Here is a 144,179-nt window from a genome sequence, read left to right as displayed (position 1 = left end):
AAAAGGAAAATCTCATGTCTTAGTTCTAAGTCATCTATTTGTGCTTCTTAGCTGTAAGTCATTTGTTTGATTTTGAGCTTTATCAGATCAATTATTTCACTAATCCAATACGCATGGCTTGTATTTGTCACCCGATGTTAGTTACTTGACATCGTTGATATAACATTCAATTCTAGGCTACTTTTATTTTAAGTCAGAAATTTTATTGATTAAAAGGATGCTGATATTTTGATTGGTTTACTTGGAAAAAAAATTTGTAAATTCCACGTGGATGTTATTTTTTCAGGGTGAGCTCTTTGCACTAGTAAGGTTAGATGAGTCCTAGAACATAGATATACAACAAGCACATCTTTGGCCTTTGTTGTGTATCTTTTATTCTTTATATCATTGATGGATGGTTATTGATGATGTAAAATAGAGGATGGGAAGGTCCTGCCAATTCTCTTGACAAAACAAAATAAAATGGAGTGGTAGAATTGTGTTTTAAAGGGTGATCCAGAAGTTAGCACTTGAAAGGTAGAACTTGAGAATCGCAAGCTATCTGATCTGGATCTACAGACACAACGGACTGTGGAAAAGAAATGATGATATTGATGAGTCTTCCCGACAAATAAGCTATAACTTTTGGACCACTGCCCAAGTTTTAGTTATCTGCAATGGCAATAGTGACTCTAACTTTATTTTTATGAATAGCGACTTTAGCCATTGTCCTATGAATGATTTTGATTTTCAAACTCCAACTAGTTTGTTGTTAAACTAATTAAAGCTTTGATGGCAAACTTATAGTTTACAAAGCTCTTTTCTAAATCTATTTTCTTGAGCAAATTTGTCTTTTTACTTTAGGTATTGTAGATTGCTACTGTGTGACATATGCTATGATATAATTACTTGGATAAATAGACAAAAGTGTTGTACAACATAGCCTTTTTTAAATCTAAAGAAATAGAATTTCCAAATACAAAGTTTATTAATTAAGAACATCTTTTAGACTTCTTAGCTAAGTTATGATTATATTTTGGTAGGGGATTTTGTGTACACGAATATTGTGTTGTCTCTTTGGTTTTTGTCAAGTAACAACGGTTAATAAGGAATGTGTTCTTGAGCAAAAGGCACACATCTTATTCTACTATCGACAGGAAACTCCATGGTTTTCAGGCATGGCAACAAAAACGCAGATGTCGGTGGGATATCCAAAGTCTGTGTTGGATGAATTTAATACTAGTGATGATTTTGATTCCTTGTCAGATAAAGAATGTCACAAGTCAAATTTAAATAAGCAGAAGAAACTCAAGAATGAAGGTGAAGCTATTTCTTTCTGTGCAACTCAATTCTTTTTATTTGTTGGTTGTTGTCATGTATTGAGTGCGAACTTGTGAAATTCCAAATTTCATGTTGGTTTATGTGAAGGGGTTATATATATATATATATATATATATATATATATATGGTTTCCGGAGATCCGTTTTACATTTGCACAGAAGTTTAGATATCATTCAGATATCTAAACACCAAACAACAACAACATTTAGATTTTTCTTTCACTCAACCTATAACATATTGCATCTGTCTTCATTAATTCTCTTCTTCCATATGCTATCCACTTATGATATTTCCTTTGCAATATTTGGTGCATTTTCTAGTTATAGGTCATTTATAGGTTATAAATGTCTTCAGAGTTTCACTTCTAATTGAGTATTCAACTGAACATATTGATTCTCTTATACATAACTATTTTTCCCTCCACCCACTTTTCATAACTTCCATAACCATTAGGTAGGGACCTGCAGCTTTGATGCTTCTTTGCTTGTTTAGTAAAATATTGTCGAGACTTTAATTTATTGAAATTTTTAGAATTTACAATTTATGAAGTTTTAAGGTCTAATTTTTAAAAGTCTAATTCTTTAAAGGGTGCTAGCTCAATGGAAGAGCACCTACTTTACAAGCAGGAGGTTGGTGGTTCAATTCCATCATGCCCTGACATCCATATGGAATGGCGATAATCAATTTTTGGTGACAAAGGCTCTTTTAACCATCACCAATGAGCTTTAGTGACATTTTTCGACCCTCACCGAAATATGAAATGGTGACTGTAGTGGCCAATCTAGGGTGCTAGATTAGACTAGATTTAATATCAACCAAGGTAAGTAAACTTAGAGGCACGTATCTAAAGTCTATAGACCTAAAAGGATCTCATCTACCTAACAAAGTGTTTACTGTGACAGGCTACAACACTCCTTTACAGGAGATTGAAATATGTTTCCTCTCACACTTTAGCACTCAGATCATCTAATTTAATTAATTGTTCTAAAGAAACAACGTGTTACTATTATGAGTTTTCAACCCTCTTACAAGGATATCATTCACAAAAGCTCTTTCCAACTAATACACTAAGCATTCATGAAAACCAAAAACTCTTTTAAGCACATTAAAACTCAGACGCATGAAAACAGAGTCCACAGAGATACTTCGAAATTCAATGGTCGATCAAATCTTTTACAAGATATTGTTCAATAATCTAGCATTCGAATTCTCAAACTATCACCATGAATAATACTTGCAAGAACTTCTAATCGAATCAATAAACTCACAGGCAAGAAAATAACATTAAACACTATTCAACACTATTCAGATTCGAAAACGCTATGGAAATGGAAATAAAAGTATACCAATCTCCACATAGGGCCCGTCCACGCTTCAATGGCACACTTAGGAAACTTCAAGTGATGAAAACATTAACGCATAAGCACTGTAATGGTAAAACGATGCCTGTAATTAAGTTCTGGAAATCAAATCACATGCAAGAGCAATGTTCTGGAAACAATACACAAGAACAACAACGTTCTGGACAATACAATACACAGTCCTTTTATCTGCTTGTCTCCTATCCTCGTTCACTAACTTTCCCTTCTAGTCTATAGTCGGATGTACATACATTATCATGCAAATGTTTCTGCTTTTACAAGAAAGGCGATTTTTGTCTTTTCTAATCTTAACTGATTTCCAAAGAAAAACGAAATCAGTTTAGGCAACTCTGGCTTTTTGCTGCTTTTGTGACCAAAAAGGCTGGGTTTGACCAGCATTGACCATGTATCCAGGAGCTTTAGATTCGCTCTTGAATAGATCTTTCACCATGCATGTACATTCGAGATCATGTTCTTATCCTTTGTTTTGATTTTCCTGCCATGCCACGTGTCACATCATAAACCATTTACGGGAAGTCATGACATCCTGTAATTTTGTTGAAAATTTCTAATTTTTAACATAAAAATTCACAAATTAAATTTAATGTAAAATAATAACTATAATGCTTTGATTAATCAATTTCAATGGACTATGAGGGGTTTATGGGAGAAAAAGATAGACAAATGATGGATTTCTAGAAGAAAAGGATGGCAATGAAATGGTACCAACATCTCCCCCAAGCTCAATGATTTACCATGTCCTCATGCTAATCCTGATGTGCTCCCTTTATACTTTGTTCCTGCTTGTGCCTCTGCCACTTGTAGCAATGCATCTATATTCTTCTGAGCTTGGGCATTCTTCTGGACGTGGAGCTCATGTTTCATATTCTTGTATTTTTCTTTGAGAGCTTTCTTTTGAGTATACCATTTGGTTGCCCATTTGCAAATGTCGGTTTGTTCAGTCTTAAGTTCTTTGATTTGCTCCTTCAGCTTCTCATTTTTCTGCTGAGTCTTCTTGCTCTGAGCTCTCAACATTTCATTCTCCTTCTTGATGACCTTCTCTAGCATGTTTTCCTCCATCAATTCCTCTTTTAGCTTTTCAATTTGTTTTTCTAACCTCCTTTGTTTCTTGTTTGCAGGTGCTGGCTCTTTCCCTTGTCCATTGTTACTCTCAACTTCCATTTCTGCTTCCGGTCCTGGCTGTGATTGAGCACCGCTCTCAATGTCCATTGGTGCATCTACATTTGACTCTCGTTGATCATCTTGTGTTTGGGTCTTTTGTATTCTCCTTGATCTTCTTGTATATGTAGTGAATATTTTGTCTTGCTCAATTTTCTGGGCAGCTTCTTGCCTCATCCTTCTTGTCCTTACACTACTGCTGTGTGGAGGAACATTTCTTGACTTGCGCTCAGGGATTTCATCATCAATATCAAGCATAAACTCTGAGCGCTCTTGTTGTTCCTGTTCATATTCTCCATCTTTGATTTGATTAGCAACCAAAAATTCTTTCCATGTTTTTCCCCTCCTCTACACTTCAAATTCAATTAGAATTTTAAACGACCCAAAATGATACAAACTTTTATCTTCATTACCCTTTTGTTTCTGAATAGTTTTTGACATCTTAGTCAAACTCTGTAAGAGGAAATAGGGAAAACTGATGGTGCATTGCCCTTTTAAGTGCAACAGGAGTTTGATGTGATATAGATATACTATGTTGTAACGACCTTCACGCGTAACAAATTTCTAAATAATGTACACCATTTCATCCCATGGGTGCATCAACCAGCTTCTAGGGACACCCTTTTTCCAGTTGACAGAGGAAACCCTCGACCTAGACATAAACTGAGTCCATGATTTTTCCTTAAATTGTTTTGTTTTGAAATATTTTTCCCCTTCTGGACTGATTCCCAAGGTTTGTGCTATGGTATCCTCTGAAATCCTAAAAGAGAAGTTGCATATCAATGCTTTCTCTCCATTAAATGTGAATGCAAACTGCTTAGTCACTTCTTCATTGTTCCCATTAAATTTCTCTAGGAAGGATAACCATTGCTTTTCCCTTAAAATCGTAATACAGTCATCATGATATTGGGAACTATCAAATGTCTCAGGCTCTGCTCTATTGGTCATTTTGAAAAAGAAACTCCTGTTCTAACCCTTTTTGTTTATGCTCAACAATTCAACAAGGGTCTCTCGATTTGTTACCTCTGTTCTGCGCTCCACTTAACCGACCTGGTAGCGCCCTCGGTTCTCGGGGTCTCCTTCTTCAATTTCTTGGGCAGCGACCGGATTCACATCCTCGGATTATGGGCGGAGGTAGAAACTCGTGGTGAGCCTATTTACTATGCTCTCCCTTTGTAGCGCCTGCTGTCTCGGCCTTCTTTGAAATCACAGAGTTTGAATCACTAATATGGTAATGCCCTTTACGAACTGAGAGTTTTATGAAATGAAACTTAACAACCGACCTTACCCAAATTACTATAATGATAATGCAGAGCGCATTCACATCATAAAGACAGAGGAGCTATACTGGTTTGCATAGGTACAATCATGAGAACGTCATATACATGTAAGGAGTGTTGGAGTGATGATAACAGATAGATGTTGCATGAGTCAACTTGGGTCAAACAATCGTTTTATAACTTGGCCGATTAAAAAATGAATGAAATCATTGAACACTTGTCTTTCCAATGATTCACCACTTGTCCATTACTTGTTGGTGCTTGGCCGATTGGAAAGATGATGGATCGATGACAAGGTTTGATGGCCGATTCAAAAATGAGGAGTTAATGACAAGGTTTGAAGGGTGGTGTAGGAAAAAGATTTAAAAATCGTAGGAGGAATATGGTAATAGGCTAAAGTGTGTTGGGAAATGATAGCAGAGTTGAGTAGTTAGGAATGTTACAAGGGTGATGGGTATAGGGGTGTGTGAAATTGATAACAAGCAATCATAATCATCATATTTAACACTAAAATAATTCAAGAATTTTAAATGTTAAAAATAAAAATTACAACAATACATTACACTTGTTGGTTGACCAAAAGTTGAGTTGGCATGCACAGGTAGGACTGATCTTCACTGTCCATAACAGGTCCCTTTTGAGATGAAATTGGATATAACAGGTCCCTCTAAAATTTGAAGAATGTTTGTGCAGCTTCCTTGATCCTTGGTGTTGATGTAGCCTTAATGATGAGCAACCTTTGAAACTCTATTGAAACTTTGTTGAAGTAGCCTGATGTATCTTGAATGCAGTCTTTAACAGGTCCCTTTGATGTTTGTTGAACAGGTCCCTCTAATATTGGTACTGGTAACATAGTCTTCTGAACATGTCCCACTGCATATTGCTTGAACAGGTCCCTCTGATTAGAACAAAAACAAAAACAACTCCTTTATTGAAATACTGAAGTGGTGAAACAAATTCTTTGAAGATTTACAAATGAGGAGATGAGATAAGGAAAACAAAATGTTGATGCTTCTCCCCCACTAAAGCTATGACTTGTCCTCAAGTCATTATTGAAGCGATGAACCAAACAGTAAACAAACAGAACAAGGAATTCTTACCAGCCAAAGGATTGGTTTTCAAGTAAGAATTCTGGGTTAAAGCGTGCCATAGTCTGGTTTTCACATCTAAACCATTATTATTTATTTATTTATTTATTTTTATATTTTTTAAATGAAATGAAATGAACTAAGGTAGAGAAATCACAGCTGAAGGCTGCAATATCTCAACCTCCCTTTGCTGAGATACAGTTTGAAGAAAATCCTCCTTGTTGATGGGCTTATGATAGAGTTTCAACCTATGGCCATTGACAAGAAAGGGGTTGCCTTCTCCATCAATGGTAGTAAGCTTGACTGATCCATTTTCATAAACTTGAACTATTTCATATGGGCCCATCCAATGTGTGGTAAATTTGGCTTTATGATCTCTAAATTTAGAGTCAAAGAGTAAAGCCCAGTCTCCTTCTTTGAATTGTTTCTTTTTTATGTGTGCATCATGCCACTGCTTCCTTTGTTTCTGCATTAGGAGTGTTGTCTCCTCTGCTTGCTGCCTCATTTCATCTAGCTGGTTCAATTGCTGAATCCTCTCTTGTTGGGCTTCATTGAGATCAATTCCTAAATCTGCAGCCATCTTATAAGTGTGTATTTGAAATTCAATAGGAAGCATTACCTCTTTGCCATACACCAACTGATATGGTGTAAATCCTGTAGTGTTCTTCCACGTGATTCTATAAGCCCAGAGTGCATCTTTGAGCTTCTCTTCCCAATTCTTTCTGTTCATTGCTACTGTCTTAGTGATAATTCCTTCCAATGTTTTATTGGTAGATTCCACCTGGCCATTGGCCTGTGGATGGTAAGGTGTACTTTTCCTGTGCTTGATTTTATATTTTTCTGTGATGTCTTTGACCAACTTTGAGGTAAACTGAGTACCTTGATCGGTCAATATCTCCCTTGGTACTCCATACCTTACAAAAATTTCTTCAAAAAGGAAGTTTACCACTGTCTGTTCAGCTGCCCAGACTAGTGCTTTGGCTTCAGCCCATTTTGTCACGTAACCAGTCCATACTAAGATGTACTTTTTACCTTTAGAAGTTGGAATGATGGGTCTTATGCAGTCTAGAGCCCATTTTTCAAATGGCTCTAAGTGTACTTGAGGCTGAAGTGGCATTTCATTTGTAGCTGTTGGCCTGCCCATTCTTTGACAGCTATCACAACTCTTCACATACTTCTTGGAATCCTTAAAAATAGATGGCCAGTAGTATCCAAGACTAAGAATCTTGAATGTTGTTCTTTTAGCTGCAAAATGCCCACCACACGGTTCATCATAAAAAGATTTTAAAATATCAATTATTTCATCATTTCTTACACATTGTCTAATAATCATATCATAACCAGTGTAAAATAAATCTTCATTAACCCATGAGTATCTAGCACTTTGTTTGATCAACCTCTTCTTTTCCTTTGGAGTAAAATATGGAGGTGTTCTTCCTGTGGACAAATAGTTGGCCAAGTCAGCATACCAAGGATTCACTATTGAAATTGCAGATAAATTTTCATCTGGAAAAGAATCTTCAACCGGAACAACCTCACCTGGATTTTGCAGTCTAGAAAGAAAATCTGCCACCTGATTCTCCTTACCTAGTCTATCTAACACTGTGATATTAAATTCCTGTAATAATAACAGACATCTGGTAACTCTACCATTATTTACTGGTTTATTCATTAAATACTTAATGGCAGAATGGTCAGTATGTACAAAAACCTCATAACCAGTTATATAATGTCGGAATTTATTCACAGCATGTATGATTGCAAGCATTTCATTTTTAGTGACTGTGTAGTTTAATTCTGCAGGTGTTAGATTTTTACTAATGAAATAGATGGCATAATGGAAAGACTCTTCTTTTCGGCCTAATGAGGCACCTACTGCAGTATCAGATGCATCTGTAAAGATGTGAAATGGTAGGGTCCAGTTAGGTCCTTTTAAGACTGGTGTGGTTGATCATTTTTCCTTGAGTGTTTCAAAAGCTTGCTGACAATTCTCATTCCAGTTGAAAGGTGTATCTTTTGATAGAAGCTTAAACAGAGGCAAAGCTATTTTACTAAAATGTTCAATAAACCTTCTGTAATGGCTTTCATACCCAAGAAAACTTCTTACCTCTTTTTGAGTCTTCGGAATTGGCAAATTAACAATAATCTAGATTTTTGATGGATCAACTTTAATGCCTTGAGAAGAAATATAGTGACCTAATACTATCCCTTCATTTAACATCATAAAGCACTTTTCATTGCTCAGGGACAGATTAGCTTCAATACATCTCTTCAAAACATTTTCAAGATTCTCTAATGCATGTTCAAATGAATTACCATACACTGAAAAATCGTCCATATAAACTTCAACACAGTCATGAACTAAATCAGCAAAAATAGCTAATACACCTCTCTGAAATGTAGCTGGAGCATTGCAAAGTCCAAATGGTAAAACATTATAGGCATAAGTGCCTTAGGGACAAGTAAAAGTGGTTTTGTCCTGGTCCTCTAAGGCTATCCTGATCTGATTACAGCCATTGAAACCATCAAGAAAAGAGAATGATGATTTTCCAGCTAATGTGTCTAGCACTTGGTCGATAAATGGTAGTGGGAAATAATCTTTGAGGGTTGCTTTGTTCAATTGTCGGTAATCAACACAAATCCGCCACTTGCCATTTTTCTTGGGCACTACTACCAATGGGGATACCCACTGACTGTCAGAGATAGGATAAATAAAGTTGACTTTCAATAGTTTTTGTAATTCACCTCTAGCAATATCTTGAAGCATGGGATTCATTCGTCTCTGCGGTTTCCTCATTGGTTTGATATTACTATCCATATAAATATGGTGAGTACATGTTTCAGGGTGAATTCCGTGCATATCGGTGTAGTCCCAAGCAAATGCGTTATGATATTTTCTCAATAATTGGATCAATTTTTCCTCCTGAGATGAGTCTAGGTGAATGCTAATATTCAAAGTTTTTCCTGGACTAATCTCTATGGTCTTGCTCTGTGTATTTGTGATAGATTGAATGGGAAAAATGTTCTGAAATGTTGTTTGCAATGATTGAATGGTGCATGTTTCCTGAAAATTCTGTGCCAAAAGTTCATCTGCAGCATGGTATTGTTCATTTCTTAATTCTTCAGAAATATGAGGTTGAGAAAGGAACAATTCTACCAAATCATCATTATTATGTTCTTGAAAATCATAGATTTGACTGATGCTGAAAATAGATTGAACTTCTTCCTTGTCATTGTATTTATCGTCAAGCCATAAATTGTGTGCTATTGTTGGTGATTGTGCTGATGGGTAAAGAGTGAGTTGTTTTCTTTTAGTTCCTCGTGAAATAATCATATTACCCGATCTACATCCTATGAATGCATCAGCAGTTGCTAACCATGGTCTACCAAGGATGATGGGGTGTCCTCCTAAATTAGATTTTGGCTGAAGAACTAAAAAGTCTACTGGATACTCCCAAGAGTCCAGTGAAACAATTATTTCCTCCAAAATCCCTTCAGGAATCACTTTAGACCTGTCAGCTAGTTCTAGAACAATTGTTGTGTGCTGCAAGTTTGTGAGCTGCAATGTTTTCATTGTTTCAAGAGTCATCACATTTATTGCAGCCCCAAGATCAATTAAGGTGTTTGGAATATGTATGTTGTTAATGATTGTAGTGACTCTGGGAATACCAGGATCAACATACTTTTCCATTGAAATGGTGTTTGTCATCAGGCCAGCTAAATTTCCAATAACATGAATAGTTTGAGGATCAATTCTTTTCCTAGTAGGCTTCTTCAGGCACAGTTCTTTGATTGCTTTAGTATATATGGGAATGTCTTTTATGGCTTGCAATAGTGGAATTTTTATATAGACATTCTTTAGCTCATCTAAAACATCAAACTGTGGTATAGACATGGGAAGTTTTGCTTAGACTAATCGTTCTGGAAAATGTGGTCGATGCAACGGTTGCATTTGTTTATTTTTGATGTCATCATTTTGTTTCTTTTGAGTTGGAGTTTCATTTTCATTTTCTTCGTTTTCTTCTTGTTTTTCAGCTATTGGAGGTTCTTTTTGAAGTACCTTACCAGACCTCAGATTGATATTTTGTAAAGGTAATGTGGGATATGATGGTCCCTCATCTACATTATAGGCTGGTCTCTCTGCTATGTTATTTGGATTTGGTACAGGCTGAGCAGGAATCTGAGTGGGTCTAGGAGGTTGTTGGTTAGATGGGAGCTGTAAGTGGGGTGGATTTATTGGTGGAGGAGCAGGCAATGCTTGTTGAGTGTTTTGGTGTTGATAAACAACTTGCTACTGAGGATATTGTTGATATGTTTGAGGATATTGCGAATGTGGCTGATGATACTGTTGATATGGCTGAGAATACTGTTGGTATGGTTGAGGATATGGTTGATATTGTTGAGAGTACTGCTGAAATTGTCTCCATTGTTGTTGTGGGTAATTTTTGTGTTGCCATCGCATGGGCACATTGCAAGAATTCTGAGCATACATCTGATCTTGTGCAGGAAATTGCAAATTTTGGTTTGGAAACATACCTGGAGGTGGAGGTCTAGGTTGCCATGGTCTCTTAGCACCCATGAAATAAACATTCTCCATATCTGTATTAGCTGCTTCCACATTACAATTCTGCAAAATCTTGACTTTAGAGCAATGAAATAGATCATGATTTTCAGTACAAAAGGCACAAACTTGAATGTTTTCTAATGGGCAGTCTTTCAAGGCATGTTTCTTCCGGCACTTTGGACAAAAGACAGCCATTATTTGTTCTTCCTCTTCTTGTCTTTTCTTGGCTTTCAGAGTGTCAATTTGAGTTCCTAAGGTACTTAATAGATCTATTTTGACTTCTTCTAACAGGTTTCCTATTTCAGCCCTTGTGACACTTGCTGAAGCAGATTTTGTGGCTTTAGATGATAGAACTCTTTTTCCATTTCTGGCTTTGCTCCTTGAATACTTTTCACATAACTCAGCAATTTCTTCGAAAGGTAAGGTGGAAATATCACCTTTGCCCATCAAATTAATATCATCTAAGTATTCCTCTCGAATGCCCTTCAAAAATATTGTTCGAATCAGATCAAGAGACATGGTTCTGTGTTTTGATTTTTGTAAATTGTAAACAAACCGCTCCAAGTACTCCTCTAAATTTTCATCCTCTTGTTGATTCATCCTAAAGATATCATCTTTGGAATCTTTCGATCTACAATAAGGTTGGTATTTTTTTAGGAATATTCTTCTCATGCCATCCCAATCAGTTATTGCATGTTCATCAAGTCTCATGAACCATCTTAATGTTGATGCTTTTAATGTTGCTAGGAAGAGTCTAATCCTATGGTCATCATCTGTGTAACCATACGTTCAACGTACTATGTCAGACTCAAACAAGAATGAATCTGGGTCTTCTGAAGCCATGCCATAAAAGTTTGGTAGCACAGATGGAGGTATGTTTTTCATTTTTATTTCGTCATCTTCTTCTGGTTCTTGAATAGGAAATTTAAAGGTTGACTCTTCCTCCTCTCTTCGACCTTGATTTGGTGGTCCTCTTGTTGATCCATCTCCTTCCTCAGCCATTTTGATAGGTTCCTCTGTTGATTTAATTTCTTGTTCAGTGTCACTTGTTTCAAAGAGAAGTTCAAGGAGAGATTGTTGAGTTACTGTGCTACTTTCTCTTTTTATAGAGGATTCAGGGAGATGTTTCTTCTGTGATTTGTGTGCTAATAGAATTTGCCTCTCAATGAGTGTGAGTCTTTGCCCTGATTTCTGTTTATCCTCTAATGTTTGTCTGATAACTTTCCCAGCTGGTGTTGTGTGTTCAACTTTTCCTAAAGACTCTGCTCCTAGTGGTAAATTAGTTTTTGGATGGGGGGTTTTTATGAATCTACCTTTATCGTCTCTAGATCTAGACATAAGTAAACATGACTTCTAAAATGATGAATTAAAATTAAATCTATGTTTTTGCTTGTTTTTTTTTTTTTTAGAAATCCTCTAGCTGCGCCTCCCCGGCAACGGCGCCAAAATGTAGTGGCCAATCTAGGGTGCTAGATTAGACTAGATTTAATATCAGCTAAGGTAGGTAAACTTAGAGGCACGTGTCTAAAGTCTATAGACCTAAAAGGATCTCATCTACCTAACTAAGTGTTTACTGTGATAGGCTACAGCACTCCTTTACAGGAGATTGAAATATGTTTCCTCTCACACTTTAGCACTCAGATCATCTAATTTAATTAACTGTTCTAAAGAAACAGCGTGTTACTAGTCCGAGTTTTCAACCCTCTTACAAGGATATCATTCACAAAAGCTCTTTCCAGCTAACACACTAAGCATTCATGAAAACCAAAAACTCTTTTAAGCACATTAAAGCTCAGATGCATGAAAACAGAGTCCACAGAGATACTTCGAAATTCAATGGTCGATCAAATATTTTACAAGATATTGTTCAATAATCTAGCATTCGAATTCTCAAACTATCACCATGAATAATACTTGCAAGAACTTCTAATCGAATCAATAAACTCACAGGCAAGAAAATAACATTAAACGCTATTCAACACTATTCAGATTCGAAAACGCTATGGAAATGAAAATAAAAGTATACCAATCTCCACATAGGGCCCGTCCACGCTTCAATGGCACACTTAGGAAACTTCAAGTGATGAAAACGTTAACGCATAAGCATTGTAATGGTAAAACAATGCCTGTAATTAAGTTCTGGAAATCAAATCACATGCAAGAGCAATGTTCTGGAAACAATACACAAGAACAACAACGTTCTGGACAATACAATACGCAGTCCTTTTATTTGCTTGTCTCCTATCCTCGTTCACTAACTTTCCCTTCTAGTCTATAATCAGATGTACATACATTATCATGCAGATGTTTCTGCTTTTACAAGAAAGGTGATTTTTGTCTTTTCTAATTTTAACTGATTTCCAAAGCAAAACGAAATCAGTTTAGGCAACTCTGGCTTTTTGATGCTTTTGTGACCAAAAAGGTTGGGTTTGACCAGCATTGACCATGTATCCAGGAGCTTAGATTCATTGTTGAATAGATCTTTCACCATGTATGTACATTGGAGATCATGTTCCTATCCTTTGTTTTGATTTTCTTGCCATGCCGCGTGTCGCATCATAAACCATTTACAGGAAGTCATGACATCCTGTAATTTTGTTGAAAATTTCTGATTTTTAACATAAAAATTCACAAATTAAATTTAATGTAAAATAACAACTATATAATGCTTTGATTAATCAATTTCAATGGACTATGAGGGGTTTATGGGAGAAAAAGATAGACAAATGATGGATTTCTAAAAGAAAAGGATGGCAATGAAATGGTACCAACAGTGACAGTCAATGAACGCATCAATAGTGACGAACCTCAAAGGTCTGTAACCATAAATCGTTGTTGTTGATATGAAATGGTGATGGTCAATGTCTGTCATTATAGTAATTATTCGTGACAGACCTTGAATGTCACCACAACATTTATACTTCTAGCAATGCAGCTTTTGGTGATAGTCAACGAACGTCACCATATATATGCACCAATAGTGGTAGCCATGAAAGATCCATCACAATAAATCATTGTTGTTCATATGAAATGATGATAGTCACTATCCGTCATTATAATCAATATTCGTGACAGACCTTGAATGTCACCATAACACCTATACTTTTGGCAATGCTACCTTTGGTGACGTTCAGTTTTTGGTGACCGAGGTTATGGTCCGTCACCATTTCTCATATGAAATGGTGATGATCACTATTCTTCATTATAAATCATTATTGGTGACGGACTTTGAATGTCACTACAACACCTATAATTTTAGCGATGCCACCTTTGGTGACGTTCAGTTTTTTGTGACAGAGGCTATGGTCCATCACCATTGCTCATATGAAATGGTGATGGTCGTTATCTATCATTATAAATCACTATTGGTGACGAACTTTGAATGTCACCACAACACCTATACCTTTAGTGACGCCACCTTTGGTGACGTTCAGGTTTTGGTGACGAAGGCTCTTTTGACAGTCATCAATGAATTTATGGTGACATTTTTCGCCCCTCACCAATATCCTTTTTTCTTGTAGTGTGAGATTGAGGTGGCGAAGGCTACTAAGGCATATGTGTATTCCAATTACTATGTGGTTGTGCATATGATTGATATTTAGTATTAAGACCTTGTGACATACTTGGTTGTTGAGACTGCCATGGTATTTTAGCAATAAAGCAAAGTGAATTTGAAGAATCTAGGGAAAATGAAGTTAAAGAGATTCTTTTTTTCATGATAACTATTTGTGAGGTTCTTTAACTTTTCCTATTAGCGAAATATTCTCTTATTATTAGAGTGTGTCTTCTTAGTTCATCAAATAGTTACCAAAAACAAAAAAGACAAGAACACATGATGTTGGCTTTCTTCCAGGGCCAAAACCTCTCACTCTTTGAGAGGAAAACCCGCACAAAATTCTTCTTATAGAGATTCCAATTGATGAATAACAAGACCATGACCCTTGACCTATTACACCACTCTAAGACCAAGACACTGATCCTTTCCTTTGTCACTGTTGAGATCATCATTATTGTTGCTTCACTGAGATCATTATTATTGTGCCTTTACTGAGATACTCATCATAAAAATGAAATCATTATTGCTGCATCATTCCTCCATCTTCACATAGATCATTGTTGCAACACCATCATTATTGTTTAATCTTAGTTGCATCTTGTTGTACTACCACATATATCTTCATTAGAACACCTCCGACACCATGGTTGTAACTATACTGAGATCATGACTGTGTATAATCCTTTCCATCATAGATACACCAAGACTATGAGATCAAGATTGTTGTAGAAATTTTGAATAATTTAACACATATTCAACAGAGATTATCCTGATCATGTACTATTGCGGAAAACATACACAATACATAAGCTCCTCTACGTTGATCATCAATATAGCAGCATCAATAACAATAAAACATCAAGAGCATTCACACATTAACACAGTATGTATCCCGGGGAAAGCATCTCGCTAAAAACCCCAACTATCTGTATATTAATGATTGAGTCATGTAACATTACACAGCATAATACTTCTCACAAGTATCTCCACCTCTGTTACACACAATACAGCTCAGATCTGATCTCCAAATCTCTTCCACTGCTTGCCTGCCTCCACTGCTCAATACCTTCTCAAGAACTGATGAGAATGGCTCACCAAACTCGTTTTTCACCTGCAAAATAGTCACTCACTCTTTGTTGGACGTGAGCACAAGCTATAATGTGGGCAAATACGTGAGCAAACTCATTGGCATACTCAATCCCTTGATTGTGCAAGATCTGGTGCACAACTATAGTCACAACTGATAGCAATCTGATTCTCTACCACCTGTCCTTGTTGAACTGAACATGCAACTGAGTTAACTAATGTATTCATTAGTTGTATTATGAGTTAATAACTTGTGAATTAATTAATAACTAATTCACCCAACTCATCTCTAATCTATTTGCCAGTTAGACTAAATACAACCAGTTTAACAAAGCTAAACTGAACACAACTCCATCAACTCCACAATCAACTCCACCAAACTCAACTGATTGAGTTCTAACTGAAGTCATGCATGCAACAACTCAACTGACTCATAAGAAAAGCGTATTTCCTTCTGACAACTGCATGTGCCACCTCTGTAGCTCAAACTAAAGTGCTCCAAGAGAATAAGATTAAGTTTATAGTCCAAATATTATTGTGAGATAATAATATTTGACTTTTCTATTTTTGACAGCCAGTCTAAAAATAGACTTTGATCACTCACACTGTGATCACTCACACTTTCATCAAAAATAGAAGTCCATCTATTTTTTCCCAACTTGATCAATCATCCATAAACAGCAACCTGCAATCCATAGACATGATCCATATGTCTAAAAATAGACATAGTCTAAAAATAGACTTGCGCCAAAAATAGCCTGCGGGCCCACTTAGTGAAGGCGACTCTTTTCACTAAGCTCCATCATCTTGTTGCAATCTCAACACTCCCTCTCGACAAGATATGGATTATCAGCAACCCCTATCCTGCCTCGGTGGTACTCGAATTTGCTCCTGGTGAGAGCCTTCGTCAGAATATCAGCATCCTGATCCTCCGTTGGAATGTACGAAAGTAACATGATCCTCCGCTGCACACAATCTCTGATATGATGGTACCTGATGTCAATATGTTTAGATCTATCATGAAATACAGGATTAGCCGAGAGTTTAATGCAACTCTGGTTATCATAGTAAATCACAGTAGGATCCAAATGAGAACCGAACAAACCAACTAGGATCTTCCTCATCCATATAGTCTCGCATGCAGCCAAACTTGCTGCCATATACTCGGCCTCCGCTGAACTGAGTGCCACGGATCTCTGTTTCCTGCTGTACCAAGAAACTGTTGTCGATCCAATACTAAAGACCCCTCCTGATGTGCTCTTTCTGTCTGTTGGGCTCCCTGCCCAATTTGCATCCGTGAAGCCACATAGCTTCACCTCATCCTCCTGTCTGTACCACAAACCATATCCCGATGTGCCTCTCAAGTAGCGCAATACATGCTTGCCCACCTTCCAGAAGAGCTTGGTAGGCTTAACCATAGCTTGTGAAAGCTGGTTAACTGAATAGCATATATCAGGTCATGTATTGACCAAATACATCAGCGACCCCACCAACTGTCGATAAACAGTGGCATCCACTTCTTCTCCCGAAGTGGCATCCTCCTTCCTCCAACCTCCAGGAAGAGGAGTATCAACAGGCTTGCAGCCATGCATGTTGAACTTCTCCAGTATCTCCCGAGCATACTTGCCCTGAGAAACAAACAGTCCACCACTGCGCTGCCATATTTCCAATCCCAGGAAATAGTGAAGGAGGCCCAAATCCTTCATCTCAAACTCTGTAGCAAGATCCTTCTTGCATGACAATATCAACAGCTCATCACCCGTTAGAATCAAATCATCAACATACAGTACAATGATAAGCAACTTACCCTCCACCACAATCTGGTATAGGTTCGGATCCGCCTCGCTCTTGGAGAATCCAAGTCCTGTGAAATAACTGTCTATTCGTGTGTACCAAGCACGTGGTGCTTGCTTCAACCCATACAACGCTCTCTTGAGCCTGCACACATGTGACTCGCTGCTGAAGACTTCAAAGCCTTCGGGTTGCTCAATGTACACCTCCTCCTCAATGACTCCATTGAGGAACACAGTCTTCACATCCATCTGATGAATGTGCCATCCCATCTGCGCTGAGAGAGCAAGAATCGTTATGGAAGAATACCTTGCGACAGGTGCAAAGGTCTCCTCATAATCGATCCCCTCAATCTGTGAAAAGCCTCGGGCAACAAATCTTGCCTTGTACTTCTCCACACTCCCGTCAGCTGCCTGCTTAACTTTGTAGATCCATCTCGAACCCACCACTGATTTCCCTTCCGGTCTAGGAACAATCTCCCATGCACTGTTTCTGACAATAGAATCATACTCTTCCACCATGGCGTCTACCCATGTGGGATCCTCCACAACTTCCTCGAAAGAGGATGGCTCAGTCACAACACACTTGCTCATAAGAGCCATGTATCCAGTGTACCGATCAGGTGACTGTCTCTGCCTGCGTTGGGCTGTAGGTGGTCCTACAACTTTCTCTGCATCTTGAGCCAGTCGCTCAGCTTCTGTCAAGCACTTTCGCCCTCTGATGGTTGGCGCTGCATGAGTGGTCTCTTCCACTCCATGAACCTCATCCTGTGGCTGATCCACGTCCTGAAGCTCATCCTTAGGAACTAATAGCTCCTCATCTGCATGCAAGTGTAGCTCCCTCTCAAGCGAACACTTCATGGCTTTCTCCTCCTGAAATTTTATATCCCATCGCACAACAGTTTTACCACTGTCTGGAAAATACACACGATAGTTGTGGGGCGCATCAGTGTACCCCACAAATATCCCAACCTCTGCGGTCGGCTCCAACTTCTTCCTGGCATCCTTCGTCACATGCATGTAAACGTTAGCACCAAAAATCCTCAAATGAGAAAGATCAGGCTTCTTACCAGAATAAGTCTCCTCAGGTGTACTCATGCCAAGTATCCTATGAGGACAACGGTTCTGCACATAAACTGTTGTATTGCATGCTTCCACCCACAAGTGAAGGGGTAGGCCCTAATCATGCAACATTGCCCGTGCAGCACCCACAATCATTCTGTTCTTTCGCTCAGCTACCCCGTTCTGCTGTGGGTTATGGGGAGCTATGAGCTCTCTACGAATCCCTTCTGCCTTGCAGAAATCCTTGAACTCGTCCGAGATGTATTCACCACCATTATCGCTCCTAAGAGCCTTCACCTTCTTCCCCGACTCCTTCTCGACCAGTGCTTTGAATTCACAGAACTTTTAATATGTCTCGCTCTTCTTCTGCATGAAGAAGATCCAGCACTTACGAGAGAAATCATCAACAAAAATCGCATAATACCTGTGTTTTGCTGTCGAAGCAACTGAGAAAGGTCCACACACATCTGTGTGAATTCTCTCAAGGATCGTCGTGGCGCGACTATCCTTCTCGTGAAAGGTGGCTTTCACAAACTTCCCCAAAGTACACCCCTTGCACTGATCTGACTGCACAAGTGTGCCTTTAGGAAGCCCTGTAGTGATCTGCTGCAGTATCTTCAAGGCTCCATGGTGAAGGTGACCCAATCTCCTGTGCCACAACTCGCCATCATCCCGGCTCACCAATCCTTCTGCCTTGCCTGCCATTGTTGTGCATCCATCTACATGCAACTGATAAAGGTTCCTCACTCGAACCCCTATCTTTCGGGTCTCACTAGTTGTCTTGCTGCGCAGGAAGGCCTTTCCCTCGCTGAAAACAACATCATACCCCTTGTCTTCTAACATCGCCACTGAGATGAGATTCTTCTTCAATCCTGGAACATGCATGACTTCCTTCAATACAAAGGGTTTACTAGACTCCCTCTCAAAGGAAATGGTACTGATACCGGTCGCACTGTATCTACCATCATCGCCCATCTCAATGTGCACTCCAAGATCTTTGTCCTCCAGATCAGAGAACAAATCTCTATCTCCCGTCATGTGAAAAGACGCACCACTGTCCAAGAACCACATTGATCCCATCACACTTGAAACCAAGCATGCAATCAATGAAAAATCAAGCTCAAACTGAGAAGCTAAGGCCTCTCCCCCTGCAGATCCAGCAGCTTGCTTGTTCTTCTTCTTCTGCGGACAATTTGTGGCATAGTGTCCGTGTTGGTGACAGTGAAAACACTTCACCTTGGACATATCCTGCTTCTTGCCTTTCGCACCAGACTGAGAAGCTTTCTTGCTCTTCCCTTTCTTTGCTTTGGCAGCCAAAGCACAATTCTCTTCATCAGCTCCCTTTGACGAAGATCCATCCCTGGTACTCCGCCTGATCTCCTCCTGCACAAGATCTGACCATAGTCTTTCCCATCCTGGAAACTTCTCCCGACCATTGACAGAGTCCTGATAGGAATGCCAACTCTTCGGAAGACCAAGGAGAGCCAAGCTCACCAAGTCCTCATCATCGACAGTAACCCCCACACTTCCCAGCTCATCTCGACACTGAGTGAACTTCGTGAGATACTTGGGAATACTGTAACCCTTCTCGCATTTGATGTTTCTGAGTTTATCTTTGAGCGCCAGCTTCCTCTGATCGCTCTTGCTTTGGAATAATTCTGTTAATGATTTCCACATCAAATATGGAGTAGCCTTTCCATGGAGGCTGGACACAATGTGATCCTTCACGCCCTCCAACAGAATCCTTCGACATTTTGCGGTCTTCTTTTGCCAAACTTCCACCTCAACAGCATCAGTAGGCTTTGGGATATCCGTATCTATGAACTCCTTCAGCCCGTTATCATCCAATACTGCCTCCATCATGTCCTTCCATGCAATATAGTTTGAGCTGCCCTCAAGAGCATACTCCAATCGCAATCCGTTGAAAGACATTGTTGCGTTGTCACCAAGAAAACACTGCTGCAAATTTGAATTCCACCAGCAACCAACTCAACTGCTTCCGATCTAGAATTCGTGAGAGCAAAATATTTCTCGTACAGAGATTGGCTGTATGGGCTTTTACCGGATATTTCACCTTCTAAAGGAAGGATGAATCCAGAGGCTACCTGGCCCGATTACAGACTCTGCCTAGAGAAATAGAATGTAAACACTTCCTGAATAGTAGATCTGATGATCAACAGCTCCGATACCATGTAGAAACTTTTTCTACAATTATCTAGCTCGCTCTGATACCATGTAGAAATTTTGAATAATTTAACACATATTCAACAGAGATTATCCTGATCATGTACTATTGCGGAAAACATACACAATACATAAGCTCCTCTATGTTGATCATCAATATAGCAGCATCAATAACAATAAAACATCAAGAGCATTCACACATTAACACAGTATGTATCCCGGGGAAAGCATCTCGCTAAAAACCCCAACTATCTGTATATTAATGATTGAGTCATGTAACATTACACAGAATAATACTTCTCACAAGTATCTCCACCTCTGTTACACACAATACAGCTCAGATCTGATCTCCAAATCTCTTCCACTACTTGCCTGCCTCCACTGCTCAATACCTGCTCAAGAACTGATGAGAATGGCTCACCAAACTCATTTTTCACCTGCAAAATAGTCACTCACTCTTTGTTGGACGTGAGCACAAGCTATAATGTGGGCAAATACGTGAGCAAACTCATTGGCATACTCAATCCCTTGATTGTGCAAGATCTGGTGCACAACTATAGTCACAACTTATAGCAATCTGATTCTCTACCACCTGTCCCTGTTGAACTGAACATGCCACTGAGTTAACTGATGTATTCATTAGTTGTATTATGAGTTAATAACTTGTGAATTAATTAATAACTAATTCACCCAACTCATCGCTAGTCTATTTGCCAGTTAGACTAAATACAACCAGTTTAACAAAGCTAAACTGAACACAACTCCATCAACTCCACAATCAACTCCACCAAACTCAACTGATTGAGTTCTAACTAAAGTCATGCATGCAACAACTCAACTGACTCATAAGAAAAGCGTATTTCCTTCTGACAGCTGCATGTGCCACCTCTGTAGCTCAAACTAAAGTGCTCCAAGAGAATAAGATTAAGTTTATAGTCCAAATATTATTGTGAGATAATAATATTTGACTTTTCTATTTTTGACAGCCAATCTAAAAATAGACTTTGATCACTCACACTGTGATCACTCACACTTTCATCAAAAATAGAAGTCCATCTATTTTTTCCCAAATTGATCAATCATCCATAAACAGCAACCTGCAATCCATAGACATGATCCATAAGTCTAAAAATAGACATAGTCTAAAAATAGATTTGCGCCAAAAATAGCCTGCGGGCCCACTTAGTGAAGGCGACTCTTTTCACTAAGCTCCATCTTGTTGCAATCTCAGCAATTGTGACTATGTTTATAATACATATAGATCGAGACAGAGTATGATTGAGATCCTCCTTATAGCATGTATGCCGAGATTGTAACTTCCGAGGTAGCTGAGACCATAGTCACTAAAACCATGAAGAGACCATGGTCATGAGGTTGTTGTAATTCATTGTGATCATCACTGAAGATAGCAGAGGCATCCGAAGTTCTTTATCCCACAAAAATCATAGAGGAATATGAGATTATGTGTCATTGTTCTTATCTAATATTACAGAGATCTATGCGAATATGTTATTGTGCTTGTCCCCGAGATTACAAAGGTATTTTCATCATCCAAAGTTACAGAAGCTTGTCCGAGATTCTATCCTTCTGCGGTGACCCTAGCTGGGTTTATATAGTTGTTACGTCTCCATAATAAGCCGACATGTCCATTGAACCATTGTGTCACCGTTTATGAGTTGACTTGACAATTATATGTATTTTGAGCCCAACTTGACTATTTTATTCATCGTTTTGCTAGCTAATGTCTTCAAGAGGATTGTGCTTCTCTTAAGAAGAGCTCCTTATACATGACTTTGAATCTTTGAATTTCCTAGACCTATGAAATGAGCAAGAAACTCATTCTTATAATTTACAAAAATAATGTTTCTTTTTCTTGACAAGTACAAAGATCAAAATTACATTTGTAAATACCGAACCTAGTTACACTTTCTTCAACACTCCCTCTTAACTATTTATAATGGTACTTGGTCACTCTCAATCTAAATAATTTCTCATAAGAAGAATCAAATCAGTAACACGTATGTATAGAATTATAGTAAACAACATTGTTTCCACAGCAAGGCCTTGACTGACAACTCTATCTCTCATTAGATCATAGCACAATGTTGGCGAGACCAATGACTGTAGACACCTTTTATCATTGTTTCTCAAGGTACATACTCACCCAAGCGTTCACTGAGTATGACCATCGAAGACTATTCTTCTCTTGGGTTCCCAACCCTCAAAGAATATCAATCCTCTTGCCTACTCTTATCTTGGATGCCCTACACATCCTCAAAGAGCATCAGATGTCAGATGATTACCCAATCCTCCATTCTTTCTTCCAAATTGAAGACAATAATGTTGTGTCTATCTCTCCCTCTCAACTAGGGAGGATATCATGTGTTTACATTTCTCTTCATGGCCTTCACCTAGACTTACGATTGTTAGTCCTGGTTTAGTGCATGACACATGAAATAGAAAAACACAACTCTCACTCCTTTTTAATTAGGGGTGGTCCAATTCAAGCTCCCTCTTGATCAGGTACCTATCAGAGCTCCCTCTTAGCTAGGGACTCTTCAGCACCTTCTTCTTTGTGGGTCCTTCAGCTGCTTGATCAACTTCTCTCCTTGATGTCATGAAATAGGTTGAGCTTCTTCCTTGTAGGGAAACAACCATCGATCTCTTTCCTCCTTAGTTCAGAATGTCATTCCTTTCTTCATGGAAAGTGGCCTTCTTCATATCTAGAACCTTCATTATATGCTACTTCTTTCTCATCATGCTTCTTCCATCTAGCACATGAATGCTAGTTGTACTTGTATTTACAACTCTTGTTCGAGTAGCCCTGCATTATCCATATATTATTCAAGAAATCAAAACATCATATTAAATCAAATCATACCTTACGAGATGGCTCTTCATCATGACATCTTCTTGTAGGTATCAGTATCCTGCACACATATTGACACATCTCCCAAAGATATCCATTATCAAGGGTCTTCATCTCTTTTAGACTTTCATCAGAGTCTTCATATATTTCCGGGATATTTCCTAGTCAAATCTTCTTGCTCTTTTGGATGTTGATTGCCTTCGTCATGGTTTAATATCTCACGATCTCTTCCTTCCTCACACATTCCATTCCCATGAGCTTTCAATAAAAGTTTCTAAATTGTAGTCAACCACCTCATACTTCATATGAGGACATATTGTGTTGATTTCATGTAGTGTGACTTATTCCTTCCTACATCCTTTCAGAGGAGGATATGTTTTTCTCTTGATCGTGCTTCTCAAGATAGAAGCAATGATCCATGTTACCTGCAACCATATGACATGACATTATAATATTAAACTCAAGCATACATACCTTATTTTACCTTCAGGTCATCGAGGCTTCTTCCAACAGCTTCATTAATTGAAAAGATCTTCAATCCCTTGATCTGCTCATGTCATCACATCATCATCTCATGGATTCCATAAGTTGGAGTTCCTATTGAAATGCTTGCCTCCTCTTTAGATTAGTGAACCCTACGATGAGGATTCCATCAGACAATTTTGAGGATCTTGTATATCCGCAACTGGCAGATGTTTCCTTTTTGACTTGATGTATGATGAGCCTTGTCCTAGATGACTTCTTCCTTTCCTTTAATGTCCATTGAGGTTCCCAAGAGCTATATCCTTCATATTTTGTCTATCATGATTTTTTTCCTTCATGATTCCCATGGTGATGTCATGAGCTCTTGCTTCTAATGCTTTCATGATGCCACAATGCATCTTAATATCATGGTCATATCTTTAACAAAATATCGGGGATCTTATGATAATATCCTTTTGTGAGGGAGGTTGTCTTACTCGTTGTGGAGACCTATTGCTCCCTCTTTCCTTGGCCCTTTTCTTCAGCTTCCTCCATCTTTCTGACGATATGAGCTTCTTTCCAAATTCTTTCCATAACATCGAAGCTTATATTATTTCCTTTCTGCACATAATTGTGTCTTTCAACATTTTTTCCTTCTATCTAACATAGATACCACAAGTTGTCGAATGAGGTAACCTTATTTATTCATGGATATTTTTTACCTTGGTGATTATCTTCTTATCATCTTTCCTAGATCTGTCAATTGAGATATCATGAAGATATTCTTTCTTTCTTTGATACCTTCATTTTGTGTAGATCGGGTCTAAGTGATGTGACCTTCTATACTGCATTTTTCAGAGAATGTATCCCTCTAGCATTTCATATATCTCTTTGATGTCTTCTTTATTGGTACATGGGGATGAGAGAACCTTAACAGTTCCTTCCCATGAATTCAAAGAATACCTTTTTCCTTGATATGTTCAATAACTTCTTTTATCTATGAGGATTATGACAATCCTCCTCATTTCATGCAAGGACCTTTGATGACCTATTCAATCCATAGATATCCTTGTAGTCATGAAGTCATTTAACCAAACTTGATTATAAAAAAGAAAGATACTCGCTTGACAAGTGAAGATGAACTCTTCTACGTGATCACTTCGATGATGGTTGGAGAAGATGTATGGGAGTTTCCTCTTGGATGATCTTCTCTTTGATGGAAAGTCTTTCTTCAAAGGAAAAGGTTGCTCCCTTTTGATGAGGATGATATGTTACTTCCCTTGGATTATCTTCTTCTACAACAAGGAAATGATCCTTGCTTTTATAACCTAGAAGGTGATGACACTGCTTTTTCTTCTTCAATATTCTTTGCCTTCTTTAGCATTGTAGATCAGGATTGCTGCTAAGGTTTGAACTTGTTTGAAGATGAGGTGATCTTTGATTTTTAGATCCTTGGAGTTACCTTGCTTTGTAAACATCTTGATGAGGGCCTTGGTGGCCTTTTGATGATGGTTGTGGAGACACAAGTTCTTGCTTGTTGTAGACTGCTTGTTGTAGACTTGATCCTTCAATATTGACAAAACCCTTCAACTTGCTTTGATACCCTTGAAGATTGATCCTTGTATGTCTCTTTATTGCCCTTCCTTTGACTTGAGAACCTTAGCTCTGATACCATGTTGAAGCATCTAGGGAAAATGAATTTAAAGAGATTATTCTTTTCATGATAACTATTTGTGAGGTTCTTTAACTTTTCTTATTAGTGCAATCTTCTCTTATTATCAGAGTGTGTCTTCTTAGTTCATCAAATAGTTACCAAAAACAAAAGAGACAAGAACACACGATGTTGGCTTTTTTCCAGGGCCAAAACCTCTCACTCTTTGAGAGGAAAACCTGCAAAAAATTCTTCTTATAGAGATTCCAACTGACAAATACCAAGACCATGACTCTTGACCTATTATGCCACTCCAATACCAAGACACCAATCCTCTTCTTTTTCACTGTTGAGATCATCATTATTATTGCTTCACTGAGATCATTATTAATGTGCCTTTATGGAGATACTCATCATAACAATGAAATCATTATTGTTGCATCATTGCTCCATCTTCACATAGATCATTGTGAGAACACCATTATTATTGTTTCATCTTGGTTGCATATTGTTGTACTACCACAAATATCTTCATTAGAACACCTCCGAGACCATGGTTACAACTATACTGAGATCATGATTGTGTATAATCCTTTCCATCATAGATACACCAAGATTATGAGATCAAGATTGTGACTGTGTTTATAATACATATAGACCGAGACAGAGTATGACTGAGATCCTCCTTATAGCATGTATGCCGAGATTGTAACTTCCGAGGTAGATGAGACTATAGTCACAAAAACTGTGAAGAGACTGTGATCATGAGGCTATTGTAATTCACTGTGATTGTCACTGAAGATAGCAGAGGCAACCGAAGTTCTTTATCCCACAAAAATCACAAAGGAATCCAAGATTATGTGTTACAGTGCTTGTCTGAGATTACAGTGATCTATGTGAAAATGTTATTGTGCTTATCCCCGAGATTACAGAGGTTTTGTCATCATCCAAAGTTACATAAGCTTGTTCGAGATTCTATCCTTCTGCGATGACCCTAGCTGGGTATATATAGTTGTTACGTGTTTATAATAAGCTGACATGTCCATTGAACCGATGTGTCACCTTTTATGAGCCGATTTGACAGTTATATATATTTTGAGGCCAACATGACTATTTTATTCATCGTTTTGCTAGATTATGTCTTTAGGAGGATTGTGCTTGTTGTCTAGTCAATTTAACGTCTTAAATTGCTCTACATAAATTATCAATCCGGGTATCGTAAACTGATGAAGTGTGGTGCACCATATGTGCTTAGTTAACCTTTTTCTTACTTCGTTGTTTTATAGTTTATGTTGTTTTTGGGGTTTTGTTCTTGTTGGTTTCCTAAAGTGTTTAACGCAAATGGAAATCCTATTCTAAGGTCTTAAGAATACTTTTAAAGGTCAAGTATGGATGTAGATTTCAAGACAAGGTTTATGTCCCTTATGGTAACTTCCAAAACTTAGCACTTCAAAAGATCTCAAAACATGTTATTAATACTTGAACATGAATGTAAATATGCAGCTACTTAAATCAAACAAAAGATGAAATACTGATCATGAAATCACTGTCTCTGCTGCCCATCTAATTACAGAAATAAAATCTAAACTATTGCACTCAAACAAACCAAAAATTGCAGACTAACGAAAGCAAGATCAATTTACTTCACTTATAATCTGATAGCTCGCCAAGTAGCTTTTCCGGGTTAAGCCATGGCTTTGGAGATAACGTCAATAACATGAAGAATTGATATCTAAATTACCTACTTGCAAATGAAAGTAAAATCAAGTCACTTCACTTATAATCCGATAGCTCGCCAAGTAGCTTTTCAGGGTTAAGCCATGACTCTGGAGATAATGTCAATAACATGAAGAACCTGATATCTAAATTACCTACTTGCAAATGAAAGTAAAATCAAGTCACTTCACTTATAATCCGATAGCTCGCCAAGTAGCTTTTCGGGGTTAAGCCATGGCTCTGGAGATAACGTCAATAACATGAAGAAGAACCTGATATCTAATTGTAGAGATGAAAGTAAAATCAAATCACTTCACTCATAATTCGATAGCTCGTCAAGTAGCTTTTCGAGGTTAAGCCATGGCTCTGGAGATAACGTCAAATGACATGAAGAATTTGATATCTAAACTAACTAACAACAGTAAATAAATAAGACTGAAGTCAAAGCATAACTGAAATTGAAAAGCTTAAGAAAAAGTTCAACAGAGAGGCAAATCTCATGTCACTATTTGATGCAAAAACATGTAAAGAAAAACTAATCTACAATCAACGGGTTGAACACACTTGCATGAATTAAAATTGCATCAATGGAAACTCTAATCTATCAAACTTGAAAGCAATCAAATGACATAATGAAATCAAAGCAAATTACAAAATAAAATCTACTCTACCTTACATTCTAATGTGCTCCATAACATCTACTTCATATCTCCTTCCATGTTGAGAACATCAAATCTTTATTCAAATTCTTCAAAATTACAAAGTACAACAAAGCTCTCTAAAGCTTTCCAAAGCCATCAAGGAAAAACTACAAACTCCAAGCTAAAGAACTAAAAGCCAAGCTAAGCTAAGACTAACAAGCTAACAAATGAAGGAGAGAGATCTCCTATTTATACAAAAAGATGAGAAGCCATCTCATTAACGAGAGTCCATGAATCCCTCCCTCTACCTCTAGAGTTCTAAACAAACTAGGAACTAATAAGACACATGTCTTCTTAGAGTTTCAATACAATTAGGAGATGTGACACATATCTTCATGATCCCATGATTCTTTCCACTCAAATTCGAATTTGGCCTTAGAGTGCCACATAAGGGTCTTCTAGAAGCCTCCTTTTGACCTACACATGTCAACAATCTCAACTCACTTGATAGGTATAAGCACATGCACATTATTTTCTAATTTTTAACCACAAATTCACTTAAAAAGACTAAGAATTAATAAAGTTTGGAAAAACATAAATGTGGCCCAATGATAATGAAAGTGGGATGAATGTAGTGATATAGTAGTGAAATGGAGGTGAAATGGAGGTGATATAATGGACATAATAGTGAAAGTGTAATGGAAATGAATGACATTTTCAAGACCCAACACTTGTCTTGGAGGGCCTTTTAGACTAGTATACATTTACACATAGGCTCAAGAAGAGCTCCTTATACATGACTTTGACTCTTTGAATTTCCTAGACCTATTCTTATAATTTGCAAAAATAATGTTTCTTTTTCTTGACAAGTACAAAGATCAAAATTACATTTGTAAATACCAAACCTAGTTACACTTTCTTCAACAAGTGATTCAGCTTGACTTGGTCCAGTTTCATCCTGAAAGACGACCTTAAGCCCAGGTATTGAAGGACATTCTTTTGTATCATGATTTTAAACACATATGACACAAATCTCTATACTATCAAGAGGACATTCTCTTAAGGCATGCTTTTTCCTACACCTAGGACAAAAAATAGATAATGCAACATTCTCAACTTTTTGCTTGTTTTGTATCTTTAGAGTATCTAGTTGTTCACTAAGATTTCCAAGGATATATGTTTTGAAATTATCAAGCAAATTGCCTAATTCTGCTCTACTTATTGTTCCAGATGTAGATTTATTGACTCTTGACATGGCTTGATCTCTTGGATTCTTACCATATCTAGCCTTACCTCTCAAAATATGCTTGAACAATTCATAGATTTCATCAAATAATGATTTAAAAACATCTCCTTTGCCCTTTAAATTGAGAATATCAATCCACTCATCTCTTATAGTTTTTTTAGCAAAAGAGCTTTTAATGTCTCCTCATCTAAATCATGCATCTTTGCCCTTTTGATATTGTAGGCAAATCTTTCCACTATGTCTTCAAGGTTTTATGCTCCTTTTGCATCATCTTAAAGACTTCATCCTTAAGGTTATGGTGCATACAATAATTTTTATATTTTTCTAGAAATACTCTCTTCATTTCATCCCATGTTGTAATAGAGTGTGTTCCTAGACCCATAACCATTTAAGTGCTCCGTCTTTTAGAGTAGTTGGAAATAACTTCAATTTTCGAGTAGCAAGTAAATAGTCATAGGATCTACATAATACTTCAAACTCAAAAATAAATTTCCCGGGATCCTCAGTTCATAAGCCATGAAAAATAGGAAGAATAGAAGGTGAGATAATTTTCATTGTGTTTGTGGTATCTTCATCAAAGGTAGGGAATCCATAAGGGTTTGTTCTCCCCTTCCTCCTCTACCACCTTATTCGCAACCTCCTCTTTTATTTCCTCCTCTACCTCTTCCCCCACCAATCCTAAGTTCACCACCATTTACATTGCGTACTTCTCCTTCCCCTTCTCCTGCCATTGTAGATTCCTCGGAGATAATATAAGGTTCAACAATAGGATTGTCTACTTATTCCTCTAGTTCTTCTACTAATGGTATCTCATAAAAAAATTATTCCTCTTCTTCACTAGGCACTGCTAATTCCTGTTTTAAGAGTTGTTCTTATATTGAAGAGAGAAATACAACTCCCCCAGTAGGGGATGTAAGTTTTTCAACTACAACTTCTGTGGAAGAAGTTGGTGAGTCCCTAGATTGAATTTAAGACCTGTGTACCTCAGGAAGTCTATATCTACCTGTTATGGATGGGATGTGAGTGTCGATGGATGGTGTGGCACTACGGGGTCTAGTGGAGGTGGTTGGTGATGTTGGTATTGAACTACGTCCTCTAGCTCTACTTATAAATCTACCCCTAGAATCTCGTTCTTTATACAAGCATTCTAAATGATTTTAATATGATTTTAACTATGCATCTATAGGATGAATGCATCTAAGATGATGTGAAAACCAAAAATAAAGTCCTATATACACTTCCTTGACAATAACACCAAAATGTTGGGTAAATTAATTGATGGTTAAATTACTTCATTAATTGTCAACCAAGGTTCGTGTACTTTTGAAGTGCATGTGCACAATATATGCTAGGAGTTCTAAATTTTTTTTAAAGACAACACTGAAATAAAATTTCTATTGGAATAAGATGTGACTAGATTAACTTATATCATTCCCACACACATGTTCTTTTCATCAAAATTATTCTTTCAAAGCAAACTATTCTTAAAGGTGAATTCGATTGAAAGTTCTACTTGACAAGAATTGAAAATTACTCTATTAAACTGAATTGAAAAAATTATTCTAATGAGCATAATTGAAATCTTATTTCACTTGACAAGAATTTAAAAATATACTCTACTGAACAAAATTGAAATCTTAATTTTGCTTATAGGGACTTGAAATGCTATTGTAAGTGCGGGAAATTAAAATCTTTACTATATTCAACAGAAATAAACTTTAATCTAAGTGCCAAATTCGGGATCACATTAAGGAATGGAGCTTGAAAGCAATAATATTGAAATACATTTCTGAAGAGTCTAGTATTATGTGCAATCGTGACTAAAATCAATTCGATCATTAACAATTGAAGTAAACAAATCAAGAAAATAAGTATTTTTAATCTTTTAATCATATGTGAGCACTCGACATGTGCAAACTACTCAATATCAAATCATGAAAAGCATGAAATTTATGAACAATGTATTGATAGAAAGCATATAACTATTGGAAGTGGAAAAGAAACTACTCATGAAACAAATCAACAGCTACCATAACCAACAACTAAACTTACAACTCTTGAGGGGGCCCTCCTATTGAGCATTAGCATGAAATTAATTAACAAAATTTTCACCCACGCATTTAACAACCGAAGGAATATAGTAATTTGTATTAAAAGCAGAAGTCTTCAATATCAAATGATTACAAACTAAAGGTGATTAAGGATGTTCATTGCCTTGCTCCGAGGATTTTTATAACCCTTTGTTGAATAACAGTTCTAAGAGTTATAAGTCGATAAGCTAGTATCTATTAGACAACTAAGGGATTAAATTAAAATAGGAATCATTATTCTCGATATTTACTACGAGAAGACCAAATCATGAGAAGATTTTGATTTGACATATCGTAGTCTTTGATTCCAAACTCTTCTCGTTCAATTCCACGCTCGCTTGATGATGCCACGATCTTCCTTCAAATTTTGCACAAGGTTGGAGTATTATAACCAGAGTTGACTTCCGGTTTGACCATCAGATTTCTCGAACCTTGTGAGCTGCCAGATCAGTGTGATAGGTGGATGTCCATTTATTGAAAATTTTCGATCTACCTATATCCTTTATTCTTCTTCAAATGTGTTGGAACTTGTCTAACCATGGATGTAGCTACAGAATCTTGAGTTAGCTGCAGAATGAGTGCATTTTGGTAGCTATAGAAATTTTTTCATTAAATTTCATAAATAAACAATAGAATATAAACCATGAATGAATGATAGCCTTTATTATGTTTGAGAATATCTAAAGTGACCTTTCAACTTGAAAATGAAGTAAAACTATCGTGAAAATGATGGAGATGAAGCTAAGAGAATATAAAAACGAAGACAATTCTGGACTTCAAGATTCTCCCACATTGAGGGTTTGCATGTCCTGATGCATGAAAACTTCAAAATTGGTAATGTGTTCTGTTCACTGCATTATTTTCGAAGCTTGGATTAGGACATCCAAACTAGTGCCTTCTTTTCGACTCTTAACATTAAGTGTTAGCCTTGATTTTTTCATTTAGATCTTGCTCTGAGATCCTTTGACTTTGTTTCTGAGAACCTTGTTGTTGGCCTTGAGTTTCTTGCTTTTCTTATACCGGTGACACAAATTTAACAACATATTATCACCTTGAGTCCTCAAAATTACCTTTTATATTTTTATTGTCTCATTTTCTTCTTTTGAGGTGCCTATTTAATATTTCCAACTCATATATCTCTTGCTTTAGAGTATCTTCAATTTTGTGTTCTTTTTTAGGATTGTCATTAGTCAAGAGACCCCTTTCATTAAAAATGTCTTCATATTCATTTTGTGGAGGAGAATTTACCTTTTGTTGTGCTCTTTGCTCTACTGTTTCCACGTAGTCATAGATATGTTGTTGGACAAGGTCGATTTCAGGTGTCTTATGGTTGGACTTGGAGTTTGATAAAATAGTGATGCTCTTCCCTCTTCATTTTTGCTCTTATCTTCCCTCTTTAGGTCAACTATTTTAGGTGGTTATATGTTTAGACACTTATAAATGCATTTACTCCTGCTTCAGTTATGTCTCCTTTGTCTTTTGATTATTCTTTCTTTTGTTGCCTGGCTTACGCGTTTTCCCCTGTTCCTTGTCCAATGGATCTGATTCTTTTATTTCTTCAGTTTGCTTCATGCTTGAGTTGGTTTTATTTCTTTTAACATTTTGTTTCTCATTTTTCTACCTAATTTTCTCTAGAAACTAACAAAGGAGGGTGTCGTCCTTTGATTCCTCTAGTAAAGCTCCCATTTGTTCTCCTTCATTGATAGTCAAACTCTCCTCTTCATTGACAGCCTCAAGGTTAGGGTTTGAAATTGTTCTGTGTCAGCTTCTTTTAGTTTTTGTTACTGCTTCCTCTTTTGGAGCCTTTACGAAATGGTTTCAAACTAAGAAACTTTGCCAATTATCTCCCTTAGTCCTCAAATGTTCTTCGATAAGAATTTTGATTAATGCACAATGATACAGGGCACTATCAAGGGTTTTAGAATCATGTTGTATAGTGGAAGCCATTTTCTTAAAACTACATAGTAGAAAAATATGGTAAATTCAACTCATTTCCATCAATGAAGTTCATTGAGAGTCGAACATGGTAGAGAACATTGTGCCATATCGTCCCTCACAAGTTAAAAGTTTATGAATGATTAACAACAGATTTCTCCAATTAGTTTTCAATGCAGTGATTGGAATCCCTTTTTTAAAGATGGAGGTATCCATACATGGGTTTCAGAGGAAGATTGTCCATTCCTTTCCTTTGATTTTCTCATTTTTGAACCAAACATCTTCGTTTCTAGGTAAGCCTGTTGCCTTTGTTGTTATGGATTCTATAATTATGAGCCTAATGTCTCCAATATTTTCCTCTATTCCATCAAATTCTCATGCAAATTCCTTTGTAATCTTTGTCTCATGCCCATCAAATCTATCAACGAGCCAACCCACTTTCTGCAACTGATCTTTGACCCATGGGTATGCTTGAAGAAATTTAACTCCATTGGGTTATGATCTGATGATGACACCCATGGTGGAGGAGGAGTTTCAATCTTGAATTTCTTTTCATCGACAAGGGTTATGGAGGGGTGGTCGATAAGGCTGAATTGTTTTATGGTGGTCAAGGTCGGGTGAAAGTGAAATAGGTCACTTATGGCGGTGTTCAAAACATAATAATATCTATCCTCTTGTGTAAATGATTGCCACAATTCTTAGATCCATTTTTACAGGATCATTAGAATTTAGGTGACTTCATATATAACGAAGAGATTTTGATACGACAGATAGGGATATGATGACAACATAAGGTTATGATTATAGGGAGTGTTATAAGGTCTTAAGAGTATGCTCAATTTTTATAATGTATGTATCATAATCATTCGATGAGTTAGAAATCTAATGTTCTTAAATGAAAGATAATCTCACATCCTATTTGCATGCCTTGGCACATAACTATTTGGAATTCGATGTATTTTTCTTTTGTTGCAGGTCTGGAGTGCTCTAATGCTTCCCTAGATATGGATTTATGTGAGTTGTAGAATTCGAAGTTGGCTACAAAATGTCACTTATTCAGTAGTTGTTCCCTTAAAAGTTTGTTGCTATTGATGGAATGAAATTTTATTATTGTTGTTGCTTCCTGATGATGCTTGAAGAAAACTAGGCCTAAAAAATATTGCTTTTAGACCTGAAAATTTATTAGGAAAAAGGGAAAAACAAAGAACTGGGAAAAAGACAAGTAATGTGAAAATCTAAACCACCAAGAATTATTGTTTTTCAGTTAAGATTTTTTTGTATAGACATGCCAACAATGTTATATATATAATTGAGGAAATAAAATTACAGTTTTGTTGGAAGATCAAGAGAAAAATCTCCTTTCTCGACCAACTTGAAATCATAATCATTTTGCTAATATTTGACAAACTCTTCTCTTGTCAAAGGTTTGGGATATAACCTTAATCTATGGCCATTAACAAGGAAGGTAATCTTATCTTCATCAATAGTCTTGCTTCTAACTGCTCCATTACAAAAAGACAATATTTATCTCATTAGGACCAAGCTAGTGAGTCTGAAATTTTCCTCGAAAATCTTTGAATTTAGAGTAAAAAATAAGAGCCCAATCACCTAGCTTGAATTTCTTAACTTTGCTAAATTTTTCATGCCACCTTGATCTTTACTGTTGGACTATGTTGGTTCTTTGGATAGCATATTGTCGGATTTCCTCTAACTCATTCAATTGTGCTAGCCTTTGTTTTTGACCTTCAGATAGATCAAGGCCCAATTTTGTTATTGTTTAGAAAGTTTCCACTTGGAATTCAATTTGGTTCAGCAACCCGTATATTGGGTAGTTTAATTGATGGTTAAATTACTTCATCAAAATTGTTCTTTCAAAGAAAACTATTCTTAAAGATGAATTCAATTGATAGTTCTATTTTACAAGAACTGAGAATTACTCTATTAAACTGAATTGAAAAGATTATTCTAATGAGCATAATTGAAATCTTATTCTACTTGACAGTAATTTTAAAATATACTATACGGAACAGAATCGAAATCTTAATTCTACTTGCAAGGAATTGAATTGTTATTCTAAGTACAGGAAATTAAAATCTTTGCTCCATTCAAGAGAAGGAAAACTTTTATCTAAGTGCCAAATTCAGCATCCCATTAAAGAACAGAGCTTGAAAGCAATAATCTTGAAATACAATTTTGAAGAGTCTACTAGTGTAGGTAGTCATGACTAAAATCAATCTGATCATTGACAATTGAAGTAAACAAATCAAGAAAATAAGTATTTTTTTATCTTTTTATCATACGTGAGCGCTTGACCTGTGCAAACTACTCAATATCAAATCATGAAAAGCATGAAATCTATGAACAAAGTACTGATAGAAAGCATCTAACTAATTGCAATGGAAAAGAAACTACTCATGAAACAAATCGATAACTAACATAACCAACAACTAAACTAACTTACAACTCTTCATGGGGCCCTCCTATTAAATGTAAGCATGAAATCGATTAACTAATCATTCACCCACACATTTAACCACCGAAGGAACTGAGTAATTTGTATTAAAAGAAATAGTCTTCAATATCAAATGATTACAAACTTAAGGAGATTAAGGATGTTCATTGCCTCCCTCCAAGGCTTTTTATAATCCTTTGTTAAATAACAGTTCTAAGAGTTATAAGTCGATAAGCTAGTATCTATTTGACAACTAAGATATTAAATCAAATAAGAATCTTTCTTCTCATGGTTTGCCATGAGAAGATAAAATCATGAGAAGATTTTGATTTGACATATCATTGCCTTTGATTAAAAACTCTTCTCATTTAATTCCATGCTCGCTTGACTATGCCACGATCTTCCTTCAAATTCTATGCAAGGTTGGAGTATTATAACCAGAGTTGACTTCTGGTTTGACGATCAGATTTCTCGAACCTTGTGAGCTGCCAAATCAGTGTAATAGGTGGATGTCCATATATTGAACATTTTCCATCTACATGTATACTTTATTCTTCTTCACATGCGCTGGAACTTGTCTAACCATGGATGTAAGTGCATAATCTTGAGTTGGCTGCACAATGAGTGCATTTGATGAGTAGCTATAGAAATGTTTTGATTAAATTTCATAAATAAACAATAGACTATAAACCATGAATGAATGATACCTTTTATTATGTTTGAGCATATATGAAGTAACCTTTCAACTTGAAAATGTAGTAAAACTATCATGAAAAGGATGGAAATGAATGTAAGAGGATATCAAATATAAGAAAATTCAGGACTTCAACATTATACAAATACGTGAAAGATATATAGACCACATCTTAAGGGTTATAGACATACTTTGACAACTTTGACATGTTATGGGGTAAATATGCTACAAATATTCAATATGAAGTATTGTACTTGATATGACATTAAAGCTAGTTTAGATTCACCTTAACTCCAAATCTACCAAGCGCCGAGAGGAATCAAATCTCTTTTCATTCTCACAGAAGATTGCACCTCAAGAGATTTTATTTCATTCCTCTCAAAACTTGGTAGATCTTGAGTTAAAACAGATCTAAGTTGATTTAATTATTAATTATAATTATAATTATAACTATTAACTTTTTTATGTAATTTGAATGAATCAAATTATTAACTTGATATTTAATATTTAATATTCATTGTAAATGAAGTAGAGCGAATCTAACTTACATATAAATAATAAAATTAATCGTAAAAATTAAATGTTCACAAAGCATTGATAGGTGTAAATTGAGGACATTAGGAATGACAGGGATTGAATAGTTAACTGGCAATAAGAAAAAAAAGAAACTTAAACGTTCAACTTAATTAAAAATGTTTGTTTATTAATTTTTCTTTTAAATTCAACATTGTTGGGTTTAGGAGCACAAAGATAAAGGTTCACTCGGTTTGATTCATGCAATTAAAGTGAAAAGGCAAATATTCATTCATTTTGAGGATTATGAATATTTACATTGAACTTATTTAAACTTATAGTACAACATTTTTATCATCATTCACTTTCATTCATTTGATAATCAAAGTGGATTATGGAAAAGCATAATCTAGTGATATGTTCATAAATCAAATAATTAATCTATCTTAATTTGTATCTTAGTAGGATGTAGCACTCAGTTGATAATTCAAACGGGTATGTAGCCTATTTTATTTTTTCAATAATAAATTTATTTATTTATTTAATAAAATTAGAAATTTCTCATTGTTCGACATTGAAAATGCACCCTGCACATTACAGAAGGAGAAACACAACCACCAAAAGGCGAATAAGAAATCCCCTAATTTTGATTCTCTACTAGTTTACTGCTTAGATCAATTTTCTCCCTCAATTCACTTCGTAAATAATCCAAGGAAATATCCTAACTAACGAATTGCATGAAAATGTTCCATGTCCTCTTCTTTAGGTAGTGTTGTTAAGTATATGAAATCTAAGACAAATTATCTCTCGATTGAGAGTGTTGATGCCTCCATTCAAGTCTATTGGACAATGAAACGATTGAATATAAAATTTAGCACATTTTTCATTTAAAGATATAAAGGGACTGATAAGGTTCGATCTGAGATAAGGAGACATAGGAGATGCAGTTCCTAGCCATGTTGGGGATTTTGCCGAAGGCCTTCAATATCCTTTGCTCCTTCGTGAAAGAACTTGGCACCATTACACTAACCCTTATCCTTAGATCAAAGATTAAAATTGTTGGGATAACATTGGGCTTGAATTACAAATTTACTTTAGTTGGAGTCTTTCCCCTTTAAATAGACTATATTCTACACAAATACTCTGGGTTAATACCATGGATTGTCAAAACCTGAAGTCCAAAAACCATTGGTAATTTGGCTAGGTCAAAATGTTTACAGGACAGGATGTTACAATGTCTCTTCCATATTGGGTTGGAGAGCACCCCTTGGCGCAATAATTTTTTTATAACATGAGTAAATGAAATGATAAAACTATAAATTTTTTTACACAAATAAGGAGTTTCTATTAATTTTGTGCTTGATCACAACAAGGTACTTGGGGAATTTACAATTTGTTCAGAGATACAAAAGCCTCGAGAAGGACAGGAGGAAGTATCTCAATTTTTTTCTATCATATTCGCTACATGCTTTTTGAGAGCCAAAACTAAGACATTTGCTACTATAGATACAACAATATTGGTTACTTAGAAAAGTGCATTTATAAGGAGTTATCATATCTTAATATGGAGGGTTCATGGACAATTTGTCCATGGGGATGCTAGTGGTGCACCCAGTCCATCATTATTTCTCTGAGTCTAAAGATCTACAAATTTGTGGTGCACCTAGTCCATCTCATCCTCCAATTATCTGATTCGAGCCTACTGACTCTGCACTTACTTTGTCGAACAACATTGCCTCACTCCTTGCCTTTTTTTGGAGCAATTTCCTTGAGCATAGAATAACTTTGATAGTCAAATTTGGAAATTGAAACAATTGTGACTGTCGTTGTCCAATTTACTGGCTTGCGAGAGTTTGAGTTGTCCTCTACCTTCCCAATCCACTTGAGCCTATTATGAATGCAATTGAAGGAGGGCCCTGAGCTAGATGGGCACAACAAAGCTTCGTTCCTAGTCAACAACCCAGGAGGAAACCACCTGGAAATTAGAGGGATTACAAAACCATATTGTAAAACCTCTCGATATAACATTTCCCACCATGGTATCCATATAAATAATTGGATTTCCAATTTTGCAACTTCAGCATGATCTCAACTCTCATGAATGCCCACTAAGCTTCTAGATGTTCCCACGCTTTCGGAGATGCTCCTAATGTCAGTTGCATGAGTTTATGCCATATATTGCCCATAAAGATTGGTATAAAGCCTGAGAGAGGATAAAATGGTGGTCTGGATGTGATCTGCGACACAAGATTTAAGTAAATGCACATCAAACCTTCGTTCAAAGAACCTACACCTCATGTGACAGGACTTGTGAAGGATGCCATCTGGAGTGCGTCAATTGATTATTCCAATGAGCTTGCTTCAACAATGTGCAAAGAGTGCATTTACCTTGTTTCATATTATTTGAACCTTGGTTTGTTCCACAAGTGCATTCACCTTGATCCTTATTGTTTGTACCTTGCCTTATTCCAAAATATACAAGAAGAGCCTTATCATATAGATTGAGCCCTACCCTTTTCCATCCTTTTTTTTCTATAAATAAGGGGGAGCTAAGAACACGATTTAGATTGTTAATGGAATAACCATCCATTTGAGGGAGCCATTGACCTCATATTGCACTCCTTCCAGTTGACATGCGAAGTTGGCTTGTAAATTTGCTTCTTTGTTTTGACTGCAGACGATATGAAAATAAGATTTTTGTGAGAATGTCTTAAGGATGCCATATATTCTTTGAAGGAGGAGAGCAAGCATATTGTTCTGAGGGAGGGATATTGATTGGAGGTGTTATATTATGACTAGAGAATCCCCCATAATGAAAATGGAAGGGATGTCTTGCTCTTTAGCTAGCTGGAGGCCGAGAAAGAGGCCATATATTTTGGTTAGATTATTCAATCTTTGACCCAATCCTCATGTGAACATTATTTCCATTTCTCCTTTAGGATTATAAGAATCCCTCCCCCTCCTGCGACCCCTGATAAAATTATAAATTGTTAAGTAAAAATTTATGATTCAGTATTTGGAAAAATATAATCAGATAGTAAATTTTAAAAATATATTTTATTTTGTGTATTATTAATAATACGTGAAAAACAACGATGGCAATGGTGGTTCCAATGTGCACTGATTTGATGAGATGGAGGTTAATAAACCACCCTAATGTCTAGTCAGATGTCATTAAGGTACCAGACATATGGCCAACGTCAAAGGGTCCTTTTAGATCTAGGGTTATTTCTGTTAGGCGCATAAGGTTTATTAAGAGTCGTTTGTTTACAATTCATATGGGAATGGGAGTGCCTGGAGTTGGGGAGGTCATCGTTGAATTTGCACTAGTTCTCTTTGGGAGCCCTCAAGTCTATTTGTTCACGTTGACAAAGCTTCTGCGTAGTGGGGTGGCATGGGCTTCAGTTGGTTCATGGTCGAACGCTCTCCATGTTTGGGATCCTGGGACTAAAGAGAGAGAAGAAACTCTGGGCTGGAAGAGTTGTGTGTTTTGGTCCTCCACTGCCTCTTGTCTTCACTATGGAGAGAGGTGGTCTAACGATTATCTAATAAGGTGTTTATGCAATGTTTATACTTATGAGTTTCTTGGTTTATCTAGGTTCCTTAGGTATCAGCAGAGTAGTTGGTGGGGTGGTGGTATTGGCAGTTGCACTGCATTCCCGACCAGTTGTCGCCTTATGTTCTAGAGGATTAACATTGAACATGTGGGCCTGCAACATGGATTTCTAGGCTCCCATGCAATTCTTATTTCTTGTTTTGAGGATTCGGGGGGGGGGGGGGGGGGTCTTGTTGTGGGGTGTATGGTGCAGGGTCATTGTGCGAGGAAGTGTCGTCCTGGGTGGGGGTGAGCTGATTGACGACGCCTGGTTGGAGGTCATGCTCTTCTGGGTAGGTGGAAAGGGCTTGGATTCCGATGCGAGATTTGATTGGTCTGTGTGGTGTCATTGTTGTGTTGGTTTGGCTTTGTTCCCATCTTCGGGGGTCGAAGGTGTCAAACAAGAAGGATTTTTGTGTTGGGGTAAGTGTTGGGTTGTGTTGGAGGTGGTGTCTTGTTGCAGTGTGGTTGCGTTGTCCTTCGTGGTCTGGGGTGCTGGTCTCCATGCTTCGTTAGCGGGACCGTGTGCGTTGGGGTGGCATTTCCCTAGGAGGGTGTGTTGGTGCGGGTGGTGGTGGCCAGGATGTCTTTGGAGCTAGTGGGCTCGACGCAGGCAAGTTGGCCCATGAAATTTGCCCAACACCAAGCTAAGAGAGAGAGCCTCCCTCGTTCTTGTCTATTGTGGGGTAGCTTTAGGAGATTTTTCCTCAACTAGCGGAGCTCATTCATCTTCAACAGGAAGACTGCTTGGAAGTCATTTGTTCCTTCAACGATGTTATGTAGCAGTAGTGGGATATTTTGGATAAGGTGTTATCAGTGAGGAGAACTCAAAGGCAGCTATTTGAAAGGTTGAAGGTCATTGAAAGTAGGATAGAGCATTTGGAATTCTGTGTTCATGGTGGTTAGCTCCCACCAGTTCATCCACCAACCCATCCAGAGCAGTGTTAGGAACAAGCCCCTTAGTCTCAGTTCTCATGTTTGGTTTCATATACATTTTGTATGTTTTATGGCGACTTTTTGATCTCTGGGTATATCGACGTCCATCTTTGTGGTGTCTTTTTTGTCAAATTTGTAATCCTCCCACAACAAAAAAATCTGTTCGGAGTGAGGCTAGGAGTCAACGGATAATCATAATTTTCCTTTATAAATATTTTTTGAATTAATAGAATATGTTGATCGACAAAAAAAAATAATAATACGTGAAAATATTTTTTTATTATATGTTATTATTTATATATGAAGATAATTTTGTAGGGTGATATTACAAGTATATAATGGTTGATGCATGGATTTAGTGTGGCTTGGCGCCACCTTCCTTTCACATTGACTACAACCATTGCAATGATTTAATGGAATATGTCAATCGAAGTGCCACTCGCAGGGTTTTTGAGGCGAGGAATTTATCACCCACGTGTGATCCTCCACGGACTATTCCAAGCCCTCTTCTTCCTTCGGTGCATATCTTAGGTTACAAATTTGTTCTTGCCTCCTCCTCGCGCATGGTTTCCTCTAGTGGCCATGATTTTTAACTGAAACAACCCTTTTGTTGTTATGATTTCTATATCCCTTGAAATTGATATATGAAACTTGAATTACATTTTGTTTCTTTTTTTTTTAATAAATTTTCAATTTTAAAAGGTTGTAAAATTCAAATTACATTAAGATGTCGATAAAATATAATTACATTAACATGATGACCCAAAAAATAATGACTTGTATTTTTATAAAAATTAAATAAATAATTGATTAGTTGGTAGCTATATTTATTTTTGAATAATTTTTTTAAGATTTTAATTTAATTATCAATAAAAAAAAATTTTCTCGGTAAAAGACTATCTATTATATTAAGTGGTATTTACAAATGAGCAGTACAAACTGAGAGACAAGACCAGGGCCAACTATGGCTCCTGGGATAGCAAGTTTTGACATGAAATATTCCCTCGCAGGGGCATCTACCAGACTCGCTAAACATGCTGACACAAAAGACCAAAAGATCGTGACTGTAGGCTGACATAGAGCCGCTAAAAACCAAAAGAACATGACTGTAGGCTGACATAGAGCCGCAAGGAGTTAGACAGTGACCACATGGCCCTCGCAGGGGCTTCCATCCTTCAAACTTGCATCAAAACGTTTCCCAACGAGATAAAAACTATTGCATGACCAATCCATGAGAGAGAGACCGTTACAAGACAAAATGAAGAACTGCATATGGACATAAACAGTAGTAGACCCTGTAGTAAACAGAAAGCAAATACCCGCTGAAACGATTAGATAAACCCGGTGCCGAGAGAAAAGAGAGTGATCCTGAGGCTGCGTCTGGGGATTAGTCCTCGGGCTCTGCTTCGTAGATATAGCACCAGCCCTGACCTTCCGGCATTCCATCCCGCAGCTCCACTGGAGGCTTGGCAACGATTGGGGGTGCCTGTTCCTGAGTGATAGGAGGAGATTGCTGGATTTCTCTTCCTGAGGTGCTGGCTTCAATAGGAGACTGCAGCACTGGACCCTCCTCCCCTTGGCCTTCTTGGGGTAGCGCAGCCTTCTCTGGCTGCTTCCCTCCTTCACTTCCTTCCGGGGCCTTGGTGAAGAGCACCGAGATATGGGCATTGATGCCCGCATTCTCCCTCGAACCGCCTAAGGTGAAGATGACAGAGCCAAAGGCCGGAAGCCCTGACTCTCCCTCGCTCGAACTGCCAACCTCCAAGAACTGTCCAACCTGTATTGGTGTTGCTTTCGCCCTCCGATGGCAATAGCAACAACAACAATGATGATGCTCCTCTTCTGCTGGGCGTCGTGAGGCCGATCCTCTCCCTGGACCTCTCCTGCTCGTCTGTCGCTCTCGAATCTTGGCCATGGAGCCTCTACCACGTTCGCCTTGTTCCCAGACCTCTGCCGAAGAGATGAAGACCCCGCGTAGCCCGGAGAGGGAGAGCTGTATCTGAATTGCGGCAGAAGAGTAATCACCAAGTGAATTATGCCACAGACCTCGCTCAGGATACCACAGGCCCCTGAATTCGCAGGACTCCGCCACAGACCAGGCCCAGAATGAACGTCTTGCTTCGAATTTATCCCTATTCTGATCAGCCTGTCTTTCTCCCTCAAGACAATCCCTTGAGTGGCAGCCACAGAATGCTGTAACTGCTCTGCAGGGTGGTGGATCATCCACCCAATCCAATTCTTCCTGAGACTGCAATATTCCTTGCTCACCATTTTCATGAAATTGCAATACGCTATCCTCCCTTTGAAGAGTCGCTGCCGGACCTCTAAGCGACCCCGCCTTAACTGCTCGTTGTACATCCATCTTTTCCCCCTGCTCGGCATTGAATGCCTGGAGCTTGGGCCTCCCAACCTCATTACCTGACGGCGTATAGCCATTAATCCTTAGCGCTGGCACGGGGCGGCACATGCTGGGCATGTGTCTCGTCCATCTGTGACGTGCCCTCACCCGCATCCGGGATAATTATCAATAATTATTAGGTAGATGGTAGGAATTTATTTATTTTTCAAATATTTTTAATAATAATTACAAATTAAAAGTTGAAATAAATAATTATATTTATTTTGCTTAACACTTAATAAACTTCGAATTAAGATGGATAAAATCACCAACAAAAAAATTATTTATCTATTTATTTTTAATAATTATTAATTACCATTACTATTATTTTATTTTATTTTAAGTTTAGTTTTATGTAATTTGATGAGTAGAAATATTTATATAACAATATATTATAACATCTTTTTGACCAGCACAACAATTAAAAAAAACACCTATTCTAAAATATCTATCAATATAATAATAAAATAACCCTCACCTCATGATTACGCAACCAAATTTAACATATCACCATGTAAAAAATACTTAATTTAGAATGTCTCAAACAATTGAAGACATGTATGCTTATGATTTGGAATTGGATCTTAACCAAAAATATATATCTTAATTTTGAATTGATGGGGTTTAAATAAAAGATACATTAAATTTCAACTTCATGTTCACATGAGATATAGAACGAATATTTTTTAATAAATAATATTTTTTAATTTTTGAAATATAGAGAATGATTATTAAATTTTATTTTACTATAGTTTAATGGTTAATAAATAATAATTTTTTAATTTTTGAAATATAGATAATGATTATTAAATTTTATTTTATTATTTGAAATATAGATAATGATGATTAAGTAAAAGTGTTTTATTTTTATTTTTTTTGTTTTACATCCACGAAATATTTGTATTAGGTAGATCTACCCAAAGGGATAATCCGAGAGAATTGAACCCATGATCTCTCAATAGCAAAAGTGTTTTAACAACAAGGACTTGGACAATTAAGTTAACCCTAAAGGCTAATATTTTTGCACTTCTTAACTCATTACATAGTTAAATTTAATTACAAATTCTAAATAAAGTTGGTGTGATAAATATATTATAGTAATTAACAAAATAAAATGAAACTTATAGTGAATCTTTTATTTGATGGCTCAAGTTTGAAATACTATATCCATAAACATTTAAAGAAGCTTCTAGCCATCTAGTTTGGCATGCAACCATGAGTGAAAAATTCCATTCCTTGATATCGAATGGAACTTGGGCTCTAGTCCCTCTCCCAAAAGGAAGAAAATTTATCTGATATAAATGGGTTTATAGGACTAGTATGTCATAAATTGTATTTTTAAGCAACAAAATGCTCGGTCAGTTGCTAATGGGTTTTCATATGTATAAGGTATAGAATGTAATGAAACCTTTGCCCTTGTTGGGAAAATGAATTCCATATGTCGTGTTCTTGCCCTCGTAGCTTCGTTTCAATCGGAGTTCTATCAAATGGATGTCAAATTCACTTTCTTGCATGAGAATATGTAAGAAGAAATTTACATGGAATAACCTCCTAGGTTTGTTCAAAGTGTCTCCAACTTCATCTAAAGCCACAATAAATCCCTCCATGGCCTTCAGCAAGCTTATAGACTTGGTGTAAAAATTGGATTGGGTACTTCTTGACTCTAGCTTTTTTGGATGCCCCTTTGAACTTGGGGTCAATACCAAGTGAGTAATTGATCATCTTCTCATGCTTGTACTTTAGGTTGATGATCGTATCCTCGTTAACGGTGACCTCAAATTTATACCTATGTGAAATCTAGTCTCCAAAAGAACTTTCTTCACTATGACTTTTTTAGATGCCCCTTTGAACTTGGTGTCAGTGCCAAGTGAGTAAGTGATCATCTTCTCATGCTTGTACTTTAGGTTGATGATCTTATCCTCGTCAACAATGACGTCAAACTTATACCTATGTGAAATATAGTCTCAAAAAGAACCTTGAAATGACATATTTACAACACTTCCACTATTTTCTTAGACTCCAAGATTTGTAAACTAGAGAAGATTATTTCTCTTTCCCAACCTACATATGTCTGTGTCCATTTTTACATGAAGAATTGTACACCATCCCCATCTTCCTTTAAGTATAGAGTTAATTTTTTTACCACTTATGGTGCGTCTAAAGTGGATGCCACTTTATATCATCAATTAGTTAACAACCTTTTTTACTTAACACATTCTCGCTTTGTCATCTCCTTTATTGTTGGTGATGTTGTTTGAAGCATGAAAGAATCCCACAAAGATATTAAAAATCAACAAAGATGATACTTCAATACATCTCGGGGGTAATTCACTTTGTTATACAATAGAGTTCAATGGAATCTATGTTGGTTTATTTTATAGTTTTCAATTAAGTTGGCGACCCTATTGATTGGAAGTCCACTACAATATATGTTTTCAACCTTGGTTTTGGACCTATCACTTGGGCTCACAAGGAGCAAAACACCCTTTATCTTTCTTTTGAGGAAGCAATGTATCCATAAATGATTCGTGTAAGTTAAAAAGTTATTTGGCTTTGATATATCCTATCATAGTTTGGATTTTAACAATAGAAACATCACACGTTCCAGTGTAGCAATGAGAGCGCAATTCAACTCAACGGGGAGCTTGTTCAACATCAATGTAGCAAACACATTCAGTTACACTTGCATTTCATTCATAAGCTTCTTTAGAAACATGCATTTATTACTGCACATATGATCAAGTTGTTGACATCTTCACAAAGTTCCTCATAGAAGTGAACTTCTCAAAGCTTGGTTTATGATAGGTTTTAAAGTTGTCATTGGGGGGGGGGGGGGTATGCTTTGATTCCTCCTTTCTTCTCCTTTTGACGCTTTGTCAATCCTATCCGAAGTTGTTCTCGAGGAGGAATGTTAGGATGCTTAGACATTAGGCATTAGTAAGGTCAGTTTGGTTTGATGCAATATTAGGTTAACGTTTTATTTTAGTGTGTTACCTTAGTATGATTTTGTACTTTACTAATTTGACAATCACATACATGTCCTACACACGAGCGATTCAATAGTTCAAACATCCCCCCAAAACTTAAAGACACAATATGTGTCTTAACAATTGATCTCCACACAAATAGCACGGGGATCATTTGACGATGATTGATGAAATGTGTTCATCTAATTTATTCCTTTTCACATTCATCAATTTCCTCAACCAATTTTGTTGGCCAAGGCCACGGGTTTTTTTTTCCCTCTTATAGGGTTTTAACCACATAAACATTGGTTGATTGATTTTTGATGTGTGAGAGCATTTATCTTAAGGTGTTCCACTTGTTTGGATATACCCTATCTTTCGAACACTTACACCTACACAACACAACTAATAGAGGAGGAGGGGAGAAGTAAGAAAGCACATCACACCATTATTAACCAAAGGATTGTGGTTTGTTGAGATATATGTTTTGTGGATTACACCTCAAGATTGATGTGAAATAACACACAATGTAAGATAAGATAAAATAATCCAAGAAATGAACACAAAAGTAGGCTAATGGCATTGCTAGTAAAACATGTCAATATAACAAGGGAGCATACATGCTACTCTTATGTAAAGTAAAAGAGAAGCAAGGAAAAACAGATATATTTTTGAGATCTATCTAAGAGTAATACAAAAACTATAAGAAAAGTGTGTCTATAATAGAAATATAAGTATACAAAAACTATTGAGCACCCAAAACTTATATAATAATGTCATGTACAAGGGTGAAACTTCAGGTAGTGCTTTGGCGAGTGCTTAAGTCAACAAAACTATGAACATGATCCATAAGTGAGATATGGTTGAACATAATGTTTAGATGGAGGGGGTGAGCCCCAAAATCTACTTGAATGGTGGGTTGAGGGAATGTTAACATACATATGATCATATGTCAAAAGAGCATGGTCTCAACTCTCTCCTACTTTGCCTAGTCAAACTTCAATAAACTAGGCCCCCATAACACTAAGCCCTATAATAATTTGGACCAAATAATGGTGTCCATGAGGAACAACCTACAAAATATGTCTTATAAATAGTTCTAGAAGCATTTTCTTTTGAGTAAAACTAGGGAACCATGTCCCTTATTGACTTGAGGTTGGGGATCTTACCTTAAACCAAAATGAGGCCTCGAGGAACATTAAATCCATAAGTAAGTGTATATTTTGGTGATATTGATCTACTCTTTTGGAAAATAAGTGATGTTCAATTATGACATTCTTCAACCCATTGAAGATCATAATATTCGTTTTTCCATGATCAATTGTCATCTAATGAATATAAAATCATAACAAGGCATCCAATTGTGTTTATAAACACTGCAAGGAACATTCCAAGAGGATCAAATCATCTATTAAGAGAGGGATGGAGATCAAGACATGGTGAAGAAGACACCCATCACCATCCTAGATATGCTTGTGGAGGAAGGACTCTAGCTGATAAATGTAGATCTCAAATAAGGTAAGAGAGAGGAGACATAGTTGATTAACCACCCAATAGTACTCATGTTAAAATATGAAACCCCTCATGATGTGCAAAGATAACCAAGGGTGAACTCATAAAGGCACATGATAATAATGATAAAGGTCTCTAACATGTTATTGTTCTTATTTTTTAGAACATAGCCTCTTAAGGACCAAGTTAAGGTCCTCTAAAAGTTGAAAAAGTAAATGCAGATGGAGGAACGTAGCGTAGAGCCCAGATAAGACGTGGTTAACCATGATCTTCTTGGGCTTATTTGTATTGATATTGAAACCTAATTTGTCGATTGAATGAATAGTGCGATGAGAACATTTTTATGGACACACTACATAGGTAACATGATTAAATAAATTAATAATGTGGTCATCAAGAGAGCAAATACCATGTTTGAAGAGGTTGACTTAGAAGCGCTCCTCATTTGCCACTTTGTTTGTATGCATCACTCTAAATGCATCTTGTATGTCCATACAATAGAATAAGTGGCAAAAGTTGTGGGGGGTTGGGGGGGAAGTGACAACTTGAAACAAAGTTATCCTAAGGACATCATAAATGGAAGGTGGATAAGAGAACTTAGAGTTGGGGTTAAGGTCTAGAGGGGGAGAGGGGGAGAGGAGTGGTTGGGAAAAATGATGTGTCAGAGGGATTTGTGGGAATGGATGCACATAATGATTGTCTCATTCACAAGATGAAGAGGAATTTTATGGTGAAAAAGGAAATAATAGGGATTTAGGAGATAGGGGTAGTAGGAGGGATCATTAGTGAAGGAAATGATAGGAATTGTAGAGATAGGGGTAGGAGGAGGGATCATGGGTGAAGGCATAACAAAGATGAATGTGTTGGGCCTTGCATTTCCCATTGTAATTCTTTTTCATAAGATGAGGTCCAGTTTTGGGGGAAGGGGAAGGTGACTGAGAGAATTGGGGGTAGCGCAGAGGACCACCTTCCATATAGACTACTAGAAGAAAGAACATTTGGAGGATGCCAACTTGAGGGATGATAATTGGGAAAGGAGATAAAGTAGCAATGAAATGTGGGATGAAGAGGCTTTTGGATCCCCATTATAAGAATGGGTAATGGCCTTGAAGTGAGTGGGTGTCAAGTGAGACTTCCACTCAACTCTGGCACCTTACAATGGAGAATCCCCAAGTTTTTTTAAAGGCTTTAACTACATGAAATACCATGAGATCAATACCACAAGTCACCAATACTAGGTGCCAAAAACCACCACTGTTGATCTAGCAACCTTAACTCTTTCTTTGGGTCAAGTTTACATAATAAACCCCCTTCAAACTTGATTGGGAAAATTCTTAATATTCAATTCGGAAAACCCGCATGCTCTTCCCTCTATCAAGGTCTACTTTTGTACTTCACCAACAAGGTTACACATGCTTAACTAGGTCTTACAATCGTATGGCCATTTACATGTAGTTTACAAATTTCCATCTCCAAATTTTTATTGATTATTCCTATCTTGACACTTATGTCTCCATCCTCTCATTTTAGCACACCTGCTCACACTAGGTGATCTCCTCGTGTCGCTTCATCGCAACCAACATCCTGATCTAGATTTTGTCTACATTGGCTTTGGTATTTGCCTTTGAATCTATCTCATGAACCAATAATCTCATGTCATTTCTAAGTAGCTTGACCAAACATTAAAGTTCTTCCTTCACCGAGTAGTAGCTTTTCCTTTTTGGTCATTTTTTTTGTTCTAATTCTATTTGTTAATAATTAAAATGATGCGAGGAAAAAAATAACTATAAAGTAACACACACGTAAACCACATGATTTACCTTGGAAAACCCAAAACTAGGAAAACTAGAAAGATTTTTTAGTACATATGCTTCTTTACAACATGTATATCCCATGACATCCATAAACCACTAACCTGTTTTCCCTAGATTTTGAATATAATCATAGTTCCTTAAACTAGAATTACAAAACCATGGACTGAAATAACATGCACCACAAAACTGCTAAGAGCAAAATCCATGTGTCAAAAACTACCAAAACTGACTACCCTTGAAGCCCCATGCAAGGGGACTTTTGCTCCCCTACAAAGTCCTTAAGCAGGGAGGGGGGATTTTCCCCACCGTTAACTCCCTAAATAGGGGAGGTTGTTGACCCAACCATGACCCCCTTCCCGTGCCTGATACAACATATAGTGCATGGGGATATTTGTCCAAAGAATTTAACACATACCCAATAGTGGGGGAGGGAGGGTCAACAACAAAGGAAAAGGAGGGGAAGGCATGATCGACCATGGGGATTAGGATTATAAAAAAATAGTGTGTAGGTGGGAGAAGACCCTAGTTGGCTAGGACATAATCCTCTATAGTAGCACTCTCATCACAAGGGAGGCACACTAGGTGGCTTAGGGTTTGGGAAGTAGGGAGAGCTATTCATGATTAGTAAATCTTGGGATTGACTAGTTATAAAAGGTGCCCACCATAATTGTAAAAGGTTCCTAAATATCATCAAATATATGGTGAAACCCTAATGAGAATATATCTACCTCACACATGCATAATGTGCCCTTATACACATCATCAGATGGGTTTTATTAGGCTACGACATGGGCATTGCAATGACTCAAAAGGATGACACCATTGAGAGAAAAATATCCAACTGTGCTGGCATATAGGTCCTACTAAGGATCTCTATCATAGTAATCATGGATGGAAAAGTGCCTGGAGGGAAGCAACATACCGCAATGAAAATGCCCTTGTGAAGAGGAGTTATGCTACTTATATGGATCCACTTGAGCCTAACATACTTATTGACAACTACCATACAAAATTTGCCCCAAAGACATTCTTGACGTAGGCAATCCATATTGCTTGGACCTTTAACACCTCATGAGCTATAGATCTCCTATTTACAAGTTAAAACCCAATGGTAAGCACATATGCCTAGTAGAATCTTGGTGGGATTCTCATGGGTCCCATTCACAAAGAGGATGTTTAATGTTATGTGTGTGTCATCAATCATGTCCATAGAGGATAAAACATATCGATTACCATGTCGACAACACATTGAAATCCTTGACCCTTATCACCCTCCCTAGTTGACCCATCATTTGGAAGGCTTAAGATGAGTCCACCTAGGGTAAGGGGAGTCTTGAATAACCACATTGAGATTGATGATGTGAACACATTTATTGAACTTTTCTACCTCTGCTACAAGTTCCTTGGATTACTTAAGCTCCATGACTTGGGATCTTGTGAAATCAATGGTGAAGGAAAATTGCTTAGGAAGGGAGAAAAGTCTCCGCTTGGTTTGAAGGGACACACTTGGACTTCCAAAATTTGGAATCAAAGGAATCATGTGCACTTAGAACTAAACTAAGTACTATTGAGGCAACTGCTTGGTAGGTCTAAGGTGTCCTAGAGAAATGAAGCTCTAGCCTACATTTTTGGAAATGTTGAAGTTGGGGAAGGTACTCCTTGCACCTTAAGGGTTAGTTCTTGAGCATGCTTAACGCTCTCATCTATAAGCTTGGTGTGAATGACCTCCTCAAACTTAGTTAAAGGAGGAGCATTATCCCTCTTCCAAACATGTACCCAAAGATTAATGGGCTTTTGCTAAGCCTAAGTTTCTTGTTGACATAATCCCCATTGAGATCTAATCTCCTCCTACTAGGTTTTGAGATTCAACAATTTGGTGTGCAAGGAATCCCTTAGAGGATGCAGGGCTTTCAACTCTCTATTTTAGTCACTGAATGTTTACAATGAGGTTCTCATAGTATACTTTTGAGACTTTATATGTGAGACATTGGTTCTCTTCCCATAGCTTAATTTTCGAGGATTATGTTTGTTTCTTTTATAGAAAGAGATCATGAATCTAAATTGTTCATAATACAAAATTGGCGGGGATTTGTTCAATGAAATATGTTTTGCATTATTGTTGCCTTGACTGACGCTGCTTGTGCAGTTCTTGAATTTTGATTATAGTTTTTCCATTTTTAGGTAGTTTGGTGTATACAGGAGCACATGGAATGAAGATGAAAGAGGTTGAACAATGAGTATGTGGAGAGGGTCAAGTTAAGGAAGGGAGGTCCGAGTCTAGCGAGTCAAAATTTGTGGGTGAGGGTGTCTAGAAGGGAGGTGGGGCAGAGATTGGGTGTAAAATAAAGAGGAGATGGAAAGAGGAGATTTTAAAGTCACTTAAACGATTCTAATATACCAAACATGATGTGTTCGATTGTTTATTCTTTTAAGATGTCTTATAAAGTAGGAGAAAGGTTGAACAAATACTCTCACAACTAATCAATCATTATATTGATATAGGAATACTATATATGTTGACATCCCCTTAATATAAGATTAATAATTTGGTTGCTTAACTATACGGAAGTTTATAAATGTTAAGAACATGAACTTCCTCCTAAAAAGTCATGAGTGCAAAGTGGGATAGAGTATATACACCTACTTAAACTTTATTAATCAAATCATTATACAAAAAACAATCCATTATCCTACAAATAAAAAAATCTTATACACCAATTTCATATTTTATTTAATCATAACCTTAAAAATAAATTATTATAACGAAACCATATTTTAATTATTTGAACCACTAATAAAAATTTTCCATTAATTCACCTTTGCCTCGGAAAGAGACACATTTAAATTACTGAATAAGAACATTATACCTAAACAAACATATTCAAATTGGGTTATAAAACCTCATAAAATTAAGTTCAGGCGACAGGATTTGAAGAGTGGGCCCCACTTACAGAAGAGTGTCGCCTTCTTTAGAATCAATGCTGACTCCCCATGCTCATCTCTTAACCGGCCCCTTGCTTTGCTTTTCGTGAATTTTTTGGATAATTTGGGGCTTGCGTCATCTACACACATCTGTATGAATGATACATACAAACTAAAACTGCAATAGAGGGAACCAGATGCAATTTTGATGTCTTTGTGCTTACTCTTCTTCTTCCTGTGCATATTTGGATAACGTGGAGGAAGTTGTTTGAAGTCTATTGTAAAAATAATTTTTTAACATGAGAATTTGCCAATGAATCTCTTTAAGAATCTGTTTAAAAACTTGTCCAACACTCTCACTGTGTATGGTTTGCTAGATGTATATTCTACCTTACTGTGTTTTGGATGAGCCCTAAAGCTCAAATACCAGCCTGGGTATTCAACATGACCATATAATTGTGTATATAAATCATTTGGGTGCTATCGCATCCTCTATTGTTTTATGCGAGCATCCTTGAACCAGAGATCTGAGACTAGGGTTTTCTTCAATATTTGGAAACAAGAACGTTCAGGCCAAAAACCTAGGTCATTTGCAGTCGTTTTAGGGCATGGGTAATGCAAATGTTAGAGAAGGCGGCGGTAAAATTGCTGAGGAGGAAGCAGGGAGACCATATCCAGATACCCATTCCGCTGCTAGACATGGTCAGCCGGGGGAAGCAGGTCGGCTCAGCCATGCCGGATCCTCTGAGTCAATGGGGCATTCGCCACCCGATAGCCCTGGTCGCTCCAGATCTCCTGTTATGTTTGCTTCCCAGGTTTGTACATTTTTCTGGTTAATTTGTTTCAAAAAACTTGAACGCCTGGGGTTTTAAAACTCAAAAGTTTTAGAATAGGACAGTTATGATGTGAAAGATTCTGATCTTGAGTGACTGCAACTTATATTTTTGTCGTTTTCTGATTGTATATGTTTGATTTCCCCAATTCGATTGTAGCAATTGGATTTGCACTTGCCCGAATGTTTGTGTGTTTTTTATATATAAGTGACAGTTGATAGCCAGGCCTGCGTAGGGCCACTGGGAATATGAATAACGATGCCTCTATTGAAAACATTTAAGTAACCAAGGTGTCCTTTATATCAGACGCCGTATTCTAATATTTGAAGGGCAACATATTTTGAAACCCTTCCAGTAACCACCTAAGAGTTGTTGCCGAGGCTGTTGCACTGATCGTGTTGTCAATATGTTATTTAAGGCTCTTATTTTAATGTAATTCCCTCTAAAGAAATGCCAAATCTCAAAGTGTTGCATGAAGCTTCGTGTACTAGCCTTGATGATGGGAAATTGATATGTCTGGCCTGTGAAGTCACATTTGTCTACTTCCTACCAAGAGGGTTTGGAAGTTTACTAGGGAAGGCAGAGCGGATGCCCTGGAAAAGTGATATAGGTTAGAAATGCTACCGGCCATCCGCAAATGATGAAAATTCTTGACTTTTGTTAAGGAAAAGTGACGATTAGTTTGTGGCCCGTCAAATTTCAAACACAGTTGCAATTACATTTCTCGAGGTTTCAACACTAGATATTGAAATATAGAGCAACAATCGAGGTTCTATGGGTTAGTGACTTAGGTTACAGCTTCCATCTACCCGGGCTTTTGACTATACTCAAAAGTTTTCTTCTCTTTTCTTGGTAAATAAAATAAACTATTGATTTATCTCCTGAAATGTTCTTACATTTATCAACTGAAATTCTGCCTATATTGCGATGCTTCACTGCTAAGATGTATATAATAGGAGAACAAAAATTGGAGATACAGAACACAAAATTGTAAACTGTTATCGGAGAAGGGAAAATTAGAGTCCGGACTGGGTTTTATTGGAGATGCAGAACAAAAAATTGTAAACTATTATCGGAGAAGGGAAAAATAGAGTCAGGACAGGGTTTTGGAAAATATACCAGCGTGAAATATACCATAGGGTTGCTTAATGCCTCTTCTTCCTCTGCCAAATATCTGGACAAGACCACTCTCCAGACACTTATAAGTGCAATGGGATCAGAAAATAGAAACCGTGACTAGATAGAAAACACAAATGAGAAGTTGTTAGTGTGGCCAATAAATAATATACAATCAATAAAATATGTATACAGGATTGGTTGATCTCTTATCCTCTTCATCTTTCTCATTGCTACACAGTTAGCAGAATTATCCTACAAGCACATTATTGGTGCTGGTTGATGTTGGGTCAAGTTGGAAAATAAATGTGCTAAAAGTCCTTTTTGTATTTCCCAACAAGTCAGAGCACAAAGTGACTGGGTAAGGCTCTTTTGTGGGTTGTGCAGGTAAAGGTGCAAGTGTAGAATCTGTGTGTGATTGTTTTAATAGATATACGGCCATCGAATTTTGTAGAGGAATAAATGTTGAGTACAAAAATGGGAGTTGGTTTGTATAGTAGTTTTTGAATGTTATTAGTATGTTTTAACTTTTCATGTAGCTTTTGCTTATGAAATGGGATGGAAATGAGAAGCAAATGTTAGAGTTGTCTGCAACCTAGCCATGGTGCAAAAATTGTTTTTAATTCCTTGTTCTTTTTTTACTCCAGTGTTCTTCTATAACGGTTCCCATTTAAGTATCTTTATGAATAAGAACTTTGTACTGTTAAAATCACCAAATTGAGTCTATGATGGATAGGCTAATGCAAGCTTTCAAATTCAAACAAAATTCTCAAACACAAAAATAAATATTGGTATATAAAAAAGCAGATCATGATACCATAAAAGATGACTTGGTGTGTTTCAATATGCACACACACACGTGTGTGTGTGCACGCGCGCGTGTTCAACCATCTTTGAATTGTGTTTCTGATGCCTAAAGTCTTCCGATTGTGTTTCTGATACCCAAAGTTATATAGGTTAGGTGTCATTGATTTGCTTTTATAGTGGGTACCTGGCTAATGACCCAAGATTGGTCTTTTGGTCAAAGATCCATATCAATTTTGTAAGAGGGTTCAAGTTTTGATACCAAAGTACTCAAAAGTTTTAATCAACAGGTATATGTGTTATGCTGTCTTTGGACTGTGGCTTTATTATGCAAGATGACTTGGGATTAGATAGGACCAGATTTGCTCGAATACCACAATATGTATCGTGGAATTCTTCTGTAGTTTAGATAGGAATGCTCTGGCATCTAACACAAACTCTTATCCCAGAGTGGACCCTTTTCTGGACCAAATACATTGAAATGATATCTGCAACTTGCCTCTCAACTACACTCCAAAAATCAGATTACGATGTTGCCAAAAAATGAGAAGTAATGTTGGCTGCATGACACACAACTAATATGACTTATTTAGAGTGAGTCACCAAACCAACTGTATGATCAAACACTGACTCTTTAGCTGTATGAAAGTGAATGTTGGCTGAAAATTTCAGCCTACCTACCATAGATGTAGAAGCTGATTTCAACTTCAAAAGGCTATCTTCTTCCATGCTTAGGTGGAAAAAGTGGTTCAAACCTGACAAATCAAGCCTCTGAAGCATGACATAACCTGCATGACATATATGTGTTATGCTGTCTTTGGACATTGGCTTTGTGTTAAATTTAAGATAACAATGGTATGTTCTATGCTTAGCACAATTTACTTCAATGTTCCTTAGCAGCCCAATAACAATTTCCAATTATTTCCGGTAGCAAACACAGTAGCCATTAATCACATTGATGGTAATGCAGATAGACAAGCCAAGACAAGACAAGCCAAGACAAGAAGACACCAGATTGATGGATGCCAGGGAAAAACACCAATGTGGGGAAAACCCTTTGATCAAATCTTCTTCTTATTATTCAATAGTTCAGCAGAGAGAGAGAGTACAAAAGTCAAATAGACTAGCCCAATACAAAGTCAAATCAGCCCTGTCAAATTCTGCAGTCAACTGCAGTCAAACTTCAGCCCTAACCAGAAAGTCAATGCTGGTCAAAACAGCAGCAAAACACCCCCTTTGAAGGTCAGTCAAAGGCAGTCCAATTTGGCCTGCAGTGAATGTCGAAGTCAACCCAAAACAGTCCCAACAACTCTGGTCAAACTCGGTCAAACAGCAATCAGCTCTGTGTTCAAACAGACCTGTAGCCAACACAGGTCAAACAGCTCCAAAATCCTTGATTTCTGTGCCAGAGAATGCGGCCTAGAGAAACCAAAATTCTGCCCTCAAAACCACAGTTAAATTTGGTCAAAACAGCCTCGGTCAACGCTGGTCAAACAGTCTGAAATTCGGTTTTGTTTTAGCCCAGAAATTCTGTCCTCCTAGCTGCACGTGTGAGAGAGAGATAGAAAATGCCGAAGTTGTACGAACCAATCTGATGAAGAGAGAGAAGAATGTGTGAGTGAATGATGTCCGAATGAGGTGTGAGGTCTTTTCTATTTATACACTTTGTTGTGGGTGAAGAGACACATCCATTGGGCTTCTTGAGCCTACATTATGCTGAGGCCGACTTGAACAATTTGCACATGCAAGGGAATAAATTCAAAATCACACTTGTGCTTGTCCAAATGAGATGATCTTTATATCAATCTTGGACCTCTCGAAAAGAAGAATCCAATGCAATCATCATCTCCATCAAATTGGCTGTCCCAAGGTGGAATTTGGCCCTAGTTGCCAATTTTAACACTCTCTCAACTAGGGAGGATTCCACCTGCCAATCCATATGTCATCATCATGCCATCTTGACGTCATGTACCATCTCTGTCATCTCTACTCTACTCTGCTGAACCATGAAGTAATAATGAAGAAGTGATCGAGAGTGAGTCACAAGACCTTACCACTCTCCACTGTCAAAAGTTAATCCAAAGGTAGAACCTCAAATGATCTTAGATCAAGTTGTTGAACACCATGCATCCTAGTCACAGGGAGTACAACAATACACGATGCGTCTATCGATAGATGGTCCCTAATTACTTTTCCCAACTCAATGGCCAGATGAGAGGTACTTCCCATGAGTCCCGGACTCCATGGGTAGGATGTATGTTGAGGCATTGGCAGGAGAAGGTGAACCACTCATCTTGCTCATATGCCATAGGAGAAGGTGAACCACTCATCCTGCTCATATGCCATGGGAGAAGGTGAACCACTCATCCTATGCATATGACAATCGTAGGGGAAGGTGAACCACACACCCTACATACATGTGTTCACAATTGTAGGGGAAGGTGAACCACTCACCCTACACACATGTCAACCATCATGGGGTATCACAGGGGAAGGTGAACCAATCACCTTGTACATAATGCACCATTAGGGGAAGGTGAAGCACTCACCCTATGGTTTTTCATAGCTCCAAGAAGTACCCCTAGCCCCCAAGAGCTCCCAGAGCTCAGTGTCCAACTCATGCAGGACCCTCATAGGAGGGTCTTTCCACGACTCTAAGGCTCTCTCGGAAGGCTAAGAGTTTGACCTTCCCTAAAGGTTTTGTGAGGATATCTACGACCTGCTCATCAGCCTTGATGTGATGGAGACTTATTGCTCCCTGTTGTACCATATCCCGGATAAAGTGGCACCTGATATCAATGTGCTTGGAGTGGTAGTGGAACACAAGATTCTTTGAAAGGCGAATCCCACTTTGGTTGTCGCAGTAGATCACGGTGGTATCCAACACATGCTCAAATAGCTCACTGAAGAGCTTCCTCAACCAAACAGCTTTACAACAGGCCATACTAGAAGCAATGTATTTAGCTTCGGCGGTGCTTAGTGCAACCTATTTCTGCTTCCTGCTCATCCAAGATATTGAAGCAGACAACAGAGAGAAGCAACACCCAGACGTGCTCTTACGGTCCACCACACTGCTAGCCTAGTTAGCATCAATATATCCATGTAGCCCCAAATTCACGGCAGTGTATCTCAAACCATAGTGGATTGTGCCCCGGAAATATCTCAAGAGATTCTCAGCAGCAATCCAATGAATGTGACGAGGCTTGACCATAAATTGACTCATGTATTCACAGCGAAGCATATGTCAAGACGAGAGTTTACCAAGAACATCAAGGCCCCCACAAGTTGTCGATACTTCGAAGAATTCGCTAATCTGAGCCCAACAACACTTCCACATAGCTTCTTGAAGTTGAGTTCCATCAGAGTAGACACGAACTTGCAATCCACCATCCCACATCTCTCAAGCAGCTTCATAATGTGTTTTCCTTGAGAAAGGAAAAATCACCTGGATTTTGCCAGACTTCCAACCCCAGGAAGTATTGCATCAGTCCTAGGTCCTTCATCTCGAATTCGGAAGCCAACTCCTTCTTGCATTGATAAATGAGAGGGTCATCACTTGTTAGAAAGAGATCATCCACCTAAAGGACAGAATGAGAGGCTTGTCCTTTTCAACCCTGAAGTATAGGTTCGGGTCAGCTTCACTTCTTGTAAAACCCAACCGCATAAGATAGCTATCTATCCTCTCATACCAAGCCCTAGGGGCTTGCTTCATTCCATAGAAGGCTTCTTTCAACCTGCATACATGTGTCTTACGATCTTGAACTTCGAACCTTGTTGTTCTACATAGACTTCCTCCTTAAGCGAGCCATGCAGGAAAGCAATTTTGACATTCGGTGTAGGCTCCATCCTTGAGAGGCAACAAGAGCTATAATCGAACGTATAGTGGTATATCGGGCAACTTTTGTAAAGCCATTTTGAAGTGAGCACTGACCTGCCCTTGGGTCTAGGAACCACATCCCAGACATCATTCTTCATGATCAATTCATATTCCTCATTCATCGCATCCTCCTTCCAAACTTGGTGCTTTATGGTTGCTTCGAAAGTACATGGCTCAGATTGAACAATGGTACTCGGAGCAGCTAAGTACCCTTGGTACCTATTCGACTTCTTACTTTCACGAAATGTCCCCCTTGGTGCAACATGTCTTTTGACATTTTCAAGAGTATCTTTGAGCCACAAAGGTCTTTTTCTTGAGGTAGAGGGTTCACTAGGATGTGGATCAATGGGATCCATCAGTCCTTCAACATCGGACATCGACTCATCGGTCGGAGATTCATCCTTCTTTCTCGCATCATCATCATTGTCCTTCCTAGGGATAGGAAGGTCTCTGACTTTTCCAAGGGCAAAATCTTCATCAAAGGTGACGTCATGACTTATTTCCACTTCTCTTTGACCAAACACATAGATTCTATATGCCTTTGAAGTTTCACGGTAGCCCACAAAAGTTCCTTTCTTCCAAGATGCATCTAGCCTGTTTCTTTTCTCTCTTGGCACATGAAAATATACGAGACAACCAAAAATTCTAAAATGAGAAACATCAGGTTTTTTTACCGGTGAAAACTTCTTCGGGTGTGTTGAAGTCTAATGCTTAATGCGAGCATCTATTTTGAGCATATACAACTGTTTTGGAACTTCTCCCCATAAGAACTTCGGTAGGCCTTGGTCATGAAGCATAGCACTGGTAGCTTCTATGATTGTTCGATTCTTCCTTTCAACAACTCCATTTTGCTCATGATTATATGCAGTAGTGGTCTCCCTCGTAATGCCAACTTCTCTATAATAGTCATTAAATTCATTTGACTCATATTCAATTCCATGATCGGTCCTCAATATTTTGATCTTCTTCACTGTATGATTTTCGACCAAGGCTTTGAAAGAGCGGAACCATTTGAATACTTCATCCTTTTTCTTTAAGAAATAGATCCATGTTTTGCGAGAGAAGTCATCCACAAAAATTGCATAGTACAAGTATTCTCCTAAAGATGTTACGGACAACATACTTGATAGATCAGAATGGACCAATTGAAGAATATCGATAGTTTGACTTTCACTTGAGGGGAATGGTCCCCCTTTGTATGTTTTCCCACTGCACAACCTTCACAAACTCCTTCATGATCTATGTTGAATTCGGGCATACCTGTGAGCATCTTCCTTACATCAAGTAAGGCTTTGTAATGAAGGTGAGCAAATCTTCAGTGCCATAATTCAGATTGAAGAGAAGTGTCGCAAGTCATAGCTCCAAAGGACTTCCTCCAACTTGATAGAGACCTTCAACCCTAAATCCAAGTGTGATTGCATTTTTCGGGTTCCTTTGCCAAACACGAACTTTCCCATCCACAAATGTCACCTTGAAACCTTTGTCTTCCATCGCAGAAATATATACCAAGTTCTTTTTCAAATCAAGTACATACAATACTTCTTGTAGATGAAGGGTTTGACCTTGATTTAAGTGAAGAGTGACAATTCCAATCCCTTTCATGGGATAGGTGGCATTGCCCCCAAGTATGATCTCCAAATTTGTCTTATTTTCAACCAAGTTTGAGAGGGTCTCCTTGTAACTAGTGAAGTGTCTTGAGGCACCACTATCAATCAACTAATGATCCAATGTATCCGGAGGAGAGGCAATGGTGAGGGCAAAAATAAGATAAAATTCTTTTTGCTTATCTACAACATTAGTTTCCTCATAGGTGGAGTTTCTCGACCTTTTGGGAGGACGACCATTTCCATATCGAGCAACGGGAGCATTCCTCTTTCCTTTGTTGTTGAACTTGTTGTTCCTTTGATTGCCATTGCCTTTGTAGTTGTTATGGTTGTTGTCATCATCTCTTGGAGTATCCTTCTTGTGAGGACACTCTCTAGCATAGTGGCCAAACTTGTTACAATTGAGCATCTTCTTTTTCTTCCTTCTTTGAACCACGGCTTAAATCCCTGACTTTGTCTTCTTGGACCAACATTGTTCTTCCTTTTAGCATGAGCAAAAAAAGCGGTAGGATTATTTCCATTTGAGGGTTTATCTCTTTTCATCATCCTTATTTCTTCTTGAGTGCATCTAGCCAATAATTCATCAAAACCCAGAATCCTGTCATTGTTGAGGATGGTGGTGTTAAACACATCCCATTCTCTTGTAAGACCTCCAAGTGCAATAAGAGTGAGCTCCTTGTCACCAACAACTTCTCCAATATATAGGAGATCATTCTTGATTTCGGTAATCCTCATGAAGTAGGATTGAATGGACTCTCCTCTCTCCATCTTGATGTCTTTCAACTTGTTCTTGAGAAAAAGGATTTGATTTGTATTGTTTACTTTGAACATCCCAACCAGCTTGTCATACATCTCCTTAGATGTTTCCAAATCAGAAATATAGACAACCAAAGGCTTGTGAATGGAATCAACAATAATTTTCTTAGCTTTGACCTCATCTTTCTTGTACTTTGTTTTGGCAGTAGTGGGTGCATTTGAAGGAGGAAGTCCATAGCATCATTCTCTTCCAAAGTCAATTCCATAGACATCTTCCATGCATGATAGTCAGATTTGTCCTTAGCTTGTCCTCAGATTTGAAGTATGATGTAGTTGTCATTGAGTCTAGCTCCAAATTCTTGTCCAATAGCTTTCCGTAGTGATTGCTCTTCTCACTCTTGCTTGCGCTTTGTCTTCATCTGGGCTCTGATACCATGTTAAATCTTAGATAACAATGGTATGTTCTATGCTTAGCACAATTTACTTCAATGTTCCTTAGCAGCCCAATAACGATTTCCAATTATTTCTAGTAGCAATCACATTGACAGTAAATGCAGATAGAAGATAAAACAAATGTAGAAGACAAGAGGACACCATATTGGCGGATGCCAGGAAAAACCCCAATGTGGGGAAAACCCTTTGATCAAATCTTAATATTATTCAATAGTTCAGTAGAGAGAGTACAAAAGTCAAATAGACTAGCCCAATACAAAATCAAATCAGCCTTGTCAAATTCTGTAGTTAACTGCAGTGAAACTTCAGCCCTAACTAGAAAGTCAACGCTAGTCAAAACAACAACAAAACACCTCCTTTGAAGCTTGGTCAAAGGCAGTTCAATTCGGCCTCCAACAAAGGTCGAAGTCAACCCAAAACAGTCGCAACAACTCTGGTCAAACTCGGTCAAACAACAGCCAGCTCTGTGGTCAACGCAGGCCGAACAGCCCCAAAATCCTCGATTTCTGTGCCAGAGAATGCGGCCTAGAGAAGCCAAAATTCTGCCCTCAAAACTGCAGTGAAATTCAGTCAAAACAGCCTTGGTCAACGCTGGTCAAACAGTCCCAAATTCGGTTCTGTTTTAGCCTAGAAATTCCATCCTCCTAGCTGCACAAGAGAGAGAGAGAGAGAGAATGCCCAAGCTGTACGAACCAATCTGATGAAGAGAGAGAAGAATGTGTGAGTGAATGATGTCCAAATGAGGTGTGAGGTCTCTTCTATTTATACACTTTGTTATGGGTGAAGAGACACATCCATTGGGCTTATTGAGCCTACATTAAGCTGAGGCAGACCTGAACAATTTGCACATGTGAGGGAATAAATTCAAAATCACACTTCTGCTGTCCGAATGAAATGATCTTTATATCAATCTTGGACCTCTCGAAAAGAGGAATCCAATGCAATCATTAGCGCCTTCAAATGAGCTGTCACAAGGTGGAATTTGGCCTTAGTTGCCAATTTTAACACTTTGTTATGCAAAATTACTTGGGATCACATAGCAGCAGATTTGCTCCAATACCGAAATATGTCTTGCAGAATTCCTCTGTAGCCTAGATAGCAGCAATGCTGTCATCTGATACAAACTCCTATCCCATAGTACAAACTTATCTGGACCAAATGCATTGAAATGATATCTGCGGAAAGCCTCTCAACTACATTCCAAAAGTCAGATTATGAAGTTGTCTTAATATGAGAGGTAATGTTGGCTGCATGACATATGACTAAGAGGGCTGATGTAGAGTGAGTTACCACAACCACACCAACCATATAATCAAACACTGACTCGATTTCAGTGCTGTCAGACTGACACAGTCCTCAAAAATCACGCTGCCAGTCCTACAATTCCTCCTCAAATTGCATGCCAGTCAGACCCCAAATCTCTGCCTGAAATTTTGTGCCAACAGACCTGCATTAAATGTGCTGACACTGTCTAGAGAACCGTGCTGTCAGACCTGACTTCTCTGCCTCATAATGCATGCTGTCAGACTTGACTGTTCCTTGATTTTTGTGCCTGTTAGACTTCCTCTTCTGCCTGGAAATTCATGCTGGAAACTCTGCCTTTACCTCGGGCTGCATGCCACTATCTCAGCCTTGAAACTCAGGCCTGAGTGTGGTCTTCTCCTTGCTTCAATTCAACCTCTCCTTCAGCACAGGCTATCTCAGCTTGTCCTCTTGACTTCTCCTCTTCTCCTCTTCATTTCTCCAACTCTACACTTGAAGAATGAGAACCTCATTTGCATTTTTCCTTCTTTTTAGTCTAATAATGATGAAGAAGCCCTATCCCTAGCATCAAGGGCTGAGATGTTATCTCAGCTCTCCTTGATCAAGGGTGGAGATCTAATCTCCCATTGATCCCCTCTTATAACTTTTTGTACCTTGTACCTTTTTCTCACAAGTCACTTTAAAAACATAAAGTCACTTTAATATAAGAAAGTGCAATGCACTTTTAGAACCTCATAAAGTGACCAAAATGTCAAATGACTTTAATAGCTCATAAATTCACACTAAAAGGTGGGTACACTTTGTGTTCCTAGGCTTAGGCAAATAACACTAGGAAACATGTCCTTGGTACCTTTTTTTTCAACAATTTACATCTAAGTTTCCACATAACAAATAGCATCACTATCCTTGGACAATGCGAAAGCTTGAAAAAAGCATCATGAGCAAGAGTGTGACCATCCGTAAACAACATTGCTTACCAATGAACACTGCCTTGAAGAAGCACCAAGTGACGATCCTCAAACCAACTTTAACAATACCTGGTAAATTGGTAATCCTAGAATATATTCATAATTGGTTCCAAGTGTTGACAATTAGGACATAGGCCTATTGATAGATCAGTCTTGGCCAACCTGTCTTTAGATGGATTCGCTTGATAAATGAAAAGCCAAGCAAACACTTTGCTTGTAGGAAAGTTGTACAGTGCAAACATTGTGCAAGCACCTCACCCAATGCTTCTTTGGGTCCTTGATACCAAACAAGTATCAACAACCTGAGAAAGAGGACAACTTGGATGAAGAACTAAATATAAGCAAGAGTCATATTGTAGCAATGGACTACCACAACACCACACTCAATCTCTCTAAAAGGGGCTAGGCATATTGATGTTCATCTAAAATAACTTGAGCCTCAGAATGAGGGCACGCAACTCCATAGTCGAGAGACAATTAGTGGTAAGAAGCCCATACTCCTTAGCAAGAGGCCTCCAATCCTTCCAAGAGTGGGCACTAGGATCCCATAAATCAATTCAAAAGAAAATTCCCTTTTGGATTACTTTGTGCGCTTGAAAGCACAACATCTTTGCAATACATATCTCTGGCTCCCTCCAACTCCAAATTTGGTGATAATCTATATCTCAATTGGGTCAATTTTCCTCCCAATGCCACCAATTGCTACAACTCTCTAAGCAAACCAATTGCTCTTGAAGATGAATGAGCGCAAAACTCAAAGGAGGTTGGGGTTGAAATAACGTCACACAAATCCAAAGTTCCTCGAACTCTGCCAAGATGTTGCTCTAACATCACTTGGTGCCAAAGTAGAACCCACAAGAGCATTGAACCCTTTAGATACTGCACCAACCGATTAGTCGGCAAAATATTGTCTTGTGAAGGCAACATCAATCAAATCAAAAGCCCCTTGTCCTTGGGCATAGTGTACACTGTAGACATCCCAACCAAATCCCAATAACTCTACCTTAGATAAATCCAATTCCATTTTAGGAGCCATGAGTGCATTCCTCAACTCATCCTTATCTTTATTTTCATCTTGGGATTCAACAACATGTTAGAAAATCAGAAAGGTAGAAAAATTGTCTTATCTTTGATAATTACCTGTGATGTGCTTGTATTCTTATTTTCTTATTTATTTCTTCTTTAACTTCTTTTCATCAAGCAACTATCAAAACATTAATGCATGAAGATCAAGACAACAAAGGACACAATGTGTAGGGCAAAACCCTTCTTCTAGGGGAAAACCCAAAAATTCTCTTCTCTTCTTCAAGAACCAAATCAACTGACACAACCAAGACCTTTGAACCAACAACAAGACCTCCTCCAATCCACCAAGTCAGCCTCCCAAGAAGACTAGTCAAACTTTAGTAAAATCCTCAAAAGTTAACATAAGTCAACCTTCCAAAATTTGAGTCAAACATGGTCTCGACCCTCTCTGCAGCGTCTGAAATTTGGCCTGCAACACTTCGGACCTGCAGTAACCCTAACTAGTCCAAAAACTCGCACATGTGTGCCTTCTTCCTTCTCTAGGTTTTCTTTTATTCTTTAAGCCCTTTTCCACCTTCTTCTTCACCTTCGCACCCTTTCTTTTATTGCACATAAAATGCTTGAGCGAATTGTACCATAGGAGGTTGAATGCACTACTTATATATAGGGGTTGATCACCCTAATGAGGTTGACATGAAGAGAGGGCAAGCCGACTTGGTGGAGGAGTTTTACATGACCAATTTACATCAAAATAATTTTACTTATTTGATACAAAAAGCCCAATAAGGGTCTATTATATGATGATAAGGATTATGAACCAAGACACAGCCTTAGAAGCACTCAATGGGTGCTTTGACCTATAAACATAATAAATTGAGCATGAAACCCATGCTTATAAAAATAAAAATTATTTTCTTTTTCTCTTTCTTTTTGACAAATATATAAGAATTACATCATGTCTTGAGCTAGACAACAATTATGAAGACCGATACTAGTTACATTTTCAACACTCCCTCTTAACTAGGGGGTATTCATAATTGTTCAATCGGTACAAGGATGACCTCAATTTGAAGTGTTCCAAGAAGTGTACAACAACATATACAATGCTAGATACCATCAAGGCCAAAAACTGTGAAGGTATCAACCCAGGTGTCATCAAGGCTACCTGCCAAGACACCAACTCAACAGGGACCAAGGTGTCATCAACGCAACTTGCCATTGTAGGTACCATCAGGCTACAACCGGATATCAATCCTACTGCATATAGATACCATCTAGGCCTCCATGCCAAAACACCAACCCTCACAAGGATCTAGGTATCATCAAGGTCAAGATATCAACACTAAAACGAAGCTCCATATCATCAAGACCAGGATACCTTACCACATTGGGATCTAGACATCATCAAGGCCAAACTATAACTGAGATCTCAATGCCGACCAGGCCAATATGTCCTCCCAGGTACCATCATACGGGCATGCAACCTAAGGTACTCATCTCTTCGTCTCAGAGATATCCATCAATCCAAGCATGCTTATCAAATATTCAAAAACTTCTTAGGGAGAGATCAACACATCAACTACTTGTTTGTGATTTGGACAGTGGTATGGATCATCTTACTGGCAAGTTGATTTTGACTTCATCATTGTACTCTCTCTCTCTCTCTTTGTAGAATATTTGATATTAATAATAAGAAGAATTGACAAAGGGTTTTCCCCATCTTGGGGTTTTCCCCTGGCTTGAGCCAATTCCTGTGCTCTCTTGTCTTGGCTTGTCTTCTCCACTTATGTTCAATGTTCTTTCTTCAGTTACTGTCCTATGGTGATTACTAATGGAATAATGGAATTTTTAATGGATTTATGATTTAATGAAGTAACTGATCTAAGCAAAGAACATGTTAAATCCAAAATTTAACAAGGTGACTTCTACAACCCTCTTTCGGTAGCCCTATTTTAACCCAACTAGATGTTTTCAAAAATCAAAATGAACATCAAATCAAAGTTACATTTTTATGATGGCCTTTCTTCATGACACCAACTTCTTGCAACGTCAACATCCTGCACATGTATGAATCCATCTCTAAGACATTCATTACCAAGATTCTTCTGTTGCAGTATACATATCAAGGCCTTCATAACTTCTTCTTCCATGGAGATGTCACAACTAATTTTTCTAGTTATCAGATGTGGATCACTTATCTTATCTTACATGACTCTAGTTGCATCTTTCACGAACTCTTCTTCTTTTCTTGACATATTGCTTCCCAGGAACTTCTATACATAGTTCCTTCATCATAGGAACCATAGTTGCCTACCACCTCATATTGTTCATGAGGTCATATTATGCTGATTTCATTTTGTTAATATGTAGAAGAGTTTAAGGCACATTGTCTACATGCCTTCATGCACCATTCATAAGGAAGAGTCCCTTTCTTCTTTAATCATGCTCATGAGATAGAGCATTCAACCATTCTATCTGCTACCATATGACGACATGACTTTATCTATCTATTACCAAGTATATACATACCTCTTCCTTCATGTGGTCATCTAGACTTCCGTCTAGCATATTCCTTTTCTTGCTTGAAGATGAAAGTACTTCAACCAACTCAACATGTTGCACATCTTCGTCATCATACCTTACAAGTGGATCCCACACAAAGTGGAATGTGGACTATCCACGAGGCATTTGCTTCTTATACGTAGAGGTGAACCTTATAAATATTCTAGTGGAGGATCTTGATGATCCCCATTCTGCAAATGCTCCTTTCTAATAATGATGATGTATGATGACCTCTTTTATCTTGCTAGATGACCTTGTCCAACCATATATACTACTATTTTGGTTGTCTTTTCATGCTTTCAATGAAGATACCATGAGCTACTTCCTTTCTGTCATGATGACTGCTTTATACTGACTTCAACTTCTACTATATCATGCTTCTATGATGATGTAATCTCTATCTCAACTATAATGCATCCTATCATACTTATGATGCTTTGCATCATAAACACTATCTTCTTATGGACAAAGTGAAGGAGGTTATTTCAGGCATAATAAAGCTCTTTCACTTCATCCTTTGACTTCTTCTTTTCAGGTTCTTCCACTTCTTTGGTGATATGGGTTTCATTTCTATCTTTTCTTTTCTTGTTGTCCTTTTTTAGTTTAGGACAATTCCTCTTAAAGTGCCCATATTCATTACATTCATAGCATTGGATCTTTGACATGTCAAGCTTCTTCTTTTTCCGAGGATCAAACTTTCCAAACTTTCCTTTCTTTCTAGCCATAGCTGCATACGCTTGAGTTTGTTCACATGCTAGAGTTTGTTCACTTGATCCAACATTGCTCTTTGCCTTCAACCTAGTTTCTTCAATCTTACATAATGACCAAAGTTCACTGAATGGAGTGGCTTCCTTCTTTCCATAAATACTTGATACAAAGTTGCCCCATTCATCAGGTAGTGCATTGAGCACAACGGTGGTCATTTCTTTATCAGACATTATTTCTCCTAATTCTTGTAGTTGATATCTTATTTGAGATACCCTCATAAGGTATGAGGCTACCCCTTCTTCCTTAGATACCTTCATCTTGTATAATTCGGTTCTCAATGATATAACTTCTCCTGCAGTGCTTACAGAAAACAATTCTACCAACTTTTCATAGATATCTTTCAATTTCTCCAACTTTGCTACATAAGGGATGAGGGAATCCTTGATTGATTCTATGAGGATTCTTTGAGCCCTTATTTCCCCTTTCATATACTTCGATAGTGCTTGAGCTTGTTCTTGAGATGGTTTGGAGATTGAACCCTTAACATATTCAATAACTTCATTCTCTATGAGGATCAAATCTATCCTCTTTTTCCATGCAAGGAAATTTGATGACCCAACCAGTTTGTTGCTCTCCTTGCAGAATGAAGTCATGTTGATAGCAGATTCATACATAAATAGAAAATACTTGTCAAGTGAAGATGCTCCTTTTGAAGATGATATCTTCAACTTGACGTCTTCTTGATGATGTTGATAATTGAAGATCCCTTCTTGATGATTTCTTTCTTTCTTGAAGATGTCTTCCTTCTTCAAAGATGACAGTGCTTCCTTTTTAAGAGAGGGAGATAGTCTTGATTCCTTTGATGATGATGGCAATGCTTCTTTTTGCTTCCTTGGATGTTGATTGTAGAATGTGTGAGCTTCCGAAGAATGCTTCAAGTGTAGAATCCTTCTTTGAATGAGCTAGGGTTTTTGAGGTCTTCTTCTTCCACAAGGTGTTGATCCTTCTAGATGATATGATCCTTGAGATGCGATGGATAGTCCTCTTTGATGCCCCATAATTCCTAACCTCAAGATGATGTGGGGATTAGTCCTTCTTGATGATCTTCTTGTATTTGGCCCTTAGGTATCCTCTGCAATTGATGATCTTCTTCAAGCTGTCTTTCCTTGTTGTCACCTTAGCTCTGATACCATGTTGAGAAATATGGAGGAAACTTGATTAGATAGTTTCTCTAACCTTGATAACTGCTTGTGATGTATTTTTACTTAACTTGATTAGTTTCTTCTTTCACTTGATTATTATTGTGTCTCCTATCACCAAAAAACTACCAAACAATGAAGAACAATAAGACAAGAGGACTAAAGCCTCTCCTCTTGAAAGGAAAACCCACAAGAACTCTTTACTTATAGAACTTTAAATTATGAATTCTAAGCCCTATGACCCTTGACAAAGACCCCTCCAAGACCAAGTCAACTTTCACAGCGTCCAACAACTTTTCCAGCAACTTCGACCTCAAAACTTCTTGATTGCAATTTTCGGCTATTGCAGAAACCCTAGCTCTAACATGTGTGGAAAATATGGTGATTTCTTCCTTCCTTCTCCTTCACTTGGCTTGGTTCTTCCTTCTTTGGAACTCGGTTTGCAAAGTAGACCTTTTGGTGCCCTAACTTAGCTCCTTTCTACAATTTGATCTTGCTGTGGTGATGTAGCCCTAATCTTCGTACTTGTGAGGAGATGATAGCCCAAAAACAACTTTCAAAGACTTTGTTCCTTTCCTTCTTCTAGTCCTCCTTCTCTTTGCTATTTTAAGTCTTTTCTTTCTTGCTTAATCGAAATTCTTGTTGCTTGATTGATTGTGTCTTAAATGAGGTCGATGTCTCTTATATTTAGGCTTCTTAGGAGGTCGAATTTTTGTCCTTGAGGCCGACTTGATCCTTCTTGTAGGCTGACTTGTTTGACAAGGTCTTGGAGGGTCTTTATGACACTTTTACAAAAAAATTCGTTACATGATGCAACATGCCCAAAGGGGTCTTACATGTATGACAATGACTCTTTTGACTTCATAATTCTATGACAAACTTAGAAGCACTCAATGGGTGCTTGACTTGAAAATAAATTTACCTTGAGCATGAAACCCATGCATAAAAAATGACTAATAAATTTGTTTTTCCCTTTACACCAAATATATATAAAATCATGATAACATTGGACATTATGAAGATCGAACCTAGTTACACATTTCAACGCTCTAGGGCTGAATTCTTTGTTGAAGAATGCAATTGGTGTCGGTCTTCATAATTATATTTGAAATGTATTTGTCAAAAGAAAGAAAAAGAAATTTTATTATTAAATCAATTGGCTTATTAAAGCATGGGTTTCATGCTTGGGTCAAATGTTTTTAGGTCAAAGTCTCCATTGAAGACTTCTAGGGTTTATGTTAGGTGTCCTTTTCGATGTCACATTGTAAAGAACCCTTTTGGGGAATTATTTGTTAAGAAAGAAAATTATTTTAATGTAAATTAGGTCAATTAGGCCTCCTCCACCAAGTCAGCGTCAAGGAAGGACAAGTCGACCTCATTAGAAGAATTCGATCACCTAAGATGACTATATAAGTAACAACTCAACTCATTTGGAGGACATCTCACACAAGTTCGAATTGCAGTAGCTGGGAAGCAAAAAAAGTGCGAAGTTCAAGAAGGAAGCCGAAATCAAAGTTTTTGGGTCTCTCTCTCTCATGTGCAACGAAATTCTGAAGCTGCATCAAGGTTGAAGCTGTGAAGCTACTGCATCAAGGTCGAAACTGTGAAGTTGTTGCATCAAGGTTGAAGCAATGAAGCTGCATTAAGGTCGAAGTTGTGAAGTTGCTACGTTGAAGCTATTGAAATTACTAGATCGAAACTGCAATCCTAAAGCTAGGTTGAAGTTCTGTTGCTGGGAAGCCGAAACTTCTGGATTGTTGCTGGGTTGAAGCTGCTGGATAAGAAGAGACTACTAAATCACCTTGGAAGGCTGACTTGGCAGAGGAGGAAGCTCTGTTGGTCTAGGTTCTTAGTCTATCTCATTTTAATTACTGAAGGAAGAGTTCTTCACTGGGTTTTCCCCTATATAGGGGTTTTGCCCTGGTTGTGCGCCTCCATCTGGTGTCCTTGATCTCCGTGTTTTGGTTTTAGTAATTGCTTGATGAGCTAGGATAAAAGAAGAACATAATAAAAACAATAATAACTCAAAGAAATCACAAGTAATTATCAACAAGAGAAAATATTTTTGCCTTTCCGATTTGTAGTAGTCCCACTTGTGTTCAGGAGGTCGATTTTCTGGTGGGCCGAATTTTCCTGTGGAGGTCGAGTTATAGGTTCCAACAGTGCATTTTTCTGTGTATTTTCCTCTGTGGGTCCAGGCCCATATTTTCTCAAGAATTTTAATGAATGAAAATTGTTATGGGTGTATACTTGCTGTTGTGATGTGATTGATCTTAATGATTTTATTTTTTCTGCTGCAAATATTTTATTTCGGAAGTTAAATACCAGTGATTTTATTTTTAGAACGATTTAGAATTTTATTCAATAATTTTTTGGGAATACAAATTGTTGAGGTATAAATAAATCTAGACTGGTGTTGGAAATTTAACATGGTATTAGAGCTTCAGAAACTCTGAGGGAGAGATCTAAGATCATAAGGGTTTTACAACAATGAGTTATTTCCTTTTTACGTTAATAAAATTTTTGTTTTGCATCTAGGGTTTTGTGGCCAAGGTCGATTTGTGAAATGGCATCAATGAGCTTGAGATATGAAGACAGGTTGGATGGGGCTGCTAATTTTAGTCCATGGATGGAGTGGATCACTATTTTTTTGAAAATGAATTGTCTGTGGGATTTTGCAAACACAACAATCCTGGTTCCTTTGACCCTGCCCAAGCAACAAAGCACAATCTGAAGGATGTGAAAGTGATGGGTATTATCTTGGATAGTGTGAGGGATCATATAATTCCTCACATAAAAAGGAAGGGCACAACACATAAGATGTGGGTGGCCTTAACCAATATTTTTCAGAGTACAAATGAGAACAGGGAAATGGTACTGAAAGAGAAGCTGAGCAACATTCGTAGGAACAGATCAAAGATCGCGACTTCATATCTCACTAGGAGCTAGTAGGCTCGTGATGACCCATCGACTATAGTAGAACTAGTTAGTGATTCAGAGCTGGAGAAGATAGCTCTAAAGGATTGCGTCAAGCAATGGACCACCTTTGTGGAGGGGATCCTTGCTAGACATCATCTTCCTGATTGGAGCCAGTTGTGGGATGACTTCATCTGGAAAGAAATCTGGGAGAATTCAACAGCCGGTGGACAAAGTAGCAATGGTGGTGGGGATGAAGAACTTGCCCTTGCAAGTTCCGTAGAACCATGGTAGAGGAGGATCTTCACAAAGTAAAAAGGAGAAGGACATGAGCAAAGTAAAATGCTTTGCATGTCATAAGTTCGGTCACTTAGCTGGATAATGTGCAAATAGGAGGAAGGGCAAGGGAAAGTCATCTTCGACAATCATAAAAAGATGGATGAGTTGGCAGAGAAGTTCAAGAAGAACTTTGCCTTGGTGTCATGCCTTTTTGGCATCGTTATGAGGGGTGTGGTATGTGGATAATGGAGCATCCCATCACATGATGAGATCTCGAGATATTTTCACCAACATGGCCAAAGAGCCTACAGACCTACATGTGGAGCTTGGAGACAACACCAAGTATGCAGTAGAGGGCATTGGCAACAGTGAGTTTCAAATGCAAGAAGGGGGTGTATCATGGAGGTGAACCAAGTGATGTTTGTACCGAGGTTGGAAAAGAATCTCCTTTTAGTTTCGGCCATAGAGGACAAAAGACTAGAGATTAGCTTCATCAGAGGTGAAGTAGCTGTTAAAGGACGGTTACAGGTATTTTGGAGATCAAGGTGAAGCAGGAGGGAGTGTGCAAAGTGTGTGCGCTTGGCAAGCATGCCAAGATAGCGTTTCCTCATAGTGAGACCAAGTCCAAGGGGATATTGGTCTTGGCACATCCAGATATTTGTGTTCCTATGTCAGTGTATTCAATCACAAGATCTAGTTACTTTATTTTATTTTATTTGTGGTTCACGGACACTAGAGATCAGTGTCCGCTATGTCCATGGACACTATCTGGGCAGATCCACTCGAAAGGATCACATCCCATTGGCTCATTAGCAGAGCCTAACCCCAAGGGTGTAGAGGAGCAGTGTTGCGAGCATCCTGATTTGATCACAAAATCGCGATTTTTTGTCCTAGCCAATCTTTTCCGATTTTTACCTATATTTTGATGGTATCTTAATTTTGTCAATGTTTCCCTATTTTCACTGATATTTTCTCAATATTTATAATTTTTTGGTTTTCTCGATCCTTGCCGATTTTGTCCCAATGACGATGTTTGCAACATTGTCGAGGAGAATTGACCCTGTGACCTCCCATTAGTAATGTGTGTGCTTTAACGACGGAAACTCAACCAATTGAGCTAACCCTCGGGTCTGACAGGGTCTAGTTAGTTTGTGATATTCATAGATGACTATTCCAGGAAGACTCGGATCTACTTCTTGAAGACCAAGGTGAGGTCTTTGGTCGATTTCAAGAGTTCAAAGCTCTTGTGGAGAACCAAACTGGGAAGAAGATTAAGGTACTAAGATCTGATAATGGGGTGAGTATATCTCCATTGAGTTTCATAATTTTTGCAGGGAGGCAAGGATCAAGAAGTAACTCAGAATGCCCCTTATAACCCTCAGCAAAATGGGGTTGTCGAAAGGAAGAACATCACCATAGTGGGAGCAGTGAATGCAATGATCTATGATCAAGACTTGCCTATGTTTTTGTGGGTGAAGGCTTGCAATACCACTATTTATTTTTAGAACAGGAGTCCTCACAGAGTATAGGAGGACAAGACTCCTAAGGAGATGTTCATAGGAGTGAGATGGGAGGTGAGTCATTTGTGCATCTCTGACAGCCCAGTTTATGTCCACATTCCAATAAAGAAGAGGACTAAGCTAGAACCCTCATCAAAGAAAGGATTTTTTGTTAGCTGCAATGAGGTCTCAAAGGCCTATAGGGTCTACATTCTAGGATAGAGGAGAGTCATCATCATTTAGAATGTTAGATTCGAGGAGGGCAAGACCTTTAGGAGGTCTCATGATACAATGCCAACATGGGTAGAGGATTAAGAGCAAGAGGCTTCTAAGGTTGAGTAGGGACCAACAACAGGAACACAATCAAACAATCTGTAGTTCTCGAGGAGGAGCAAGATGTTCCTTCAAGCTCTACTAGGAGGAGGTCGAGATGGGCTGAACATGCCTTGAGAGATGCTAAGGAGCATGTGGAGGAACCTAGCATCACTTTCAGGCAAAGTAGACCGCCAATGAGATTTTCTAGTTATTTGGCCTTGTTGAGAACATCAGTGAGTTTGAGCCTTCCATTTTTGAGGAGGCTACATATGAGTAGGTCTAGAGGGATGCCATGTTGGAGGAGTATAACTCCATTATGAGGAATGGTGTGTGGGATATAGTGTCGAGGTTTGAAGGGAAGCCAATGGTCACTTCTCAATGGATCTTCAAGATCAAACATGCAACAGATGGAAATGTTGAGAAATACAAAGTGAAGTTCGCGGTGAGAGGGTTATCCCGAAAGAGAGAGTGGACTATGAGGAGACATTTGCTCCTGTCGCCAGATATGCATCTATTCGGGCGGTCATATCTATTGCTTGAGAGAGGAAGTGGAGGATACATCAGATGGATGTGAAGACGACCTTCCTCAATGGGGTGATTGATGAAGAGGTGTATATTGAGCAGCCTCAAGGCTTTGAGGTGCATGGGAGAGAGTCTCATGTATGCAAGTTGAAGAAGGCCCTTTATGGGTTGAAGTAGACTCTGTGCACATAATATGCTAAGATTGATGGATATCTTTCTTGGTTTGGGCTTAAGCAAGAGTAAAACATACTCCAACTTGTACTATGTACTTGTCGAGGGTGAATCACTTAACTTGGTCCTCTATGTTGACAATCTCTTCTTGATGGGATCAGAGAAGCTCATAAGGATGTGCAAGGAGGACCTTGCTTCAGAGTTTGAGATGAAGAACATTGGCTTGATGTATTACTTTTTGGGGTTGGAGGTGTGGTAGGGAAAAGGAGAGATTTTCCTAGGACAGGGAAAGTATTTAGTTGAGATCTTAAGGAGATTTAGGATGGAGGATTGCAAGATGATGTCTACACTGATGAACACCAATTTGAAGAAGTCGAGTGCTTTTGAGGGTGAGTTGGTGGATCCCGCATTATATAGGTCGATGATTGGGTCCTTGATGTATCTGGTCAACACTAGGCCAGATATTTGTTTTGTTGTGAATACACTTAGCCAATTCTTGGTGGAGTTGAGACAGGGTCATTAGGTGGTAGGAAAGCATGTGTTGAGATACCTGTGAGGTACAATGAACTTTGGACTGAGATATGTTGGAGTTGGTGGAGTAGAGTTGCAGGGGTACATAGATTTTGATTAGGTTGGGAGTGTCGTGGACAAAAATTCCACGTTTGGATGTTGTTTAAGCTTGGGGTTAGCCATGATCTTGTGGTATAGCAAGAAGCAACAACAAGTGGCACTTAACTTGGCAAAGGCAGAGTACATGGCAACAAGTCTAGCAAGTTGTGAGGCCATATGGCTTCACAAGATGCTCACAGGGTTATTTGGTCTTGAGTTGGATTCTACGATGATTCATTGTGATAATTAGAGTTGCATTAAGCTCTCTGAAATTCTCGTGTTTCATGACAGGTCCAAACATATAGAGATCATATATCACTTCATCAGAGACAGGGTCCAGAGAGGTTCAGTGAGATTGCAGTACATTTCCATAGAGGAGTAGGTGGCAGATATTCTCACCAAGCCTCTAGTGAAAGGGAAGTTCGTGTTTTACAAGGACACGCTGGGGGTGGTGAAGAATCCCTTCCTTGCTAGGAGGGAGTGTTGAAGTTCTTGGTAGCTTTAGAAGGTCTTCTACATTAGCTTGGTGTCTTAGCATGTATGAGGTAGTTGATTGCCTCTTTAGGTGCTTGCTTGGTGGAGTAAGTGATTTATGGCTTCTTTCCTATGTCTAACTTAGGAAAAGTACACCAATTAAAGTCAATTAATTATTGTGGACTGTTAAGCCAAAGAATTGAGGACACATAATTTAATTATTTAAGTGACTTAGATATGATCTCAATTGTTGATCTCAAATTGGTCAAATTTAATCTCAACCGTCAATCACTTAGGAGATTAGGGTTAGGGATTTGGCTTAATAGAGTTATAAAAGAAGCCTAAAGGAGAGGTGAAGATATACAAAAAGTGGAGGAAGCGATTTTCTCTGGAGCAAGAGGCTGAGATAGATTGAAGAGAAGGGAGGAAGAGTGTAGGGAAATTTTGGGTGTATTTCTAGGAGTCTGAGTTCAAGAAATCAAGAGGTTGACTTGTTGAAGCGCAGAGTAGGTCGAGTTGTGGAGAGGCCAATTTATCTAGTGGATCGATTTTTCTGGAGTGTGCAGTTGGCCAATTTGCTAGTGGTGGAGGAAGAGTTTCTCTAGGGCCGAATTCTTTAGGGGGTCGATTTTCTGGCGGGTCGAATTCCTTGCGTTGAGTTTTCCAGTGGAGTCTGAGTTATAGGTTTCAACAATGCATTTTTTGTGTATTTTTCTCTGTGGGTCTAGGTCCAAATTTTCCCAAGGATTTTAATGAAGGGAAATTGTTATGGGTGTATACTTACTGCTTTGATGTGATTGATCTCTCTCATTTTATTTTTTCTGCTGCAAATTTTTTATTTCAAAAGTTAAATGCAAGCGATTTTACTTTTACAACAATTCAAAATTTTATTTAATAGTTTTTTGGGAATAAAAATTGTTGAGGCATAAATAAATCTGGATCGATATTGGAAATTTAACACTCTCATCTGTGTCTCCTCCCCCCGCTTGCCACCTTTTCTTCGAGTGGCACATTAGGAGAGCTGTTAGAGCTGTGTGTACCAATAGAGATGCTGACGAGGAAGGGCTTTGAGTTGAATTCCTTGTCGTTGATTTATTTAATCCTGTCGTAGGTTAAGGCTATCCTCAGTCCTAGACTAGACACATTATTCATCCGATCTGAAGCAGTTCTGATCTAAACAACTTCTGGACTATCATGATGGGCTATACATTTTCCAACCTTTACGACACAGTGCTACACCAGTGGCTTTTCGAGGAACTAGAGAGTCATCATCTAAGGGCTAGAGGACAATCAAGTTTCTGCCCCAACTACCATATGATTGATGACATCTTCACACTCTGAGACATTATTGAGGAGGCTTGTCATTACTCTTTATAGTTGCTTTATAGAAAGTCTTTAAGGATAGGCTCTAGGTTGAATTCCTTAAGCACGGTGTCTAGTCCCTTGATTCCCATATTTTTGATTTATTTAACAATGTCGTATGTTAAGGCTACCCTCGGTCCTAGACTAGACACATTATTTTTCCGATCTAAAGCAGTTTTGATCCAAACAACTATTGGGCTATCATGGTGGGTCATACATTCTCGACGCTTTGCAACACAATCCTACACCAATGGATTTCTGAGGAATGAGAGAGTTGTCATCTAAGGGTTGGAGGTCAAGTAGGTTTTTGCCCCAACTATCATATGATTGATCACATTTTCACACTCTGAGCCATTATTGAGGAGGTTTGTCATCACTCTTTATAGTTGCTTTATAGTCTTCCAGAAAGCGTTTTAACATAGTATCGAGAGAGGCATTATTCCAGAGACTGCAACATTGACATATTTGGTACCTTGCTGGAAGCTACCATGAGACTATATGAGTTAGTCTTACGATGCCTCAGGATGGCACACAACCTTTTCAACTTCATTCAAAATACCATCGGGGTAAAACAATAGTGCTCCCTCTTTTTGACCCTCTTTGGAATCTATTGATGAGTTAGAGTCGTTCCTCCATAAGCATATCCAAGAGGGAGATGGCTATCTTCTACATTAGGTGATGATTTCCTTGCTCCTATTCACGAGTGCCTTGGTCTTGTTGGCCTCTACTATCAAGGACTTTAGAAATGGATTGATGCACGTTTTTGTGATCTTCAACAACTGATGGTTACCCTGGGTAAAACCAAGGTTTTGATCTTCAATGTGTCGAAGAGCTCTCTTACAAAACTTACATTTCTACTATTGAAGGATAGAGATTGAGATCACCATAGTTTACACTTTCTTGGGAGTACAGTTCACGAGACCTCATTTTGGTTTGTGGTAGGCCCTCCACCCTCGACTTAGTAAAGGGTATGGTTCCTTGGCCCTCATTATAAGACAATGCTTCTAGGGACAATTTTAGGACATCTTGACTAAACTCTATCTCATGGAGGCAATTGTTAGACCCATAGTTCTTTGTCTCCGGGATCTATGGATCGAGCTTGTTGGAGATAGACTAGACTAGGTTGGAGAGATTACACACCTTGCTTCTCGGACACATCATCAGATGTAAGTGGACGATTTCGCAACCCATCATCCAAGTAGAGTTTGATGTCCACCCTTTAAGCTTTGAGGTCATTTTCCATTTGGTTTCTTTCCTTCATAGAGTTCGATCTCTCAGAGACTTCGATAGAAGTATCCCTCCCTTGCACTTTGCTCCACAGAGGCTCTCACTTCAAATCCTTTCTTAGGTTGGGCAAGAGGTTAGTTCTTAGAGGCATCTCAACTTCTCCAGTCGATTACTATCTTCCTAGAGTGCCTTCCCCCATTCATATTCTCCCTTGATGCATTGAGCCATTTCTTGTTGATTAGACAAGTACTGAATCCAGCGACCAGAGAGGATATCTGTAGATTGTACATTCAGGTCACTTGGACCTCACCTTTGACAAGTCTAGGCTCAAAGATGTCCTACCTAGATCACTTTTTGAAGTTGTGGGATGGCATCATCGTTTACCCCCCTTATACGCACAATTATTGGATGCACTCGATTAGGATCCCTTTGGGACAACTTTGGTTCGGTTCCCATCAACTCTGGATAGAGATAGATCACCATATACCATGATTTGTTAGGATCTACTAGGTGTGCCATCTTCAACAGTTGGACACCAAGATGCGCCATATTTTTTGGTGTTCTTTATACTAGGAGATCACTGGATGCTATCACTGCCTGTATAGGGATTTAGGGTGCTCCTTTTATACTTTCTTCTAGTACCAGGACCAAATATGCTTAGCCCTCTTCATTAGGGAGATCTTTTGCCACAAATGTTAATTCATACTTGTTGATTCATTAGATCAGAGCAACAAACGACATATAGAGTTCCAAAGTGCACTAGACAACATAATGGTGAGACCTTGGGTGTCTTCTTAGCCTACCCCTTTGGGAGGCCAATTGACATTATTGAGACTTGTTTGATGGCACCAGTCTGTATGCCAAGCCATAAGTTCTCAGAGTGTTAGAGAGATCAACTCTAGAAAGATTCATAGTAGAGCACCTCTCGCCTGTTAGACTACTTCCAAGATCCATTGGAGTAGTTAGAGATCCATTTGAAGCTTCCTTCTTTTGACCTTGGATGCTAGGAGTATCCATCGCTTGTACATTCCCCCCCCAAGATTGTGCAATAGGACCCTCTGATGGCTCTGAAGGATTTCAACAAGCAGCCAATGCCCTATTCGCCCCCTCACCCTAGACCATCAAAGTTAGGAGACTTGTCCAAACTCACTTAGTGTTTTGTGCCATTGTACCTTTGTCACGGTTTTATACATATGTTCTAATGTTATAATTATGTAGGTTTTTTTTCTTTTATATTGTTTTTGACATTTCTAGGAGTTACGCTTGCACTTGTACATTGTATCTATATTGGTTGTATTCTTCAATCCCATTGACCTACTTTTGTGGTCATTATTCACACATCAATAGAATTGTCTTATCTTGTCATTAGGTTAGGTTAGATTCAAGATAATTAGATGTGTGAGAAATGAAGAATAAACCTTAATCATGGTTATAGCAAATGACAAATCATGAAAATCAACTAAGAATGAAACGATGCAAACAATATGATCTAGCACGAAATATCTTAGATCCAAACAACCTAGATCCAAAGATCAAAACAAATAAAACCCTAGATTGTAAAAACAAACAAAAAATAAAGGCAAAGATGCAATTTTTTTGGGGTTTATGGTTGAAGAAAATGATGGACTAGTGCCTTAAAGGGGCTATGGAGTCAATACACAAAATCCAAGTGAGGCTTAGGATTTAGGATGAGACAATGTCGAGGGCACCAAGAGGATTACATCTCAAGAATTGTCTAGGGGTTACTAGTTTCTTTTCAAGCATGGATTGGGGGATTGGTTCTCTAGGAAGCCTCTCTAGGTGTAAGCAAGGTGATCTCAAAGGTTGGAAAAGGTAGGAGGGAAGACTCAAGAGCCTCAGGACATTCTACCTCAATGCAATGAAGTCTTCAATTGTAAAAGGGGAAGGCGAGAGACCTATACCTTGAGTTTACCCTTCCAAGTGGAGCAAGGTGCCCTTCCTTGGCCTTTTTGTAGCCTTATCCCCCAACGAACTTGAAAAGAAGATAGCCTAGTCTAACCCTTGAACAATAACTAACAATCGCTTAGAAAAGATAACTTCAAAATAGCTCTTCAAGCAAATTTTAGTCTCCAAATAAAAATGAGAGAGTTCTCCTCTCTATCCTCACCACATGGTGTAATTATAATATGATGTGCTTTAGATCAAATTGTGGGAAAAAACGAGCAGCCCATGTCAAAATAATGGAAAAAATTACATCATGTGGGCACAAATGACCCTCATCATTCTCCAATACATGAGTGCCCCATTAACCATGTTAAAAAATGCAACAAACTGTCACACGGGTGAGGCTAGAGAGGCTAGATCAAGTGTGTCTCCCTCAAAATTGGCTAATGGCCCTAAAAAAAGTGAAGAATGGTTAACCAAAGGGTCAAAAGGCTAGGGTGCCCCTCCAACCAACTCCCAGAGTGAGGAAGTGGACAAAACAAGAAATAACCACCCCCAAATCTGAGATTTCACCTCCATATGTGTGGGATGTCCAATAAAAAAATCCAATGTGAGATGGCACTTGTGGTTCCTCAAGTAGGGTGCTCTTTAGTCAAAGGAAGGTGGTCAATTGCCATGTCATTTGTAACCATTGTAACTACCAGTGACCCTGTGTTTCCACCTCTTAGGAATCCTCAAATGCCTCAATAAACTCTCGTTTGTGGTCCTAAGAGGGAATACTCATGCATTTGTGATGATAAGATGTCCAATTGGGCGACAGAGACATCTTTGAATGGTCCATGTGTCATCTATGATGATGTGGTGTCCATGTCACCACCTGATGCACTGTCACATATCTTAATGTGGTGACACATATCCACATGAAGTACATGGATCCTAAAAAAATGGCAGGGATTCCAATGTCTGTGGATATAACCAAATACACACATCACGGATTCTAATGCAACATCACAAATCTTGATGTAGATCCCAATGGTAGGTCCAAGTTCTTGATGTGCTATTAGGTGGTATAACCTTTCTGATTTCTTTAAACACAACATAACAATGGTTAGTTTTATAATTTGCGTAAGTTTTACCATGACGGAACAACAATTAACCCTAACACGTGTTAAGTCCTAAGACAAAATGTTTTTTGTAGGTCCCTAAGTAAAACATAGGTGATGTGATGGAAAATGATGTAAGGGGAAGGGAAAACTTCATATGATGATTCTCAAAGTTAAGTATTTTGGAGATTGGTTTCCTGTAGTTTTTGCTGATTTTTTTTTTTTTTAATTTCCAGCAAGTGTATTTTATTGTATCAGTTAAAGAATTCAATCTAAATTAATTTTTCAGTAAGGAAATCAAAAGGAATTAATTTGCCTAGGTTGTTGGAATATAGATTTTAACATGGTATCAGAGCCTGATCTCTAAGAAAATTCAATTTCCAAGTGGTTACTGTAGCGGATCTGAATGTTACAACAGTAGATTTGAAGCTCACAACAACATAGAGTGACCAATAGACAAATCTAGTGCAGATCTAAGTATACGACAAGTAGATCTTACATATTTTAGTGACTAGTAGATAGATCTAGTGCAGATCTAGGTATACAGCAATAAGATCTTGCAGATCTGAGTGATCAACAGATAGATCTAATGCAAATCTAGGTTTATAGTAGGCAGATCTTGCAGATTTCAGTGATCAACAGACAGATTTAGTGTATAACTAGGTATACAATAGGCATATCTAGTAGATTCGGGGACCAGCAATTATTTTCTACTGGGTGCTTGAAGGACTAAGCACTTTTGCAGGGTAATTTTGTTTAGATATGGAAGATGGCAGTAACTTGTATTAGGTTTGAAGATAGATTAGATGGAGCTTCAAACTTCCTTCCCTGGAAAGCAATGCTTTTGAAGGGAAATGATCTTTGGGAGATTGTTGACAAACTAGTTCTATGACTGACAGGTCCACAACAATTGACAACTCATGAGAAGGAGGAGATTAGAGCCATGCTGGTAATCTTGGATGCAGTGAAGGATCATCTAATTCCTCACTTGTCTGAGAAGACGACATCCAAGGAGATGTTCAATGCCGTGGTGAGTGTCTACTAGGGCAAGACCATAAATAGGAAGATGGTATTAAGAAATATTCTTAGATACGTGTAGATATCCAGATCAGACTCAATGATCAGTTACTCATGAAGTCACTTAGATCCGTGATAAGCTTGTAGTAGTTGGGGGGATGGTTATTAATGCAGAATTGTTAAATACAACATGGAATGGATTCTCAAAGCCTTGGCTACCATTTGTCAAGGGTATTTGTGAACAGGAGAACCTTCCCACTTTTGAGAGGCTTTGGGATGATTGTGTCCAGGGAGAGATTTTGGAGGAGTCTAAAGCCAGCAGGCAGGAAGGTGATGAGAACCTGGCCCTTGTTAGTCAGACAAGGAAGGGCAAGGGAAAGGGTTCGTGTAGAGCGAAGAGTGAGGAGTTAGCCTTATATTCGGGAAGAAGGACTTGAGTAAAATTAAGTATTTCATATGTGACAAACATGGTCCGTATGCATCATAGTGTCTTGAGAGGAAGAAGTGTGGAGGGAAGTCATAGCAGCAAGAGCTAGCAGCGTCATTAGAAACTCAAATCAACAAGTTTGCTGTGAAAATTGAGAAAGATTTCTCATTTGTTTTCGGCCTTTCTACGAGTCCATTATTCAGGGGCGCATGGTATGTGGATAGTGGTGCATCTTGCCATATGACATTAACATGGGAGTTGTTTACCAGTCTGACGGAGCATAACTCAGAAGTACATGTGGAGCCTAGTAATGTGATGCTATTAATTTTCCATGAAATTCTGCAACTACTTGATGAATAATTGAAAATAACGCAACTACATCCTGAAACCAAACTTCCTTTCACAAAGATACATAATTTCTTAATTGATAAGCAGTGGAATATAAACACAGAGATAAAAACAGACACACAAATTTACACAATTATTTTTCTCAGGAAACCCTACAAGGAAAAACCTGTCTCCTTGATGTGGTATTTTATTGATTGAACAATTGAATCAATTACAAGGTAATCTGTTTCAGTGAGAACAAACTTGTTCTCTGCTGAAGTAGACCCACTGTGAATACATTGACCCAACTCCTGCTTCCTAGCGGTCTGCTTGGCCTTATTTCCTTGCGCACAGGCCTCCTATTTCCTAGCTCAAAGGGCCTCCTATTCTTTAGAACGCAACTCCTAAATCTTAGCGCAAAATTGCCTCCTATTGCTTAGCACAATTCTGCCACAAGAAAGCCTCGTCAATACTGCGTATTGGCTCTTCCAAGATACACACTCACAACAAGGATGATCTCACAAAAACTTAGTGCACTCAATAATAGATAAATTTTGTGCCTCCATCCTTACTTTATAGATTCGATCCGTGCTAAAATTGGCAAGTACAAATTTAAACTCGTGTGGTTGACAAGTTAACTGAGTTGGAACTGGTTCTCTCTCCAATCATAATTGGAGTCACAACTCGTCCTTACTTCAATTAATCACTGAAGCTCCAACTCGTTCTATCTGCACTCATAACTACCACTCGATCTTGTAGTCAAACTGAAGAAGGGTCCACATAAATGATCCTCCAACACTATGCATGAACTTGTGAAGATTATTCCCACAAACTGGAAAGAAGCTCACCATTTCCTTGAATTCACTCCATGGTCAAAGGAAAGACAATTCGTGGTCTTTCTGGCTAAGGCACGAGCCAAAGAAGACCTTCCATGTTACCATTTTCAACAGATGCCAAGTTTGCAATATAAGGAATTGGGACAATTTCATTTCAGCTCAAGTTAGGTAGCTCATCGGAAGTGAAGGATGTGTTGTCTGTTCTAGGGCCTAAGAAGAACTTGCTTTCAATCTTGGTCATGGAAGCCAAAGGTTTTGCTGTGTAGTTCTAGAAAGGGAAAGCACTTATTAGTCTGGAAGGACCTAGCCTTGACACAACTTATTGGATTAGAGAGGGAAATTTGTACAGAATATGGGGTGATCTTGTTTGAGCCTTGGTTCATAGTAGTGAGAATCTATCTGAGATGTAGCACATGAGGATGGGGCACCTGCATTACAAGGTGTTGTTGATTCTGAGAGAGATTGTCACCGGACTTCCAGATGTCAGTATTGCACAATAGGGTGTGTGCTTAGCAAGCATGCCAAGGTTGCTTTCCCGAACAACGAGTCCAGTTCCAAGGAGATTTTGGATTTGATACATTCGAATATATGTGGGCTAATGTCAACGACATCAATACAGGGAAGTATGTATTACATGTCTTTTATTGATGACTTCTCTAGGAAGACATTGTTTTAATTCACGAAGACCAAGTATGATGTCTTCAGTGGATTTCAGGAGTTCAAGACTCTTATGGAGAACCAAACGGGGAAGAAGATCAAGGTCCTAAAGTCAAACAATGGGGATGAGTACGCCTCTAATGACTTCAAGGATTTCTGCAAGGAGGCATGATTTAAGAGGGACTTGACAATATCTTACAACCCATTATAGAATGGGATTGTGGAGAGAAAGAACAGGTGAATCATAGGGGTTGCTAAGGCCATGATCGATGATCAAAATTTTCCCATGTTCCTTTGGGCAAAGACATGCAATATGATGGTCTACATCCATAACAAGAGTCCTCCCAGGATCTTGGAGGACAAGACACCAGAGGTGATCCACTTACATATCTTTCTTTGTAAAATGTATATACATGTACTAGAAGAGAAGAGGACCAAGATGGAGCCCTCCAACATAAATGGCATGTTTGTGGGATACAATAAGAATTCAAAGGCTTACATGATTTTCATTCCAACACAACAGAAGACAATGGTGAGCCAAGATGTGAAGTTCGAGGATGACCTTGCATCTAGGAAGTCACATGAGACCATATCATTGATAAAGGACAAGGAGTAGGAAGCTCTAAAGGTTGAGTCTAAATCAACAACTTCTAGTTTAGGAAGTCAACCTTTAGATGAAGAGGAAGAGATATCAACTCCTAGTTCTGTCGGGAGACCTTGATGGTTCATACATACATTGAGAGATGCTCAGGAGCATCTAGAGGGTCCTACGAGCATAGTTAGGGATGTTGAGAAACCTAGGGCATAGAAATCTTTAGTTAGTAACTGCTTGTGACTCGTGAGTGCTTTTTACTTCTTTAGATTAGGATCTTCTTTTACTTAGGTTATTAGTGTTCTTCATCAAACAACTACCAATGCATAAACCATAAAAGAGACAAGAGACATAGAATATAGGCTATTAACCAGGGCCAAAACTTCTCACTCTTTGAGAGGAAAACCTGAACAAATTCTTCCTCTTATAAAGATTCTAATTGACGAATACCAAGACCATGACCTAGACCCTTGACCAAAATGACCTCTCTAAGACCAAGTCAACTTTTTGCAATTTAGCCTTCACTTCTCCAACTCAGATCTGAACTTTTCGGCCTCCTTGACTATAGTCTTCGACCTGTTGTAGTAGACTCTCCTTTCTCGCATGTGTGACTGATAGAGGATAAATTCTGTCCCTTACTTCTTTGCTTTAACTAGAGAGGAGCTCTATGTTAACTTGACATGTAGCATAGACAACATTCTTGCCTTAACTCAAATTCTTAACTTCTACAATTTTGGCTTTTCTGCAATATGTATTTTCCCTTACCTTTCCTCGCACATGTGATAGATGTTTCCCAGAAACAGACCTGTAATCTCTTCGATCTTCCTTCTTTACTTCACTTGGATGTGGGGCTGCTATTGTCCCTTAGATTGAACTATTTCACACCTTTCTGGATTATTTTCATCGAAATCTTGTCTTCAAATGAGAGTCAAGCTGCCTGTTTGTAGTGATCTGCGCATGAATATAAGCCAACTTGACTTGTAGACTATGCTGACATGCCTTTTGGAGATCATCTTGAGGCCGGCTTCTTGGAGGAGCTTGAGCTTGGTCTTCGAGGGTCTCTTTGACTTTTTTAATGACTTACATATATTGGAACATGCCCAAGAAGGGTCCTTCATACATGACATAGAATTAAATTGACTTTTATGACTAGATGACAAATCCTAAAGGCTCATAATGGGAGCCATCACTAAAATAAAATTCCTTGCTCATGAAACCCATGAGACAAGCATTACAATAATAATTTTATTTTTCTTCTTTTCATCAATTACATAAAATCACAATTACATAGGTCATTATGAAGACTGAACTTAGTTACACGCATTACAATAATAATTTTTGTAAGCAGAGCTTCAGCGAAAATCACATGAGGAAAGACATTTGTCGACGCGTTTCGAACCAACCAGTGTGGTTCATCATCAGGACAAGTTGAAGAAACAAATCCAACTTAGCATGTTAAATAGTCTGAGCAGAGACTCCAACGGCTAAATCGACCAACGGCTAATTTTGACCTATGGACCCAGGTCAAATTACTATTCATTAATTTAATATTATTATTATTTTTAATATTAAAACATAAAATATTTTTAATGGTTAGTTTTAATTTTTTTTTTAATTTATTTATTAGTAATTATATATATATATATATATATATATATAAACATTAAAGTTACGATAATAGGTTGTTAATAAATAAATTACTTATAGTGGTTAGTTTAAGTTGATAATTAACTTATTTATTTAAATTATTTAGTAATTATTGTTAATATAAAACATAAATATATATAATAATATGTTGTTAAGGATCAGAAAAATTATCGATGGTTAAAGTAATTTATTAATAATATATATATATTTCAATTAAAAACATAAAGTTAAGGTTAAAAATATAAATAAATCAAATAATTTAAATGGTTAGTTAGAAAAGGTAATTTATTTAATTTAATTTAATTATTTATTATTATATATTAATAATATAAGTCATTTTTAGTTTAATTAAATTAATAAATTAATTAAATTAAATTAAATAAATTAAAAATATTTTATGTTTTAATATTAAAAATAATAATAATATTAAATTAATGAATAGTAATTTGACCTGGGTCCATAGGTCAAAATTAGCCGTTGGGTCGATTTAGCCGTTGGAGTCTCTGCTCAGACTATTTAACATGCTAAGCTGGATTTGTTTCTTCAACTTGTCCTGACGATGAACCACACTGGTTGGTTCGAAACACGTCGACAAATGTCTTTCCTCATGTGATTTTCGCTGAAGCTCTGCTTACAACTATTATGGATCACAGAAGCCTCAATTCAATAAATAATAATTTTATTTTTCTTCTTTTCATTAATTACATAAAATCACAATTACATAGGTCATTATGAAAACCAAACCTAGTTACACTTTTCAACACCCCCTCTTAACTAGGGAGGTATTCATAATGGTACTTGGTCATTTTCAATTTGAAGAATTTCTCATAAGAAGAGTCAGATTAGTAACCCATTTCTTTAGCATCATATCAACCAACATTGTCACATAGCAAGGCCTTGACTAACAACTCTATCTCTCCATGAGATCTGAGCACAATGTTGGCGAGACCAATGATGTATAAACACCCTCATCATTGTCTCTCTCGGAACATACCCCACCCAGGTTCTCAAGGTGTGTTCCATCAGGACTATTCTTATCTTGGATTCCTAGTCCTCAAAGAATATCGGTCCTCTACGACTACTCTTATCTTGGATGCCCTAACTCATCCTCAAAGAGTATCGGATGCCAAATGTTTACCCAATCCTCCGTTTTGTCTTACCAAGTGATGACTAGAATGATGTGTCTATCTCTCCCTCTTAATTAGGGAGGACATATTTATTCCAATAAAGGAATGTACCTAAGCTCCCTCTTGGATTAGGGATTTTCAAGTTTCTTCCGAGGAAGAAACTTGTTTCGAGGCTCCCTCTTATTAGGGACCTACAACAGCTCCTAAGGTGGAGATGATGGAACAACCTACTGCTTGAGGAACTCCTCCTTAAGATATCATGAACTTCTTTTCGTTATCTAGGAGTCTTCATGTTTGGGACTTCTACATATGGCACCGACCATCCATCACTTTCATCCATGAGTTTGCCATGTCATCATCGAAAAGTGATCCTTCAGTTCATATCTGGGCTTTCTTCATGCCATGTTTATTTAAGGATCTTTCATCCTACTTAAGGATCTTTCATCCAGTTAAAAAATAAAAGAATGAACATTGAAATCAACATTACCTTTTTGATGGTCTTTCATCATGACATCTACTTGTTTGCATCAACATCTTGCATACATATCGAACATATCCCAAAGATATATGTTGTCAAGGGCCTGTTTCTTTTTCAGACACCATCAATGTCTTCATATCTTTCATGGAGATATCCTAGTCAAATCTTCTTGGTCTTTTGGATGTTGATTGACTTTACCATGGTTGCATATTCCACGATCTCTTCCTTCCTTTCTTTACACATTTCATTCCCAGGAGCTTCCAATCACAGTTCCTCAATTGTTGTCAACCACCTCATACTTCATATGAGGACATATCATGTTGATTTCATCTAGTGCTGGGTGACCCATGCATTGCTTGTTAAAATTGGCAACTAGGGCCAAACTCCATGTGGGTCTACTTATTCATGGCAGCTGATATTTTTCTTGGATTCCTCTCATCGAGAGGTGTAGGATTGATCTAAAGATCATCCGATTCCGACATGTATTCATGGAGATATGAATTTATTTGTGTTGTGGGACAATTCGTCAAGGTTGGCTAGCAACCAAATTGCCCCCATTTGTGCCCAACGTTTTAGTATAAAAAGAGGTGGCTGGCTAGTCATTTGGACACATACTCTTCTTGTGATCTCTTCCTCTCCATTGTCTTTAGGTTTTGGTGGGAGGAGAGATCCTAAGAGACAATGTTGCCCTAATTGAAGAAGCCTTATGGAGAAAGATCTATGCTATCATGGAGAAGGCTAAATGCTAGTATGAAGAAGCCCTAACCGCTGGCCTAATGATGCCCTAATGCTGCCCTAAGGAAGATCATATCACAACCATGGAAGGAGATGCCCTTACGCTGTCAAGAAGGTGAATACGCAACAAGGAGACCTATATGCTAAAGTAAACGCAACGCTGTCCAAAAGAAGTCTATCTAGCCATTGCCCTAACCCCTAGACGCAGTCTTCTATCCGCAATCTCTGAAGAAACTAGGCCGCAATTTAAGGAGGGTCTTTATGTGCCCTAACCGTTGTCAGTTCAAGCCCTAACCGTAGTCATAGAGTTGGCTCTCCATATGCTGTTCAAAGTGTCCTCAATCTGCTGTCCTAAGGAGAGGTCTACACACTGCTCAAAAGAGACCTAGTCGTAGTTATATGTGTGCCCTTGTCATAGTCTCGATACACCCTAAATGCTAGCCTTATTCTGCAGCAAAAGAGAGACTCCATGCTGCCATAACCAAGGAGATATAATCTGTAGCAAGAAGAGGATTCCTATAAGCTGGAAAGAGGAAGTCTTCAACAGCTCTAGATTTAGTCAAAAGGAAGTGTATTCAAGCATGCCCTAGCGGCAGTCGTATCAAAGCCATATGATGCCTAATCTGACCGCTGTTTTGGACAGGGACAGTGTCCAACTTCAAGCATATGACGTGAAGCAGAGTGCTGGAAGATGCGTGTTCAACAAGGCGTGATTGGACAACATATGTTTAGGGCTGTGTTGTCAGATGGATGGAGAATGGGGTAAAGGCAATAAACAATGAATGTAATCTCTGTGTTGAAGACCTGTTGAAGGGATCCTAGCTGCTCTGCTAGGCTGCAAGCCATAGCAAGTAGCTAAGGTTGGTGAGTGTAAATGCTTGCAGCATATTGGATGCAATATGTACAGCAGGATGTATGGTAACAACAGCGAGTGGTGTAACATTGTGCACAGTGATGGAATGGTGCAACATAGTGCACAGTGATGGGTACAACAGGGAATGGTACAACATAGTGCACAATGATGGGTACAGCAGTGAGTGGTGCATCATAGTGCATAGTGATGGGTACAACCGTGATTGGGTGCAGCTCGGTGATAAGAGCAGCTCAGTGAATGGGTGCAACACAGTGACGGGTGCAGCATGATGATGAGGTGCAACACAGTGAGGCGAAGCATGGTGATGGAGTCACCTTGGAGGATCCGTTGAAGCAGTATGCCTTCACCTGAGTCCAGATCAACTACCTCATGTGATATCTTCTTAGAGAAGATCTCTGCTCTTATTTTGATAAGTCAAAATGCTGACTTCTGATGTATATGTACTATCTCTTTCTCTGCTGAACTATTGAAGAACATATAAGAAGAATTGATCAAGGGTTTCCCCACATTGGGGTTTGTCCTTGGCTGGCGCCACATCTTGTGTCCTCTTGTCTTGGCTTGTTTTCTGATGTTTATGTTTAAGTTCTATCTGCAATTTCCTATGATGCTGATGTGATTGGTAATCTGGAATATATTTTGAGCTAAATGGAAAAATTGAAATAAATTGCTCTTAGCATAGAACATACCTAAAATTAACATGGTATCAGGGCTGAGGTGAAGACAAAGCCCAAGCAAGAGTGAGAGCAATCACCGAAGACAGTTGGAAAGGACAAAAACGCTCAATGGGTTCCTCATCCCTCTTCAAATTCACCAAGGGTGAAGTCGAAGCAGAGAATATTATCCAAGTGGCGCAACGAAAGCATCTGATGTCCTACCGTAAAGATCACTTCAATGGGAAGTCCAGATCTAAGGGTAGAAGGAAAGGCAAATGCCTTGCTTGCAATAAGTTCGGCCATTATGCGAAGGAATGTGTGAATGGTAGGGACACATCACTTTATGGTGATAACAATCATTCATGGGACATCTTCAATGATCCGAGGAATGACAGGTAATGCAGGTCATCAAGGAAATGGCCGACTCTTCAAAGAAAGCTAGTAACTCCAGGTATGAAGAATCAAATGTTGTTTTTGATAAGCTAAAGAAGTATTATCTTATATTGGCCCTCTCCACTACTCCTCCAAACTCTTTGGGAATCTCACTTATTGATAGTAGTGTTTTAAGGCACTTCATCGGATAGAAGGAAGCTCTCTCTAATTTGATAGAGAAGGAAATAATTGTGGAGATTATACTTGGAGTCAATGCCACCTATCCCAGAAAGGGTGTAGGGAATGCTACCCTTCAATTGAATAACGGTAGCACGATTGATTAACAAGAAATTCTTTATGTACCTAATCTCAAGAAGAACTTGGTGTCCATTTCGACAATGGAAGTCAAAGGTTTCAAGGTGGCATTCATCGATGGAAAGTACGTGTTTGAAAAAGGAATCTTTCAAGATGCTTTTATTCTTGGGTTCAGGGTTGGCAATCTGTATCAAGTTGCAGGAAGTCCATTGGGGACCATGTCAGTTGACACATCTCTTCTATAGCACCGAAGGTCTGCTTATTATGGGGCCCTACCTGATGTGAGTTAGATGGTGACAGGGATGCCTGAATTCAAGAAGAGCATGAAGGTACATGTCCGAGATGTACCAAAGGAAAACTTACAAGGGGACCATTCCCCTCATGTAGCAAGACCTCAGATGTGGAACAACTTGAGGGGTTTGAGAATCTCGAGTATGCGGGTGGAAGAAAGCTCTCTATGTCTTAGAGCAAACACCCCGGGCTTGATATGAGAGGATTGATAGCTGTCTGATGAAGCTGAGATTCACTAGGAGTGAAGCCGACCCAAACCATTTCTTGAAGGTTGTGGATGATAGACCTCTCATACTGGCACCTTATGAGGATGACCTCTTTCTGATAGGTGCAGGCCCTCTTATTTGCAAAAGTAAGAGGGAGTTGGATTCCTGATTTGGAATGGTAAACTGTAAGCCCGTAACTACCTCGATGGAGCTTAACTTTCAGAAGTGATGTGGTAGTGATGCTGGACCTGATTTGGGAAATGCCTCTGAGTTTCATAAACTCATACTGGCATTGATGTTCTTGGTGAACACCCGTCCGGATATATGTTTTGCAGTTAGCATGTTGGGCTCATATGTGGTTGAGCCTCACTGGATTGGTGCCTAGAATTATTTGAGATATCTTCAGGGCACAATCTCTCATGGATTGAGATACACTGTCGGAAATGTGAAGCTGCATGATTATTCTGATTCTAATTAGGCAAGTAGTGTGGAGGATCGCAAGAGCACTTCTGGGTGATGGTTCTCTTTGGGTTTTGCTTTGATATCTTGGATGAGCAGGAGCAGAAGTCGGTTGCTTTGAGCACCGATGAGGCCAGATACATAGCAGTGAGTCTAGCCTCCTGTGAAGCTCTCTGGTTGTGGAAGCTCTTTAGTGAGTTGTTTGGGCACGTGCTGGATACCATCGTGATCTTCTATGACAACCAGAGGGGGATTTGATTGTTAGGGAATCTCGTGTTATATGAGTGCTCCAAGCATATAGACATCAGGTACCACCTTATCTGGGATATGGTACATCGAGGAGCAAGAGGGCTCCATTGCATTGGGAGTGATGTGTAGGTCGCCGATATTCTGTCGAAGCCCTTGGGAAAGGTCAAATTCTTGACTTTCCGAGAACGACTAGGAGTTGTGGAGAGACTCTCTCCTAAGGGTCCTGTATGATATGGACATTGAGCTCTGGGAGCTCCGGGGGGCTTGGGGGTACATCCTAGAGCGATGAGAAACCATAGGGTGAGTGGTTCAACCTTCCCCTAGTGGTCTGCTATGTAGGCAAGATGAATGGTTCATCCTTCTCCTGCCGAGACATAGTCATAGGGTGAGTGGTTCAACCTTCCCCTAGTGATTTGTTATGTACAAGGTGAGTGGTTTAGCCTTCCCCTATGATACCCTTGGTGACATGTAGGCAGGATGAGTGGTTCATCCTTCTCCTGCTGAGACATCCTACCCATGCAGTCTGGGACTCATGGAAAGTACCTCTCATCTGGCCAATGAGTAGGGAAATGAGGATAGGGACCATATTAGTATCGATGGACGCATCGTGTTACTACCGTTCTCCCTATGCTAGGATGATATTGATCTGGGATCAATTGGAACTGACTTTGGGTCAGTAAGAGTGATATAACTCACTCTCTTTTGGAACTGATTTCGGATCAGTAAGAGTGGTATGATACACTCTCTTTATTTGGAACTGATTTCAGATCAGTAAGAGTGGTATGAAACACTCTCTTTTATATGGGACTGACTTCGGGTCAGTAGAGGATGGTATGATACATTCTCGATCACTTCTTCTTCATAGTTCAGCAGAGGAGAGTAGGGCAGAGCAGTGTAGGGCATTGATGGCAGAGATAGTATAGTATGGCAGATGGATTAGCAGATGGAGTTCTCCCTAGTTGAGAGGGAGTGTTAAAATTGGCAACTAGGGCCAAACTCCATGTGGGTTTACTTATTCATGGCAGCTGATATTTTTCTTGGATTCCTCTCGTCGAGAGGTGTAGGATTGATCTAAAGATCGTCCGTTCCAACGTGTATTCATGGAGATATGAATTTATTTGTGTTATGGGACAATTCGTCAAGGTCGGCCAACAACCAAATTACCCCCACTTGTGCTCAACGTTTTAGTATAAAAAGAGGTGGCTTGCCAGTCATTTGGACACACACTCTTTTTGTGATCTCTTCCTCTCCACTGTCTTTGGGTTTTGGTGGGAGTAGAGATCCTAAGAGACAACGTTGCCCTAATGGAAGAAGCCTTATGGAGAAAGCTCTACGCTATCATGGAGAAGACTAAATGCTGGTATGAAGAAGTCTTAACCGCTAGCCTAATGATGCCCTAATGCTGCCCTAAGGAAGATCATATCACAACCATGGAAGGAGATGCCCTATAACGTTGTCAAGAAGGTGAATACGCAGCAAGGAGGCCTATATGCTAAAGTGAACTCAACGCTGTCCAAAAGAAGTCTATCTGGCCACTGCCCTAACCCTAGACGCAGTCTTCTATCCGCAATCTCTGAAGAAACTAGGCTGCAGTTTAAGGAGGGTCTTTATGTGCCCTAACCGCTGTCAGTTCAAGCCCTAACCACAGTCATAGAGTTGGCTCTCCATACGTTGTTCAAAGTGTCCTCAATCCGCTGTCCTAAGGAGAGGTCTACACGCTGCTCAAAAGAGAGACCTAGCCGCAGTTATATGTGTGCTCTTGTCATAGTCCGGATACACCCTAAATGCTAGCCTTATTTTGCAGCAAAAGAGAGAATCCATGCTGCCCTAACCAAGGAGATATAATCCGCAGCAAGAAGAGGATTCCTATAAGCTGGAAAGACAAAGTCTTCAATAGCTCTAGATTTAGTCAAAAGGAAGTGTATTCAAGCATGCCCTAGTTGCCGTCATACCACAACCATATGATGCTTAATTTGACCGCTGTTTTGGTCAGGGACAATGTCCAGCTTCAAGCATATGATGTGAAGTAGAGTGTTGGAAGATGCGTGTTTTGCAAGGCGTGATTGGACAACATATGTTTAGGTCCGTGTTGTCAGATGGATGGAGAATGGGGTAAAGGCAATAAACAATCAATGTAATCACTGCATTGAAGCTCTGTTGAAGGGATCTGCAACTTTAACCTAGCTTCTCTGCTAGGCTGCAAGCCATAGTAAGCAACTAAGGCTGGTGAGTGTAAATGGTTGCAACATATTGGATGCAGTGTGTACAACGTGTATGGGTACAACAGTGAGTGGTGCAACAATGTGCACAGTGATGGAATGGTGCAACATAGTGCACAGTGATGGGTACAACAGGGAATGGTGCAACATAGTGCACAATGATGGGTACAACAATGAATGGTGCAACATAGTGCACAATGCTGGGTACAACCGTGATTGGGTGCAGCTCGGTGATAAGAGCAACTCAGTGAATGGGTGCAGCACAATGACGAGTGCAACATGATGATGAGGTGCAACATAGTGAGGTGCAGCGTGGTGTTGGAGTCACCTTGGAGGATCAGTTGAAGCAGTATGCCTTCACTTGAGCCCAGATCATCTACCTCATGGGATATCTTCTTAGAGAAGATCTCTGCTCTTATTTTGATAAGTCAAAATGCTGACTTCTGATGTATATGTACTATCTCTTTCTCTACTGAACTATTGAAGAACATATAAGAAGAATTGATCAAGGGTTTCCCCACATTGGGGTTTGTCCCTGGCTGGCACCACATCTTATGTCCTCTTGTCTTGGCTTGTTTTCTGATGTTTATGTTTATGTTCTATCTGCAATTTACTATGATGCTGATGTGATTGCTAATCTGGAATAGATTTTGAGCTAAATGGAAAAATTGAAATAAATTGCTCTTAGCATAGAACATACCTAAAATTAACATTCCTGCATTCCTTCGAGGGAGGAGATCATTCCTTTTGATTATGCTCTCAAGATAGAGCATTGATCCATGTTACTTGCAACCATATGACATGACTCTTTAATATTAAATATAACCATACATGCCTCATTTTCCTTTGGGTCATCCAGTCTTTTTGAAACAACTTTCGTGATTGAAAAAACTTCAATCCATCGCTTTCCCTCTTTTATGTCATCATACCATCATCCCATGAATTCCACATGTTTGGAATTCTTGATGAAACACTTGCTTCCCCTCATGATCAGTGAACCTTTCAATGAAGATTCCATTAGAGAATCTTGAGGATATAAAGCAATGTTGCAGTAATCCTTATCGGGATATTATCGGCGCGGGGAAAAAATTGTAAAAATTGGGAAAAAAATTGGTAAAAATCGGGAAAAAATTCGTAACATACAATTTTTTTTTTTTTCAAAATTTTTAATATCTAAAGCATCTACAACATAAAATAAATACATTGAAACATAAATATCATAAAAGAACTAATACATAAGATGTTTAATATCATTTCTAGTGCTACATCACACATAATAGTGAATCATGTCCTGAATAGTAAGTCCTGACTCATGACTCCCAACTCAACCTCAAAATATCAACAAAATATATCATAATGTATCTCATGAGTCATAATGTCATATACAATGAAGTGAACCAAATAACTAAAGTCTAATACTATTGATTTCCTTTGCCCCTCTTGCGAGAAAATGCAATAGCTTTCCTTTCCCTCTAGATGTAGATGCCAGTGGAGTTGGCAGTGGACTCTGCTGTGCTCTAGAAGCTGAAGAACTAGGAGCTAGAGGAGGTAGACCACGTCCTCTATTAGTGGCAGGGGTAGCCCGGGTAGGTGGTGTCACCTCCTCCTCCTGTTGCTCCGCCTCCTCGTCCTCGTCCTCGTCCTCCTCCACTACCTCCTGCACTAACCAATCATCAGCAGACTCCATGAGAGGCCTTTTGGCCTCAACCTTCCATGCAGCAGTGGTGTCAATCCCATCCAATGAGATGGCCTCCATATCAGGTATCCTCTCAAGTTGCTTTACCCACAATCAAAGATTGTAGTAGACGTAGACCATGTCATTAAGTCGCTGGGACTCCAACCTATACAAAGGTCATGAAATAATAATTAAAAAAAAATATTGTTTAATGAATTCAAAAAATTATTTGGAAATTTGCAATATTTTAAGTGTTAACCTGTTGCGCTTCTTGTTGTGTATTTTTTCAAATACACTCCAGTTGTGCTCACATCCTGAGGAGCTACATGTTTGGTTGAGGATTCGAATGGCAAGCTTTTGCAGAAGGGGTACCCTGGCACCATACATTTTCCACCATGCATCTACAACAAAATTACAAATAAAATTTTAAATAAACATAATAAAAAAAATGAAATTTGAAAGTTGAATCAAAGTATGAAGTTATGAACTTGAAGAGACAATGAAATTTGAAACAAACTAAAAAATACCTTGCATTTTAGTCGTCCTATCAGTCACAGGCATGTCAAAGCCAAATGTGCCACCTGCCATCTTGTATGTCTCAATTTCTTTGGAGATTTTTGTACGTTCTACTGGAGATTGCACCATCCTCTGAACACAGGTTAAGAATCCATCCATGATCTCAGCATCAAATACGAACCCACATGGGTAAGAAAATGCGGGGTTCAGGTAGATCCCTGCAGCATGAATGGGACGATGGAGTGTGTTAATCCATCGTTCATCAATCACTTCCCATAGTAGGAGTTGTCTCTGAAACCCCTCATCTCCCTTATCATCATAGTAGGCCCGAATGGATTCTTTCACCCTGTGCATGGCCTCATACAAATAGCCCATTGCGGGCTTCTCACCATCAACTAATCGAAGAACCTTTACCAAAGGTTCAGTAACGGTGCACACCTCATGCACTCTCGCCCAGAAGTCTCCTGGCATGAAACTAGTCTGCATATAGCCTCTCCCTCTGGTTTGCGGCTCATTGTTAAAGCACGCCACTCATATGAAAGAAACATTCTCTTCACATCCCACATAAATTCAAGAGGGATTGAAGAGATATGAAACTGGTGGCAAACTGCGTAATGGTGGGGCGCACCAACTCTTTGTTGTTGGTGAATTTTCTCATCAAGCTAAGCACAAATGTATGATTATATATAAATTTTGTAATGCTTTTTGATGACTCAACAATATCTTTGACAAAGGAAATTTTCCCTATGTCCTCCAACATCAAATCAATACAATGTGCAGCACAAGGTGTCCAAAATAAAGTAGGATGCCTCTCCATAAGCATCTTGCCAGCAGCAACATAATTTGCAGCATTGTCCGTTATGACTTGGACAACATGTTCTGCACCCACCTCCAAAATAAACACATCCAGCAAATCACATAAAGTTTTTGCATCTTTGATATGTGCAGATGCATCAACAGATTTGATAAACATAGTCCCCTTGGGACAACTAACCAAGAAGTTTATAAGGGTTCTCCCCTTTTGGTCTGTCCAACCATCTGACATCATAGTGCATCCTGTTTGTGCTCATGATTCCCTAAATTCCTCCAATATTTTGGTGCAGTCAACCTTTTCATTTTGAAGAATCCGACCTCTAAAGTCACCATAAGAAGGGATTTTGTACCCTGGGCCAACAGTTGCAATAGCATCAACAACAGGCTGGAAAAATGGATTATTCCTTACAACGCTGAAAGGAATATCACTCCAAAGGAGAAATTTGGCCAATAACTTGTCAACTTGTTCTTTTTCAGTTTTTTTTAAGCATTGAAGTGATAGATGGCTGTGAACCAGGCATGGTTCTAGGAACAAAAAATGATGAGGCAACTACTGGGTTGGTTGTAGATATTGATGCTGAAGTAGAACCAGTTTCTCTTCCTTGTTCACCTGAGCCTAACACAAACTTTGTTGGTTGCTTCTTCATTTATGCTTTGGCCTCTATTGTGCTCTAAATTTTCCAATGATCTCATGGATTTTCGGATGATTTCAAGATTTGTATTTTTGCAAGGCCCTACATCAAATCCAGGGATTTGTGCAAGGTGATACTTCAATCTGTAAACCCCCCTTGACATATGCTGCACACACAACTTGCAAGACAAGTTTATTCTATCAATCCCTCTATCAGGTTCACCAAATTCCCACAGAGGGTTCAATTTCCTTGGCATGTTTGACTTTGAACTTTGAAGTTGAATGGTGATTCGGTGAACCTATGGCAAAATAAGGATTACAATTTACAAGTTACAAACTTACAATTTACAAAAACTAAAAAAAAATTACATACATGAGTAACATAATAAAACACATGGAATTTTTGAAAATTTAAGAAATTTTAACAAACAAAATGAAAAATCAAATGACAAAAACCCCATCAAGATTTAAATCAATTCAAAAATATTTGATAACCCACTGAATTCTTTTGATAAACAATGGGTTATCCAGATTCCAAACCCAACCAAAAACATAAAAAAAAATCAAAACAAAGTTACAAAACACAAAATTTTGGTGCCCATACCGGTTTGATGGAGAAAATCCGTCTCCTCCTTAGCTCTCACTCCGTTTTTCTCCTCCAATCAGCGGATTCAGCTCCCAAACGACCAAGAGTTCACTCCAAAACCCCGTCGCTGCCGGCGTGCCGCTGTCTGTGCAAATCAATTGAAAAAAATCATGAATTTTGTTTTATAACCACGCTTTTGTAAAGGCCCGTGATTTTTTCCAAAAAATCGCCCAAAAAAAGCGTGTAATTATCAGGCGATTTTATCGTCGGTTTTAAAAAACCGCGATTTTACGATATCGCGAGTACTGCAACACTGATCTAAAGTATCCTCTTCAACAAATGTTTCCTTTTGACAAATGTATGACGAACCTTGTACTAGATGACATTTCCATTTATGTTTCCAATGAGATTCCCAAGAGCTATATCCTTGACTTCCATAGATTCTAACTATCTTTCATTCTTCTTTATGATGATGTTCTGAGCTCTTGCTGTCAATGCTTCTATGATGCCTTGATGCATCCCGCCATTTCATAGTGAATCATGATGGCCATATCTTACAACAGAAGACTTAGGAACTTGAAAATAACTTATGTGAGGAAGACTATCTCAATAATGGAGATCTATTACTTCCTCCTTGGATTTCTTCTTTTCAGCTTCCTCCACTTCCTTGGTGATGTGGGCTTCTTCTCTTCCTCTTTTGTTATTGTCCTTCTTGAGCTTAGGACAATATCTCCTATAGTGCCCATATTCTTGACACCCATAGCATTGTATTTTAGCCATGTTCTTCTTCTTTTTCTAAGACCAAACTTTCCAAATTGTCCCTTTCTTTTTGTCATTACAACATAAGCTTGATTTTGCTCACTTGCTCCCACATCAGATTTGGCCTTTGGTATAGATTCTTCAATCTTGCACAGTGACCATAGATCCTGGAATGGAGTAGCTTCTTCCTTCCCATAAATACTTGATGTAAAGTTACCCCACTCTTCTAGTAGTGTATTTAATACAACTGTAGTCGTTTCACCATTAGACATGACTTCTCCCAGATCTTGTAGTTGATCCAGGGTCTCAAATATCCTCATAAACTATGAGGCTATTCCATCTTCCCTTGACATCTTCAACTTGTAGAGTTCTCTCCTTAATGAGATGACTTTTCCAACAGTGCTTACGGAATACAACTCTACCAGTTTGTCATAGATTTCTTTTGAAGTTTCGAGTTTAGATACATATGGGATGAGGTGATCCTTGATGGATTCTATGAGAATCCTTTGAGCCCTAACTTCCCCTTTCATATACTTGGCAAGAGCTTGAGCATTTTCCTTTCTTGGTTTAGTGATAAAACCTTTGACATGTTCCAGAACCTCATTTTCAATGAGATTCATATCTATCCTTTTGTTCCATGCAAGATAGCTTGAAACCGCAACCAATTTGTTGCTTTCCTTGCAAAAAGACATTTTGACAGATTCAGATGTGCACACAAATATACTTACTTGATAGGATGCTCCTTCTTCTTGCTGCTTCCTTGATGTTGATGATGATATAGAAGATAGAAAACTTCTCCTTGATGAAGGTAGTTTTCTTCAAGAATGATCTTTGATCCCACAGAGAGTGAGATGACACCGCTTTTTGATCTAGCTTCCTTTGGATGAATAGTCGTCAAAACACTTTAACTTGAGTAGATGTAGGGTTTTGGCCTTCTCCCTCTTGATGATGATCTTAATACTTTTTTGTAGACTTCTTTGATCTACGATTATGATGCTTCCTTTGACTTCAAGATGATCTTTGCTTTGATGCCTTCCTTGAGATTTGATCCTTGAGAGTCCCTTGATAAGATGCCCTTCCTTGACTTAGTCACCTTAGCTTTGATACCATGTTGAGAAATCTAGGGCATAGCAATTAAGTGATTTCTCTTCTATTAGTGACTGCTTGTGAGTGCTTTTTACTTCTTTAGATATGATATTCTTTTACTTAGGTTATTAATGTTCTTCTTCATCAAACAACTACCAATGCATAAATCATAAAGAGACGAGAGACACAGAATATAGGCTATTAGCCAGGGCCAAAACCTCTCTCTTTGAGAGGAAACCCTGAACAAATTCTTCTTCTTATACAGATTCCAGTTGACGAATACCAAGACCATGATCTAGACCCTTGACCAAAATGACCTCTCCAAGACCAAGACAACTTTCTGCAATTTAGCCTTCACTTCTCCAACTCGGATATGAACTTTTCGACCTCCTTGACTGTAGTCTTCGACCTGCTGTAGTAAACTCTCCTTTCTCGCACTTGTGACTGATAGAGGATAAATTCTGTCCCTTAGCCAGGGCCAAAACCTCTCTCTTTGAGAGGAAACCCTGAACAAATTCTTCTTCTTATACAGATTCCAGTTGACGAATACCAAGACCATGATCTAGACCCTTGACCAAAATGACCTCTCCAAGACCAAGACAACTTTCTGCAATTTAGCCTTCACTTCTCCAACTCGGATATGAACTTTTCGACCTCCTTGACTGTAGTCTTCGACCTGCTGTAGTAAACTCTCCTTTCTCGCACTTGTGACTGATAGAGGATAAATTCTGTCCCTTACTTCTTCGCTTCAACTAGAGAGGACCTCTGTTAACTCGACATGAAGCATAAACAACATTCTTTCCTTAACTCAGATTCTTAACTTCTGCAATTTTGTTTTTTCTGCAATGTGTATTTGCCCTTACCTTTCCTCGCACGTGTGCAAGATGTTGCCCAGAAACAGACCTGTAATCTCTTCTATCTTCCCTTCTTTCCTTCACTTGGATGTAGGGCTGCTATTGTCCCTTAGATCGAACTATTTCACACCTTTCTCACTTGGATTATCTTCACCGAAATATTGTCTTCAAATGAGAGTCGAGCTGCCTATTTATAGTGATCTGCTCATGAATATAAGCCGACTTGACATGTAGACTAGGCCGACATGCCTTTTGGAGATCATCTTGAGGGGAATTTCTTGGAGGAGCTTGAGCTTGGTCTTCGAGGGTCTCTTTGACTCTTTTAATGACTTACATATATTGTAACATTTCCAAGAAGGGTCCTTCGTACATGACATAGACTTAAATTGACTTTTATGACTAGATAACAAATCCTAAAGGTTCACATTGGGAGCCATCACTAAAATAAAATTCCTTGTTCATGAAACCCATGAGACAAGCATTACAATAATAATTTTATTTTTCTTCTTTTCGTCAATTATGTAAAATCACAATTACACATCATTATGAAGACCGAACCTAGTTACACTTTTCAACAAGGGAGAGCAAGCCTTTGAAGAAGTTTTTGAACTATATGGCACTAATAAGTAGCATCATTGAAGTAGCAGACCAACATGTTTGGAGGAATGACATGGTGGATGATGAGGTGTGGGATATTGTGCCAAGATTGGAGGGAAAACTAGTCCCAGGTGGCTCTTCAAGGAGTTCCTTACTCACTAAGATGAGTGTTGATTTTTGTAGCATCAGATAGGAACTTCTGCACAGGTCTAGTATCGCATGTGTGGAAGTCATCCACAAATTTTGTATATTTTGTAATTCTATTTAATTAAAGTTATTTACTAAAGTGACTTGTCTTTTATTGGTGAGTTGATTAATGTCTAATAGAATTTAAAGTCTTTAAATTAGTTATTTAGATGTAATTTCCATCATCAGTTGGGATTTAATCTCAACTGCCATTTAAATTGAGACATGAGGGTTATGGAGACTTGGTCATCAACTCAATGTTATAAAAGAAAGACAGTGAAAGGAAAAGGCACAGAGAGTGTGATACACAAGAGTGTTAAGAAAAACACAAGTGAGAGACTGATAAAAGATTTTCATTTAATGTGCAAGTTTAAAGGAAAAAGAGGAAACAATGCGAGCAACAAAAGGAGATTAACCCGGCTCTAAAAAATTGAAGGGGCCATACATAACAGGTGCAGAAGCAACTTTAGGAGGTTGTACAACCCAAGAAATGAGAAGGGTCTCTGTACAAATATCTGGGACAGATTTCAACAACATCAAGCAGGTTTTTACATCAGGTTTGGGTAGGGCCTTGCAGGTTGTACGATGCACCAAAACAACCAGGTTTTGATGTAATTTTTTCTTGTTTGCTCAGTGGGTTATTTTCCCAATTCAGGAGCCCTTGTAAGCTTGGAGAAATTTTATCGAAAAGGTGATTTCCGTGTATTTTAAAGATTGGTTTCTATAGTTTCAGCCGATTTTTTAATTTCTAGTTAAGTTTCCAGCAGGTATATATCATTCTATGCGCTGAAAAATTCGATCTAACTTAATTTTCAATAAGGAAATCCTAAGGATTTATTTACTTAGATTGTTGGAATAAAGATTTTAACATTTGTAAACCCACTCCCATTTTTATGTCACTGTTGTCCATGGTGTTTTGTTTAATGCAAGGGGGGATGTTGAAATGATGTAAACTTCACATATGGCCATGGTTGACTTCACTTTGTTATTTTGCCCGAGTGTGTTTCTAGGGTTTGGCTTAAAGTCGACTTAGTCAACACACATTTATGTATACCTAGGTGGTTAAGACATAGTGAGTATTTGGGCCCACTACCCCTCTTGGGAAGGGTGCCTTATCTCTTGTGTGATGTATAGATACACATTCAAGTGTCACTCATAAATTAATCATTCTAATATACAAGTGAGTCACTTTTTAGCTTACATGCACCATTTCTAGTGTTTATCTCTTGTTTTTGGGTTGCATTTCTTTTATTTAGTACACTTAGCTCTAGGATGCACACGTTAGGGTTTTATGCTATGTTGACCTTGTGTTGTCTTTCTCCTTGTTTATTGCAAGAACTAGGGTTTGATTATTGGTTTCGTTCAAACTTCAACCCCGTCACTCTCTTATGGATCTCATCACCCATCTTTGTAGCCCTTTGGGTGAGGAAGCTAAGAGAATCATGTCATTGACAAATATAAGTAAGGAGATCAAGATGTGGTGTATAAGACAACCATCCCCTTTTTGTAATGAAAAATGGTTGTCTCATCAATGTAGATATTGGAAAATTTGTTGAGGAAGGTACCAAAAGAAGCCCTTGAGAGACAGCACCCTTGTATGACCCTATACTACTTTTGATGAAATTTGAGAGGATGTGGGTTGTGTGGATGCGATCAAGACCCAAGTCATGGAGTGTCATGCTAGCAACCACAAGGGTCTTTGAGAAGCCATTGTTGTACAAACTCTAGAACAAGGTCTCCCTTGCAATTTAGTCAAATACCTTTTGAAAGTCCATAAAACAATAGAACACTATTGAAGAGAGATTATGAGCCCCTCCTTAATAATGGTTTGGAGCATTAGGATGTTGATTAATGGTATCATAGTCTGAATGAGAACATGCCTGTCATCTAGCCTTGATGTGCCTCGCCCAAGCTCATCTTATAGTCGTATATGAAGAACTATAGTGTAAACATTGGCAAAAGTATGTCTAATCATGATGGTTTTGTAATTGTTCGTATGTGAGCTAGCTTCCAGATTGAAAATCAAGTTGGATAATATGTCAGGTCCATGACAAAAATAAACTAGAACAAATGACATGATTTTATAAATCAATAATGTTCAATTCAAGGTAGTGAATCCCATGCTTTGGGAACTTGGCTGAAAGCCTTCCTCATTATTGGTTCGGTTAGTGCTCATGATCTTGACCACTCTTGATGTCGTCGTCGCGGAAAATATGATAGCAGGATTAAGAGTTGATGTAGACAGGAGGTTGCCCAAGGGCATCATAAAGGGAGGTAGAATTAGAGAGCATGGATTTAGGATCTAAATTAAGGAAGAGAGAAAGTTCCTTAGAGAAAAGGGTGTGTCAAAAGGCTTTACGAGAGTGGAAGTAGGCTTCACATAGCTTGCTTCTCCTTATAAAGGAGTTTCATGCTTTTCTAGACAAAGAAGACAAATAAATTTTCTTGAGGAGAAGAACAAAACGAGGGTTGTGTGAAAGGGTGAAATGGAGGTTTCTTTGGAGGTATTTGCTATGATCATACCTATGGCTCATGGGGCATAGATGAGAGACTTATGTGATGGTGTGGGATAACGGTCAAGGGAAACATTTTAGATGGCCTTAGAAAGGAGCCCATATTTGGCCATAGTGGTCTTGAGGGACGCGAAATGGGGAAAATGTGGGACAGAGTAATGAAGATGAGAAGTATAAAGGTTGGCAAAACCCTCATCGAAGTTGATAATAATGTGAGAAGTGTCAAAATGGGTTGTAGAGAGGCACGGGGTTTGAGAGGTGAGAGCGTTGTGGGGGTTTGTTCACTAAGGGAGAATGTAATGAGTGTATGGTTTGCAATGGGTATTATTGGAGGGAGGCCTCAAGTAGTTGGATGCAAGGGAACAATGCTTGGTTAACTAGGACACAATCGACGACACTCACACTGCCGTCATAGGGAAACATGTGAAGCACAATAGACCATATATTAAAAATAGGTAGTGAGATTCACCCAATTGGAGAAGGGTGTTTCTTGTATATTGTGAGGGGAATCCAAACCATCATTTGAAACGTTGCGGAGACCCACCAAGATTGAATCCATCTCCTCAAGACAAGGGGCATCTTCAAATTTGTTTAGGAATGATGTTTGTAAAGACTTGGCACAAGGGTTGAAATCCCCCAAGAGGATAACATCTCCCAAAGTGGATTAATGAAAACTTTTTGGGTACAGGTTGAAGGGTCCTCACTGAACTTTGTATCAAGTATGGAGCTTGAGGAAGCAGTTGGGATGTAGCAAGCCACAATGAAAATGTCTTGAGAAAGAGGAGCTCTTCGCTGAACTTGAGTACACACGAATTTGGTGTGATTGTTGGAGACCCATTGAGATTGAATCCATCTCTTCAAGACAAATGGAAACTTCAAATTTGTTTTAGAATGATGTTTGTAAAGACTTGGCAGAAGGGTTGAGATCTCCCAAGAGGATAACATATCCCAAAGTTGATCACTGAAATTTTTTTGGGTATAGGTTGAGGGGGGTCCCCTTTGAACTTCATATGAAGCACGAAGTTTGAGGAAGTAGGAAACTGCAATGAGAATATCTTGAAAAAGAGGGGCTCTTCATTGCATTTGAGTACACATGAATCTGGTGTGCTTTTTGGAGGCGACCACTAAAATGTTATCTTAAATGGAATCTCAGATAAGAAACGCTACACCACTTGATCCTTTGACAACATTGGAATGATGAGTTCCTTGTTTGCATTTTGAAGTCCAATCGTAACATGTGATGCTGACACTGAAGACTCACATGGGTCGAAGTGAGGAAAAGGTCACAAGAGCAAACATATCATAGAACATGCATGGGGAATACCTTTTCACATCATTGTGGTCTAATTATGAATGGAGATGGAAGACGTTTTGACTCCATCTCAGTGTAGGCTTCATTTGGATGGCTTAGGAACAAATCATCTAGGAGGGGGCAGTCATAGATGGCTGCTCTGAGATCTTTAATAATGACGCATTTACTCTCCTTGGTTGCCATAGTTTGTTGTTTGAACTCTTCTAACTTAGATCCCCTAAGATCAATGTCTAGGAAGATCCCTTGTGGATGGAGAAAAATAATCTTTTTGCTCAGAGGGCACTAAAAACAAAACAAAATTGTCTAGTTAGTTTTAGTCCAACTTCGCTTGAGGCTAAGGCCTTCAATTCAAAGGTATGATGCAAAAAAGAAAGAAATACCTGTTTGCAATGGATCTGAAGATGTTAATTTTAGGTATGTTCTATGCTAGAGCAATTTATTTCAATTTTCACAGTTAGCTCAATATCTTTTCCAGATTAGCAATCACATCAGTATTAAAGTAAATCGCAGATAGAACATAAATATAAATCGCAGAAGACAAGCCAAGACAAGAGGACACAAGATGTGGCGCTAGCTAGGGAAAAACCCCAATGTGGGGAAACCCTTGATCAATTCTTCTTATATGTTCTTCAATAGTTCAACAGAGAGAGAGAGAGATAGTACATTTACAACAAAAGTCAACACTTTGACTTATCTAGATAAGAGCATAGATCATCTCTAAGAAGATGATACATGAGATCAGTTGAAGACATGCTGCTTCAACTAATTCTCCAAGGTGACTCCTTCACCTATCGTTGTGCTGCATTTCGTCATCATGTTGCACCTCACCGCACTGCACCATGCTGCACCCATCATCACTATGCTGCATCTCATCATGCTTCATTAATCATGATTGTACCCATCACTGTACTGCATTATGTGCCATTGCTGCACCATGTTGCCATCCTGACCTATGTGTTGGCTGCACCTTGCTTGCTTGTTGTCCCTTGCATGCTAGATGTAACATTACATGCTTGGTGTATTTGCTGCTAAGTACCATACAACTGTCCCAATGTTAGTTAGCTGTCCCTTGCATGCTGTTCTCCTTCGGAGATAGATGCTCCCGCTGTTTCGGCAGTTCACGGTAGTTCCGACTTTTCCAGCAATTTTGACTTTTCCAGCAGTTCCGGCTTTTCCGGCTTTTTTTGGCAGTTTCGGCTTTTCGGGCATTTTCGACAGTTCCGTCTTTTCCGGCAGTTCCGGTAGTTTCATCTTTTTCGGCTTTTCCGGTAGTTCCGGATTTTTTGGCTTTTCCGTTTGTTCCGATAGTTCCGACTTTTCTGGCAGTTCCAACATTTTCGGTTTTTTCGGCAGTTCCAGCTTTTCTCGCTTTTCTGCAGTTCCAACATTTTCGGTTTTTTCGGCAGTTCCAGCTTTTCTCGCTTTTCTGGCAGTTCTGACTTTTCCGGCAGTTTCGGCTTTTCCGGAGTTTCGACAGTTCCGACTTTTCAGGCTTTTTGAGCAACGTAGAGCTTATTCTCCCATGATTGCATTTAGATCTAGGGCATGTTATTTAGGGCTCCCTCTAGCTCTCATCCTAATCAAACCCAAAACAGGATGAAGTGAGATCACAAGAGTGAGTGTGTGTGACAAATGACTTCAAGTCCTCTTCTATTTATACTAAAACGTAGAGGTTGAATAGACATGACTGTTGGGCTTTGAGCCTACATAAGTTGCTGGCCGACTTGACAATTTGTCCATAATCAAAATAAATTCATATCTTCATAAATACTTATCAGAATCGGATGATCTTTAGATCAATCCTACACCTCTCGATGAGAGGGATCCAAGAAAAATATCAGCTGCCATAAATAAGATGACTCACATGGAGTTTGGCCCTAGTTTCCAATTTTAACACTCCCTCTCAACTAGGGAGAACTCCATCCATTGATCCATATGTTCGACTGTACTATCTCTGCCATCAGTGCCCTGCACTGCTCTGCTCTGCTGAACCATGAAGAAGAAGAATTGATCAAGAATGTCTCATACCATTCTCTACTGACCCGAAGTCAGTTTCATCTGAAGAGAGTGTGTCACATCACTCTTATTGACCCGAAGTCAGTTTTATTGATCCCAGATCAATATCACAAGAGAGTGTCCCAAACCACTCACACTGATCCCATATCAGTTTCATTGATCCCAGATCAATATCACAAGAGAGTGTCTCAAACCACTCTTATTGATCCCAGATCAATGGAGGTCATCTTAGCATAGGGAGTACGGTAGATACAATGATGCGTCCATAGATAGAACTACTATGGTCCCTATCGTCATTTCCCTGCTCATTGATCAGATGAGAGGTACTTCCCATGAGTCCTAGAATGCATGGGTAGGATGCCTCGACAGGAGAACGAATCATCCTGTCCACAAGAGAACGAATCATCCTTTCCATAGGAGAACAAATCATCCTGTTAGTGGATGCCACGAAGAATAAATCATCTTGGCCCACAGTCGCCACAGAGAACGAATCATCCTGGCCCATAGGAGAACGAATCATCCTGGCCCACAGTCGCCACAGAGAACGAATCATCTTGGCCCACAGGAGAACGAATCATCCTGTTCCACAGTCGCCACGGAGAATGAATCATCCTGGCCCACAGGAGAACGAATCTCCCTGTTCCACAATCGCCATGGAGAACGAATCTTCCTGTTCCACAATCGCCACGGAGAACGAACCATCCTGCCATGGAGAACGAATCATCCTGGCCCACAGGAGAATGAATCATCCTGTTCCACAATCGCCACGGAGAACGAATCATCTTGGCCCACAGGAGAATGAATCATCTTGGCCCACAAGAGAACGAATCATCTTGTTCCATACCGCACCTTCAGGGGAGGGTGAGTCGCCCTGTGGTCGTATGTTGCTCCAGTAAGTACCCCAAGCCCCCCAGAGCTCCCAGAACTCAATGAATGCAACATGTAGGACCCTTATAAGAAGGTCTCTCAACGACTCCAAGTCGTTCGGGAAAGTTACAGATTTGACCTTTCCCCGGGGCTTTGACAAAAAATGTCTGCAACCTGTACATCAGTCTCAATGTGATGGAGCATCCTCACTCATTGACTTACCATATCCCAGATAAGGTAGTATCTGATGTCTATCTGTTGGAGCAATCATCGAATACAGGATTCCTCAATAATCAAATCCCACCTCTGGTTGTTACAGAGAATCATAGTGGTATTCATCGTGTGTACAAACAACTCACTTAAGAGCTTCAGCAACCATGCAGCTTCACACGAGATCATACTCGTAGCTGTGTATTCAGTCTCGGCGGTGCTTATAGCAACTGACTTCTGCTTCTTGCTCATCCATGATATCGAAGTAGAATCCAAAGAGAACCAGCACTGAGAAGTGCTCTAGTGATCCTCCACACTGCCTGCCCACTCAGCATTCGAATAATCATGCAGTTTCATGTTTCCGGCAGTGTATCTCAATCCATGAGAGATTGTGCCCCGAATATATCTCAGAATATTCTTGGCACCAATCCAGTGAGGCTCAACCAAATATGAGCTCACCATGCTAACTGCAAAACATATGTCCGGGCGGAAGTTCACCAAGAACATCAACGAGAATGAGTTTATGAAACTCAGAGGCATTTCCCAAATCTGGTCTCACATCACTACCATATAACTTCTGAAAGTTAATATCCTCGAGGTAGTCACAGGCTTGCAGTTTATCATTCCACATTCTGAATCCAACTTCCTCGTACTTCTGCAAATGAGAGGGTCTGCACCTGTCAGAAATAGGTCGTCCTCATAAGGTGCCGGTATGAGAGGTCTGTCATCCACAACCTTCGGGTAATGGTTTGGATCGGTTTCACTCCTAGTGAATCTCAGCTTCATCTGACAGCTATCAATCCTCTCATACTATGCCCGGGGAGTTTTGCTTCAAGCCATAGTGGGCTTTCTTCCACCTGTATACATGAGATTCCTGATCATGAATAAGGTGCCGATATGAGAGGTCTATCATCCACAACCTTCGCGTAATGGTTTGGATCAGTTTCACTCCTAGTGAATCTCAGCTTCATCTGACAACTATCAATCCTCTCATACTATGCCCGAGGAGTTTTGCTTCAAGCCATAGAGGGCTTTCTTCCACCTGTATACATGAGATTCCTGATCATGAATCTCAAACTCCTCGGGTTGTTCCAAACTTGTGGACCTGCTACATGAGGGGAATGGTCCCCTTGTAAGATTTTCCTTTGGTACATCTCAGAGATGTACTTTCATGCTCTTTTTGAATTTAGGCATCCCTGTCACCATCTGACTCACAGACCTTCGGTGCTATGTGTCAATGGACATGGTCCCCAGTGGACTTCTTGCAACTTGATACAACCCTGAACTCAAAAACATCTTTAAAAATTCTATTTTCAAACATGTACCTTTCCATCGATGAGTGCCACCCTGAAACCTTTGACTTCCATTGCTGAAATGGACACTAGGTTCTTCTTGCGAGCAGGTTCATAAAAGAGATTCTGTAAATGAATTGAGTTACCCTCATTCAATTGAGGGATAACATTCCCTACACCCTTTCCGGGATAGGTGGCATCGGCTCCAATTATAATCCCACGATTGTTTCGATCTCTACCAAATTAGAGAGTGCACCCATCTATCCGATGAAGTCCCTTGAATCACTACAATCAGTAAGCTAGATTCCCAAAGAATCTGAAGGAGAGGGCCTGTTGTCGCGCGGATTGACACGACAACGCTCAGACCGGGGGCTGTCACTCTGATCCCCGATCCCTCCGTTTAAGCCCGTCTCCCGCGGCTAAGGGGGGTAAACCCTGTGAGATGGTGAGACCAACTGTCGACCAGTTGGTTGGGAGACACGAGATACGATATAAAAATGCACTCGATGGATTTGATTAATTGAGCAGACCAGTGCCTTAAGAGATTGATGTAGAAACGATTACTTGTTAAATGATATAGGAACATGGACCATGGACAACAACCATCTATCATCAGCTAAATCACATGACCAAAACGATATCCAGCGATAAAAAAAAAAAAAAAAAACTTTGAAAAGATGAATGTGCTAAAATGAAACCAAAAAAAAAAACCCTAAACCCTAATAAAAAAACTGCATAAAGCAAAAATTAAAACCCTAGATCAGCTAATTAATTTACAGATTTGGCCCCTTAATAGCCAGATTCAGCAATAAGCACGAAAAACATTTTAAAGAACATAAATTTCAGATCGTCACTGTGAAGAACTTCAGAAAATCTCTCATGCAAACTTAGAAAAATAAACCGAATGATAGACCCAGGATCAAGTCCAACTGGGCTCAGCAAAAAAAATGCTTGCGGGAGTTGGCTGGTTCAGCCGAGAACTTCCCCGAACGCCCACAAATTTCCTTCAGAAAATGTTTTCTGCACAGCTCAAAACAACCGTCAACAAAGAGGGCAAAAATGCTGCTAGATCTCAAACAGTAATGGAGATACCTGCCATTACTTCAGAAACCCTAACAGCACCCAAACCCCAGCAAGTGAACAAGATACCTGTGCTCACAGTACTCTACGAAAAGCTATTATTAATGGCTGAAAATAACATATGCAGAAAATGAAATGATCTCACAACATTCCAAGAGAGTAACACCAGCAAGATATGGACCCCAAAGTCTTCCTTTATTAACCAGAAACAGATTTACAAGAGAGCTTCTTCAGTCTTAGACTCACAGATCGAATGAATCTGAAATGACCACCTAAGACCCTATATAAAGGAAATGATCCCAACGGCTAGTTCGAATGATCCATGTAGAAATGATCTCGACCATTGATGAAGATCAAGACATCTCTTGATCTCATCCGTCAATTTATTCAATTAATTTTTTATTATTATTTTTTAAATTTCTTATTATTTATTATTTTATTATTATTTTTTTAAATTTTTAAATTTTAAATTTTTTTTTATTATTTTTTTATTTTTTTTTTTTTTTTTTAAATTTTTTATTATTTATTATTTTATTATTATTTTTTAAATTTTTAAATTTTTTATTTTTTATTTTTTATTTATTTCATTTTTTTAAATTTTTAATTTTTTATTATTTATTATTTTATTATTATTTTTTAAATTTTTAAATTTTTAATTTTTTTTTTTATTATTTTTTATTTATTTCATTTTTTAAATTTTTTTATTATTTATTATTTTATTATTATTTTTTAAATTTTTAAATTTTTAAATTTTTTTTTTTATTATTTTTTATTTATTTCATTTTTTTAAATTTTTTATTTATTTTATTATTTTATTTCATTTTTTAAATGGATCATCGAACTAAACCTTTGGAAACATCACCCAGGACCTAGGACTTAGGACTCACGAGGGGATTTAAAACATTTTTCGACCCTCAAGACACATTACATCATACTTTTACAACTTACATCTCAAGGGGACAAGCCCACTTAACACAGACCCTCATAAATCACCCAGTTCTGCGACACAACTATAATCTAGCATATTAACACACTAGGATTCTCCTAAAGTTCTAATGACAAAATCCATCCCGGCTTTGGGGTTAGGTTTGAAGGAAAACTCTGCCGATCCATGGATCGGTGAGACGAAAAACCTTCCGGGACATAAATTATCATAGAAAGTTAGGTCCACCTAGGCAATTTTACATACATGACTCTGATCTGCTTAGATTATTTACAATTCATACATGCAGACTGGGTTTACAATTGAAATGATCAAGCTGCTGATGACTGTAGGCTGGCACGGACACGCTGATCAGGTGCTGCCCCATTCTTGCAAAGAAAAAGGGGGTGTACTGCATGGGTAGTTGACCAGTAGTGGTCAACATCTGGCTCTACTTGGGGACACGTTGCTGCTTGCAGGAATGTGAGAATCCAGAATCTGCATCCATACAACACAAAAATAAGTAGCGTCCATCCAAAATCATCATATACATTAAGCACAATAAAGATAAAAGCTCTTCATTTATTAACTATCTAAAGCAGAAACGAAAATGCTGAAAAAAAACAAGGAGTAGGGTTAGAAATACGATACAGAGAATGCCCCATGGCATCAGATGTGTTCAATATAGTGCATACTGAGCATTTGCCTGCTTTCAGGAAATCTGTCGGCTGCTTGTCGGATGTGCCATGTCCAATTTTGCATATGGTAGGACTCTTTCCTATCCGAAAATCAAGCTGCTTGCGGCTGTCTGATGCGTCAAATCTTCTTCTCATTTTCTTTCTCTTGCGTTTTTTCTTTCTGGCTGGTTGAATTACTGATGACCTGGTACTTTCTGTTTCAAAGCTATCAGATGAAGTATGTAAGATATGCGTGCTATGTCTTTCTTCATCTTGCATCTGATCTTTATCATTCTTAAGTCTGTCTGGATCACCCTCAATCAACCATCTTTCAATCGAATCAACAACCTCCCAATAATAAGATGAATCTTGTTGCAGCAAATGAGAAGACTCCTGATCTGTTGATGTTTGCTGGTTTCTCTTATCTTCCAATTGTTGAAACCTTTGAACCTGTATTCTAATGGCATTTATCTGTCTAGAGCATTCATCCCTTATAGCACTGATTTGTATGGCATGGTGCTCTTGCATGTGTTTTATTACTTTATCATTCTTTTCTTTTATGTCCATCAAGCAATGTTGCATGAAATTTATTTCTTCTTCATGATTCGCTTGCATGTCAGCCAACTGATTGTTATGATTGAACGTTATGATAGTCATTTCCTCATCCATAGTTAATAAATTGTTTTGCATAGAGTCAATTTCCCTATCATGATTAGCTTTAATGGTCACCATATTCTCTTCTAAGACTGACATCTTGCTATGCATGTTTCTAATTTCTGTTTCTTATTTAGTTTTCATGGCCTCAATTTCTCTAGCATGGTGACTTTGCGTGACCTCAATCTCCCTATTACGTTTTTCCAGGTGGGCGCATAAAGTTTTCACATCATTGACATAATTAGTTTGGTTGATTTCCATATTCCTTACCAGCATCATTAGATTTCGTAAAATTTGCTTTTGCTCTTCCCTTTCATTGTCATTTGTCCCTGATTTTTCACTATCATGAACTTGATCTGCAATATTTCCGGTGGATGACACATTCTGACACGATGAATCGTCTTGGGATCTTTCAGCTGGACCTATTATCAAATTACTTTCATTCTGTTGCACAATTTTAGAGGCAGAAGTCAAGCTGTTTGGACTATCATATCTATCTTTAAAAGCATTGAGAATGTCTTGTAAAGAAGTGAAAAAATCATTAGGAAAATTATTAAACCAATTCAAGGCATCACCCTCTAAAGAATGGACAAATAGACGCATCTTGAAATCTTCATGATTATATTGAGGAAATCTACAATATAAGATCATTACACAAGTAAACCTGTTTAAATGCTGTTCAACAGTGACCGAATCACCACCCGAGAACTTAAATAATTTACCAACGGCCTCTTTCGGAAGATCATGGAGATTATCAGTAAAATGACATGGTTTAAATGAATAATCCATGATGAACAATGAAGGATCAAATGGATGATAGAAAGAGATTTCTGCTCAAGAAAATTAAACGATGAGAGAAGTGCAGTCGCCACTTGAACAATGAATCTGATTCTAGGATCCAAAAAGTAACCACAAGCAGATATGAGGAAAGCTTCTTGTCTGGAAAAATGAGAAAGTGGAGTTGCCACCCAAACAAAAAACAGACCGAAGAGATGCTACTGATATGGCGAAAAATAAAGCAATAAAAGATCCAAATGATAACCCAAAAGGTTGAATTTGCCAGCTCAAAATGAGAGATGAGAAAGATGATAAGGTGAATGTCGATGAAACTCCAGGAACAGAAAAACTCTGTCCCCGGCAACGGCGCCAAAAAATGTTGGCGTTGCCGGCTCAAATGAATGATAAAAAGATGAACGATGAATGATGAAAAGTCGTTGAAACACCAAGGACAGAAAAATTCTATCCTCGGCAACGGCGCCAAAAAATGTTGTCGCGCGGATTGACACGACAACGCTCAGACCGGGGGCTGTCACTCTGATCCCCGATCCCTCCGTTTAAGCCCGTCTCCCGCGGCTAAGGGGGGTAGACCCTGTGAGATGGTGAGACCAACTGTCGACCAGTTGGTTGGGAGACACGAGATACGATATAAAAATGCACTCGATGGATTTGATTAATTGAGCAGACCAGTGCCTTAAGAGATTGATGTAGAAACGATTACTTGTTAAATGATATAGGAACATGGACCATGGACAGCAACCATCTATCATCAGCTAAATCACATGACCAAAACGATATCCAGCGATAAAAAAAAAAAAAAAAAACTTTGAAAAGATGAATGTGCTAAAATGAAACCAAAAAAAAAAACCCTAAACCCTAATAAAAAAACTGCATAAAGCAAAAATTAAAACCCTAGATCAGCTAATTAATTTACAGATTTGGCCCCTTAACAGCCAGATTCAGCAATAAGCACGGAAAACATTTTAAAGAACAGAAATTTCAGATCGTCACTGTGAAGAACTTCAGAAAATCTCTCATGCAAACTTAGAAAAATAAACCGAATGATAGACCCAGGATCAAGTCCAACTTGGCTCAGCAAAAAAAATGCTTGCGGGAGTTAGCTGGTTCAGCCGAGAACTTCCCCGAACGCCCACAAATTTCCTTCAGAAAATGTTTTCTGCACAGCTCAAAACAACCGTCAACAAAGGGCAAAAATGCTGCTAGATCTCAAACAGTAATGGAGATACCTGCCATTACTTCAGAAACCCTAACAGCACCCAAACCCCAGCAAGTGAACAAGATACCTGTGCTCACAATACTCTACGAAAAGCTATTATTAATGGCTGAAAATAACATATGCAGAAAATGAAATGATTTCACAGCATTCCAAGAGAGTAACACCAGCAAGATATGGACCCCAAAGTCTTCCTTTATTAACCAGAAACAAATTTACAAGAGAGCTTCTTCAGTCTTAGACTCATAGATCGAATGAATCTGAAATGACCACCTAAGACCCTATATAAAGGAAATGATCCCAACGGCTAGTTCGAATGATCCATGTAGAAATGATCTCGACCGTTGATGAAGATCAAGACATCTCTTGATCTCATCCGTCGATTTATTCAATTAATTTTTTATTATTATTTTTTTAAATTTTTAAATTATTATTTTTATTTTATTATTTTTTTATTTATTTCATTTTTTTTTTTAAATTTTTTTATTATTTATTATTTTATTATTATTTTTTAAATTTTTAAATTTTAAATTTTTTTTTTTTTTATTATTTTTTATTTATTTCATTTTTTAAATTTTTAAATTTTTTAAATTTTTTTATTATTTATTATTTTATTATTATTTTTTAAATTTTTAAATTTTTAATTTTTTTTTTAATTATTTTTTATTTATTTCATTTTTTAAAATTTTAAATTTTTTATTTATTTTATTATTTTATTTCTTTTTTTAAATGGATCATCGAACTAAACCTTTGGAAACATCACCCAGGACCTAGGACTTAGGACTCACGAGGGGATTTAAAACATTTTTCGACCCTCAAAACACATTACATCATGACTTTTACAACTTACATCTCAAGGGGACAAGCCCACTTAACACAAACCCTCATAAATCACCCAGTTCTGCGACACAACTATAATCTAGCATATTAACACACTAGGATTCTCCTAAAGTTCTAATGACAAAATCCATCCCGGCTTTGGGGTCAGGTTTGAAGGAAAACTCTGCCGATCCATGGATCGGTGAGACGAAAAACCTTCCGGGACATAAATTATCATAGAAAGTTAGGTCCACCTAGGCAATTTTACATACATGACTCTGATCTGCTTAGATTATTTACAATTCATACATGCAGACTGGGTTTACAATTGAAATGATCAAGCTGCTGATGACTGTAGGCTGGCACGGACACGCTGATCAGGTGCTGCCCCATTCTTGCAAAGAAAAAGGGGGTGTACTGCATGGGTAGTTGACCAGTAGTGGTCAACAGGGCCAATACAAGATAACGCTTCTTTATCTTATCAGAAACAACATTTGATTCTTCATACCTGGGGTTCCTTGCTTTCTATGAAGAGTCTGCCATTTACTTGATGACCTGCATTACCTGTCATTCCTTTGATCCTTGAAGATGTCCCTGGAATGATTGTTATCATCATCAAGTGATGTGTCCTTGCCATTCAGACACTCCTTCGCATAATGGCCGAACTAGTTATCTGCCTTTCCTTCCACCCTGAGATCCGGTCTTCCAATGAAGCGATCTTTAGGTAGGCCATATTCCGCTGCGCCATTCTGATAATATTCTCTGCTTCGACTTCACCCTTGGTGAATTTGAAGAGGGATGAGGAATCCATTGATCCTTTTGTCCTTTCCCAACTGTCTTCGGTGATTGCTCTTTCACTCTTGCTTGGGCATTGTCTTCACCTCAGCTCTGATACCATGTTAATTTTAGGTATGTTCTATGCTAGAGCAATTTATTTCAATTTTCACAGTTAGCTCAATATCTTTTCCAGATTAGCAATCACATCAGCATTAAAGTAAACTGCAGATAGAACATAAATATAAATCGCAGAAGACAAGCCAAGACAAGAGGACACAAGATGTGGCGCTAGCCAGGGACAAACCCCAATGTGGGGAAACCCTTGATCAATTCTTCTTATATGTTCTTCAATAGTTCAGTAGAGAGAGAGAGAGAGAGAGAGAGAGAGAGAGTACATTTACAACAGAAGTCAACACTTTGACTTATCTAGATAAGAGCATAGATCATCTCTAAGAAGATGATACATGAGATCAGTTGAAGACATGCTGCTTCAACTATTCTCCAAGGTGGCTCCTTCACCTATCATTGTGTTGCATTTCGTCATCATGTTGCACCTCACCGCGCTGCACCATGCTGCACCCATCATCACTATGCCGCATCTCATCACGCTTCATTAATCATGACTGTACCCAACACTGTACTGCATTATGTGCCATTGCTGCACCATGTTGCCATCCTGACCTATGTGTTGGCTGCACCTTGCTTGCTTGTTGTCCCTAGCATGCTTGTTGTCCTTACCATGCTTGTTGTTGCATGCTAGTTGTCCCTTGCATGCTAGATGTAACATTACATGCTTGGTGTATTTGCTGCTAAGTGCCATACAACTATCCCAATGTTAGTTAGCTGTCCCTTGCATGCTTCTCTCCTTCAGAGATAGATGCTCTGGCTGTTTCGGTAGTTCCCGGTAGTTCCGGTTTTTCCGGTTCTGGCTTTTCCGGCAGTTCCGACTTTTCCGGCTTTTCTGGCAGTTCCGGATTTTCCAGCATTTCCAGCTTTTCTGGCAATTTCGGCTTTTCTAGCAATTCCGGCTTTTCCGTCTTTTCCGGCAGTTTCGGTAGTTCTGGCTTTTCCGGCTTTTCTGGCAGTTCCGGCAGCTCTGGCTTTTCTGGTAGTTTCGGTAGTTCCGACTTTTCTAGTAGTTCTGGCTTTTGCGGCTTTTCTGGCAATTCCGGCATTTTCGGCTTTTTCGGCAGTTCTGGCAGTTCTGGCTTTTCTTGTAGTTCCGACAGTTCTGACTTTTCTGGCTTTTCCAGCTTTTTAAGCAACGTAGAGCTTATTCTCCCATGACTGCATTTAGATCTAGGGCATGTTATATAGGGCAGCTTATACCCTAGGGCACTCCCTCTAGCTCTCATCTTCATCAAACCCAAAACAGGATGAAGTGAGATCACAAGAGTGTGTGTGTGTGACAAAAGACTTCAAGTCCTCTTTTATTTATACTAAAACGTAGAGATTGAATAGACATGACTGCTGGGCTTCTGAGCCTACATAAGTTGCTGGCCGACTTGACAATTTGTCCATAATCAAAATAAATTCATATCTTCATAAATACTTATTGGAATCGGATGATCTTTAGATCAGTCCTACACCTCTTGATGAGAGGGATCCAAGAAAAATATCAGCTTCCATAAATAAGATGACCCACATGGAGTTTGGCCCTAGTTGCCAATTTTAACAAAAGAGAAATAGATTCCTTCCTATTATGTTCCTTGATGATTTTGGCGTGGATGACCCCTTCCACTTCAGTTAGTGGGGCAGCCACCTTCCTTCACTTAACAGCCTGTAACCAAGGATTCAAATTTTGTTGATGACAGGGAATCCTGATTTCTAAATGCCATTAGCAATATATCATGGCTTTTGTTTCTGTCCATTGTTAGTGGAGAGTTAATATGAAAATTGGATTTACAAAAGTTATTGTAAATCCGCAACTTAGTGTTGTTTGTTTTGCTGGCAGAATTTTAAATTTCATCTATTAACTTAGATTTTCTTAAAATTTAAATGCACTTGATCTTTTTTAAAAATTGGTATTCATTTGTTTTTGATGGGATATAATATACTTGTGGTTGCTTCTGATATACTCCTTAAAACACTTATAAATTGTTGATTGCTTGTTGGTTGCATTTATGGTATTTCGGTATGCATACCTTTTTTAATTTTTTCCAAGGAAAACGTCGTGAGGAAACCCAGGGGATCCTTCCCTACATTTGTGGCAAATTCTGTTTGCATACCTGGCTGCTCATATTTTTATTTGTTCACCTTATAAAGCTGAATTATAGAAAGTAATGCTTATTAAGATCCCCACCCATAGCAGCTAATGTTTTTGTTAGCTAGAAACTACACTCCATGCTACTTGGCCATCTAATATGTATCTTAACTTCAAAGTTCTATGGCAACTAGAAGCTTTTGGAAGTCGATAGCATCATTTTATGTGAAGTTAGATGATTTCTCAGCATGTAAGTGCGAATTGTTTATAGCAGGGTTTTTTGCGTAGAAGCACATAACTGCAACATTTGTGACAAATTTGCTTGTGTAGGTTCCTGTAGCTCCACTCCCAAATTCCACTGAAGGCGCACCTGCCACAACCCATCCATGGACGTACAACTCATCTGCTTCTGAAGATCTTTTTTATGAACGAGGCATTCCCACCATGATAACATGGAGCTACGGTGGCAATGATGTAGCAGTGGAAGGTTCTTGGGATAATTGGACCTCAAGGTATGCTACAAGTATTTGAGATCTTTAGTTGGACAGTCTTTGACACATTTTCTGAGTTCCTGTCATGATCATTTGTCCCTTCTTTTGGTGAATACTAAAGAGAAACAATAGATCGTCGCCACTAACCTTAATTATTTTAACACTATGTATAGCCATAGGCTTACATTTAAGGATATGATGCTTGCATTAAACTATTGGTTATCATTTTCTAATAGTAATCTCACCATGAAAAAGAAATCTTTAAATGGAGTTAATTATTTGTCCTCAACACATGTAGCTTGTTGATTATATGTATGTTCTGCAGAAAGCCTTTGCACAGATCAGGAAAAGATTTCACTATTATGATGGTACTTCCGTCAGGAGTATACCAGTACAAATTCATTGTTGACGGTGAATGGAGATATGTCCCTGATCTGCCATGGATAACTGATGAGATGGGAAATGTCAAGAATATCCTGGATGTGCAGGTAATATATTTCTCATTTTTTATTTCTTTATTTTCTTAACCCAAACTGATCACACATCATTATGGTTGAGCTTTATGCTTCCTCTGATTAATTTTTCACAGGACTATGTTCCTGAGAATTTGGAAAGTGTGGCAGAATTTGAGCCTCCTCAATCGCCAGAGTCAAGTTACAATGGTCCATTTCCAGCTCCAGAAGACTTTGCCAAGGACCCTCCTGCAGTTCCACCTCATTTGCATTTGACACTATTGAATGTTCCTCCTGTGGAAGCTCCAGGGGTTGCAGCACGGCCTCAGCATGTAGTTCTGAACCATCTTTATGTGGGGAAAGAGAAAAGTTCTCAATCAGTGCTGGCACTTGGCCTAACACACCGTTTTCGCTCTAAATATGTTACTGTTGTCCTGTACAAACCCCTCAAAGTAAAAACCTGAAAGTAGTGCAAATTTGGATGGATATTGCTTTTCTGCTTCTCTGACGTTTATGCTTAGTGCTACACTTAATAACTTAGCTATACCTTTTTGAACACATAATTTAGTTAAGATTTAGTACTCCAGTTGTGTTTACAAGCTAAAGGCAAGTCTTTGGTTTGTCAAATTTTGAAAATTTCCCTCAAGTTTTGCCTTGTGCCTGGTGTAACAGAAGTGATTGACTGATAAATTTGATTCCAAATGTGATTACAAAATAATTCTGTCGAATTTAAATTTAATTCTCTGGAGCTCTAACTGCCTGTTCCCTATTTGAATTAGATTTCAACTTGTGAAGCAACAGCTGGCTATATTGAACTAATCCTCATTTTTCTCATCCAAAATAAAAAAGTGTAGTCTTTGTCGTGTGAAGTTTGTGTAGTGTAGTCTTTGCTGATATGTCGTGTTAAGTTTGTGTAGTGTAGTCTTTGCTGATATCAATACATACTACAACTCAGAGTAATACATGCCTAAGTCACCTGGTTTGTGCTTGTGTTCGATGCTGGGGACAATGAAAGTTAGCCATCAGGGAATAAAGTTAGCCAGTGCAAAAAAATGAAAAAAATTGCCATCAGTGGATAAAGTGACTTTTATAATTCATACATTAAAAAAAAAAGCAAATGGAAAACTATTTGAACTTTAAGTTTGATCCAAAAATATTTGGAATCCTGACTCTTTTATCACGTTAGGTTTCGGTAGTGCGAGAAAACGTCAATACGTTGTTATATTTTCCAAAAGCAAGGCTGCCTATATATGGCTTTGTTAAACAATATCTGTATATATGGTTTTTTGTTTCCATATTTTTATAAAACAAATCTAAACACTTTTTTTTTTTTTTTTTCATTATCCCGTACGGCATGAGATTCAAAGACGATAATTTTTGGAATGAAATCACCGAAAGAGTGGCTAAATTGAATTCCTTGCATTACATTTTGCTTTTCTCAAGTGAATGCACGTTCTTTCTGGGTCTCTAAAATTGAGTGGCATCTTGTATGCTTGAGAATTTTCAGATAATTGAAATCCATCCGGATCATTTCATTCATTATCATTGTCAAGTTTGATTGCTTTGACTGCACTATATGGACTTATAATCTTTGCCAATCCTGAAATCTGGAAAAGTCTGTTGAATTCTAAATGGGTTGTGAAATTTTACTTTCTCCATTTGAAGTCCGGTTGAATTCTAAATGGGATGTGAAATTTTACTTTTTCCATTTGATGTCCAACAAGGTTCGAACCACTTTCAAACATCTTGAAATGATTAATGGTAAATGTGAAAAGTTTAAGTAAAAGGATATAAAAGGATATTAAAGAGGTTGTCACTTTTACTTAATTATCATTAATTACCAAGGTCACAAAGCCCCCAAAGCTCTAATCCCCATCCCTCATCTTTGTTCTATTTTCATGAATTGTTGGACAAAAATTCTAAGGGGGACATCGCGGGGAGGGGGAGGGGGAGGGGGAGGGGTGCGATTGCCCAAATGTCCTCTTTGGTGGAAACACATCCCCATATCGTGGAAATATTTTCCAATCCGTTTCCCTGAAGGATAGACATGGGAAAAGGTTCCCCTAGGTGCCTCCCCCAATCATGGGAGCATGGAAAATGTGGGGGGCATGCCCCCATGGAGCATTGTCTAAACTTATTGCGTTTGTCCATTTGCTCCCTCCATCCTCAAACCTTGGTAAAACATAATCACTAGATTCCACTTTTAAAAAAGGATTGGTATCATAACTCTATTATCACTTGAGAGGTCTCCATTCAGGGTGTTTTAGGCAAAGCTCTTTAAAACTTCCTTGCCTTTTCTATGTATCAATTCTAATTTCCAAATATCTTAAAAATGTTGATCTTTCCTTACTTGAAGAGTTGCATTCTTTTTAAATGATGTGTTATGGGAGGGCTTTCACTTTAAGGATATTTTTTGTTGATCATTTTATATGCATTTTATTTTCTTTTGTGACTCCAATATAAATAATTCGTCAATGCACTATATTAGAGTTCCATTGAAAGCTAAATAAAATGTAAATAAAAAGCATAAGCTTTTCCAAGGGTAGATGTTCATTTCAATTATGATAAACATCCTTTGAATCTAATGCAATCCTTTAAAGACACCCCTTTATCTAGAGTTTCTTCATCGAGTCAAGATATCTCCTCCTCATCACTTTTGAGACTTTTCCTTTGATTAATTCAGTGACATGGGATTTCACTTCTGCGATTTATATATGGTGCCTTCCTTTAAAAATTCACATATTTTTGTTTAATCACATTTACACCAAAGGTTAATGAATTGAGGTTTTAAGGATTACTTTCTCTTTACATCTTCTCCAATGTACTTTTCTAGGTTTACATTACATTGATGTAAGTGTAAATTTCCCATACTTTTCTAGGTTTACATTACAATGATGTAAGTGTAAATTTCCCATTTGACCATTATCTATTTTGTTTCTCCCAATATTAAATAATAAATTCCAAGCCTGCTTTGTGAAAGAGCATTGGACTAAACCTTGAAAATGATCTTTCTCTTGATTCTAGTGAAAAAGCCAAGAGGGTCGTTGAAAGCTTTTATTTTTTGCCCTCTTGTTTTTTTAAATTCTAAATTTTTAGAAATTATTGTTAATGCAAGGCATGGGAATATGTTTATTATTGCTCCAGGTTAGTAGGTTTACTTCCATTTTTTTTTGGTTTAGCCTAAGTCATGTAAATATTTATTCATCTTGAAGCTTGCATTCAGTAAGTATCCCTATCCTAGACTTCCTTTCTATGTTAAGGCATGCTTATTGTTTGTAGTAAGTATCCCTAGCTTGGACTTCCTTTCTATGTTAAGGCATGCTTATTATTAGTGTTCACAATTTCCTGTTCATTGTTCTCTTTAATAGCATTGCAATAGTCATGTTAATAAATTTTCATGTAGGTGTAGCTACTGGAAGTTTTATGGAGTATTATGTTAATTTATTTTTTTATATGAAGTTTTGAACTATCTTGGTTCATTTTTAGGAAAATTGTGTTCATGGTCTTTCATTAATACTTTTTTGTAATTGGTGAAAAATATCAACTTTTTGAGAGTTCATTTTTAGGAAAATTGTGTTCATGGTTTTTCATTAATACTATTTGTAATTGGTGAAAAATAACTTTTTGAGAGTTGTTTGGTTGGCCTTGATTAAATTTAACTTGGATCTTAATCTTATATTTAAATCAAGTTATCTAAGTTTGGGCTAGAGACCCTAATTGTATATTTAACATGACTTTAGTGAGTAGATAGTTTTATGTGGCTTTTGACTTTTGGATATGCAATCACAAATGACATATGTTTACACTACCTTGACATCCAATATGTTGTTATTAATAGACTTTAATATTTGCAGTTGTTATGGTTTAGTTGTTCATGTAATGCAATATATTATATGTAATCCCATATAGGGGGTTGTTGCATTTATGATACCTTCTTGATTATATGCAGTGCTTGCTGGTTTGCCTTGTTCATTAGTGACGTGTTGAACTATTGTGTGTTGATTGAGATACTACATTTTACATGACATGGGTTTAATGAGACTCGATGATATATTTATGTTGGTTTTCTTAAATATAGACATAGAGATGTTTCAATGGTTGCTTTATACATGTATATGTAACGATGGCATACTTTTTTGAATTTAGAGTATGAATGTATGTTCCATGATTGATGATTTCATGTCATACATATGTAGCACATAGTCATAATTTCTATTATGAACAAATTCCTCTAAATTGAACATTTATCTTTGAAATGTGGCATTATAAACAAATATGAAGATTAGATAAACATAGATGCTATATGCAATTTATAGTTTTGATTACAAGATTTGGTTTATGTTAGGAGACAATTGATAGTGTTGTATGGATGATGACTTATAATTGTCATGATGTGATATGTGTGAGAGTTTGTTATGACCATTGTTCCCTTGACCTAAATCACCAAGTTACTACCAGAGCTATGCGTGAGAGTTTGTTATGACCACTATTCCCTTGACCTAAATAACCAATTTGGTACCAAAACTTTTGGGGGAATATACCCATGAAGGATGTTACTACACCATATTACGATTTGGTGACAAGAGATGACACAACCCCTAATTATATACCAATGGTTCATTTCCCTCCTATACCAATGTTGGATCGTGTAGATTATCAATGTCTAGATGTGAGAGAGTCCATCATCAATAGGATCCTAGGGCATGTAATGCAACACTAGAAGGGGACATTTGGTGGTTGTCAATAAGGTAGTGATTATATTGAAACATTAGGAGGGGGACACATGGTGGTTATAAATGAAGGACCAAGATCATACCTGACTAAACTTGCAAAATAGAGCATATTTGTACTTGAGTATTGGGTGGAGATCACTAGTGACTACGAGCTTTAGACTTGAGTACTAGGTGGGAAGGACTAGTAGCCATAAGAGTTAGACCTAAGAACTAGACGGGGACCATTGGTAACTAGACATAGAATTGAATGCATGCATGACTACTTGTGTTGCGTGTTTGATCTTTGGATTTTAGAAATTTCATTTCATAACTCTAACATGTGGAGTTCTAAGGATATTGTTTGCTTACTAGTGCAGATGCATGATTTATGAATGATGGCTACATGCACACCTCATGCCTACATGACACTATTAGCTTATTAGTAGCTGCATTTGATTAATGATAGTAATCTAAATGGGAGTGATTGATGTCATAACTTAAAAAATTAAAAGAAATATACATAAATATTAATTAAAAGGGGAGCAAATTTGGAGAGATTAACCAAGTTAATGCATGAGATTGTGTTAGATGTGCATGTGGTGTCACTTGGCATGAGGAGGATAACATGAAAATTAAATAATAATATATTTCTGGTCGGTTGGTGTGCATGATGGGAGGTTTTATGCATGAAGGTGATTTGGGGGTTCCATACGCCCTTCTTGGTTATGGGAGCCACGCAGATGCAAATTGAGTTATTAGAGGGGAAAGATTTGGTACAGGCTTGGGGATTGTGGCATTTGGGGCCTTTAACCAATTGTTTTAAAGGATTAGGTTAGGAGGAGAGTCTTCTTATTTGCCATGTTTGCTTGGTTGCTAGATCTCCCCATTGGTGTAGCCATTGGACTTGTAGGAGGGTGGATTGAAGGATGGGGTAGGAAATAGCAAAATATGCATCTTGGTTGCCAAGTATTTCCCTTGATTGCAATGGTTATTTAATTTATGGTTGAAGATTTTAGAGAGAGAGAATCGATTGCTATAGATCAAGTTTTCATTTATTGTTTTAATTGCAACCTAGTTTATTTCATAATATATAGGATTTGTAATATATAGCCAGACTAATATGAGAAGAATGAGAATTTACAACTTTCATGCCTTTCTATTATTATAATTATATAGTGATGTAGATTATTTACTTGTTCCTAAATTAAATAAAAGAGTTGTATCATTGTTAGTAAATCCAATACTGTTGATGCCATTTTGGGTGTACATTTATGAGTTTCTCCTTTAGAAGTTAACATAAAAAAATAATTATTTAGGTTGGTTGATTACCCTTGGAAGGCAAGGTATCACATTTGGTATTAACACTTGAGTTCAAAATCTTGGGCTAAAAGGGCCATCATCATGCCTTATGTATGCATAATGCGTAAAAAAAGGAGAAACAAAAACACTTGATTTGGGAAATGATCAAGAACAACATATGGCCTCAACACTTTGTAAACATATGTCGATAATGCTCACATATTGAATCATGCCAAATAAATCAATTTTAGGTCAAAGGTAGTTGATTTGATTTAGGTATAAAATCAAAATATAATACATAATTAATTAAGGGCACAAGACGCAGGGCTGTATAGTTGAACCCTAAGAGTTGAGATGATAGGAGAGAAATTTACCTAGGAACCTAGTTGGAATATCGACTCCTTAGGCCCATAAATTCTACAAATGAACCCCATTTTGGGTGCTCTTTGGTCTATTCAAAATATTTTTCCAAGCTCTATAGGTTTGGTAGGTTTATCTTGTTGAAGAATCTAGGGCATCTAGGTAGGATGAGATTCTGACGATGCTAACTATTTGTGAGGTACTTTTTACTTTTTCTTATTAGCACAATATTCTCTTATTATTATTAGTGCGTTTCTTACTTCATCAAACACTTACCAAAACAAAAGAGACAAGAACACAGATGTTCGCTCTCAGCCAGGGCAAAACCTCTCTCTCCTAGAGGAAAACCCTTCTGCAAATTTCCCTTATTGAAGCTTCAATTGAAAAATTCCAAACCCTAGACCCTTGACCAGTAGATCCTCCAAGCACAAGACACACTCTTTCTTCCTTTTATTCTTCAATCAATGCCGCCTTCTGCTATGCACCTTGATCTCTTTCTTCGTACTTCTTTTGACAACTAATAGCACTTTTCTTCGCTCTTTTTCTGGCAACTATAGAAACCCTAGGTCTCCTTAGAGACTTCTTCTCTGGTGTCTTCCTTTACTCCTCTACCTCGCTAGGTAGTCTTCCTTCTCTTTGATACTTGGGCTAGAGAATGAGTTTCTTCTTGAGGTATATTTTTGAGTTAGAGGTTGATCCTCAACCCTACTGCAAATCTGTTTTTTCCTCGCACATGTGGATGATTAGGGCTCAAGATTGTCCTACTAACTTGCTCCCTTCTTTCACTTGAGGTGGGACCTTCTTCACTTGAGATGGTGATCTGATATTCACCCTATGAGTGACATTAGTTAAAGATTTGTTAAATAAAGGTGTTATAGACTCATGTGCTGGTGTGTGTTCTGTGTTATTTAAGCAACAGATCGATCAGATTGCCAATACACAGACATTTAAATGGAAAGAGAGCAGAGAAATACAGTAAGCAAACACAAAGACACAAGAAATTTAATAAGGAGTTCACCCTATTCTCCAGGGCTACATCTCCGGTTCAGCTTTTAGTGGTGGCCTTGTTTTATTGTATCTTTAAGCAGAGAATTATAATGCAGGGACTCAAAGTGAGTACTCCTGAAGCAAATTTGCTTGGCAGGGTGGTTCTTGGATTCCCAAAGCCACTTGAGTACACACACTGCTTCTTCCTACCAGCTCTGTGACCTTCTGGTCTAGAGGGGAGAGCCCAATGTGGTGCTCAGCCCGGACAGATTCCTCTATGGGATGGCTTGAATCTTCAAGCTCTCTGGTGCTCGATGCTGCCTTTGGTCAGCTCGGCCCTCTGTCCTCTTCTGCTTTGCTTTACTGTCTTCTTTCTCTGTGTTCCGTCCTTAGGATTCTGGTCTCTTTCTCTTTCTTTGTCTCTCTAGGGTTCTCTGTCCCTCTCGATGGCTGATTAACTCGATTGTGTATTTTCTCTGTTCATGGATTTTAGCCATTTGTTCCAATGCATGTTCAGTTCCTCTTCCGCCTCTGTCGATTCACCTTCTGCCCCTGTGCTTGGAGTTCCCTGTTCGGCGTCATCATCAGCGCTCAGGGAGGTGGCCACGTGTCCTCCTCTAAATGGCGCCACCCTGCTTCGTCGGTTCGTTTCTTCAGTTACGTCGTGGATGAGTCTTTCCTCCACTGTGGTGGTCAAAATGGATTCCAAATTCTTACAAATCATGGCGTATTCCCTCGTCGATTCCGCTTCTTCCATCGGGCGCAATCTCAGCCATCCGATCTGGGTCCTCCAGATCCGATGCCATACGCACGTTTCACGCGGTTGACTTGCTCGACTGATAGCGCGTGATCAACAGAGGTTTTCTCTCACCTCTGCTTTCCACGCGTCGATCGATGTATGGAATCGCTCTGCTCTCGTCCAAAACCTCTTACCATTTGTGGGCACCCCGATCAATACTGCCGGTTTTCTAGAGCGCAGGTCCCGCCTTTGTATGTTTAGCGCTTCTCACTTTTTCGCCCGCGGTTCTCCGGCTCTCAACGTGACCGAGTGCTCAGGCTTCCTCCATTTTGGCCCTGTTCACCCAGCGATAAATCACCTCCATTTCTCGATCCGGGGCTCCCAGGGGCTACTTTGACCTCCCGCGCAGTCTCCATGGGCCTTGGTCAGCACGCTTTGACCGAGGTCCTCATCGTTCCACGCTGGCTGCCATTGCCACTGGTTCAGGGTGTTTTTGATCACTATTTTGGATTCTTTAGAGTTTTGTTCCGACCTGATACAGTCATGGTTCTTTGACAATCTTCTATGGATCCAATTCGGATCACGACCTTCCCACTGAAAAAGCTTTTGGACCACCAAAAGTTGGTTTTCAAGCATCGACTAAGTGAGGGTATTGTTTTTTCACTTGTCTAATCTCAATCCACTTTGCATTGCGCGACTTCGAACCTTTGAGCCCAATTATGAGGTACTCAACACCTCCTCTGTGCGTTGTCCTCACCTTCCTGTCCAACACTGTATCTTCCTGCAACTCATTAAGACATTTAGATGGCAGGTCATCAATAGAAGGCAATTGACTTTGCTTTTCAGGGTCCTCAATCATTGAAGGTTTAAACAATCTCAAGCAATTTGCATTTACGACTGAGTAGATGTGCATGTAAGCTGGTAAGTCAAGGCAAAAAACATTTTCCCCAATCTTCTCAAGTATCCTAAAAGGTCCATACCTGATAGGCTTTAGCTTTTTACCTTCACCTTGCATCCTATCCTTGCTGATATACAGCTAGACTTGGTCTCCAACTTGAAAACTATGCTCCATCCGATGCTTGTCATGTCTAGAATTACACTTGGCTTGGCTCCTTTCCAGCTGTTCTTGTACTGCCTGGTGGATCTTCTGGATCTGTTCAATGAACCTAGTTGTCTTATCCACATCACTGTGTCCATCAACCATGGTATCTTTACCAAAGACAAAATCCAAAGGAGACCTTGGTATGAAACCAAAATAGGTCTCAAAAGGAGATCTCTGTGTATAAGAGTGTTTAGCTCTATTGTAAGCATGCTGCACATAACACAAGTGTTCATCCCAAAGCTTAGGATGTTTGTTGCAATAACCTCTCAATAATTGGATTACTGTCCTGTTTACTACTTCTGTCTGGCCATCTGTTTGTGGATGAAACGCTGTGCTTTTCTTCAGTTTGGTGTCCATCAGTTTCCATAGACTCGACCAAATCTTTCCCACAAATCGGGTGTCTCGATCAAATACAATGGAAGTGGATAGTCCAAAATGAACCCATACATGTTCAAAGAACAATTTTGCAGTCTGTTCCGCTGTAATCTGTTTATTACAAGGTATCAAAATACACATTTTGTTGAACCTATCCACAACAACATATAAATAATCATGACCTTTCCTATATTTAGGCAGTCCTCCAACAAAATCCATGGAAACACTTTCCCAAGGGTGAGAAGGAACTGGCAATGGAGTGTACAAGCCTAGTTTTCTATTGTTGGGCTTGCTTTTAGCACACATGGCACACCCTCTTACATATCTAGAAACTGTCTCATTCATTTTCGGCCAATAGCAGAACCTTTGCAACTGTTTTACTTACTCCAAAGTGACCTGATATCAGAGAAGTGTGTGCTTCCCTAATTATCTTTATCCTCTCAGTTTGTGGAATGCAGAGTTTTCCACAATGTTATAAGAGTCGGTCTTTCACATGATAGTCCAATTCTTCTACTCTTTTGCCTTGACTCAAAGTTGCATATACATCTTTAAAGTCCACATCCTGAGCATATTGTTCTATGTAGCTTTCATGTAGCACAAAATTATGCTTAAGTATGGTGATGCATTTATAATAGGTCTAGATAACATGTCTGCAACCTTGTTATGTATGCCCTCTTTATATCTGATGACTAAATGAAACTGTTGTAGAAACCCCATCCACCTGTAATGTCTTGATCGCTGCAACTTAGTTTGGGAGTGTCGATAGGTTGATGATCAGTATGTATTACTGTCTCCTTGCCCATTAAATAATATTTCCACTTTTTCACACTCTGAACTAATGCATACAATTCTTTAACATATGTAGGATAGTTAACTACTGCAGGATTAAAAGTCTCAGAATGATAACATATGGGTTTATCGTGCTATGTCAACACTGCTTTGATGGCATAGTCACTGGGATCAATTTGGATCTCAAATGGTCTTTGTAAATCTGGCAGTGCTAGTACAGGTGTTGTACTAATTTTCTCTTTCAAGGTGTCGAAGGCTTTCTGATGTTTGCCTCCCCACTGAAACACCTTATTCAATCCTGTTAAAGTATGTAAGGGAGTTGAAATCGAGGAGAAGTTAGAAATGAACTTCTTCCAACATTGTGCTACTCTTAAGAAGCTTCGCACTTTTGTAGCAGACCTGGATTTAGGCTAGTGCACAATGACTGCCACTTTAGAGGGATCTATTTTCAATTCACCTCCCCCTACTATATGACCCAAGTAGTTTAGAGATGTTTTGCCAAATTCACATTTTGAGAGTTTAACATAAATTTTTTCTCTTTTCAAAACATCTAATCTCTGCTTAACATGCTTTAAAAGTTCTTCCCACGTTTTACTAAAAATCAGAATGTCATCCAAATACACAATAACAAAATCATCAAGAAAAGGTCTGAGTACATCTTTCATTAATCTCATGAAAGTAGCAGGAGCATTAGTTAATCCAAAAGGCATAATCAACCATTCATACAATCCCTGCTTTGTTTTGAAAGTAGTCTTCCATGCATCTTGCTCTGCAACTCTGACCTGATGGTATCCACTGTGCAAATCTAGCTTGGTGAAATAAACAACTTCCTTTAATTGATCTAAAAGATCATCTATGCCAGGAAGGGGATAACGATTTTTGATTGTTATCTTATTCAGTGCTCGGTAATCAATGCACATTCTCCACGAGCCACTTTTCTTTCTCACCAAAACGATTGGTTACCCACATAGTGATGTGCTAGGCTTGATGAACCCTTTCTCGAGCAACCCCTGCACCTGCTTCTTGATTTCAGCATTCTCTAAAGTAGACAACTTGTACATTCCAATGTTAGGCAATGGAACATCTTGCTACAAAATAATATCATGTACTATTCCCTTTTTGGGTGGCAGACCTTTAGGTTCTTGAAATTAGACATCATACTCTGAAACAACCTTTTCTATATCAGCTTGCTGTTCAGCATTACAACCCTCAAATACATTGGTTTTATCAGGTTTCTTTTCTTTTACAACCATCAATAAGAATGGTTTGCATGAATTTATCATTCTTTTCATGCGTCCTGAGTTTATGAGAGTATAATTATTCTTGAGCTTATGAGCTCTTACAAAGTATTCAATTCCATCTTTAACAAGTAGATACTTGTTCTCATCTCTATATAAAATAGTCTTTCTATCATACAAGTAAGGACTTCCTAAAACAATTCCACATATATCTAAAGGAATTATGTCTAACTCCACCTCATCTACAAATGCTGACCCAAAAGAAAACTTGAGTTTGCACTGTCTAGTCACTTGCAGTCGTGCTTTATCATTCAACCATCCTAACAGGTATGGTTTCTTGTGAGGTGTAGTTGCTAATCCCAATTTCTTTACAATTGCTTCAGAAATTAGATTTACTTGTGAGCCACTATCAAATAAAGTATCAATCTTTTGATTTTTGGAAATAACTCGAATATGGAAAAGCTCATGTCTTTTTCTCTCATTTTCTTCATCAACAACAGATTGAGCAGAATTACTAGTAGATGCTTCAGAATTCTTACCTTTTATACCTGTGGCTGCTATAGTTGTTTCATCTCCCGAGTCCGACCCCAAATCTTTTTGAATAGCTACAACAGTCTTCTTCTTCTTGCCCTCAGACTTCTTAGGTCTCAGATCTGGATGCATAATCCAACAATGCTCATCATCATGCCCATCCTTTTTACAGTGAGTGCATGAAGCTTTGGCTTTCTGTGCAGTGTTAGCCTTCATTGCTTTCCATTTCTGCTTTCTTTTCTCCTTGCTCTTGCTTACAGTGGGTTGGGATGGTCCCCCAACTTCTGGATTTCCATTCTTTCCTCTAGCATCTAGATGAGTAGCTTGTACAGATACCTCATCTATACTAGTGGGATTAAACATGAGGCTGGTATGTCTCATGTAGCTGTGTAGACCACCAATGTACTTCAAAAGAGTCTCTGGCGAGTCTAATGAGATACCCAACATCAATGCTCTCTTTCTGAATTCTTGAGTATACCCTTGCACACTTTGCCCTTTCAACTGTCGAAGAGTTTGCCAACTCATCATAGCTCGCTGTTTGTAGGCCAATGGATAGAACTGCTTTTTGATTGCAGAAACAAAGTCACTCCAGACAGAGATAGTCTTACCATGTCTTTTCGTATCAGCTTGGGTTTTGCTTTCCCACCAAACCAAGGCAGTGCCTCCTAGGCGCAGGCTTGCCAGTTGAATCTTACTCTTGTCTGAGTTTATGTTTTGTACCCTGCGATACACATCAATTTTTCTAATCCAATTGTCCAACTTTTCAGCATTTAGCTCTCCATCATATATAGGAAAATCAAATTTAACATCTAGCTTGATCAAAGATGCTTTCTTATTATGTACAGGGCTATTAGGAGGTGTGAGAAAGCTTTCCTCTTTCCCCTTTCCTTTGGAGTGGTCATGAGAGTGAGACTCATCTTCTTCTTTATCTTGTTTAGAACCTGATGAATCTTCCACCTTATGCTTTCTAAAGTCTTTGTACATTTCTTCTACCATAGACTTTATGGCTAGGAAACTCTCTATGAATTGAGGGTCTGGCCCAACAGAACCTTCCTCTGACATTGTCTTCCGAGAATAGACTCTCTCAATTTCAGGATTAGTTTCCACCAACTCTCCTTCTCTTAATTTGATCTTTGATCTTGTGAGCATTCACAGCTAAACCAAAACAAGCTTGTCTAACCTTACAGCCTAGAGCTCTGATACCACTTGATCTGATGTTCACCCTATGAGTGACATCAGTTAAAGATTTTTAAATAAAGGTATTGCAGACTCATGTGCTGGTGTGTGTTTTGTGTTATTTAAGCAACGAATTGATCAGATTGCCAATACACAGACATTTAAATGGAAAGAGAACAGAGAAATACAGTAAGCAAACACAAAGACACAAGAAATTTAATAAGGAGTTCACCCGATTCTCCAGGGATATATCTCCAGTCCAACGTTCAGTGGTGGCCTTCTTTTATTGTGTTTTTAAGCAAAGAATTACAATGCAGGGACTCAAAGTGAGTTCTCCTGAAGCAGATTTGCTTGGCAGGGTGGTTCTTGGATTCCCCAAGCCACTTGAGTACACAAACTTCTTCTTCCTACCAGCGTTGTGACCTTCTGGTCTACAGGGGAGAGCCCAATGTGGTGCTCAGCTCAGACATATTCCTCTATGGGATGGCTTGAATCTTCAAGCTCTCTGGTGCTCAATGCTGCCTTTGGTCAGCGCGACCCTCTATCCTCTTCTGCTTTGATTTACTGTCTTCTTTCTCTGTGTTCCGTCCTCCTCTTGGGATTTTGGTCTCTTTCTTTGTCTCTTTGGGGTTCTATGTCCCTCTTGATGACTGATTAACTCGACTTTGTATTCTGTGTTTGTTCAGGGCTTTTAGCCATTCGTTCCAATGCCTGTTCGGTTCCTTTTCCGCCTCTATCGATTCACCTTCTGCAGTTGCACTTGGAGTTCCATGTTCAGCGTCATCATCAATGCTCAGGGAGGTGGCCACGTGTCCTCCTCTAAACGGCGCCAACCTGCTTCGTCGGTTCGTTTCTTCAGTTACATCGTGGATGAGTCTTTCCTCCACCGTGGCGGTCAAATGGATTCCAAATCCTTACAAATCGCGGTGTATTCCCTCATCGATTTTGCTTCTTCCATTGGGCGCAATCTCAATCGTCCGATCCGGGTCCTCCAGATCCGACGCCATACGCACGTTTTGCGCGGTTGACTTGCTTGATCGATAGCACACGATCAACGACGGTTTTCTCTCACCTCCGCTTGTCACGCGTCGATCGATGTATGGAATTGCTCCGCTCTCGTCCAAAACCTCTTACCGTTTGTGGGCACCCCGATCAATACCGTCGGTTTTCCAGAGTGCGGGTCCCGCCTTTGTACGTTTAGCACTTCTCGCTTTTCTGCCCGCTGTTCTCTGGCTCCCAACACGACCGGGTGCTCGAGCTTCTTCCATTTTGGCCTTGTTCACCCAGCGATGCGCGATTAACATTAGGCATCAAAAATCACCTCCATTTCCCGATCCGGGGCTCCCAGGGGCTACTTTGACCTACCGCGCAGTCTCCATGGGCCTCGGTCAGCGCGCTTTGACCTAGGTCCTCGTCGTTCCACGCTAGCTGCCATTGCCTTGGTTCAGGGTATTTTTGATCGTTGTTTTGTATTTTTTAGAGTTTTGTTCCGCCCTGATACAGTCATGGTTCTTTGACAGTCTTCTATAGATTCAATTTGGATCAGATGGAGGCCTATTTGGAGCCTCTTTTCCACCCAAATGAGTCCTCTTAGGTTGCTGCAATTCTGGATCTGATATGGTAGTAGAATTACCATCTTTTTTTTCACACGCGTGACAAAATTTGACCCCAAAACAAACCTCCCAAACTCGAATTCTTCTTCCTTCTTCTTCGCTGCCCTAGAATCACCTTATATGCACCTTTTCCACACCTCTTTTTTTCCTTTCTTCTTCATTTATTTCAGAGATGATTAATGATATCCTTTTGTGAGGTTGAATTGCCCTATTTATAGGAGACTCCCTGATCCAGGAGGATCTTGTCAGTCTAGTGTATCCACAGAGTTCAAGTCATCTTCAGCTTCGTCAGCGTCGCCAGTGTCTTCAGTTAATCATGGTGGTTAAAGTTTTCATGGTGTTTTTATGGTCCAGGTTGATGTGACAATATTGTTGTAATAGTTTTTAAAACATGGTATGGAGCTAAGTTAAAACCTAAGTGTTAAGTCCTAAGCTAAGCACATATCCTAAGTTCTAAGTCCTAGCACCAAACCTATGTAATAAACCTATACACATAAACCTAAGCTAAAAACCCACATTCAGACCATACATTAAAAATTTATTAAACAAAACAGGACCTAACTGCGTCGAAGACCCTGGCGGAGGTTAACCGTCATATGAGCAGGGATAAATTGTGGTTTGGAAGCCGACAGTCAGTAGACCGGAACCATCGCAGTGATGTGCAGTCTGGATAACTGCGTCAGGGAAGCTGTCACATACAGTTCAGTTAACCTGGAAGGTGGCGGCTTATGACTAGACCACAACATAACCGCCTGTTCACATGCTTCCATTCAATCAATTCCGTGCTGTTACCTGACTGCAAGTGGATTTGTAATAACCAAAGTTCTATTTTGGGTTTTTGTGTTGGTTTTGCATAAATACTAATCCTATCACCATGTGATAAGTCCGAGGCCAACAAACCTTTAATGCATTACATACATGCCTAAGTTTGGCATCAGGAGCTTGAATGAACCTAAGGAGCTATAAATTCAACCTTTTGATCATGTAGAAGGGAACAAGAGTGATTTTGAGACTTGTATGCAGACGTTGAGCCAAAGAGGAAATTCTCGTTTTTAGTGTATCTTGGCTGTCCGAAGGTAGAATTGGGAACCGAGACAGGAGTTGGAAAGTTAGGAGAGAGAGATTTTTGTTGAAAAAGACCATAAGTGCTTGTGTGCACATTCATTCTGGTGTTTTTTTCTCTGTAAAAGACCTCTTTTGATCAATCCTAATAAAGCGAATGCCCATCTTGAAAGTGGACCCAGAGACGTAGTCCATCATGGGCGAACTCCGTAATCAATGTTTGTTGTCTTCTATCTCTGTTTTTGCTGCAAATTCATGTTTAATTATGTTTCTTAAGTTCTTTATTAAGTCTTGAATCAATTGCTTTCCTTCAGTCTTCCACATTCAACACTTACGGTTGATGATCAATTCACTGTTGGCAAATAATCAATTCTACTTCAGTTTAATTTATGATCAATATCAGATTGTATAATTTAGTATCAGAGCAGGTTGTGTTTTATAGAATTTTTTCCAGTGAATGTTAACCAGGTTTAAGTCGCGCCGTGGAGAAGGAACACTTGAGGAGTTCAATCCAGAAATTGGAAAGCGAAAAGTCACTCATAAATTGACAATGACAGGATCTGATGCAAGTGAAACTCCTAAAGAGAAGATGAGCGAGGAATAGTTACAGAAAGTGTTTTTGAGCATGCAACAAATGTTGGGAGAACTCTATGAAGATAAGAAAGCAAGAGATGCAACTTCTTCTTCAAAGACATCGAAGAAGGACAAGGGAAAAGGCAAGGCTGATAAACCTCCTTCTCTCCATCATCTCCATCATCATCTTCTTCTTCCAGTTCAGATTCTGAAACAGAAAGGAAACCTAAGAAATCATCTGTTTTGAAACTTGATGTAAAATTTGAGCTACCTATTTATTATGGTGAAATGAATCTTGAAAAGTTAGATAATTGGATTAAGTAGTTACAAGTGTATTTTCTTATTCAGAACATTTACAAAAATTCAGTTAGCTACACTTAGAATGGGGGGAACAACTTTAATCTGGTGGGAAAGTAAAACTCAAATAGATGTAAAGCGGAAAGGTAAAGTCATCTCTTCATGGTCTAAGTTTTTAAAAGCTCTCAGGAAACAATTCTATCCATTAGGATACATGCAGAAAGTTGTTATTGATTGGAAACATTTGAGGCAAGGTAAAGGGAAAAATGTTTAGGAGTTTACTCAGGGGTTCAAGAAGAAAGCTTTGGCGCTTGGAATTCCATTGGATACACGAGAAACTTTATTAAAGTACATTGGTAGTTTACATTCATATTTACATCATACATTATTGATGTTTAATCTTGATGACTTTGATGAAGTGTGTGTTCAAGCCATACATATTGAATCAGGTGGTAGACCTTTCAAGTTTTCACCGAAAACATCCAAGCAGTTGGAAATCAAGGATTCCAAAGATAGCAAGAGGAAGAGAAATTTGAAGGGAAAGAGATCAGCGACAACTCAGAAGGAAAGTGAAAGACCTACTTGTACTCATTGCCAGAGGATCAGACATGATGAATCCAAATGTTGGAAACTTCACCCAGAACTCAGACCAAAGAAGTTCCAGAAGAAGAAAGGTGAAAAGAAGGCTAATGCAGCAATCCAACAAGATCTAGGCTCCGACTCAAGTGATGAAGGTAAAATAACCACAATGGTTTCGACAGGTAAAACTTCTGACATTGGTTCAAGTTCTAGTACTTCTGCACCTTCTTCAAACATAAATCATCTGAATGAGGATAAAAGGGTTGAATTATTTCATATAAGGATAACTTCTAAGCACAAGAAAATAAATACATGATTTGACAGTGGATCACAAGAAAATTTAATATCTGAAGATTTAGTTAAGAAATTGGGTTTGGAGACACAAAATCATCCAAGACCATACCCATTAGGTTGGCTAAATAAAGAGACTCAGATTAATGTCACAAAGCAGTGTTGGTTAAAATTTTCCATCACAACTAATTACATTGATGAAATGGATTTAGATGTGATTCCAGCAGACATATGTGGAGTAGTGTTAGGAAGTCCTTATCTCTATGATCGTGATGCAGTGTTTCATAGGAAAGAGCATAAATATCACCTTAAGAAAGATGGGATTGAATATATTGTTAGGGCACATAAACTCAAATCACACTTGGATTTAGTTTCAGTTAATCAGATGAAGCGATTAATAAGTTCAAGTAAGAAATATGTACTCATGGTTGTAAAAGAACAACATAAGGATCTACAAGATGCTTTTTTAGGTTGTGAGTCTCAGTTTAAAGATAGTTTGGTTAAAGTGGTAGAATCTTTTCCAAGTCTATTTAAAGAACCAAAACATCTTCCTCCTAAGCGAGAAATACAACATGAGATACAATTGATGTCTGATGCCCCTCTTCCTAATATCAGAATGTATCACATGTCAGTTATAGAGAACGAAGAAATAAAGAAACAAATCCAAGAATTGATTGAAAAAGGTTTCATCCGACCCAGTTCATCTCCATGTGGCTCACCTATAATTTTGGTTCCTAAGAAAGACGGGACATGGAGAATGTGTGTCGACTTTAGGGCCTTAAACAAAATCACAATAAAAAACAGGTATCCTCTTCCTAGGATAGATGATTTACTTGATCAACTGAAAAATGTTGTTTATTTCACTAAGTTAGATTTGCGAAGTGGGTATCATCAAATTCGCATTGTAGAAAACGACATTTGGGAAACTGCATTCAAAACTAGGCAAGGACTATATGAATGGTTAGTAATTCCTTTTGGTTTGTGTTTAGTCAATTTAGTGTTCCTAAATTGATGTCATTAATTGTCAACCCGGGGCTCGTAAGCTGATGAAGTGAAGGTGTACTATATGTACTTAAGCAACTTTCTTAGAGCTTTTGTCGTTTGGGGGTGTTGTTTATGGTTAACTTATCTTCCTAAGATGGAGTGATGATTATAGACAGATGAGTGCAAGTGTGTGAAAAGTGAGTTCTATATGAGTGAAAGTGTGTGTGATTGGTGATTCTAATTACTTGCTGAATTTGTAAAGGAACAGAACTTGAAAGAAATGAATAAATTGAAATGACTTGAAAGTAAATGACCACGTACTAATGGCATTAGTCTCTATCCATATTGCTGCAAATAAAAGAAACAAGAAAATCACTTCAAGGATTGATGATAATGATTATCTCCTCCTAACTCCCTGCTTCTACCACATAGTACTGCGTAAAACACGATTAGGAGGTAGCTGAAGACAAATCCAAGAATTGATAAAAACTCTAATTGACAAATTGTAACACTACTAAGCCTTTTCCATCATACTGCTTCCTACATATGTGATTATGTGTAACAAGTGGAAAAAAGTATTAGTGTCACAAGCCAAGACTACTCAAAGACAAGCTGCAATTAATTAGTGTTCTGTTCTCTTGAAAGATAAGCCATTCATGATAAAGAGAGCATAAATTAGTTAGCATCCAACTTGTAAAACTAAGCTAAAAACTAATCTAGAAAACAGAGTAAAAAGGGCAGCATTATGAACAAGACAACTGCAACTACCATTAGGTATTAAAGCAAACACAACACACTCAATCCCGGGTGAAAACCTGCAAAGAAGTATATCTGATCAGTGAAAATAAAGGCTGCAGCAATGAAAAGAAATCAAGCTGTACATAACTCAAGAAAGGAAATTCTGTTTGTAAAATAAAGAAATTGCAGAAGTATAAACATGAAAATACTTTACAAGGCTAATACGAACAGGGGCTCTCCATTCATATTATCCACAGAAAACTCAGATGCTCTTAAGACTTCAAAACAACGTTTCCATTTCTTTATATGCAGAGATACATATTCAAAAAGTGCTGGAACAGCTCTTATAAAAAACAGAGTTTGAAAACGTGCCAAAATTCTCACAAGTACATACACTACAGCATCTAAAAGTTAACATAAGCGTACGCAGACGCAAATATATATAGGCATCTGCAAGATGGCCTAATACGTAAACATAAAAATAGAAAATAAACTGACTGTCATGCGTATTAAAGGTGCAGTTAACACGTCATAGGCTTCGTGGTCAAGCTGGAGGTCCTGGTTGATATGGGCAATGAATCCAGCATTAGATCATGTCCCCCACGACTTTCAAAACATGGACAAGTCACCTTTTCCACCGACGTGATCAAACAGCTTACGTATCAACGTTAAGCTGCCTTTATTTGACCGTAACTTGACCCCCTTTGACCGGAGGTACAAATGACGTGGCCGGCTGAACTGATGGCACAGGAACCTCGAGCACGTATATTCCAACATGCCCACGTGGCTCGTTCTGCAAAATAGCACGTGGAACCTTGAGATCAACAAAATGGCTGCGGGATCATCAGATGGCTGCGGAATCAGCAGATGGCTGCGGAATCAGCAGAAAGCTGCGGAATACCTGTAAGTATGTCAAAAACTAAACAAAACAATTACCCATTAGCAAAGCTCACTTGATCATGTTTAATGACAACTAATGTAATGATTTGGGTGGAAAATGAGGCAGAAGAGAGAGGAAGGTGATGAAAACAGTAGGTAATGATGGATTATAAGGTGTAAAGTAGGGACTCTACATACCCCCACTACGAGGGCATTGCATGTCCTCATGCAAAAATACTGATCAATCAACCTGCTGTGATGCCTCTGCCAAGACATCCAATCTCCTCTTCTTTCTCTGTGTAGACATATTTACCCTTGGCTTCTTTACTAAGCATCTGAACTTTAGGTTGATCAAGGCTCTGTTTAGCTTTTTGCATCTCTTTCTTAACTTTTTATTATTTCTTTGCCACAGGCCCAAATGTAACATGGTGTTATCATGAATCATCTTATCCAATTTGGCTTGTTCTTTCAACTTCTCATTTTCTTGCAAGATATGTCGATTTAGAACCTCAATCTCAAAAATTTCCTGTTTCAAGGAGTGGACTTGTTGTTCTAAAGGCTGAACATTACTTGGGCCAGCGGCTGCTTGCTCCAATGTTTCCAGATAATTATACACTTTTTGCTGCTCCGGGTCCACTTCAGGTGACTTTTTGGGACTTGGTTCATAATCAAATTCAGATCCATGTTCATGCTCAAGTTCATGTTCAAACGAACTTTCCTCACGTGGAGGACTAGTCTCAATGTGCTCAGCGTGTGAAGGACTTTCCTCCAAGTCAGGACTTGTAGCACCTTTTTGAGGTGAGCTTAAGTCAATGAAGAATGACTGTTTACCCTTTGTGGCCCCTACTTTTCTGTTTTGTAATCTGCTGCTCCTTACAGAGGTGGTACTCTGTTTTTCTTTTGGTATTTTCTGCTGTTTTTCCACCTTTTTAGAGAGGGCAGTTTTATGAAGTTTGGCCATTCTTTGAGCTAAGGGTTGAGTGTCTTCCTCACTAGTATTCTCAGGAGTGAGGTGAGTTTCTTGGACTACAGATTTACCTTTATCTTGCTTACGTTTCTTCTTCCCTTCTTTCCTTTTCTGAGCAATTTCTTGAGCAAGTTCTGAAAGAGTTTCAGTGATAATTCCTTGGGCTGCTTGGTTATCATCTTCAGTAAATCCAGGATCAATATCCTGTTCAGGATGCTGTATATCAGTTTCCTCATCAAACTGTTCTTGAACAGTTTCCTCTTGGGCAGTTGTTTCAAGCATAGTGGTATCAGGAACAATGGTTTCTGTTTGGGCAGTAGTTTCTTGGTTAACCCCCTCTCCTCTTTTTCTTCTACTTCTTTTTGGCACTTGAGGGGACCCTCCAGAAGTTTCTCCTAATTCTTGAAAATGGTTTCTTATGAGAAACCTCTCCCATGTGTTTCTTTTTGATTTTAATTGTTCCTCAACCAGCAATTTCACAAGACCGTGATGACATAAATGTGCTTCAATATTTCTAGGGTTCTTTTGGACCATTGCACACATTTTCTTAAGACTTGAAAATAGAAAGTAAGGGAGGTTAATATCATCTCCCAGAAAATGCATCATAACCTTTGCATGATAAACATATAAGACCCCAAATCTTCCTTCACAAGTGAAAAATTTCTGTACTAACAAGAGTAAAGTGGTCCACTCCTCCTTAACATAAGAAACAGGAATCCCTTTGGTAAAGATACTTGTGTCCATACCTGGGTTTTTCAAAATTTGTTTCCACTGCTGATCTTGAACTGCCCGGTTTCTAAACCACCTTTCTCCGGTCTGTGGAAGTGAGGTAGCTTGTGCTATGCTGCTTTCATTGACTGTGAATTGTAAGTCCCCTATCTCCACGTGACCATCTTTTTCTCTGAAGGACCTTGCAAAGGCCTTTGTCACCTCCCTATGGTAGCCTTTGAACTTCTGTACGCATTGTAACCAATT

General features: G+C 38.5%; 2 protein-coding genes across 2 annotated transcripts; one reads left to right on the top strand and one right to left on the bottom strand.

Moving 5' to 3' along the window:
* The first annotated feature begins 52,982 nt into the window (after window positions 1–52,982).
* LOC149165103 (SNF1-related protein kinase regulatory subunit beta-1-like) lies at window positions 52,983–122,652 on the top strand. Its single transcript, XM_089432239.1, has 4 exons — window positions 52,983–53,697; window positions 121,301–121,482; window positions 121,787–121,949; window positions 122,051–122,652. Exons 1-4 carry the CDS (start codon window positions 53,491–53,493, stop codon window positions 122,375–122,377), a joined length of 879 nt encoding a protein of 292 aa, XP_089288365.1. The 5' UTR covers window positions 52,983–53,490; the 3' UTR covers window positions 122,378–122,652.
* Window positions 62,773–121,007, bottom strand: LOC149165104 (uncharacterized). The gene is made up of 3 exons (XM_089432518.1): window positions 120,996–121,007; window positions 119,649–120,020; window positions 62,773–62,850 (listed from the first exon to the last, which is right to left on the bottom strand). The coding sequence occupies exons 1-3, from the start codon at window positions 121,005–121,007 to the stop codon at window positions 62,773–62,775; spliced, it is 462 nt and encodes a 153-aa protein (XP_089288644.1).
* Window positions 122,653–144,179: the final 21,527 nt, after the last annotated feature.

This window comes from Pinus tabuliformis, chromosome 5_1 (assembly GCF_031772625.1).
Source record: "Pinus tabuliformis cultivar Carrire ecotype Pingquan chromosome 5_1, CPIR1, whole genome shotgun sequence".
Classification (NCBI taxonomy): Eukaryota; Viridiplantae; Streptophyta; class Pinopsida; order Pinales; family Pinaceae; genus Pinus; species Pinus tabuliformis.
The sequence above is the reverse complement of the archived record's forward strand: the minus strand, read 5'-3'. Positions and strand labels throughout refer to the sequence as shown.

What these genes read in the sequence shown, in the direction of transcription:
- LOC149165103 (XM_089432239.1), top strand. Translation starts at nt 53,491, where the DNA reads ATGGGTAATGCAAATGTTAGAGAAGGCGGCGGTAAAATTGCTGAGGAG. An exon ending in CTGTTATGTTTGCTTCCCAG is followed by an intron (nt 53,698 to 121,300) that starts GTTTGTACATTT and finishes TTGCTTGTGTAG; the next exon opens with GTTCCTGTAGCTCCACTCCC. An exon ending in TGGGATAATTGGACCTCAAG is followed by an intron (nt 121,483 to 121,786) that starts GTATGCTACAAG and finishes TATGTTCTGCAG; the next exon opens with AAAGCCTTTGCACAGATCAG.
- LOC149165104 (XM_089432518.1), bottom strand. An exon ending in GAACTACCGAAACAGCCAGA is followed by an intron (nt 62,851 to 119,648) that starts GCATCTATCTCT and finishes TGGCTTCTCTAG; the next exon opens with GCCGCATTCTCTGGCACAGA.